We start from the raw sequence: 139094 nt of genomic DNA, 5'->3' as shown, positions 1-139094 counted from the left end.
AGCAGAAACAAAAGCAGACCTTCAATCATTAAGAAATGCACAACTTGACCAGAGAGGTTAAAATATCAATTATCAAGATAACTAACAGCAATCTGCAGAGATAAGCAAAACATAAGCCCATGGTCAAAAATTTTCAGAAATTTTTTACCACAGGCGAATTTCCTCCTTTACAGAATCTTTGGCATCATCTGTAGTAGTAACTACGAAAGGCAGCCTGGATCTCACAGTATTCAGAACAAGGACACGCTTAACAGCCACCTGCAAACTTAAGCAATTGTACTAAAATCACCAAAAAGAATAATCATCCAGGAGCAAATCCAAGTTAAGGAAGTAATAAAACAGCGGTCATCAGTTAATAGAATTCATCTTCCACAATCAACTACACATCATAATTCCACAACCAACTTTCCAGAAACTAAGTAAATTGCGGAGCACTGAGATAAAGAACTCATCCATAAACATATGATTCTAACATCAAAAACTATTCATTACCTTGATTGCAGAAAAGATTTATCATGAGCTCATTGATCAAATCAAAGAGAAATCAAGAAATAGAGATACAAGGAACCGAAATCAAGTAAATTAACCCCATTAACCAAGTAACAAGGAATCAGTCAAATTAAAATAATACAAAAAATGAACTAATGGAGAAAAAGAAGAAATTCTTACCAGAGCTAAAAGGATATGATCAATCCTCTCTTTAATTCCGAAATCAGGAATCCAGTATCTAGACAAAGTAAAACACGAAATATAGACACGATGATAGTAAAAATAACAAGTGGGGAAAAAAGAAAAAAGAAGAAGAGAAAAGGAAACTGAAACCAACTTTATCCACGCATGACAATAAAGTCTCCGTCTTTGAACAAATTTGGTGGCCAATTTACCAGTATCATAGTCAAGTTCGACCATAATTCCATCACAAATTTCGAGCTCAAGCGGAGAAAAGCGGTTGAATTCGCTTTCACCTCCCCGGAATATACGAATCTCCAAAGAAGAGAGCACTCGGAGGGGTGGCAGGAGTGGTGAAGGGTAGAGGGATGGTCAGAGGAGCGAAGGGCAATGGGGGTGATGGTGGTGCGAGAGGCAAAATGTTGAAGTTGAGATGGAAATGGTAGTGGAGAGCAAAAGCCATTGAGCCGAGCAAAAGCGATGAATTAGGTAGAAAGAGGGACGCGAATAAACTTGACCCGATTTTTATTTTTTACCCATATTGGATCCGCGTGTAGACCCGTTTTTTAGGGTTTAGACGTGGAATTGGAATCAGAATTCTTTTGGTCTGATAAAGAATTCAACTCATGAAATTGGAACCTCTTGAAATTAGAATTCAATGCTAATCTATGGAAAAGGCAGCATCCAACATAAGAATTAGAATTAGGGTTCTAATTCTAATTCTAAACCCCAATTCTATGGGGTACCAAACGCACCTTAAGTGCAATTTTCTACAAAATAAACATGTGTCACGCAATAAATTTTGAGTTAAATACCTTAAGCTCTTCAAATGTTTGGTTTGATTTGCACTTTCGGATTTTTGATGTGACATTGTTTTTCTTAATATGATTTATTTCTTAGATCATTGTATCTAAAAATAGTATGCAATGTAAGATATATGGTTCATTTTGCTAATTTTATTTCTTTGTACTTATCTTTCAAATGATTACAGACATTTTCAAGACACAAAAAAAAAATAGGAGCAATTAAAAGAATAAAAAGATTTGGGTGTGTTCGTGTTGAAGATTATTTGTGAAAAAATTTAAAAAAACTATAATATTTTCTGTGATGAAATATATCTGAGACAAAAAAAATGAACCTAATAGAAAGATGATTAAAAAAATGTGTTTATGATTCTATTTTTTTCAAAAAAAATCACCAAATTATTGATTGACAAATTAACAAGGAAAAGAAATTTGGCAAAAATTTTCCTTGAATACCTCCAAATGCCTAGCGTCATTGGTTTCTTTTTTCCCCACTAAAAACATGACAAATATCTAGATTTTGGTCAAAAATTTTTCAAAAAAAAAAGCCACGAAGGCCCCCCTTCCCCTCTTCCACTTAATTCTTTCCTTTTCCAATGTTAGGTTTACAGTTCATATAATGTTGTACCCTCAGTTTTTCTAAGCTGCCTAATGTACCTAATGACCTAAGTCGGGGATTTGGCATGATTAATATATATATATATATACACACATATATATATTGGCTTCTACTGACTCTTGTTTTTGTTTTGAAGGTTGATTTGCTGAAGACCAAGTTCGGATTTGATGAAGCTTTCAATTATAAAGAAGAGGCAGATGTAAACGCGGCCCTGAAAGGGTCAGCTTCAGCTTTGCATGGTAGTTGGAAAAAATAAAGATTCAGGACAAAGCCCTTAAAATTTACTTCTTCTATGGAACCATTGCCCGTTAAAACAGCATTTTTCATGATGATCAGGACTTCTACTCAAATAGATCATGTCGATGCATCACTGAGCAGTATCTTTCAGCTCAAATCAACTTTGAAGATCATCAAGATTGAATTCATCCTTTGAAACTTGGTAGGCTTTTATTTAATTAGTTTCTTGTTTAAATATGACGTAGGTTTCACTCTGCAAGGGCATCTTCTTTTCTTGCATGTCATGTATTTCATTCTCCTATATCACATTCCCATTGGCACTGCTCAAAGCAGATCCACACTCTTGACTTTCTGTCTTCTTTTCTTTAGGTACTTTCCGGTTGGCATTGACATTTGCTTCGAGTATGTCGGACGATAGATGCTTGATTTGATGTTGTGCTTTTCAACATGAGATTCCAAGGCCGCACTGTTGTGTATGGATTGATCTCACAATATAACCTTGATCAGCATGAAGGTGTCCACAACCTCTTCTGCCTACATATGGAAGGATTTGTTGTCTTGGATTGCTATCATCTCTATCCTAGGTTCCTGAAAATGATACTTTCACTGATGAAAGAAAGGAAGATGGCATACGTTGAAGACATAGATGAAGGCCTTGAGAATGCCCCAAGGGCCTTGATAGGACTCTTCTTAGATGAGGTTGTAATCGAATCGAATCGAACTTGAGTAGTGCACTACTCGAACTTGATTCGAGTTAAAAAACTTGGACTCAAACTTTTTTATTTTTTTTGTTCACATGGGAGAGGACGACCCTCTTAAGCAGGGAAAAAACGCGAGGTCGCGGCCCCCAAAATATCTGCTTCAATCAAATCCCGCAATTCCTGTTGAGGTTCAGTTAGAATCTGCATCCCTTATTCTCTGTTAACACTCCTTTTATCTAGCCAGTCTGCGCACCTGTTCCCTTCTCTCCAAACATGTTGTAGTCTACATTCCCAATCCCTACGTGTGTAGCTCCTGATGAGAAGTATCAGATTGGATAATGGTGATTCCGAACCTGCTCCTTGTATTATATCCAAAGCTGCCTTTGAATCAGTTTCCAAAATCAGTCTTTGGGCCTGTTTGGAACCTGAGTTTTTTGATAGTTTGTCTAAAACTTTACTGTAGTACACTAGAAGTTTTTAGAAAAATTTTTTAAGATGAAATTTTTTCTTTTTCTTTTTCTTTCCTCTCTTGTTTTCCTTTTTCTTCCTTTCCCTCCTCCTTCCCTTCCCCGTCACCTCTGTCCCGCCGTTGAAGAACCAGCAGATGGTCACCATTTTTTTTCCTTTTCTTTCTTTTTCTTTTTCTTTCTTTCCTTTCTCTTTTCTTTCCTCTCCTCCTCTTCTTCTTCTCCCTTCCCCCTTCCCCGCGACCTCTGCCCCCTGCTTTGAAGAACCAGCACCTCTGCCCCAGATTCTCTCCCCCGGCACCTCTCCCTTCTCTCTCCCCCGGCACCTGTGCCCTCTCCTCCCTCTCCCTCTCTGCCCCTCTTTTTCTCTCCCCCGGTATCTTTCCCTTCCCCTCCCCTGCACCTCTGTCTTCTCCTCCATCTCCCTCTCTGCAGCCATGGAATTTTTTTTGCTTTTTCCCTCCCGTTCTCCTCCCCTTCCCCGCTGCCCTCTCCCCTCCCCTAGCAGGCCCATTGTTTGGGATGATTTGCAATTTGCTCTCTGATGTTATTTTTAAAGCGCTTGGCGCATAAAAGGGAGGCAAGTGAGAGGGGCGAATACACAAATAGAAAAGGAAAGTGGGAGGGGGAAGGCGGCGGGGAAGACAGAGGGGAAGAGGAGAGGAGGGAGGGAGAAAGAAAAAAAAAAGAAACACCAAGCACCAACAGATCGGTCGCGCAAGGGGAAGAGGAGAGGGAGAGAAAAAAAAAAAAAGAGGAAGGCCGGCACTTGTGGCCGGAATAGTGACCGGCGCCGGAAGTGGTGGTGGAGGTGGTGGCCGGCGACGGAGGACACTGTTGGGTTGGGTGGGGGAGGAAAAAGAAAAAAGTTGAAGGGAAAGTTTTTTGTGTATTAGATTTGAAGTGTGTAGGTTAAAAATTTTGATAAGTTTTTTGAGATTCCTGTAGCAAAAGTTGTTAAAAAACTAGTAGCAAACAAACTTGTAAAAAACTTGAGGTTCCAAACAAGCCCTTTGTTCCCCAGAGTTCCAAGCCATTTCTAACCCTTTAAGTATTGCCCATAGTTCTGCTGTCATATTATCAGTTAGCCCGAGACTCATTGTAAAACCAGCTTTCCATCTCCCCTAACTATCTCTGAGAATACCTCCAGCTCCTGCCCTTCCAGAGGTATGGTTTGCAGCTCCATCCACATTCATCATGCACCAACCATCTGGAGGCTTTTCCCATATGAAAAACTTTACTTCTTTTCTCCCTAGATCATCCCTCCTAAGTATCGCTTCTTTGGCTTGACCTATGCGTCAGCAAATCTCTTCTTTCTTGATATCCAATTTTTGCTTATCTCCTGTGGCACAAAAGGAATTTCTGGCTGACCATGCAAGATACATAATCTGTTAGAATGTCAGCTGCCATTCCTCTTTCCCTTCCCTTCCCTTCCAATCCTTCCATCCTTTAGATTCCAGTCCACCCAACCCTGCATTGGTTTGTTCAAAAACTCCTCCCATCTATTTTGCCTGACAAACTATTTCCATATGCTCTTTATCCATCCACAGTCGCGGACAGCATGGATGGTTGATTCAACCGCAGTTGCACATGTTGGACAGTAAGTCGGGCTCAGTTTCCTTTTAGTCTTTTCCTCTGGCTTTAATAGTTTACCATGCCTCACTAACCAGAGTAGAAACTACCATCGTCCTGGACCTTGTGTTTTCCATATCTTCTCCCAGCTTGCCGACTCCTCCTGCAATTCCCCCTCTAACCAATCCAATTCATATGCCGACCTGGTGATGAATACCCCCTTTGGCTCGAGTTTCCAACAAAGTCGGTCTGGGTTGTCTGCACCAGGGAGGATATAAACGCCTATAAGCTTCTATCTGCTCTGGTTTTAGCCAAGATCGAAGTTTATCAAGATTCCAGCCATTACTGTTTCAGTAGTCCTCTACCTTTTTCTCCATTTCTTCCTCTGGTATTTCCCCCTCTATCTCATCCAGTAGTGGTTCATCCTCTAACCACTTATCCCTCCAAAATCGTATTGTCTCTCCATTCCTAATCTTCCACTGCACTCACTTCTTAAGTAATTCGCTGCCCTTTGCAATGCTCTTCCATACATGGGAATCCCCAACCCTAGATGAACACTTGATTCATGTTATACCTTGCCATACTTTCCTTAACCACTTTCTCCCACAAAGCCTGCTCATCCTTAAACAGCCTCCAGCTCCGTGTAGCAAGCATTGCCACATTCACTTTCCTTATTCTTCTAATCCCTAAACCTCCCCTCTTTTTTAATTGAGTCACTGTCTCCCAGTTGATATGGTGAATCCTCTTGATCTTCTTATTATCCTCCCAAAGGAAGCCTCTAGCATACTTCTCCAACTCATCCAGTACCGTCACCAGGATTAATGCTATCTGCATGTGGTACATTGGTATAGCAGACAGGACTGACTTAACTAAGGCGGCTTTCCCCGCAAATGATAGGGTTTTTCCAACCGGCTAGCTTCATTCTGACACGGTCCAACAAAGGTTGAAACATGCCTTTAGTAACTCTCGAGTGAAAAAGTGGAACTCCTAGGTACTTTCCAAGATTCTTTGTCTCATTTATCCCTATAATCTTACTTATCTCCTTGACTACTGTGCTTTTTACATTCTGCGAGTAGAAGAACTTGGATTTATCCATGTTGATTTTCTGCCCTGAGATACCACAAAATTCTACCATGATGCTACGAACTATTTGACCTTGTAAAGGCGTGGCTTCTGCACACAACAATAAGTCATCCGCAAACATTATGTGAGTTATCCTCGGTCCAACTCTTGATGTCTTCACTCCTCTCCACTGTTTTCCTTTCGTGGCCTGCAATATTAAATGACTTAGACACTCCATGCAAAATACAAAAAGATACGGTGAAAGGGGGTCCCCTTGCCTCAAGCCCTTAGACGGAACAAAACTCTTTGATTTTTCCCCATTCCATAGAATTGCAGTTGCCTCCACTTGTACACAATTCATAATCAGCTTGATTAGCTCGTGAGGTATACTAGCCCATTCCAGGGTCTGATGTAAAAAATCTCACATTACTCTATCGTAAGCTTTTTCCAAATCTATCTTAATTATCATTGCACCGTTTTTACCTTTCATCTTCCTCATTATATGTAATAGTTCTTGGATAATTATCACATTATCACACGATTGCCTCCAAGAAATAAAGCTTGCCTGTTCTGGACCTACCAACTCATTTAGCAAAGGCCTCAATCTGTTGACAATTACTTTGGTCACTACCTTGTAATTCATATTACATAAAGAAATCGGTCTCAAATGTGCCACAACTTCCAGACTCTTCATTTTTGGTATAAGGGATATCAGCGTGCTATTCACTCCAGGCAGTAGCTCCTTCCTCCTGAAGACGTCCTACACCCATTTGACTAGTAAGCGTCATATTTTTGACCAACATCTCCGATAGAAGCTCGCACACACTCCATCCAGTCCAAGTGTTTTATTGCTTCCCATATCAAACAGTGCCTTCTTGACTTCCATTTCACTAACCCCATGTGTTAAAAAGTTTTTCTGCCTCTTAGTTAGACCCTTGAAACTATTAGCACCTCCTCTATTCAAAGGCTAAACATTCTCACTACTATATAGATTTTTGAAAAAATCTACCACAATGTCTCTTACCAATTCCCTATCTGTTTGCCACCAGCCCTCCTTATCCTTGAGACTCAGTATTTCATTGCGTTTTTGTTTTATGATTGTAGAGAGGTAGAAGAATCTGGTATTCCTGTCTCCACACCTTAACCATTGCACCTTTGATTTCTGATACTAGAACACCTCCTCCTATTCTAAAATTTCATTATACTTTGAAATTAATTTTTCCTCTAACTTTTCCAAAGACTTCGATTCTTTCTGGGAAAGCGCCTTCTGTATGCCATTTAACCTTGCTAAGCATCTTCTCTTCCTATGGAAAATGTTCCCAAAGACCTCGGTGTTCCATATTTGAAATCTCTCTGAGAGTTTCACCAAATTCTGTAGTAAATCGTCCTCCGTCCCGCAGCATCTCTCTATTTCTTCCATAAACCCTGGATGGGTCGTCCAAGCCAACTCGAATCTAAAAGGCTTAAGGCCTGCTGACTTCCTACCTCCGACAGCATCCTCCAGCAATAAGGGGTGATGATCCGATTGTGCTCGGGCCATATATGTAACTGCCGCTTCTGGAAAATGAAGTCTCTACTCCTCATTACATAGTGCCCTATCTAGACGTTTCCTAACTCATGCTTCTCCTTTCCGAAGGTTGTTCCATGTCAAGGCTAGACCATTAAACCCCAAATCAATTAACTCACAGCTATGAATGCAATCCCAGAGGTTGTTTTCACTGACTCTCCTAAAAACTTGTCCGCCCTTTTTTCATCAGCTTCTACTATCTCATTGAGATCCCCAATAATCAACCAGGGATAGTTTATATGGGATCCTACCAATTTAAGATATTGTCATAACTCTCGACGCAAACCCCTGTCGGGTGATGCATAAATTGCAGATAGTAGCCACTCCCGTTGCTAGTTATCCCGGACTATCGCATGAATGAATTGCTAATTTGTACCTATTACTTCAATCCCCAGCTCTAAGCTGTTCCAGAACATCCAAATGCCTCCAGAGAATCCGGCTGCCTCTACACACATCTTGCTATCATAGTGGAAACAACTCATAATTCTCGTCGCATTATCACTCGCTACTTTCGTTTCCATTAATATCAGGATGTCTGGTCTATGCTGATTCTGTATTTCCCTAATATTTCGCCAAAATCTCTGGTTAGCTGCCCCACGGCAGTTCCAACTAATAATCTTCATCTTGACTATAGATTCAAGTATGGTATGGCTCAGGGCATCTCCCTTCCTTGGTTTCAGTAGCTGCTCCCATTCCTATCCCCCTCCCCAGGAAAATTAGATTGTCGTCCCTTAGGTTGATTCCCTTAATCTGTGGCTGGTTCGGAATGCTAATTGTTTCTCTCAGATCCAACATCCCTTTCTCTTGGTGGCCATTGGTGGGTCACCGGGATCCATATCAGTTGCTTCTCCACTCCCTTTTGCCCTATCTAATGACTGATCTATTGTAGCTTCTGCACCCACTGCATCTCACAAAATAATGTCTCGGTATGGCTTCTCCACTTGTCTTGAACACTCCCCCATTTTCGCTTCTCCTTCTCTTATTTTCACATCCTTTTACAGAATTGAAACTCTTTGCCCACCTAAAGATTGGCTCTGCCTTGGCAAATTAACTATTACTGTCTTAAGGCTCCTTTTTTGCTCTAGCTTCCTGCAACTAGAACTCTGATTCTCCTTTCCCTTAGTTTGTCCAAATGCCCTCTCAGGACTCTTGAACACCAAACCATGGGATGGACTGGGTATTGCATTGATTTTGTCCATGAGAGCTTCCTTAGAGTCCCTCTCTCTCAGGACTGGTCCATCATCTCCAGTCTCACTTAAAATTTCGAATCTCGAGCCATTACATTCCTTCACCTTGCCCCATGCAGGTCCATTCGAGTCTATGCCCTCGACCTGGCTTCCCCTTTTTTCATTTGGCTCTGTGATACTGCCCCTCGGTAAATTTATGTCTTGCTGGCGCTTGTCCTTAAGCTCCTACTGAGTGACTCCCATCTTGGCCTTACTTGTCGCCCTTGATCTCCTTTTGCTTATCACCATCCAAGGCCCAAAGAGGTTGCTCTCAGCTTTCTCCTGTTTTCTGTATTTAACCTGTCTCTCATCCCCTGCAGCTGCTGCTGGCACTTCGGACCCATTCCAGCTATTTAAAGCAATATGCCCACACTAGGGATGTATGCGAGCCGAGCTACTCACGAGTAACTTGCGAGTAGCTCGGTCAATGGCTTGGCTTGAACTCGATTTAACCGAGTTCGAGTCGAGTCTCGAGCTACTCGATTGGTATTCGAGTCGAGTTTCGAGCCAATAATTTGAGACTTGAAACTCGTCGAGTCGGGGCGTATTTAAATAATATATATAATTTAAATAATATATATGTATTATAATTATAAAATGACCATTTTGGGTATAATTTATACTGAATTTACAACAGAAACTTTTTCGAGTCGAGCCAAAAAGCTTGATTAGACTCGACTTGATAAGGCTTGATTAAAAGTCGAGTCTTATCGAGTCGAGTCTCGAGTTTAAATTAAATTCCTCGAATCAAGCCTCGAGTTACGATTTTTTGAACTCGGTCGAGCTCGACCCAAGTTCGAGGCTAGGCACATATGAGTCGAGTCGAGCTCGAATATAACAATACTCGAGCTCGACTTGGCTCAATTACATCCCTAGCCCATACTACCCACACTCAAAACATATCGCCTCTAGGCCCTCATATTCTACTACTTGCAGCTCTCTGTCCACCCAAACGAATGGCACCAAAGGCTTCTTCAAATCCACCTCCACACATAAGCGTGCATATTTACCTTTGGTAGCAGATAGGGTCTGGTAGTCAACCTTCAGAGCTTTACCAAGTGCATTGCCAATCCTCATCAAGAACCCCTCATCGTAATATTCTACTGGTAGACCCGGCAACCTAGCCCATACTGATGTAGTTTTAATGTCTGCGCTCGCAGGCTTCCATTTACTGATGGTAATATAGTGCCCTTGAATTGTCCATGGCCCCTCTTTTAGTACATTTTGATAATCCTCTTTAGTCCGGAATCACGAGAGGAAAAATCTGTTTTCTAAATCCAATAGTTCGAAATTCGCTCGCAGCGCCCAGGAGTCTCTTAAACGATTTTTCAGAGCTTTGTACACCACCTTCTTTCCCAATACTTTAATCACGAGGCTTCTCCTCCAAGGACGCCAGAATTTCTTGATTTCATCTTGCTCTGAGTCCACCCTTGGCAATTTTGACTCACGAATCTCGGCCTCCTTGGTCAAATCTGACTCTGAAAAGAGAGGATCTTCATCCAAATCCATTTCCTTCCCTACCCCATCGTAGAACTTCCCTGGCTGCTTCACTTCTTTAAGCGGGTCGAGAAAGGATCTCTTCCCCCAGGCTCCTGCTCCCGATTGTGGGTTTCGCAAATTTCGTCCATTGAGCCTTGCATCCTTGTTGACGCCAAGATGAATATTCTCCACTATTTCTCCAGTTGATCTTCGTTTGAACTTTTTCTTGCCTTTTCTCAGGATATCTTCATCTTGCTTTGCTCCCGAATCGTCATTAGGATTTTGGCTATTTTGAACTTCCATGGTTTCAAAAAACTGAGTCCCGAGGAACAATGCTAATCACAGTGGACTTCAATGGTGGTGGGCTCCAGTGACGGCAGAGCGCATGTCACTACAACAAAAATGGTCTATCGTAACATGCCTATAAGGGTATTTGCTGGTTTGTATCATTATAGCACTCCTATCATGACACTTATTAGCAATTCAATAATATATACTCTAATATTTTTTATTTTTTCAGATATAAAAAAATAATGTGCCTTTAGACTACCTAACATGACACTTGAGAAAATGTGAGATGTACCAAAAAAAAAAAGAAAGACACAAAACGACACCGTTTGATTTTGGCGGAAGATTCTTTTGCTCTAAAACACTCAAAATTTTCATTCTACCGGCCAAAACACTTAGTCAAAACACTTACCCAAAATTTTCATTTTCCAACTCCACCATTTCCAGCCCTCCCTCCCCCTCTCTCTGTGGAGGTGTCGGGCGTACTGCTTAGGCCAAGAATAGGCATTCAAATGGACAGGGTTGCTGGCCTGTTAAATCTGCTAGCTTCATTTTGAATTTGCTCAAGAATGCTGAAAGCAATGCAGAGGTTTGTCTATGTAGGTGAAAGGCTTGGATGTGGATTCACTTTTCATTTCTCACATTCAAGTGAATCAAGCACATAAACAAAGACGTCGCACATATCGTGCCTATGGAAGAATAAACCGTATGTCCGACAGATGACTTTTTTTTGAGTTTTCTATTCTGTCCATTATGTCTATTAACTTCAATATATGATCTTTTTGGCTAGCCTACATGTCTTTCCCCTGCCATATTAAGTTGATTTTATCCGAGAAGGAAGAGTCTGTCAAAAAGGAGGTAATACATACTTGTAGAATGTGACTATTTTGTTATGGATTTGTTGTCCATAACTTGTTCGATAAAATGTCAAGTAGAATGCAAACCTTTGGTGAGGTGCAGATCTAGGTGGCATTTGGGTCGTCTGTTTATGTTTCTTTGGTTACTTATGAATTTCAACCTTTTTTGCAGAGTGAAATTCTGATAAAATGGTGCACAGACTATTGAGAGACGTTGAAGCAGACGGATGGGAAACGATCCGACTTCCCTATCATATGCGAGTCTTGCCTCGGCGACAACCCTTATGTTCGAATGGTAATGTTTCTGTTGTTACCCGCCCTCTCAGCTTTATAACTTTTCTGGGTTAATTAGGGTTTTTTTTCCTTTTTTCCAATTTGGTGTTTTGTGAAGTAAATTGATAGTCTTCAGACGTTTTAGTTTAATTAAAGCAATGTGAAGTTCAAATCTTGCTTGACAGCGTTTTAACTTTCTTTATGAATTTGATTACTGGATTTATATAAGTATTTTGTAGTATATGCATTGGAAGTTTGGCAAAATTCGTTAGCCCAATGTCTGTTATAAATTTGGGATCTGGGGGTGGGCGGTGTGGGAGATGAGGAATTAAACATAACATTTATCTTGGATATGTCAGGTTTCCATTTAGCTGCAAAGTTAGTATCCTGGGAAATTTGTTCTCAATTACGTTTATTCTTGGTATATGCTACGGTCTAATTATGAATCGAATGCTCGGCTTATAATTAGTCATAGCATAGTTGTATGTCATATAAACATCAAACAAACTATGGATTGCTAGTTTACATTTTTTATTGTGAAGGGAAAATTAACTCTAGATGGGTAGCGGAAATACATTGTAGTTAGAATTTTGCAAGTGTGCAAGAAAGAAACAGAGACTTTGGCTGGGATAAAGGTGGGTGCTAGATGAGTAGATGTTCGAAATATATACTGTGACTCATGACCTCGAAACAAGGATTTTTTATTGACCTCTCTGAATGATGTTATTGGCTGCGGCTGGCTTAATTTCGTCCATCTCTTCACCACTCCCCTCTTTTTTCTCTGTATGTATCTTTCCTTTAGCTGCTCTAATGACCTTAATTGTAGAGGTGGTTCACGTAGTTCGGATTCAGCTATCTAATTGATTGTACTATGAGGAATAATTCTATACCACATTTCTTAAACCTTTTATGCAGCCATCTCAGTTATATAATGATCGTATGTCTGATTTTTAGAATATCTGGACTGACTATTGTCAATGTTGTCAATTTGCATTCTAAATGAGGTGATCTCTTGAAGGGAAGTACTAGATTTTAGGCCACCAGAATGAAGCTTGAAAAAATGTAGAATCATAGCAGGCATCACGATTCATAAAATAAAAAGCTTGCATTGCTTGGAATAGCTGTTGTTGATAGAATCTCAGAAGTTTATCTAAGCTCTGAGCCGAAAAAAGAAAAGTTAGTCTTAGCTCAGAATTTTCTATCTTAGAACCAAGTGTTACATGTTATAATTCATATCTAGATCCCAAAAGTACCAATTACTAATTACTACCTCATTAATCTGAAACTTATTAGTGAAAAGACGTTTTAGGTTTGATGTGGAACTAAGGGTGATATTATTTTTCCTTTCTTTTTTGTAAAATGATCGACCTGAACATGTATTAGGTTTGATAAATTTTATAGCCATGCTGACGGGACTCCATCGAGTAGTGTGGTGGTTGAGAATTTGATAAGTGAACTAAGAGTGTTTGTATGTTACTTAAGTCATGCTGAGACTAATAATAACTATATTTGCTTTTCTTTTAGAGTAAAATGAAAGAATAGAAAATGAAAGAAAAACAAGCTAAACTTTCACCAGAAACTGAGGACTCAGTTGGCCGAAATGACATATTTGCTCAAGTCATTGGACAAAACAAACTTGGCCACATCCGGCTGTTTAGTGAAGGTGTCAATCCAACTGACTTGTAGAGGGATATCCCAAGTCGTAGTATGTGCCATCATAAAAATATTGAGCAGCAGGCAGTATTATCAATAATGGAAGATAAATTGAAGTAACAAGATGTAGACATTGCTGATCTGAAGAAATTAGCGCAATAATTGAGTCAAACTTCAGCAGACAGCCTAAGGTATCCATCATCGTCATCTACCAGTGTTTCAGGCCCGAATCCATCTGATGATATTGGCGGACAAGTGTTAGGATCAAATTGGTATGAGATAAATGTACAAGTAACGCTGGAACCTAATGAGCAGGTTGATTAGACCGTATGACTTGTGGCAAACAATCCAAGATGCATTTGGAGCATCAATCACTTGGCTTTCTCTTTATTCACTGCAATTTCTTATAGACTTAGTGCTGATTCTCTTTTGTTTATTAGATAGCAATGCTATTTTCATGTTAGCTTGCAGTTCTTTTGAACCCTTTCACTTGGTTACTTTTGTTGTTGAAGGATATTTGAGCATTGATTTGCTTTTAAATTACTACATGATTTGCTCAATGTTTTAAAACCCGGACCGTCAATTGAACCGGTGAGGTGAAAGGGTCGAGGTTCAACCGGTCGGACCGGTTCAACCTCGGTTCAATGATTTAAAAAAAAATAATTTATATAAATATATATATGCGCAAAATAAGATATGCAATAGACTAATTTAAAACTTTATGAGAATTATACAGTATAAGTTACAAAATTATTTTTCATTAATCCAAAAAAATCTCAAATCCAACCCAAAAATATCACAATATTTTGAAATTATACAAAATTCACGTCTATGAGAATTTGACATTATGAACTTAAATTTTAATTTACATATTTGAGATTTAAATATTGTAATTTAAAAAAGAAAGTTTGGAGTTCGAAAGAAGTCAAGAGAATTGAAAATAAAAATGCAAACTTGATAAGAAACAAAAAATGGGATAAAAGTGAGTGGTTGTGGCATTAAATAATTTGGGTTAAAGAAAAATAATTCTTTTTTAACTTTTTCAATTTAATGGACAAAAACAAAATTAAAAGATAGAAGAAAACATCAATAAATTAAAACTAAAGAGGTTTGACAAAAAAATGGAGTGACAAAAGAAAAGATGAGAGAGAAAGAGAGAGTTGAAAATTAAAAAGAAAGAGTCATGAGAGAATGAGATTTTGTAAGAAAAATGGAAAAATAAAATATAGATGTTTGTTTTATATAAATAAATTATCAAAAAAAGCAAATAAGATGTGATGGCGCAATGGTTATTACACTGGTCTTCTATTGCAAAGGTCTTGAGTTCGAATCTTGATAGAAGCATTTTGCAAAAAAAAAAAAAAGAGGGAAAACTCGAAAACCGGTTCAATACGGTTCAACGGGTTTAACGGTTTTTACCGGATTTGACCAGTTTTCTAGCAAAGTCAACCTAAGCATGGAACCGGACTGGTGCCATGGCCGGTTCGCGATTCGACCGATCGAACCGGCCGGTCCGGTCCGGTTTTCAAAACACTGGATTTGCTTTTAAATAATTTTACAAGTCCTTTGGGTATCTGATTAACGGAATGTATAGCAGGGAGCACAATCAAGTTACTTCTTTATTTAAAAACAAAAAAAAAAAAACTTCGGACAGTTAAAAGTGTCAACATAGCTCAACAACTTCAACAATATCCTGACACTTTCAATGATTAAGAAAATGAATTTTTGTTGGCAGATGGAATGCTATAATAGCATAGTTTTCCTGACACCGTTGAATAGTACGAACCTATCCCCACATTGAAAGGGACAACACTTGTCCGAGGTGTGAAGAAAGGTAAAGTGTTAGCTTAGATTATATATACTGACACTTTTAAATGCCGTTAAAGGTCATTTTTGTTGTAGTTGTGATGGCAAAGTTTCTCTCCGAAAAAACATTTTCATCATCAAATTCCAAACCTAACTTGGACTCGAATTTGAGCTCAAACTCATTAAACTCTTAAAAGTCGAGCTTGAGTTCGAACTCGATTTTATTTTGCATTACTCGAGCTCGTACTTATCAAGTCTAATCGAGTTTATTTCGAACTCAATCAAGTTTAATCGAGTATAATCAAACTTAAGAAATATAAATTTATATTTCATATAATTTTAAATAAGAAACAAAATAGACATTTCATAGTAATAAATAAAAAAATTAAAACAAAAACATAAATATGTGAAACTCAATTGAGCCTAACGAGCTCGAGTTTCATATATTAAACTCAAGTTGGACCCGTCAAATAGTTTGAACTACTCAAACTCGAACTCGAATTCGATCAACATGAGTTCAAACTCGAGTTTCATTCGAGCAAACTCGCAAACTAATCAATTAAACTCGATTCGTTTACTCCTTTATTCTCATGTTGCAATAGTGGGGGGCCGCTGGCAGTTGTTGCCCGTGATGATGGGAATGCTGTTCAAATCTCTGTCAATTTTGCTTTCTTTGCCCTTGTCTAATAGTGGACGAAAATCTTTATTGAAGATTTGGTTGAAGAAGAGCTGCTTATCGAGAAAAATGTTCCTTTGTCATACTGCATACTCTTTTGAGTTTTGTTTTGCTAGATGTTTTTTTTGACCACCTTGCTAGACATTGATGAAATGGAGAGAATAACAAACCTTACACGCATGGGATCAAAATATCAACATATTTTCTAAACGGTTTTTCTTTCTTTTTTTGGGTTATTATCACTTTACCCCCTTAACGTTTGGTACTACTATCAATTTTCTCCTTAATGTTATCTTTTAGTCATTTTACCCCCAAGACTAACGATCAAACTTAACAGAGTTTGTTAATTAAAGTGAAAAAGACATGTTTAACCCTTAAAATTATTATCACTTTACTCCCATAAACTATAATCTTATTATCAATTTACCCGCTAAAGTTATTTTTTAGCCAATTTATCCTACCATTAAACCAACTTAGCAAGTTAAAAAACTTTAGAAGAAAACACCCTCCTCTTTGCATAATAAAAATAATAAAAAATTTAGAGTGGTTCTTCTCCTTTTTAGTATCAAGAAAAAAAAGTCAAAGTATTAATTTATTTCTTCTTGACAATTTATTAAAATAAAAAATAGAAAGATGGAGAGGGGGAGTGGGAGAGAGAGAGCTCAATTCTTTTTCTAAAAATTACAAATAAGAAAGAATTAAATACTTTATTATTTTAAAATTATTTCACTTTTCTATTTACTACCAAATTCCAATCCTAATCCCGATAACCTTACAGTAATATAATAATATTAGACTTTTCTTTATTTTTTTCTTTGTAAAATCTAATTTTGTTGTCTCCTTCTTTCCTATCTCTTTTTCTTTTCCTACTATTGATAAGTGTGAAAAAAGAAATTTGAAAAACCCTTTTATTTTTATATTTTTCGATCTCTTAAAGTGAAAAAAAAAAGGAAGAATAACCATTCCAACTTTTTTACTTTTAATTATATATAAAAAGGGTAAATATATTTAAAATTTTTTGACCATACTAGTTAGATTAACGATGAGATAAAATGCATAGGAAATAATGTTAGGAATTAAAGTGATTGTATCACTATAATCTAAACGAATAAAGTGACAATAACAATGTAGTAATGCTATAAAATAAAAGGGTATTTTTGTCCAAAATTTCTTAACATGTTGAGTTGAATTATTTAAGGGGGTAAAATGACTAAAAGATAACGTTAAGGGGTAAACTGATAGTAGTGATATAGTTTAAAGGGGTAAAATGATAATAACCCTTTTTTTTGGGTGTACATAAGTAACATTTTGGATGTGTCCCCAATGTATCCTTTCAGTTATTTAATTTTGAGATAGTGGAGCTCCTTGAAATCGCTATATATATATTTATAGACACACACCTTCCACCCCTTTCCACATCCTTTCCACTCTTAATTGTTAGGTTCAGTATTCGAACCTTGAATTTAGCAGTGAAAAAAAACACTAAAGACTCTTCGTAAACACTAATCCAATCCCAATGATTTTCTTGAAATGGCTTAACACTAAAGAAAGAAAATAAAATTAATCTGAATATCTAAATTATTGACGAAGTCTTGAATATCCAAATCATTGACGAACAAATTAATATTTCCTTAGAAAAATGTTTTCCTAAACATTTCCAAATGCCTAGAATTTTAAAAGATTTCCTTCCAAACACCAAGAACTTTTTTTTCAGAAATAGTTTGTTTAGAACTTTTTTTTTTTTCAGAAATAGTTTGTTCAGAGCTGAGATTTGATAGCGTAAAAAGAGAAAATGAGAGTGAGGAGTCAGTTTCTGTTGTTTGGGACTATGTAAGGGACAAAAAAGAACAACAACTGAAAGATTAGGTGAGAATCTATTTTGCAACTATAGTGTAAAAAAAAAAAAAAAAAAAGAGTCATTCCTTCCAAGTTCCAAATATGGGCGGAAAACAAAGGAAAAGTGAACAAAGTTTTGTGAGATTTTTTAAAATACAACTTTCTATCTTTAGATGTATCTTGAATAAAATTTTAATAATGTATGCATCCAAAATCCTTCCATTTATTTTCTCGAAATTCCCAACAACATCAAACTTTTTATTCTCTTCTTTTCTTTTCTTTTTCATAACTTAACATTTTCGACGTTTTCTTTTCCATTCCAATCTCGCAAACTAGCCATAAAAGACGTTTTTTTTTGTGTGTTTGTTTGGATTGTGATTCCTTCTTTAAAAAGAAAAAAAATTTCATAAACATATTTTTAATACTCCTACTATTTTATTTTTGTAATTCCCTTCTTATCTTGCATACATTAAATCACAAAGAAAAAGTGCTAGAATATTTCCATTTTTTTCGTATATCCAAGCAACAAAAAAGCCTCTCGTCAATCATTTGGTCATCATTCAGTCATCATCTTCACAATCACTCTCCCTTATCCACGCAATCTGTACAATACGGATCCGCCGCCGCTACTAGCACTTTCCACACAGGCAACACACACCATATATACTCCTTCACGGCACGACTTCTCCAGCATTATTATCAGTGTCGGTTGAGAGCAGCTTTTCGAGAGGAAAAATGGCGGAAGGGGAGGAAGTGGAGAACAAGCAGGTGATACTGAAGCACTACGTCCGGGGTTCTCCGAAGGAGAGTGATATGGAAATCAGAACCGCCAAGACGAAGCTGAAGCTTCAGGAAGGTTCTTCGGGGGCGATTGTGGTGAAAAATCTCTACTTGTCTTGTGACCCTTACATGAGAAACCGCATGAGCAAGATGGAAGGCAGCTATGTTGAGTCCTTCACTCCCGGCTCCGTAAGTACAAAATGTACAGATTTGGATAATTTTTAAAGGGTTAATTCCACTTTGCCCCCCCAAACTTTGGACGATTATCCACTTAAGTCCCTAAACTTCAAAATGGGACACTTAAGTCCCTAAACTTATAAATACCTCACACTTAAGTCCCTGAACTTATAAAATGGGACACTTAAATCCCTAAACCCTTATAAAATGGGACACTTCAACCACCAACGGCATTTAGGATTTGTTAACAATTTTCCTTAAGTGGGATGTATTTATAAGTTTAGGGACTTAAGTGTCCCATTTTGAAGTTTAGGGACTTAAGTGGGTAATCGTCCAAAGTTTGGGGAGACAAAATGGAATTAACCCAATTTTTTAATATTAAATGTCAATTCTGTCATTTTTTTTGTTTTTTTTACTGTTGCTATGGGTACTGTTGGGTGATTATTTTATTGTTCTTTTGTTTGAATGGCGGTTTTTTTTTTTCTGTTTTTTTGGTACATCACCTGGGATTGGTCTATTGTGAAATATATTAGACAATTTAAAGTTCATTAATTAATTATCATAATTTATGATAATCAGTGATGGAACACCTCCAATACTGGGAGTTTTGGTCAAAGTTAGAAATTCTGAGTCTTCCTTGAAGTTTCTTATTCGAGAGTTTGCCGGATTTCGAACTTTTGTGTTGTCTCAGCAGATGAGGTAGTTGATGGGACATGGTGATTAGGTAGAAAGAACAATTACCCTTTTTGGGCCAATGAGCTTCCATCCCCCTAAACTTTGATAGTACAAAAGAAAAAGTGAAAGTGTTTGAAAAGGTCTTGAAAAGCAAGAATAATGGATACCAATGGAATAGAAATAAAAGCAATTTACAAGGTCAGAAAAGTGAATTGTTGGCTTAAAGTTACTCCGTGTTGCAGGAATCTTATGTCGTGGATACCCTATTCAAAACTTTTGTTGCTTTGCACCACTGTCCTAGAAGGAGATTATGGAATAAAAGGAGTTGTTTTGGGTAGGTAATCACATAGAAGTGAAAATAAGCGGAAGTCGAGAGCTTGGTTAGACTGAAAGCTAGAGAAGGGCATTGTTAGCTGATAGTTAGAGAGTTTCTTGAAAATGGTAGAGGCAGAGGAAGTGAGTAACACTCAGGTGATAATGAAAAACAATGTAAATGGTCTTCCCAAAGAGACCAACATGATTTTAGCAGCTAGTTCCATAAGGCTGAAGCTCCCAGAAGATTCAGATATCTATGTGTCCTGTGATCCTTACATGAGAAATCGTATGCAAAAGCTCGAGGGAAGCTATGTTGGGTCCTTTATTCCAGGCTCTGTAGGTCTGTTTCATCTTTCAAGACCATCATTGGGAGTTTGTTGTTATTCGTTGAACTTGGGCAATGTTGAATTTAAGGAATTAACAATTGTAGCAATGCGAAATTAAGAGGCACTGGTTTGCACATTCTTTTGTTGTAAGAACTATGAAAAATAAATGGATTCAGTCTTTGAGGTCATCATGTGTGAAATGATGTGGCAAAATACTTAAAGATTCAACTTACAATTTGGAGATTCTTAACTTGCTTATAATCAGCTTCACATTATGTAAATATTTCAGAAAAGGATAACACATGTTTTCTAGAGCTTCTGAAGTTATTGGATATGATATAACATCATAACACTGGATTGGTAGTGCATGATCGCATCTAGGTTACAGGTGACTCTAATGGCAGTTTATGGTTGGTAACCCAGGTTGCATTTTAGTAATTGAGATTCTTTCAGGGGTTCTTTCGATTAATGGCTTTCCATTTTGTGATCTTTCAAGTACATAATGCCTGTGCATATATTATTTATTTTAGCATTTTTAGCGGTCCACATTAACTGGATCTCTGTGTTAAGATAGGCAAGTCGGTAATATGGGTACTCGAAAGTTACCTTTTTTTCTTTTCATGGTATGCCTAACTGATTATAGTTGAAGTTGATTGTAATATGTCATATCCAGTAGAATTGTTATCTTGTAAGACTTATTTAACCAGTTACCAGAATAGATTATCAGCATGACAAGTACCATCAATGGTGGTTAATCATTCAATTGAAAGAGGAAAAAGTTTTGACCGTTTGTCAGTAAGTCAAGACCATAACTTGATGTCATTGCTTTCATTGCAGCCTATTGTGGGATATGGCGTGGCTGAAGTTCTGGATTCTAGTCATCAAAATTACAAGAAAGGTGATCTGGTTTGGGGAATGACTACATGGGAAGAGTACAGTGTTATCACTTCTACAGAGGGTCTCTTTAAGATTCAGCACACAGATGTGCCTTTGTCCTACTATACAGGCATCCTGGGTAAGTTTCTTACAAACATTTCATTTTTCAATGGTGAAAGTGTGTTTCTTTAATTGGTGAATAATGACGGAATAAGCTAATATTTTGATTTCCTGTGTTGAATTTAGTGTGTCTTAATTATGATGCAATTTCATAGAATCAACTTCCTGCACCAGATATTCGAGTATTGACATAAATAGTAGCTTTCCAATGGAAGTTTGTGTTCATGTGCAATTGGTATTTTTAAATAATGTTTTGCTGTAAACCGTAACAAGCTTTACCTGTCGTGTAGAGAGAGTGAGGGAGGGAGAGCGCGTGAGACAGAGAGAGAGAGAGTATAATTGAAACATTATGCAGTGGGTTAAAATGTTTAGAAGAGGAGCACTTTTCCTTTTTCGTGTTATAGTTTATCATGAAGAATAATGAACAACATTAGAAGTTAGGTAGACTTGCATTCCCTTTCTATCCCCACTGTCCCTTCCATTTTCAACTCTTTATAGTGAAAATCTTATGGTCTCTAAAAAGAAAGGGGTCCTGTAATTTATTAGCTCAGCCTTCAGCAGATGTTTAGGCATAAACACGATGAGCTAGTGATCCACCAAGTTTTTTAGTCATTTTTCATTTAGTCCCTTGCTCTCATCACTAATTCCTTTTCTCTAAATGATGTTCCTCTAACTGATCATTTAAGCCTATGGTAATCGCAGCTTTTTCTACTACGTTATTTGTAACGTCTGAATCTGCTATCTTGCAGAAAATTGATCATACTGGAAGAAACATTTACATCAATTATAGTGCAAAATCTTGTCATTTTATTACTTGCAAAGTGATAGTTTCAGTGGCGCCCCCCCCCCCCCACCCAAAAAAAAGGCCCACTTATTCTCCATAGGGTTTTCTAATTGGCTTTGAGTTGCTAACAGGTATGCCTGGCATGACTGCTTATGTTGGTTTTTTTGAGGTGTGCTCTCCAAAGAAGGGAGAACGTGTCTTTATTTCAGCAGCATCTGGAGCAGTTGGCCAACTTGTTGGGCAAATTGCAAAGCTATTTGGCTGCTATGTTGTTGGAAGTGCTGGAAGCAAAGAAAAGGTCAGTACATTGAGAAGTTCACTCCATCAGTTTCTCCTAATTCCAGGTGGGGTGAGAAACTATTTGAGCTCACAATACCCTGCTTATCATAACTCTACATCCAAATGATAGTCAAGGCTTATAGTAGTCCTGCTAAAAAGTCTATCCTTCCAGACATTCAAAATTCTTTCATGTTCAGCGTTCTGTGTGTTGATATGAGCTGAAGTTGGAATACGATAACCAAGTGACGAGTTTTTGAGTATCTATTTGGACGAATTGCATTTTTTCTTGGCTAAGAATTTTCAAACATCATGCAGGCCTGTTGAAGTGGAAGCTATATAAACCTATGTATGACCTGGAACTACTTGTTATCCTGAAGATGCTTCTAGAAACTGAATTGGAATGTGAACTATGTTTAGGATGTTCCTTAGCTTTACAGTTCACAATATGTTTCAGCATCAAAATTTTTACTGCCCCTGTACCCAGTGGCCCTCTTCAGGCATTTGGCATAATTACTGTTTCTTAAAGAAAAGTGTTCTGATGATTCTGATATGTGGATCTAAAAGCTAAAAGACCAATTAACTCACTTTGCTTGTTTTTGCTGCTATTGACTTCTGTTTTTTTGTTGTTAAGGTTGATTTATTGAAGAATAAGTTCGGGTTTGATGAAGCTTTCAACTATAAAGAAGAGGCAGATTTAAATGTGGCTCTGAAAAGGTCAGCTTTCCACAATAGTGGGGTTAATGAGGAATTAAGAAAGAAAAGCCCCATAAATTCTGCTTTTTCTCTGGAACAGCATAGTTCTTGATGAAGAGGGCGTTGTACTCAGATAAAGCACGTTGATGTGCCACTGAATAGTATTTTTTCAGCTCAAAATGAAATTTTCAGATTCTGAGATTGATTTCGTCCGCTCAAAGTTGGCATTTATAGTTTCTCGTTTCTTTGTGTCATTCAAAGTACTTTCTGTGAATGACATCAAGGTGATCTGCAATTTTATCAGTACTTTCGACAGCTAGAAGGACATAGACTTCTGACTCGAATCTTGATTTTGCAGGTATTTTCCGGATGGTATTGATATTTACTTCGAGAATGTAGGAGGAAAGATGCTTGATGCCGTGCTTCTAAACATGACCCCCTACGGCCGCATTGCTGCCTGTGGCATGATATCACAATATAACCTTGAGCAGCCCGAAGGAGTTCAAAATCTGTTTTGTCTGGTCACCAAGCGAATTCGAATGGAAGGATTTCTGGTGTTTGATTACTACCATCTCTATCCTAAGTTCCTGGAAATGATTATCCCACAGATAAAAGAAGGGAAGATTACTTATGTGGAAGACATAGCTGAAGGCCTTGAGAACGCCCCAAGTGCTTTGATAGGGCTTTTCTCGGGGCGTAACATTGGGAAGCAGGTGGTAGCTGTTACCCGCGGATAATTTATATCATCTAGAGCGTCCTTTTCAAGTTTTGTGCTTTGGTTTTGTCTAGTATACTTGGTATCTCATGCAATGTTGGGAAACAAATAGTAGCTGTTTACTGTGTATCGAGTGGAACTCATGGAATGGTTTCAGCTGTTGTGCTTGGCTTTGTCTTATCGACTGGCATCTTGTCAAATACACAAATAGAATCTCCCTGTTTGCCGGAGCCCAATAGCAGCATCTTGTATAATCTTTCTGTGAGTACAGGAAAGATCAGTTGGTGCTTTTCTGTGTTGGAGATATTAATCAACAGCATTTTGCCCTAAGAATGATAGATGCAGCATTTTGCTTTATATCCACAGAGTTGACATGGAGAAACAAATGGCTTCTGTAAATGGTCCGGAATCTTTTGGGTGTTAAAGAGATAGGTACAGTTAAAGTCGTGAGAAACAGAGAGAGAATTGAGAAAATACTTCAATTGCCAATTGAGGCACTAAGGACTAAAGAGCAATTGGTTCATCAACTTCTCTCTAGTGATAAAATTGCGAACAACTTGGAGGATAGAGAATTTCCTGCAAGGTGTGTAACTCTACTCTCAGTTACAAAGGCATTGATAAAATGGATCAATTATAAAATGAGATGGAGAAGGGAGGAATTTTTAGCTTTAGCTTTAGAAGGGAGGTAATGACATAAAAAATATATGACCAAGTACATAACACCACGTGTCAAATGCAAATATAGGGTATACTAGAACTATATTGGATCAATTCAATTTTTCACAAGATCATAAGATTTATCAGAACTCATGGTGTGAAAGCCTCTTAATTCTCCCGTATAAAGAGTAAAGTACAAGATTAGTCATTTCAATCAACATTTTTTTAAATATAATTTGTTACATATATATATGTGAATTATTGTCTCCAAATCTAGATGGTGACTTTAAGTATTGGAAACTCTCCCAGCGGGCAAAAGTCTCCTGGAACTTCTTGAATTTAAAGTAGATACCAAGTCCCGTTATTTACTTCTTGAATCTATTGTAGATACATGGATACCTGCTTGTATATATTTGAAAAAACTCATTATTACCGCTCCAACTAGACCAAAGAACTTAGTTATTGTATATTGACTGCACTAATGAGGATTTATTTATCATTTCGGAACCAACTCAATTTTTAGCATGAACATTTGATGCCATTTGTAGGAACCAATTATTTAGCAACTTGAATTGGCACCTAGTAGTCCCCCATCCCCTACCCTCTCCCTTAGATCTGGGGTGGGGGGAGGGGCATAGGTGGCCGAGATTTGGTCTCGTGACCAAATTTGGGAGAGAGGAGAAAGGGTTGGGGAAGAGAAAGGAGGAGGGGAAGTAGGAAAGAGGGGTTGGTTGAGTGATTGTTGTAAAAGAGGGAGAAATAGGAGGAGAGAGGAAGTGGATGAGGGTGGTTGCTAGTGGCACGTGATAGAGATGGTGGTGGTGGTGGTGGTAGGTGGAGAAAAGGAGAGGTGGTGGCAAGAGAGAGAAGAAGAGAGAGGGGAGATGTGGCGGTAAAGGGTGGTGGTAGATGCTTGTGGGTGCGGTGGCAGGATAGATGGCATGTGAAGAATGTCAAAGTAAATTCTAAAATTGTTATGAAAAATAGAAAAGAAAGTAATTTTGCAACATGAGTTTTTTGAGTTGGTTATTCTTAGTAGAAGGGTCTTCGCATTTAGAAAATGCAAACTCTTTAAATTCGCATTTGCTAAATACGAAGTCCGTATCTTTTCTTTCGCTAAATGGAAAAAAAAAAAATGACCTCACACATGTTACAGTTGTACGCTTTAATGATAAAACTAAATAATATTGTATAGTTCTCTCTTAAACATCTATTCAACATACTCTATCTAATCTTTTTAGCATTAATATGGCTTAAATTTCATATATAATCTTTTTAGCATTAGTATGGCTTAATCTATTCGACATACTCTATCTAATCTTTTAGCATTAGTATGGCTTAAATGTCATATATAATCTATTGACTCGTGCAATCCCTAATATTACTAATCTATCTAACCAATGCCAAATACCAACCCAATTAATATTTCATAGTTAGAATTAGATTTATAAGATATAATCTATTGACTTGTGCAATCCCTAATATTACAAATCTATCTAACCAATGCTAAATACCAACCCAATTAATATTTCGTAGTTAGAATTAGATTTTTAAGATATTTGAAGTAAGCCTCAAGACAACTGATTCTACATCAACTATTGTTAATATGTAGGGTAAAAAAACCTCAGCAGCCACTAGACTATTGGTCAGATCATGTTTTGGCCATCAAATTATTTTTCGTCAATAATTGGCCACTAAACAATTTAATCAGTAAACTCGTAACTATTTAGTCGATAATTGCTTTTAATCTGTAAAATTTGCGGTTAATCTGTGAAATAGAGTTGCGTAGTTGTTAAACAAAATTACCCCGTGCTTTGCCACGTGTACTGCTAATTTCACAGATTAAGAGCAATTATTGACTAAATGGTCACGAATTCACTGATTAAGTTGTTTAGTGGCCAATTACTGACGAAAAATAATTTGATGGCCAAAACTTGATCTGACCAATAGTTTAGTGACCGCTGAGATTTTTTACCCTAATATGTATCTAGTACACAAAACTTAGTAAAATTGTAACTCTATTATCAATGAAATAGTACAATGTAGTATAAGCATTACTTTTATCATTATTAACTGACCAGATAATATTGCACATCTTTGTCAAAGAAAAATGTTATTTTTATACCAGATGCTAACATGCTAATTAACTAATTCAATAACTTGCTCAGTAATAGGCATATTTAGATAGCACGGGAAGTGGTTGAATTAAGCAATCATGAGTCTCCTCTCTCTAGCACGAGAGTTTCTCTCTCTAACTTTAGAGTATGTGACGCCCCCACTTCTCCCTAAGGCGAACCAGAGGGTATCTGCGGGACACCTGCCCAATTCTCGCCAGGACTCAAGCAATTTTCATTCAAACTTAATGCAATACTAGACATCACAACTAGGTAAGGCAAATCAAATAATGCGGAAGCTTTCAAACTTAACAACTTAAATGATTACCCAAACCTTACATAGAATATCCAAGGATACTTCAATTTCCAAAATATATACATCCAGGTACATCAAATATTCCAGTCATACATTAAAATCCCAAAATACATCCAATCAAGTGGTCTAACCCAAATTACATTAGAAACCCTAAGCCAAAAGTACATCGAATGGGGTTTCTCCGAGTTCACTCCATGTCCAATCCTGTTAAGGAAAACAAATCTACAGGGTGAGCCAATAGCTCGTGAGGCCAAGAACACACATGCGAGCACGTTGTAGATGGGAACATGGATTCCACACGTTTGAATTCAAATTCAAAAAGGGCGAGTGATCTTTTCATTATATGTTCAAAATCTTCCTAATTTAGAGAAGTTAGTTATTTAGAAAAACCCTCTGTCCCATATCTATTTTCTATTTTATCAAAGTTCAAGTAACAATCCCAATTTAACAAGTAGAGCAATGAAATTTCAATATATAACAATTCAAGCGAGAAAATTAAACAGAAACAATTCAAGGATATAGGAACTCTCAGGAGCTATTTTCCACTTGCTTCGCCATGGCTCGATCCGATACCTCCTCGTGATGACACTCCGTCATCCGGGTGGGTATTATATCCGTAGAAACTTCACTTATTACTTCCTCCGGCCAACATTTCACTCTCTCGGATCCGTAACCAAACACGCACGAAAAAGGTAATACTCATCGAGTATGCCGCACGAGATCTCAAGAGATCAAGTTTTGATTTTTGAACACGCACGAAAAGGGCGATACTCCACGAGTATGCCGAACAAGATCTCAAAAGATCAAGTTGTGTTTTGTTATTCTCTTGGTTTATCAAGCTTCTCGACCAAGTCCATGCTGGCTCAAGTTGCAAGATTGGCTAAGAGAATTGGGCGTCCCCATAAGTTGAGGAGATTCACTCCACCCGACAACACGACATGCACACAAAAACGGGTATATTCTAGTCGACGAGATTCACTCAAATCGACTTTGAAAACCAAGTTAATGCAAGGAAAGTTCGAGTAAAAGAGAGCGAGTGCGATAAAGTACACACTCGTCTCATCAAGTGATATTCACGTATATAAGCAGGTAAATCAAGTAAACACGACAAGTCAAGCACTTGACACTCACCAATTCAAAAGTAATTGAGCGAGAAAATCTTTAGTTCTCCCCTCCGGGATTCTCTTCAAGACTCGTTTGAGCACCTGAAGCAATTAACAAGTATTTTTCACTCACAATCACGTATTAATCAAGAAAGGAGTTACGCTCGTTTGGACTAGTCAATATCTCAAACCAAGAACCTTAGCCACTCAAAATAAAGGTTCAAAAGTGAGATTTTATTAACACAAGAAAAACTGATTTCCTTCACGAAATCAAGTTTAAAGCGACCAATTATCATCAAGAAGAAATAACGAGTTTTCAAATTTTCATTTTCTAAGGAATCGGCAAATTTCAGCTTTGCGCGTCAAATTTAGAAAAATCAGATCTTGCACTCAGTAGGTCCAAAATTAGAAAAATTGATACCTTTGGAAACCTCTTAGAAAGTACTAAAAGTTCTTATAAGACTATTTTCCATGATTCCAAACGGAAGGTATCCAAAAATTAGCTCAAAGTTACTGTTCTGGGGCACTAAAGACAGGTTTAGGTTGGTTTTTGGCCAATTTTGAAAATTTGGCAAAATTCACTTGATTGGAACTAGCTTTTGAAATTTGGAACACCATTAGAGTTGCAATCCAAGTTTACAACAAAATAAGCAAAACAAGAAACCGAGTTTTTAGCACTAAGATATGGCAATTCAAAGTTACCAAAATTTTTTTGGGAAACAAGGGTTTTTTCCAAAATCAAGTCACGGACTTTGGAAGTTTAGTTGAGCAATGAAACGGCCTCGGAATAACACAAAATTTAGCAGTATAATACTACCATATAAGGGTCGTTCCTCTACTAAATTTCATGGATAAATAAGCATAGAAAGTGGGTTAACAAAACTGTTGAAATCACAAGAAATTCTAAGGCTAAGCTGCCTTTGAATTTCCGTCTTGCCGTTTCCAAACATTTGGTCAAGGAAAACCTCCAAACATGGTTCATTAGTGTAGGCAGGGCCTAAGGAATATTCATGGTACATTTGGTAGGTGTTTAACACCAAGAAATTCAATTAGCAAGTCTACACCAAGCCTTGCATCAAATCTGTCCAAAAGTTAGGATTTTCAAGAGCAAGGCAGGTTTCGTATTTTGATCATAAATCACTCAAATTAACTCAGACTTGGGCATGGTTTATGGAGTTGGAAAATACATTCATAGAGCTAAAATTTCACAGAAGAAATCATTTTGAAATTCGGCACACAACTAGATCGAATTCGAGCCACAAGTTGCAGCCTCAGTATTTCGTTCCAGGAAAACAGAGAAACAGAACAGCTGACTTTAAATGGTTGGTTCGGCTCACATATATGGAACCAGACATGTATTTTATACTGTCGGAAAGGTGGGAATGTCTAGTTTTAAATGCCACTGACGGTACTCGATTTCGACATCGGAGCACAAAGTTATGGCCGAAACACGAAAGCTGGTCAGGGCATTACGGGAACAGTTCCAGATTTACTAACTTTGTGAAATCGATTCATTTGACCCACCAAACCTCAATATTTTTCAATGAAATTTTTTACACCATCTATACAACATATAAACATCATATATAAGTCATCACAACCTCAAAATTCCGCAGAAATAGGTATGTTCAAAGCAGGGGCAGAATTGGAACTTTTTACCCCATGCATTTCTTGAAGTTTATACTAATAATACACCATTAATCTACCATTTTGAGCACTAAATCAACATTAAATCCATCATCAATCATCACATCAGTCATCAACACAAGGGTGGGAGTTCATAGAATCCACCTTCCAAATTTTCCAACAATAACAACCACCCATATGAATACAAGAGCTTAAAGGTGTTAATCAACCTCCATAAACCAAGCTTAGATTGTTGGATCATTACTTACTTTGGTTGATGAACTAGACAGAAATTTTGGTCCTCTCTTGGTCCAAGAAAACCGTGGAAAGTTCCCTTTTTTTGTAGCTAGATGAACTCTCCAAGTGTTAAGCTAAATGTGTGTGAAATTTGGAGTGAAACGGAGGAAGTTTGATGGAGAAATTTGAAGGAGAAAGTTTAAGCTTGGAGTGTTATTTTCTCTTGTGTTACTCGGCTGATGAGAGCAGAAAAAGAAGAGCAATTGCTGATGATAAGCTTCGGTGAGAAGCTTTAAGATTTGGCCAATGTTTGTTTCAAAAGTCAATTAGGAATAGTGCGCGTACGCGCGCTTTTTGTGCTCGATTCCTCTCGAGTTTATTTCACTAGTGCACTAAATCTCTAATGCACTTATATTCATATAAATATTATTCACTCTTACTTACCCCAAAATAAGGGTCTAAAGTTCCTCAATTAATCGCCCGCGTGAAAACGCGTATCTCCACTTTAAGCGCGATAGAGTGAAATCTCCGAGAAATTCTTATAACGATCGTACCACTAACTATTACTTGAGTACTTAAACCTAAAATTACCTATTTTAGAACCATTGTACATGTCTCCAAGTTTCCAACGTCATTGTACCCTTAAATCGGTTATCGTTCCCAAACGTGCATTCACTATTTTCATTTAACGGGTTTCGAAAAATTAATTTTTGAAACGAGCCACTCTAAAAATATAAGTAAGTCATAGATTAATGTAATTAGGTCTCAAGAGGCTAGAAAATAATATTCGGAGTAAATGACCAAGTAAATAATTAAATGAGCTCGAAATAAGAATTTAATATAAGAAAATTTGCGAGTCCTCACAGAGTATATCTCCTCGTTGTAGGAGTTTCAAATTTCAAAACACCAAAAATTCAAAAAGCTCAAACTTTCTGAACCCAAAGACACCAATAGCATTGAATGTATAGATTAGTGATCTATCTTTCTTACAATCATTTATTGCGGGAGCAAATGACAGTACCAAGCATGATTCATTAACAAACTAGTGTCCAAGAACACGTTTTATTGTCATCTTTAACTAAACCTTCTAGTCCTTTAGGGCTTTTTTGAACTATTTTCTTTTCCTAAGCTGTGTTTTTTTCCTCTTAATTTGTCTCTTTTCTGGGCCTTAAGCTTCTCTATTAGAATTTTCTTGTAGGTTTAAACAACTGAACGATTCTGAGACTTGAATAGTAAAGGCACTTCTCTAATATTCCCAGGTCATGGAGAACTTGTTAGCTTAGGCATTCCAGAATTTCGATCTGTCTGAGAAGGAGTTAGGAGGAATAGATCTAAGTGGGGAAGATGTGGAAGAAGGTATACGAGGGTGCAATGGTAGCTTAGTGGGGAAGATCATAGGGCAAAATTGGCAAATTTCACAAGGATCAAGAATTTCACAAATCATGCTTGAGGTTATCCTAGGAAAATAATGATAACTGAGTTAGGACCTAATTTGTTCCAGTTCCACCTAGAAAAGGAAGAGACAAAAAAGAAGGATACTAGTAGGGGGTCCATGGCTAATGGACAACCATGTATTAATCATTTAGGAATGGTTGGAAGGTTGTGAAAAAGATCCTAATAGCTTTAAGCATCCCTTGATTTGGGTCCAATTGTCGAATCTCCGAGTCTACTGGATGAGTAGAGCTGTAAGATTTAAGTTAGGAGAGATCTTCAACTCTGTGAGAGAGGTGATAATACTAACAACGAGTGAAAAAGAAGGAAGGCACATGAAGATAGCGAAAATTGATATAACACAGTCTTTAATAAGAGGAACAACAATGACACTTAAAGATCAGATGGTGTGGATGGAGTTTAAGTATGAGGGGTGCCCAGATTTTTGTTAGAGCTGTGGAGTGATTGGGCATGGAGACAAATCTTGTGAGGAAGAAAAAGAAGGGCAGATCCAAAGAGAAGTGTAGTAGTGAGCATGGATGAGGGTAAGGAACATAATGACATCACCACTAAAAAAGTGGGATGGATTAACAAAAGAGAAAGCAAGAAAGAAAACTGAGGAAAGGGAATCAAACAAAGCCATAATGGTGACTATAGGAACTTGGTCTTCCAAAGTGAATGATGGCAATTTATTGGCAGTAAAGAATGGAAATGGCAAACAAAATACCCAAGTATATACGAGAAAATGGCAAATGAGGAGAAGTGGAGAGAACTACTACACGAACAAAACTGGCAAAAAAAAAAAGACAAGAGAGGAAAAAAGGAAATAACTTCGATGAGGAAAATGAAAGAAAGAACACTGGTCCCTTGGAGGAGAAGGTGAAGGAAATAAGGGGAAGGGAACAAAATGTGGTGGATATGATTATAGAAGAAAAGAACACAAGTGGCCAGACAAGTGACCTAAGTGAAGTGGAGAGAAGGCAGAAAGGACTATAGAAAGAAATTGCAACAGCAGTAGAAAGGAGGAGAAAAGACATGTATGTCAAGAAAATTGCAAGGATAAATAGAACACCAATGAAGGACATCACAAACAGGAATCAAGGAGGAGAATTGGGGGGAAAGAGAAAAATGGAAACAGTATGGTTGGAAGTTGAACCAACGGAAAAGGATACTGCAGAGGGACCAAGATTGAAAGCATTGAAAATGGAGGCAAATTATACAGAATTTGATGAGGAAATGGAGGCTAACTCCAAAATGCCTTCAATGGTTAAATGAGGGTAATGGTATGAAATTGTCGAGGTGTAGGAGGCCTCTTGACAATTCCTCAATTAAAGGAGGTTTTAAACATCCACTCTCCTAACATTGTGTTCTTGTGTGAAACAAAAAATCAAGAAACCTTCTTGAAGAAAATACAAAAACAAATTAGATATGATAATGAACATTTTGTAAATTTAGTGGGTAGAGCAAGAGGATTGGCATTGTTTTGGAAAAAGGATGTGAAGTTAAACCAAGTGCAAGATACGAATTGGTACATATTAGTGAGGATAGAAGATGAGGAAGCTAAATGCCAATGATGGTTAGTGTGCCTGTACACAAGTGCTGACAGCATTACGAGAAAGGAGCAATGGAAACACATAGAGAATAGAAAAAAGGAATAGGGTGAGTTAGATATTGGTGGGAGACTTCAATGATATTAGATCAACTGGGAAAAAATGGGGAGGAAAGGAAATAACTGAAGGGAGTCTAAAAGAATTTAACAATTTCATCAGAGGGAACGAGCTCATAAACTTAGGTTATCAGGGAGTACCATGGACATGGAATAATTCCTGGGAAGGAGATAGGGAGGTCAAGGAGAGGTTGGATAGGTGTCTCAGTAATACGGGTTAGATGCAGAGATTTGGAAAGCCCACCTGTACACATATAGAAAAGGAGGCCTCAGACCACCACCTGTTGATGTTGGACATTAATCCTTCAAAAGGTAGGAACAAAAAAAGATTATACTTTGATTAGAGATGGACCAAAAATCCTAAGATAAAGAAAGTGGTTAAAAGGGCATGGGAAAAAGAGCAAGCAGGATCAAGAATGTATAAAGTGACTAAGAAAGTAAAGGATTGCAAGATTGCTATGCTAGAGTGGAATAAGAAGGAGAAAAGGAACTCAAAGGTAAGAATACAGGATTTGAAGGAACAACTAGCAGTGGTCAAAGTAAGAAATGAACCACACAAGAGAGGCAAGATTGTTGAACTCAAAACAAAACTCAGCAAAGCATACAAGGATGAAGAACTATATTAGAGCCAAAAATCAAGATGGCGATGGCTGAAAGAAGGTGACAGAAATATAGCATTCTTCCACACAAGTGTAATGACAAAAAGAAAAAGTAACATGATCAGCACCTTACAGAAACATGATGGAACCAGGTACACCAATGAGCAGGAAATTAAGAAGGAGATGAGTTACTACTACAGGGACTTGTTCACTACAACTAATCCTGACAATTTTGAGGAAATATTAGTAGAAGTGCTTCACACTATTACTAGTTGAATGAATGAGCAGTTGATCAAACTAGTTGAAGAGAAAGAAATCAGACAAGCCTTTTTCTCTATGCACCCTAATAAGGCCCCAGGTACTGATGGTATGTTACCGCTGTTTTACCAGTATTACTGGCATATAATTAACAATGACATTATCTCTGCCATAAATAGTTTCTTCTATTATGGTTTTCTTCTCAAAATAATGAATGAAACTATCATCTCTTTAATCCCAAAAACTGATGCCCCAATAAGTGTGGTTAATTATAGGCCTATTAGTTTGTGTAATGTCCTATATAAGATCATTTCCAAAATGCTGGCTACTAGGCTTAAAAAGGTCCTGAATCACTACATTAGCAGTACCCAATTAACTTTCATCCCAAGAAGACAAATCCTAGACAATGTTGTCATAGCCTATGAAATGCTTCACTTCTTGAAAAAAAAAAAGGAAAGGCAAACAAAGATTCATGGCTATCAAACTTGACATGTCTAAAACCTATGATAGAGTAGAATGGAAGTTTTTGGGTAGGGTGATGACTCAAATGGGTTTCTATCCTATGTTTGTTAAATGGATCATGATCTACTTGTCAACTATCTCTTACTCCTTCAATCTAAATGGCCAAAAAATAGGATACATTAGACCAAGCAAAGGAGTCCGCCAAGGAGACCCCTTATCACCTTACATCTTCATCATCTATGCTAAAGGACTATCTAGTAAAAATGGACCTGTTATTTCTCACTTATTCTTTGTAGATGATTCACTGCTTTGTTGCAAAGCCAGCCAACAAGAGGCAGAAAAATTAAAAGAAGTCCTTACATAGTATGGCAAAGCTTCTGGTCAAGTGGTAAATTGTGAAAAGTCTGCTATATATTACAACAAGAACATTGCAAATCAAGCAAAACAGCAGACAAGTGAGGCCTTGGATAGGATGAGAGAAGCAACAAAAGGAACATGCTTGCCTACGGCCATTGGCAGATCAAAGAAGCAAGTGTTTGGATGCATAAAGTGTAGAATCATCAACAAAATGCAGGAGTGGAAACAAAGGCTGCTAAGTCAAGCAAGTAAAGAAGTCCTTACCAAATCAGTCATAATAGTTATGCCAAATTATGCTAGGGCTTGTTTTAAGCTTCCCAAAGGACTATACAAAGAGATCATAGCAAGAATTGCCAGATTTTAGTGAGGTAGTGGAGAAAAGGAAAACACTGTACACTGGGCAACCTGAAAGAAACTTTCTGAAGTAAAAGAAAAAGGAGGGTTGAGATTTAGAGATCTAATGGCTTTCAAGACAGCCTTGCTTGCAAAGCAAATTTGGAGAATTACGCAAGGTGATAAAAAGCTAAATACGTGAGAGATCCAAGGTGGCTAGAGAAGGAACCCTTAAAATCAAGATCATAGTGCTAGAAAAGTATCCACAGTGCAAGGAAGCTATTGCTCGAGGGTTATGGAAAAGAATTGGTGATGGACCAAGTGTGAACATTTGGAAGAATAAGTGGTTAATAGGCTCAGAAAAAGGCATAGTGACCACAAGAAGACCTGCAAATTGTCATTTTGAAAATGTAGGTTATTTGATAGAGTATGGCAGATGGAAAAAGGAGACCCTACAGCAACTATTCAGTAAAATGAGGCAGAACTGATAGAAAATATCCTTCTTAGCCTGCATAGAAGTATGGACAGATCATTTTTTAGTTTTTCCAAAACTGGTGTGTATCCTGTAAAATCTGGATATGAAGTGGCTAAAGAGGAGGATAACTAGCATAGGAAAAAGGAGGGGATCAATGCTGAAACTAGTTGGGAGATTAGGAAACACTGTGTTTGGAAAAGGCTACGGGGACTAAACATAAAGGCAAAATTGAATCACTTTATGTGGAAATGTCTGCAAAACTATATCCCAGTTAATGAGATGATTTTTAGAAGTCTAGGAAAGAGGGATGGAAGATGTGATTGTTGTAGGGAAGAATTTGAAACTATAGAGCATATGTTCTTCTTTTGTGAAAATGCTGAGCTGGTCTGGAAACTGGCTCCAATCAAATGGGAGGGGCTAAAAGAACAACACAACTTGTGGAAATAGTGGAAGATGGCAATGCAAGCAAGCTCAATGGACCATGGTCGAGACAGGATCAACATTACTATCAATATATTGTCGCAAATCTGGAAAGTTCAGAACAAAAAAGTATTTGAGAAAATCAATCCTGACACAAACAAGATTGTGCAAAAGACACAAGAAGATTGGATGGAGTATGAATAGGCGAAAGAAACTGAAACTGAAGAACCAGTGAATGTTGTTGTGCAAGAACAAAAATAGATCAAGAGAGAGCCACTAATGGAAGGAGTGATTAGGTTGCATACTGATGTAGCAATATCAGCAAGAATGGTAAAAATTGGGTAAGGAGTAATAGCAAGAAATTGGATAGGAAAAATTGTGAAGACAAAAGGGATAGTACATCAGAGAAGGAGTGAAGCCAACATGATGGAAGCATTAGCTATAAGAAATGCCTTAGTGATGGCCAAAGATGCAGGGTCGACCAAAATAGAGGTCTACACAGACTTCAAATCAGTGGCGGATCAAATCAACACATGCAATGTAAATAACTACAACATTGCAATTATCCTGGAGGACATTCAGGATTTAAGGCAGTGGTTTCAATCCTGTAGCTTTTCTTTTCTGAATAGAGCAGAAAACAGATGCAGCCATGAAGTTGCTCAATTTGCAGTAAAGTTAGTCCAGGACATAGAATAGGAATGTGATTTCTCAATATGGCTATTAGAAATAGCAAGAAAGGAGACGAGGGCAGTGGCCCCTTTTTTGTAATTGTAGTATCCAGTTTGATATATAAAAGCTGTTAACGTTTGTTGGGAAAGAGAAAAGGGAAGTGGTTGAGTTTAAATACTCCCTCCGTCCCAATTATTTAGTTATATTTTGGAAATCCAACTTTTTAAAAATAGTGGTTTGATTGTGATGTTTGTGTTTTTCTTTCCAATTTTACTCTCACAAATTCAAAATTTAAATTTGAATGATAACATGCCTATGATTAGAAAGAAGGGCTATATTAGAAAGAAAGACTAAAATGTGCTTTGATTTTCCTAATATGACAAATGTTTGGAACATCCCAAAATAGAAAGTACGACACTTTCAATGAGACGAGAAGACTAGGATTTACAGCAAATACTAATCCAATTATGAGATCAGGTAATATTTGAAAATTCAAGATCAATGGATAATAACTTAAAAATTCATTCTCCATAATTTTACAAAATAAAAAGCAAAACCCACACTCAAAAGAAAAACAAAAACGGTTTATTTGAATATATAAAGAAAAAAATAAACAGAAATGTATGAGCATGAATTTATTAATAATCAAATACTAAAAGGTTTCAAACCCTGCATATCTTAAAATTAGGGATTTCTCCTTATTTAGTACGGATGAGATTGAAGAACAGTTGAAGTAACAATACAGGATACGTATGCATTGCTAGTTGCTACTTCGCGCCATTTTCAGCTCAGTTGAGAGCAGCTTTGAGGGGAAAAATGGCGGAAGGGGAAGAAGTGGAGAACAAGCAGGTGATACTGAACCACTGCGTCAGGGGTTCTCCGAAGGAGAGCGATATGGAAATCAGGACCGCCAGAAAGAAGCTGAAGCTTCCGGGAGGCTCTTCGGGCGCAATTTTGGTGAAAAATCTCTACTTGTCTTGTGAACCTTACACTTACGTGACAAACGGCATGAGCAAGATGGAAGGCAAGATCGAAGGCGTCAACTTGGAGTCCTTCAATCCAGGCTCTGTAAGTATAAATATATAGATTTGGATAATTTTTTTTTAATATTAAATGTGAAATTTTTTTGCGAGGTTGCTGTGAGTGCTTTTGGATGACTATCTTATTGTTCTTTTGTTTGATTAGCCCTTTTTGGGCCAGTGACCTTCCAATTCCATCCTCCTAAACTTTGTTCAAAAGCGAAAAAGGGAAGTATTGAGAAGGTCATGAAAAGCAAGAATAATAGAAGCCAATGGACTACAAATAAAAGCAATTTTCGAGGTCCAGAAAAGTGATATACTTACAGGTTGGTATTTTACTAATAAATCATGTTGAAATTAATCTAGGTGTATCAGTTGTTGGCTTAAGATTATTCCGTGTTGTAGGGATCTTATGTTAAAGATACTCTGTTCAAAACTTTTGTTGCTTTGCACCACTATCCTAGAATGAGATTACGGAATAAAAGGAGTTGTTTTGGGTAGGTAATCACTTGCAAGTGAAAATAAGCAGAAATGAAGAGCTTGCTTTAGACTGAAAGCTAGAGAAGATCATTTTCATCTAATAATTAGTGAGTTTCTTGAAAATGGTAGAGGCAGAGGACGTGAGTAACGCCCAGGTGATAATGAAAAGTATGTAAATGGTCTTCCCAAAGAGACCTGTTTGCGTTGATTTTTGGCAGCTGACGAACTGACGTCGATGTTGTAGTTGTTGCGAGCATGCCACCTGATTTGGATCAGGAAAATGATGAAAAATGAGCTGATATCTGTAAGCGAGAGGATGTGCCCTCTGACTTGTAGACCACTGTTGTCCATCTGCCATCAGTAGCCTCAAGGGCTTGAAATTCATGACAAAGTGACTGATAAAGAAAGCAATGGGAAGAAAGCTAATTTATAAACTGATAAAGGAATTAAAGTTTGAAACATGACCTTGCCGGAAATTCAACAATTGATTGGAAATATAAAGATTGCTTGAAATATAAAGACTGCTTGGAAACATGAAATGGAAAGGTTAAACGAAAGGGAAATGATTGCAAGAAAGCTTGGGAAATCCTAAAGCTAGCCTAAAGAATCTATGAACGCTTCTAAATTGAGAGCATTTTCCCATGAAAAGTACTATTTTTGAGAGAATTTCTTTGAGTTGTTTGTCATGTTGAGAGTTGGTAAATGTTCTGATGTAATCTCCAAGTATTTTTAGTTTGCTTCTTTATTTGTGGTGGTAGATGTTGCTGATAAACCCATTTCCACATCTTATGGAATCATGGCTGGTTTGGTGTTCCACTCCCTGACCTCATGGTTTGGTGTTCAACTCCCTGACCTCATGGTTTATTGCTGATTTAGTGGTCCACCTCTTAGATATCCTCCTACCACGCCAGCCATATCAGCTGAAACGTGGGTAGCAGGAATCACCCACTTCCTTACCTCTAGGAATTTATAACTCCCACATCCCTGATTTTTACGACCATGATCTGGTGCATGATTTCTGATAAATTGGTTAGCGTAATCTGGTTCCTTTCTCCTTTTTATATCTGCATCTATCTGCATATGTTTGTGGATGCCAAATTGCCAACAGGTGTGTGAATATCACCATTATGCCGATTATTGATCGGGCTCTAATGAATGCTGCCGAAAAGTTCTATCTGCCCATAAGTTGTAAATATTGCACCAACAGCCGATATGATTTTCGCACCTTGTTCCATAAGGCTGAAGCTCCCAGAAGGTTCTGATAATTTTTGCTAGTGAAGAATCTGTATTTGTCCTGTGATCCTCACATGAGAAATTGTATGCTGAAACTCGAGGGAAGCTATGTTGAGTCCTTTATTTGAGGCTCTGTAAGTCTGTTTCATTTCCAAAGACCATTATTGAGAGCCTGTTGTTATTCATTGAACTTGGCCAATGTTGAATTTAAGGAATGAACAATTACAGCAACGTGAAATCAAGAGGCACTGGTTTGCATATGCTTTTGTCTTAAGAACTATCAAAAAAATGGATTGAGTCTCTAAGGTCATCATGTGTGAAATGATGCGGCAAAATAAAGATTCAATTTACAGTTTGGAGAAAAAACTTGCTTATAATTAGCTTCATATCATCTAAATGTTTCAGAAAAGGATAGCACGTGTTTTTTAGAGCTTCTTAAGTTATCAGATATGATATAACATCATAACTTCGGATTGGTAGTGCATAATCACATCTAGGTTACAGGTGACTCTAATGGCAGGTTGTGGTTGGTAATCCAGGTTGCAGTTTAGTGATTGAGATTCTTTCAGGGGCTCTTTCCATCAATGGCTTTCCATTTTGTGATCTTGCAAGCACATAATGCTTGTGCATATATTATTAATTTTTGGCATTTTTAGTGGTCCATATCAACTGGATACCTGTGTTAAGATCGGCAATTGTAAGTTGTCTAACATGGGTGCTCCAAGTTACATTTTTTAACCGATTGCCAGAATATATTATCAGCATGATAGGTACTGTCAACAGTGGTTAATGATTCAATTGAGAGAGGACAAAGGTAAGTCAAGATCATAACTTCTTGTCATTGCTTTCGTTGTAGCCTATAGTGGGATATGGAGTTGCTGAAGTTCTGGATTCTAGTCATCCAAATTTCAAGAAAGGTGATCTGGTTTGGGGAATCACTACATGGGAAGAATACAGCATTATCACTTCCACAGAGGGTCTCTTTAAGATTCAGCACACAGATGTGCCTTTGTCCTACTATACAGGCATCCTGGGTAAGTTTCTCACCAACATTTCATTTTTTCAATATTGAGAGTGTGTTTCTTTGATTGGTTAATAATGATGAAGTAAACTAATATTTTGCTTCCCTGTGTTGTCTTAATTATGATGCAATTTCAGAGAATCCACTTCCTGTACCAGATATCCAAGCATCGACCTAAATAGTAGCTCTCCAGTGGAAGTTTGTGTTCAAGTGTAATTTGGTATTTTTAATAAGGGATAATATCAGAAATCTCCCTTGAGGTTTCTCTTCATATCACTTGGCACTCTTGAGCTTTTAGAAATATCACTTACCTTCCCCTAGTAATTGTAAAAAGACTATATTAACCCTCATTTGACACATAATTCACAACATATCAAATAAATGGAGCTCAAAAATTTTAAAAAAAAAAATGAAATGAAAGTCACTTTCTTCTTTTTTTCCCTTTTCTCCATCATTCTCTCGTACTCATTTTTTGGATGACTATGCAATATTTTATTTGTAAATTATAATAAATTGAATTTTGTTTATCTTTTACTTTTTGTAATTATGATAAAGTGGGGTATGATTTATTTGCTTATTTGAGTTGATTTTTATAATGATTGGTACAGTTTAATAGTTTGAGCAAGGGTTGAGAAGATGTTGGAAAAAAATATAAATTCATAAGAAATCAATTTTGAACATATAGAGTTAAAATTGATACAAGTGTATTTCTTTTCAAATTTTTTTTTTATTTTTCAAATTTGTATCTTTATGGGGTATAGCATTATGATGTAGTAGTACTACAAAAGATTGTTTTTGAGGTGATGGTTTTCATCAAGTGAAACAAAGTGGTCTAGAAACATTTTTATTTAGCAAGTGAAAGGGTTGTTTAGGATTTTTAAAAATTTTGTTAAACAAGTAACAAAAGTAAGAGAGGTAAGTGATATTTTTAAAACCTTAGGAGTGCCAAGTGATATTAAGACAAACCTCAGGGGAGGTTTCTGATATTATCCCTTTTACATAATGATTTCCTGTAAACCATAACAAGTTTTACCTGTCGTAAAGGAGGGAAGAGGGGGAGGCGGAGAGACAGAGACAGATAGAGAGGGAGGGACAGAGGGAGGGAGGTAGGGAGCTAGAGAGAGAATAATTGAAATATTATGCAGCAGGTTAACATGTTTAAAAGAGGAGCATTCTTCCTTTTTCCTGCAATAGTTTATCGTGAAGAATAATGATGAACATTAAAAGTCAGATAGACTCTCATTCCCTTTCTATCCTCCGCAGTCCCTTCCATTTTCAACTCGTGATAGTGAAATCTTATGGTCTTTAAAAAGAAAGGGGTCCTGTAATTTGTTAGTTCTGCCTACCACAGATGCTCAGGCATAAACACCATGAGCTAGTAATCCAAATCTTCTAGTCATTTTTTCATTTAGTCTCTTGCTCTCATCACGAATAATTTTTCCCTAAATGATGTTCCACTAACTGATCATTCAGGTATACAGTAATTGCAGCTTCTTGAACTATGTTATCTGTAATGTCTCAATCTGCTATATTGAAGAAATTTTTATCGTTCTGGAAGAAACATTTATGTGATTTATTGTGCAAAATCTTGCCCTTTAATTACTTGCAAAGTGATAGTTTCAACCGGCCCCCCCTGCTTGGGTGCACTTATTATCTCCATAGGTTTTCTAATTGGCTTTGAGTTGCTAACAGGTATGCCTGGCATGACTGCTTATGCTGGTTTTTTTGAGGTGTGCTCTCCTAAGAAGGGAGAACGTGTTTTTATTTCAGCAGCTTGTGGAGCAGTTGGCCAACTTGTTGGGCAATTTGCAAAGCTATTTGGCTGCTATGTTGTTGGAAGTGCTGGAAGCAAAGAGAAGGTCAGTGCATTGAGAAGTCCACTCCATAGGTTTCTGTTTGAGCTCATAATACCCTGCATGTCATAACTCTGCATTTAGATGATGGTCAAGCTTGTAGTAGTTCTGCTAAAATGTCTGTCCATCCAAACATTCAAATTCTTTCATGTTCAATATCTAGTGTGATTGATGTGAGCAAAAGTTGGAATCCCATAACCAAGTGATGAGTTTTTGAGTATCTATTTGGACAAATTGCGTTTTTCCTTGGCTAAGAATCCTCAAACATCACGCGAGGCCTGTTGAAGTGGAAGCTATATAAATCTATATATGTCGTGGAACTACTTGTTATCCTGAAGATGCTTCTAGAAACCGAATTGGAATGTGAACTATGTTTAGGACATTCCTTAGCTTTGCAGTTCACAATATGTTTCAGATTCAAATTTTTTACTGCCCCGTGTATCTAGTGACCTGCTTCAGATATTTGGTATAATTACTGTCTCTCAGAAAAGTGTTCTGGTGATTCTGGTATGTGGATCTAAAAGCCTAAAAGATCAATTAACTCAATTTGCTTGTTTTTGCTGCTATTGACATTTGTTTTTTGTTGTTAAGGTTGATTTATTGAAGAACAAGTTGGGGTTTGACGAAGCTTTCAACTATAAAGAAGAGGCACATTTAAATGCGGCTCTGGAAAGGTCAGCTTTCGATAATAGTGGGATTAATGAAGAATTAAGGAAAAAAAAGCCCTTAAATTCTGCTTTTTTCTGGAACAGCATAGTTCTTTATGAAGAGGGCGTTTTACCTAGATAAAGCATGTTGATGTGCCACTGAGAAGTATATTTAGCTCAAAATGGATTTTTCAGATTCTCAGATTGATTTCATCTCAAAGTTGGCATTTATAATTTCTTGTTTCTTTGTGTCATTCAAACTACTTTCTGTGCATGACATCAAGGTGATCTGCAATTTTATTGGTATTTTCTACAGCTAGAAGGACACAGGCTTCTGACTCGAATCTTGATTTTGCAGGTATTTTCCAGATGGTATTGATATTTACTTCGACAATGTAGGTGGAAAGATGCTTGATGCTGTGCTTCTAAACATGACCGTCCACAGCCGCATTGCTGCCTGTGGCATGATTTCGCAATATAACCTTGAGCATCCCGAAGGAATTCACAATCTGCTTTGCCTACTCACCAAGCGAATTCGAATGGAAGGATTTCTAGTGTTTGATTACTACCATCTCTATCCTAAGTTCCTGGAAATGATTATCCCACAGATTAAAGAAGGGAAGATTACTTATGTGGAAGATATAGCTGAAGGCCTTGAGAATGGCCCAAGTGCTCTGATACGGCTATTCTCAGGGCGCAACATTGGGAAGCAGCTGGTAGCAGTTACCCCTGGATAATGTATATCATCTGGAATTGCCCTTTTCAAATTTAGTGCTTTGGTTTTGTCTAGTATGCTCATGCAATCTTTGGGAAGCAAATCGTGGTTGCTGTGAATAATCAATAATGTATATCGAGTGGAACTCATGTAAGTGCTTTCAGCTTTGGTGCTTGGCTTTATCCTATCGATATATCATCTTGTCAAATACGTAAATAGAATCTTCCTCTTTTCCGAAGCCCAATATCAGAGCATCTTGTATGATCTTTTTGCATTCCTTTGAGTACAGGGAAGATCAGTTGGTGCTTTTCTGTGTAAATCAACAGCATTTTGCTTTATATCCACAGAGTTGACATGGAGAAACAATGACCTCTGTACATGGCCCTGAAGAGTCCAGACTAAGGAGCAGTTGGTTCATCAACTTCTCTCTAGTGAGAGAAATTAGTAAACAACTTGTAGTAGATAGAACTCTAGTTTCAGTTTCAAATGCATTGATAAAATGGATCAAAGCGCTGACTGATTTGCTAAGGGCAGCATCTGCAGAGAACCAGGATTGCATGCAGGTCTTTAGGGAACCTCCAACTGAACTTAAGGAAACTCTTGGAGCGGACATCTTAGGGGTTGCTACCCCACGTTTGGTAACCGTTTAAGAGGATGAACCTCTCTCTTTTGTTTAAAAAAAAAAAAAAAGAACAAGTGCAAATCTACCTTGAGCACTCCACCATTCTCAAGTGTTGCAGCTAAAACCTGAGAGTACGAGGCAAATGATGATACCATCAATATATGGGCAGGTGTATCAAATGCCAATGCCAATGCAAGGAATTCACCCTAGGTATTGATTTAAGCATCAAAGACTTGTTTGGAGACAAAAAGTCCCGTTTTTTATTTGAATCGATAGGAGGTATTTTATGGATACTTGCTCCTAGGTATGTATATCCATCAAAGTTAATGCATATTCGAGGAAGCTCGACTTGACCAAGGAACTTATTAACTGTACCAACGGGAGCTTATGCCACTTCAAAACTCGCTCAATTTTTAGCTTTAACAACAGGCATGAAACACCTTTTATCTATCTACGCCTCAAATCATCTGTCCTGAATTTTATCTCTATCACGTCTTTGTTTAACTATCATGTGTATTGATTAAAAATTTTTAAAATTCTTAAAAAAAAAAGTGAATAGAAGTTTATTTAGGAACTTTTTTTTGAATAATACTATCGCACTTTTTATAGTGTTATATATGAATAATACTATAGCACTTCTCCAAATAACCTTCTATTTAAACAATGAAAAAATCTACAAAGTCCCCCCCCCCCTCCCAAAAAAAACCCACATTAATTTTATCCTTTTTCCAGTACCAAAAAAAAAATTTATCCTATTTTCCAAACAACTAAAACAAACAAAATGGTTTTTCATTTATCAGCATAATTTCATTCGTATCTTTTTTCAGATAACACAAACAATCGTTCGTCAACGATGTAACAATATATAAACAATTTATAAATCATTATTAACTATATGTATGAATTCACAGCAACAATGTGATACTGTTGCTCTCGCATATTTTTCACGTGAGTCCATGCATAATATTACCACGTTTTACAAATGATGAATAAGAAATCATAAGTTGTTGGCCATGCATTTATTGCTTCATTAACAGTTAAAACTAACAATTGTCCTGTCAAACACCCTCACTACACGCACTATATAAATACATCCTCCTTAAATGCCACCAGTCCACCGGGGCCGGCACCAACATTACCGCCACCAGTTTAATCTTGGAGAGCATTTCAGAAATGGCGGAAGAAGAAGTAGCGGAGAACAAGCAGGTGATACTGAAGCACTATGTCAGTGGTTTTCCAAAAGAGAGTGATATGGAAATCAGAACCACCAAAACCCAGCTGAAGCTCCCGGAAGGTTGTTCGGGGGCAATTTTGGTGAAGAATCTCTACTTGTCTTGTGACCCTTACATGAGAAACCGCATGAGGAAGATGGAAGGCAGCTACATTGAGTCCTTTACTCCTGGCTCCGTAAGTAGAAGTATACGGATTTGAATAATAATTTAATATTAAATGTCAATTCTGCCAAGTTTCTTTTTCATTTTGATTTGTTGTTGCTAGGGGTCCTTTTGGATGATTATCTTATTGTTTCTCTTTCTTTTCCTTTTTTTTTTTTTTAATATGTTTTACTTAATTGTGCTGTTTGTTTGGGAGCATCATGTGGAATTGAACTATGTAGAATGTGCTCAAAGAATATGCGGTGATGGGCGTCTATAGTTAATTAGTTAGTTGATATTATTTTATGGTAATTAGTTATGGATTATGGTTGAGTACTGAAAGTTTTGGAGTATCTATATCTTTAAGTAGAACAAATTCTGAATTCCCTGAAATTTTTATTCGAAAGATTTGACCTTTTGTCAGTAAGTCAAGCTAATAACTTGATGTCATTGCTTTCATTGTAGCCTATAGGTGGATATGGAGTGGCTGAAGTTTTGGATTCTACTCATTCAAACTTCAACAAAGGTGATCTGGTTTGGGGAAGGACTACATGGGAAGATCATAGCATTATCACTTCAACAGAAAGTCTCGCTAAGATTCAGCACACAGATGTGCCTCTGTCCTACTATACAGGCATCCTGGGTGAGATTATCAAAAAACATTTTTCAGTAGTGAAATTTGGTCCCTTAATTGGTGAGCAATGACAAAATAAAGTAACATTTTGGTTTCGTGTGTTGAATTTAGCATGTCTTGATTTCAATGCAATTGCATAGAGTATCCTTCCTGCACCAGATATGAGTATTGAGATGAATTGCTCTCCAACAGATGTTTGTGTTCAAGTTGAATGCCAGTTTGGTATCTTAAATGCTTTTTTTTTTCCTGGAAGCCTTATCAAGCTTTACCTCTGTGCGCGGTCGCCCGGGGGGAGGGGGGGAGGTGCAGGGGGAGAGAGAGAGAGCATATTGAAACATCATGCAGGTGGTTAAAATGTTTAAAAGAGGAGCATTTTTCCATTTTTGTGCAAAATTTTATTGTAAGCAATAACAATTATCACTGAAAATAAGATAGACTCTTATGTCCTTTCTAACCCTGCAGTTCCTTCCATTTGCAACTCTTTAAAAGTTAAAATCTCCATCTTTCTAAAAGGACAAGGGTCCTGTAATTTATTAGCTCTGCCTATAGCTATGAGCTAGTAATCGAAGTCTTTCACCCCTTTATTCATTTACTATCTGGCTCTCTTCATGAATACTTTGTCTCTAGATGATGTTCCACTAACAGATCATGTAGCTTGACAGTAATGGGAGCTTCTTGAGCTACTTATCTATTTGCAGTTATGTCTGAATGTACTATCTTGCGGAAAATATATCTCATAAGATAAAACATTACATCAATTATTAGGCATAATTTTTGTCCTTCTATTACTTGAAAAGTGATATTCCAAACACCCCCCTCCCTTTTCTTTTCCCTGCTGACTTATTGTTGCCATGGGTTGTGTAATTTGCTTCGAGTCGCTAACAGGTATGCCCGGAATGACTGCTTACGCTGGTTTTTTCGAGGTATGCTCTCCTAAGAAAGGAGAACGTGTCTTTATTTCAGCCGCTTCTGGAGCTGTTGGCCAACTTGTTGGGCAATTTGCAAAGTTATTTGGTTGCTATGTTGTTGGAAGTGCTGGAAGCAAAGAAAAGGTGAGTGCCTTGAGAGGTCCACCTCATTTTCTCCTAATTCCAGGTTGGGGTGTGAAACTATTTGAGTCTCTTCATACAATTGGATTTAAATGATAGTCAAACTTGTAATAGTTCTGCTAAAAAGTCTACCAATCTGGAAATTCTAGATTTTTTCATATTCAGCTGCTTAAGTTAGAATGCCATAGGCAACTAAGCAATTGATGAGTTCTTTGAGTTTGAACAAACTGCATTTCTTCTTGCTTGATAATTTCAAACTTCATGTCAGACCTGTTGAAATGAAAGCTAAATAAACCTATGTATGACCTGTAACTACTAGTAATCCTGGAGTAGGTTCTATAAACCAAATGGGATTGTGAACTATGTTTAACTCCTTTCTTAGCTTTAAAGTTTAAAAAAATGTTTTTGCTTCATGTTTTTTACTGCCCTATGTACCTAATGACCGGCATCAGGCATTTGGCACAATTTTATTTTTTACAGAATAGTGTTCTGGTGATTCCGCTATGTAGATCTAAAAGCCAAGAACACCGATTAACTCATTTGTTTTTGCTGCTATTGACTTTTTTTTTTAAAGGTTGATTTATTGAAGAACAAGTTCGGGTTTGACAAAGCTTTTAACTATAAAGAAGAGGCAGATTTAAATGCAGCTCTTAAAAGGTCAGCTTTCCCTATCAGTGGGATTAATGAGGATTTGAGAGAAAACAATTAAAATCTGCTTTTTCTCTGGAATCATATTATTCGCTGGAAAAGCATAGATCTTGATGAAGAGGATGATTTACTCAGAGACAGCGTGTTGATGTGCCCCTAGATAGTATTTTTTAGGTCAAAATGGACTTTTCAGATTCTCAAGATCGATTCCATCTCTTCACAGTTGGCACTCATTTTTTTTTCTTTTACATTGTTAAACTACTTGGGGCCACATGACATCAGGGTGATCTCCAATTTGTCTTCGTACTTTCTACAGCTAGAAGAATGTAGATTTCTTACTTGAATCTTGATTTTGCAGGTATTTTCCAGATGGTATTGATATTTACTTCGATAATGTAGGAGGAAAGATGCTTGATGCCGTGCTTCTACACATGACCCTCCACAGCCGCATTGCTGCTTGTGGCATGATTTCACAATATAATCTTGAGCAGCCAGAAGGAGTTCGCAATCTGATGTGCTTGATCACCAAGCAAATTCGAATGGAAGGATTTTTAGTGTTTGATTACTATCATCTCTATCCTAAGTTCCTGGAAATGATTATCCCACAGATAAAAGAAGGGAAGATCACTTATGTGGAAGACATAGCTGAAGGCCTTGAGAATGCCCCGCGTGCTTTGATGGGGCTATTCTCGGGGCGCAACATTGGGAAGCAGGTGGTAGCTGTTACCCGTGGATAGTGTACATCATCTAGAATTGTCCTTTTCAAGGTTTGTGCTTTGGTTTTGTCTTGTATTCTTGGTATCTCATGCAATGCTGGGAAGCAAATAGTAGCTGTTGTAAACATAATAATGTGTGTCGAGTGGAACTCACGGGAGTGCTTTCAGAGCCCAGTAGCAGCATTAATCTTCTCTTTTTGTGATCTGTTGAGTACAGGAACGATCAGTTGTTGCTTTTCTGTGTTACAGATATTAATCAACAGCAAATTACCTTAAGAATGACAGATGCAGCATTTTGCATTATTTCCACAGACTTGACATGGAAAAACGGATGACTTCTATAAATTATTCAGAATCCTATGGGTGTTAACAAAATAGGTACAGTTAAAGTTGTGAGGAAAAGAGAGAAAATTGAGAAAATAGTTCAGCTGCCAATTGAGGCACTAAAAACTAAGCAGTTGGTTCATCAACTTCTCTTTAGTGAGACAACATAGTGAACAACAGCTTGTAGTAAATGGAAACTACCTGAGATGCTTTAGTTAAAGGTATGCAAAGGTCTTTGTTCCATTCAAATCACATGCATTTTAAACCAAGCTGCTCATTTGAGAAAAGAGTCTGCACGAAATCTTGCAACGACTGTCTACTATGTTTTAAAACCTTTTAATTTGAGAATTATAATTCTGGATGGGAAATGGTGCCCTGTGGCAGGAGATATGCTACTTCAGTAAAGAGACTTCAGCAGCTCACTCCCTGTGAGCTTGTTGCTGTGCTTGATGTAGATGGTGCTACTATCTGGTTGCTTAGCAGTACCGGATGTGTTACAGTTAGATCAGCTTTGAAAGTTCTTTGTCCTGCTGGAAATAATGGTTCTTGTCATAGACTGGTTTGGGATAAGGGGTCTATACCCTAGTTCTGTGCCCAAGTTCTCTTTTATCCTGTGGCTGCTATGTACAATGAGATTGTATACTAAAGACAAAATGAGAAGATTGGGATGTTTGAATGGCTCTTCTGACTGTGTTTTATGTAATGGTGCAGAGAAGTCTATCGAACACCCATCTTTTGAGTGCAAATTATGCCTTATGCTCCGTTTTCAGAGGTTCATACTCTTGCTCTGTGGAATTTAGTTGGCTATGTTAGCATTGGAAGTCAAATACACTTGTGGATAAATTCCGTAGGCTGGCTCTTGCTGTTACAGTCTACCATGTGTGGAGAGGTAGAAATGAAGCAATTTTTCAGAAGAGACATTTTTCTGCAGTTGGCATTATGACAAACATAGTTGAAGCACTGAGGCACACAGGAACCTCCTGGAGAGGTGTCTCCAGAACCAAAGAAATCTGGAAGCTGATCCTTGAATGTGGTATTTCCCACAAGCGCTTTTGATAGGCATTAGCCATCCTCTTGTATTGATAGTGTTTTGCTTTCTGCAATGTGCAGGTAGCTGTAGCTACTGTGTGTAAACTTTTAAAACATCTGATAAGTGAATAATAGAAATATTTTCATTATTTCCCTATCTCTATTTTACTCTCTTTATTCTCTATTTTTAATAGTTTATTTTATTAGTTTCACAACATTTAAGGCATTTTAAAATTTGAAATTCTTCTTTTTGGAGTGTTTTTAAAGGATTTAAAAATTATGTTCCTTTATTCCATCTCTCGTCCTCCCCTCCATCACCACCTAGGGCTGTCAACGGGCCAGGTCCGGGCTGGAATTCATTATTCCAGACCCGGACCCGAATTACTATACCGGACCCGGATCGACCCGTTTATCCGACGGGTCTTTTATTCTATGTTCCGGATCCGGCGGGTCCCGGATCCGGGTCGGGTCTACCCGAACAAATTTAGCAAAATTTATAATTTCTAATAAAAATGAGAAAAAAATATATTTGTAAACTAATTTCTAACTAATGCAAAGAAAAAACCAAATAAGAAAAGAAATCAAATTGACTTTACTCAAATACATCACCCTAATCAAATTATATTGATAAATATATATTTTTTAAATTATTAATTCATTTATATTCGGATCCGGGTCTAATACGGATCGGAATACTATATTCCGTATCCGACCCGTTTTTTTGTTTGATAAGACGGATCCAAATCCGGATCCGGAAAACAGAATTAAATCCCTACCCATACCGGTAATAATTTCACCGATCCGATCCGGATCCGGATCTAGACCCGACCCGTTGGCAGGCCTATCACCACCTTCACCGGGAATGACAATAAGAATGGGTGTCCATCCTGTAGGGAATGAATGGGGCAAGAATTGGGACAGGGATGGGGGGATTTTTCTCCTCCCACCAAAAGACGAGCCAATGGGCAAGGGAGCATACCTCTGCCCATCCTCCATCCCATCTCCCACACAGTGAATTAGATAAACATTAAGGCCTTGTTTAGATTGTTATTTTTTTATAAAAAAATTTTACATTTTTTGTGAACACATTTTCTAATCACTTTTTTATCTCAACATATATCAAATTACCATAAAATATTTTTCTATAAAATTTTGTAAAATTAGCAATCCAAACGAGTTCTAAAATACACGAGTCCCTCTGCTGAGCACTTCCACGTATTGACAACAAAGAAAGCAAACTCCCTTCAAACCCTTATGAGCTCAATCCATCCACATGCTCCATTATTTCTCCAAACTTCTGACCCTGCATTAATGTTGCCATGGAGCCAATTAGAACACAATCTAAGTCCACCTCCCTATTTTCCCCCTTTTTCTTTTGCGTAACCCCATTTTCTTCACTTTCTTGAGCTTGTTCTCAACCGATTTTGGAAACCTGATTTTAGATTTTGATTTTTGAAAAACTATTTTTTGCGTTCTCAACTAATTGTAAAAAACTAATTTTAGATTTTTTTTCTTGCCCAAAAAAGCTACAAAATCAGAAGCAGGTCTTGTTGTACTATTGAATTCTAATTTTGGGCGACCCTTTCTTTCGAATAAAATCACCCTTCAAGTTTTAGCATAATAGCTAGCAAAATTTGCCTTGAATCTAGTTAATGATGTATATTGGGAATCAAATTTCCCGAGCTGGATTAAAGATCTAGCAAGAAAGGATTGTGAGGGCAGCTTGCCCTTTTGTAAAGCATACTTGTATTATCAAGTTTTAAATCAACACAAATATTATCGTTTTGACAAAAAAAAAAAAAGTTTTAGCATAATAACTAAATTATCTATATGGTTCCAAGTTGCTTGATTTCTAAAACCTAAGTCAAGGTGACCAAAATCATCAACTTCTCATTCTTGGAAGACAAAACCAAGTATCTTATGGTCTACTAGTGTTTTATAAATTGAAATAGCAGAATAAATTTAGAGGAAATTTCTTTCCCTGAGCTGGGAGCGGGGTAGGGTGGACCGAGGAACAGGAGAACGGATGGGGGTGGGGAAAGATATTTTGTATCTCGGTGAGAGTGAGGAAAGGATTTCTCATCCCAATAACCGCCATTTGCCATCCTTACCCACCATTCGGCGCCCTTTCTTCTTTCTCTCCTCCTCCTCACGTCCCTTCTCCACCTACCTTCCTCTAATGCCTATTTTCCCTTTTCTTTTTTTTGCTCCCACAACTAGGGGTGTTCATCGACCAATAATCAGGAATTCGGTAGAAATTTTTTTTTGGTAATTTAAAAGTCGATTTTTTAAGATTAATATCTAATTACCATCCCAACTTTAGTTTGGTAAATTAGATCGAGAGAATCGATAATTTGGTCATATCCGAAATTCGAAATATCAATAATGAGTTAAAATATTTTAATTTTCTTTTAAAAAATTATTGTAACAAAATAATATCTCGTATGCTTTTCTAACAAAAATCAATCAACTAAACTTAAACAAACATGAAATGCAAAAAAAAAGGTTCATAATCCTAATCCCTAGATCATAATATCAATTCTTGAAAAACATTGAAATAAATAAGACCTTCAAATTTAATTGTCAAACTAAACTCCAACATATTAATTTCCATCAAAATTTGACTTCTAGGTATAGTTATAACTAAGTTAGCTATTTACTACAGTAATTACTAATTAGTATTTAATAATAGAATTAAAAAATATATATATATACACACACATACGTACATACATACATAGAAAGTTACCAACCTCCTCCTCCTCCTCCTCCTCCTTCCCCACTCCCAATTAATGTTAAGAGCGTGGGTTTAGCTTAGAAGCGTGGTAACCAACTTACTGGCTTCTTCTTCTTCATCGGACGGACCAGACTAAGATCATATCACAAAGAAGAATTAGACTAGAAGAATAATAGGGATTGGATTGGAGAGGAGAAGATGGGGTGGTGGATGTTGCCGGACGAGCTGTGGAGAAGAATACTTGAAATTGGAACCACCTCAGCCTCGGCCTCACCATCGAATCCTCCTCCTTGTCGTCTCACCTACAGAGACCTTTGCTGCGTCTCCATCACTTGCAGACGCCTCCACAGACTATCCTCTGAAGATTCTCTCTGGTCCTCTCTGCTTCTTTCCGATTCCCTCCTCCTCCACCTCCACCTCCTCCCAATGCTTCATTTAATTCCACCTCCACCTCCACCTCGTCTTCTTCTTCTTCTTCTTTTTTGAAAGCCCTCTACAAAATCAGGTACTAGTGCTGGTTTAACTCTGATTTTTCTCCATTCTTTTTTTTTTTTTGGTTCTCGTCCCTGTTTCTTTTCCTGAATTCAGCTGCTTAATTGTTCCACTCTTTGAGGTTAAAAAAAGAAGAAAAGCCGGTTTTTTTTTGTTTTGTTTTGGGCTCCTTTTAATAGTTGTATGCTGCATTGCTAGTGTTTAAAGATTTGTTTTTTTTTTTTCTATAAATTTAATGCTGCTGTTGACTAGTAGTTGGAGTAAATGTCCCTGCTATCTTCGATTTCTCTTGGAAGAACTTACTGGCTGCGTTACTTTTTACGTTGATAGCAACGATTCTCAGAGCCCCTTATTGTTTTAACTGTTTCCTGCTTGGGATTCAATTGGAAGGCACTTAAAGTTGTTGGTATTTGATTGTGGGTAATGGAAATAGGTATGAGAGGAACCGAGAGCAGAAGCGCCTGGCCCATAGAAGAATTAATCTCAGAATTGCAAGCGAAGTAGCTGACTCCTCCAGAAAGATTCACGAAATGGAGCTTCACTTAGCTCAGGAAAGGGAAAAAATGAGGATAACAGTTGCTGAATTACTCAACTTGCGCAGGGCCAGGTAATAAGTTGTAACCAACAGACAAATGAATAGCCTGGATGCTTTTCTGTGGGTAATAATCTATTGGAGCTTTTCTGCACCATATGGCACATTGACTTCATCAGCAGTTTAATTGCTGATATTGCTAATTATTATTTCGGTGTTAGTAAAGTAAAAAAACAATGTTTTGTGCTCACATTCAGCAGACTTTTGCACTAAATGTTTGTCTAGTTTTGGTGACTGGAATTGATTTAATCTAAACTTCCACTTTGCAAAGTCTATTCTTTTTTGAAATTGGAACATTATGGGCTCATGCACTAGCAATGGGAATGTTTGCATACCATCAGGCAAGCGTCGGTTGCATTGAAAGTGTGGCAACCAGAGGTAGTTCGAGTTATGCAAAAGCAGATGGTTGAGCAGTGTGATGTACCTGTCGAGTCTCGGATTAGTGCACTTGAGATGGAGCTCAGGCTTTGCAAGCAACAAATTGCAAATTATGATAAGGCTCTAGTAAGTGAAGACTCTAGTGAATTATTTGGTGAATTATGGGATAATTGTATGAAGAACTTAATGCACTTATCGATGTATTATTGCAGAAAGTTGAAAATCGGAAGGTTGACAAAGCAAAAGAACAGTTGGAATCAGTAAAATATCACCCTCTGCAGGACTTTAGCAGGAAAGGCAACAGGAATGACAAACATGGCATAAGAAGAAAAAAGTCGAAACATGCATGAAAGTAATGTTCCCATTTTAAGGTCTAAACAGAGAATTCCACAAATCAACTTAGAAGATAAAACTCTAAGCTAATAAAAATGGTGGAGATAGGAAACTCTTGTAGTACAGGTGGTTGCTTTCCAGGTAGTTAGGAATATCAATACCACCTGGAAAGTACCTGGAATATCAATATTCCAGTAAGAAGTCCACATCTTTCTAGCTGCAGAAACTAGGAAGTACTAAGACAAATGGAGGTATCATGCGTCTTTGCAGGTAGTTGGAATGATGCTAAGAAACAAGAACTAAAAGTGCCAATTTTGGAAAGATGAATTAATTCATGATAATCTGACAAATGCGTTTTGAGCTAAGAAATACCACTCAGTGACACAATAACATGCTTTATTCGAGTAAAATGTCGTCTTCATCAAGACTTAAGTGGTTCCAGAATTAATGCAAGAAGGGAAGATCACTTATGTGGAAGACATAGCTGAAGGCCTTGAGAATGCCCCGCGTGCTTTGATAGGGCTATTCTCAGAGCCCAACATTGGGAAGCAGGTGGTAGCTGTTACCCTTGGATAGTGTACATCATCTAGAATTGTCCTTTTCACAGTTTGTGCTTTGGTTTTGTCTAGTATACTTGGTATCTCGTGCAATGCTGGGAAGCAAAATAGTAGCTGTTGCAAACATTTAATAATGTGTGTCGAGTGGAACTCACGGAAGTGCTTTAAGCTTTGGTGCTTGGCTTTGTCTTATATGGCGTCTTGTCAAATATATAAATAAAATCTCACTGCTTTTCAGAGGTCAACAGCAGCATTAATCTAATCTTTTTGTGGTCTGTTGAGTACAGGAAAGATCAGTTGGTGCTTTTCTGTGTTACAGATATTCATCAACAGCATTTTGCCTTAAGAATGACAGATGCAGCATTTTGCATTATTTCCACAGACTTGACATGGAAAAACAGATGACTTCTGTAAATCGTTTGAAATCCTATGGTTGTTAACAAATAGGTACAGTTAAAGTTGTGAGGAAAAGAGAGAAAATAGAGAAAATAGTTCCAATGCCAATTGAGGCACTAAAAACTAAGGAGCTGTTGGTTCATCAACTTCTCTCTAGTGAGACATACATAATGAACAACAGCTTGTAGTAAATGGAGAACTACCTGACAAGGATGCTTTAGTTAAAGGTATGCCAATGTCTTTGTTCCCTTCAAATCACATGCATTTTAAACCAAGCTGCTCAGTTAAGAAAACAGTCTGCACGAAATCCTGCAATGACTCTGTACTATGTTTTAAAACCTTTTAATTTGAGAATTATAATTCTGGATGGGAAATGGTGCCCTGTGGCGGGACATATACTACTTTAATAAAGAGACATTAGCAGCTCACTCCTTGTGAGCTTGTTGCTGTGCTTGATGTAGATGGTGCTACTATCTGGTTGCTTAGCAGTACTGGATGCGTTACAGTTAGATCAGCTTTGAAAGTTCTTTGTCCTGCTGGAAATAATGTTCCTTGTCATAAACTGATTTGGGATAAGGGGCCTATACCCGAGTTCTATGCCCGAGTTCTCTCTTATCTTGTGGCTGCTATGTACAAGGAGATCGTATACTAAAGATAAAATGAGAATATTGGGATGTTTGAAAGGCTCTTCTGACTGTGTTTTATGTAATGGTGCAGAGAAGTATATCAAACACCTATCTTTTGAGTGCAAAATGTGCCTTATGCTCTGTTTTCAGAGGTTCATACTCTTGCTCTGTGGAATTTAGTTGGCTATGTTAGCATTGGAAGTCAAATACACTTGTGGGTAAATTCCGTAGGCTGGCTCTTGCTGTTACAGTCTACTATGTGTGGAGAGCTAGAAATGAAGCAATTTTTCAGAAGAGACATTTTTCTGCAGTTGGCATCATGACAAACATAGTTGCAGCGCTGAGGCACACAGGAACCTCCTGGAGAGGAGTCTCCAGAACCAAAGAAATCTGTAAGCTGATCCTTGAATATGGTATTTCCCACAAGTGCTTTTGATAGGCATTAGCCATCCTCTATATAGTGAGTTGTATTGATAGTGTTTTGCTTTCTGCAATGTACAGGTAGCTATAGGTACTGTGTGTGAACTTTTGAAACATCTGATTAGTGAATAATAGAAATATTTTCATTCTTTCCCTGTCTTTATTTTACTCTCTTTATTCTCTATTTTTAATAGTTTATTTTATTAGTTTCACAATATTTAAGGCATTTTAAAATTTTAAATTCTTCTTTTTGGAGTGTTTTTAAAAGATTTAAAAATTATATTCCTTTATTCCATCTCTCCTGCTCCCCTCCGCCATCACCTCCATGGGAATGGCAATAAGAATGGGTGTCCATCCTATGGGGCAAGAATTGGAACAGGGATGGGGGGATTTTTCTCCTCCTACCAAAAGACGGGCAGAGGACAAGGGATCATACCTCTGTCCCATCTTCTGTCTCATCTCCTACATAGTGAATTAGATAAAAATTAAGGCCTTATTTAGATTGTTGTTTTTTATAGCAAAATTTTTATATTTTTTGCGAACATATTTTTTAATCACCTTTTTGCCTCAACATCCATGAAATTGCTATAAAACATTTTTCTATAAAAATTTGTAAAAATAGCAATCCAAAGGAGGTCTAAAATACCCGAGTCCCTCTGCTGAGCACTTCCACATAGTGACAACAAAGCAAGCAAACTCCCCTTCAAACGCTTACGAACTCAATCCATCCAATGCAAAATTCACCTCATCCACATGCTCCATTATTTCTCCAAACTTCTGACCCAACATTAATGTTGCCATGGAGCCAATTAGAACACAATCTAAGTCCACCTCCCTAATTTCCCCCTTTTTCTTTTGCGTAGCCCCATTTTCCTTCACTTTCTTGAGCTTGTTCTCAACCAATTTTGGAAACCTGATTTTAGATTTTGATTTTTGAAAAATTATTTGTTGTATTCTCAACTAATTGTAAAAAACTAATTTTAGATTTTTTTTTTTGCCAAAAAAGCCAAAAATCAAAAGCAGGTCATGTGATACCTTTGAATTCTAATTCTGGGCGACCCTTTCATGCAAACAAAATCACCCTTTAAATTTTAACATAATAATTAAATCATCTGAATTCAGGCTATACGGTTCCAAGTTGCTTGATTTTCTAAAACCTATGTCAAGGTGACCAAAATCATCAACTTCTCATTCTTGGAAGACAAAATCAAGTATCTTATGGTCTATTAGTGTTTTCTAAATTGAATTATTGAAATAGCATAATAAATTTAGAGGAAATTTCTTTCCTAGGGTGGGAGCGGGGTAGGATGGAACAAGGGGCAAGAGGATGGGTGGGGCTGGGGAAAGATATTTTGTAACTCAATGAGGGTGGGGAAAGGATTTCCCATCCCAATAACCACCCCTTGCCATCTTTATCCACCACTCGCTGCCTTTTCTTCTTTCTCCTCCTCCTCTCCTTCCTTCTCCGCCTTCCTACCTCCAATACTTATTTTCCTTTTCTTTTTTTTGCCCCCACAACTAGGGGTGTTCATCGACCAATAATCAGGAATTCGGTAGAAAATTTTTTTGGTTAATTTGAAAATCGATTTTTTAAGATCAAATATCTAATTACCATCCCAACTTTAGTTTGGTAAATTAGATCGGAGAATCGGTAATTTGGTCATATCTGAAATTCAAAATATCAATAATGAGTTAAAATATTTTAATTTTCTTTAAAAATATTATTGTAACAAAATAATATCTCGTATGCTTTTCCAACAAAAATCAATCAACTTAACTCAAACAAACATCATATGCCAAAAAAAAGGGTTCATAATCCTAATCCTTATATCATAATATCAATTCTTAAGCAACATTGAAATAAATAAGACCTTCAATCTAATTGTCAAGCTAAACTCCAACATATCGAATTCCAACAAAATTTGACTTCTAGGTATAGTTATAATTAAGTTAGCTAATTAGTAATTACCAATTAGTATTTAGTAATAAGATTAAGATTTGCTCTTATATTTGGTAACATATATACATATATATAGGGATAATTGCAGAAACCTCCCCTGAGGTTTCTGACACTAGCACTTACCTCCTCTATAATTTTTGAAATAGCACTGACCTCTCTTAAAAAAAAGTTGGGGCCTATTGTTAAGGTAAAAGTGTGTGAATTTACTTGGCTAGCCTAATTATTTTCATGTTACCAGATGAAAGGTTTAATTATTTTCATCAAAACCAACAAATCATTTGTTAAACTAATTAAACTATTTGCATGTTAAACTAATTAAACTAATTAACTAACTAACTAAAGTACTTGAGAGTCCGTCCTTGTCTGATCAGACTTGGAGCATGTTTAAGCATTATTTGTAGAGGCAACCACAAGGCACCAATAGAGGAGGAAGATGGCGCCATGAATTGGCGCCAATATGTGCTTTGACAGCTCTTGAGATGACAAGCTGTCTACTTGCTCCATAAGAGAGTGTTGTGACTGATAAAATTGTGATCATTGAGGGAAGGAAACATAAGGGAAGAAGCTGGAGTTTTTGCTTAGTTCATGAGAGGTTTCATATCCGTGAGAGAGGAAGCACAATAGACAGTAGAAAGGAACCAAAATCTGAGCATCTACTCCAATTAATTTGCAAGAATCACAGCTGTACAGGTAAATTATTTCTGATGTTGTCACTTGAAGGCACAGAATTTGCATGTTAGCTCTTGTATGATAATAAGGCAAAACATGACTGCAATGAATGTATGTTAGCTCTTGCATCATCAGTTGAATATGTCAGTAATAATCAATAGCATATGCATGTGATGTTATTCTAGTTGTTTACGACTTGTTGCTCTACTATTCCAGTTGTTTAAGATTTGTTGCTCTGCTGTTCCAATTGTTTAAGACATGTTTATCAATGGATGATGTATCATGATCTGTTTTTGATCTTCACAACTCTTGTATAAACATGGTGCATTGGTCATTGTCTGAGTTCATGACTAGTCTATGATACAAATATAGAACATTTTAGTACAATTGTAAGGTGTTGTGATTTCCTTCTTGCTCAATAATTGTCTCTTTTGAAACTTAGGATGGCTCTTCTTCTTGCTTATGACATATCTATCCACTATGAGGGGAAGAATTCCAAATGTCGATCCAATTGGTTACTATTACATTAACTTGCTGTTTGATGTTGCCGAAAAGGTATTCAGTCAAGTCCCTGGGCATCTGAATAAGTTAATACACATGAGGTGCCTAACTCCTAAGACAGGCCACATGTTTGATATTACAGATGATGATAGTGTTAGTGAAATGTTCAAAATGCATAAGTCTGTAATGGTGATTAATGTGCATGTGCTGGATATGGATGGTATACCCAATGATCAAACTAATCTTGAGGTTGACAATAGGGGCCCCGTCCCCCACCCCCCGCTTGCCCCGCCCTGCCCCCACCCCGTCCCGTTTCCCCCATGGGGTTAAAAAAATTTTATTATATAATTTCATTATAATTAAATTTGATCAAATAATCAAGTACTAAAATATCAACATATAACCAAATTATTATTCATTGCAACTTCACAATTGAACTCATAAAAATAATTAAACAAAAGTTATTTGAATACAATCTAATATGATAAAACAAATATAACTAAAATAATCAAGTTTTTACTTTTGATACAAATACAATCACTAAATTATTATTGTATTTTTTTAGAAAAAAATGTTATTGTATTAAGTGTAGTTAGGAATTTAATATAAATTTATTAATAAATTTAGTATAAATAATTAATAATTTTTATTAATAGACATGTATAATTAGTAGTATAATTGATAATATCATTATATATATAATTATGCACATATATATATATATATATATATATATATATATATCTTTTTTTTTCAAACGGGTGGCGGGGCGAGGGGTGGGGAGGGAGAGTATACCCCCGCCCCCCCTCCCGTTTCTAAACGGGGGGAAAAATTCCCCCCCTCCCCGTCCCTGCCCCAATAGACCTCCGCGGGATGGGTGCCCGTTATCATCCCTAGTTGACAATGGTCATAATACCATCTGAACTTAGGAGAAAAAGGAAAGGACAATGTATCTGTTGTTGAGATTAATGCTTCTGAAGGTGAATATAATGATACCAGCTCTAATTCAAGCTGGTTTCACAACATGTATAGTAACAATGAGGAGGACATAGATGTTGATAGTATGTCTCTGGTTGGTAGTGAGAATACTGACATGTCCTTTTCTGATTTTGATGACAATGAGAAGGGTTATATTGTTCCTGATTCTAAAAATAAGGAAAAATGTGACCCCATTAAGCAAGCTTTGAAATAAAAAATGTGAACGTACAACCCAAAAGGAGACATAGAGTTTAAGAAAGGTTATTTGTTCACTAATGTTAATGCATTTAGAGTAGCTTTAAAGGACTATGTAATTCAAAAAGGATTTTCTATTGTGAGAGTGAAGATGAAAAGAGTAGAGTAACTGCTATTTGTGGTGTTGAAAGATACAAATGGAGAATTCATGCATCACCAGTAACAGATTCCATCACCTTTATGATTAAGTCTTACCAAGGTGAACATATATGTATGATGGATAGGAAGAACATAGAAGCTACAGCGGACTGGATTGCAAAGAAACTAGTACCAGTCATGAGAATTCACCCTAACATGTCCACCAAAAGAGTAGAAGCAGAGATGATTAAATATGGTGTGCATCCAAGCAAATGGCAGATTTATAGAGCACTTTCAAAAGCAAGAAATGAGATTGAAGGCAATCATAATGAATCCTACAGCAAATTGCCAAAGTATGCAGAACTCCTCAGGAAATACAATCCACATAGCATCTGCAAAATACAGTATGGTAGGCTTACTCTCCTTGTTGAGCCAAGATTTCTAAGAATATTTATTAGTTTCAAAGCTCTAAGAAGTGGATTTGTTGAAGGCTGTAGACCTTTTGTTGGTTTTGACGGATGTATTTTGAAAGGTCTCTTTAGTGGTGTACTTCTCACATCAATTACTTTAGATGCTAACAATAGCATTTTTCTTATTACATTTGCTGTGACTGAGTGTGAAAATAAAGAAATCTAGAGTTGGTTTTTCCATTACTTTGAGGAGTTCTTTGGGCCATTTGGAGAGAATGGTCATTTAACTTTCATGAGTGACAGGCAAAAGGTACATTCATTCTGCAATAGTTTTGTTCAGTTCTGATTCTGTTAATCATCAGTGTAACAATATAATTTGTTGGTTTTCATTTTAGGGCTTGAATCTTGCTTATGAAGAGATAGTGCATGTTGCTAGTGGAAGGCATTCCTATAGGCATATCTGCAGCAATTTTAAAGCTCAATTTCCTGGTATTTTGCTCAGTAACCTGTTCTGGAGAGCAGCAAAAAGTTTTGACATTACAGGGCATAATGAAGCCATGGCCAACATAAAGGAGCTAAACATAGAAGTTTGGAAATATTTGAAGAAAATTTCCAAAATAACTTGGTGTAGATATACCTTTAATACTGGAATTAATTGAGATCAGGTCACAAATAACTGCACTGAGTCCTTTAATGCATACGTAGGTGAGCTAAGAAGGAAACCTATCTTGACACTGGTTGAGGGACTTAGGAAGAAGTTCATGAAGAAAATGCATAAGAGATATCAGAAAGGGTGCGCACTAACCACTGTTGTCACCCCAAAGATGGTGGATAAACTACAAAAAATAGGACAAGCATGAAGACAATGTCAACTCACTATGGCAAGTGATGACATATTTGAAGTGGAGAATATGAACAGGTCTTACACAATCAATTTACCAGCTAAAAGTTGTGATTGTTGAACTTTTCAAATTTCAGGACTTCTTTGTAAGTATGCTTCATTGGGATTATTTACAAGAGACAGAAGCTGGAGTTCTATTGTGACCATTGGTTCTCAAGAGATATGTACTTAAAGACATATGCAAGTATGATTCATCCAATTTCGGATGAGAAGATGTGGCCACCTATGCCACATGTTACCTCTTCAACAGTCTTGCCTCCTCCTTTGAGGAGAGCTCCAGGTAGACCAAAGGTGAACAGGAGAAGAGAACATGATGAAGGATGTCAACAGGTATCTTGGGAGGAAAACATCTAGTCACTATATTATGAGTGACCAACTAGTATTTATAGGAGTACAACCCTAACAAACTATTTACAAAAATACCCTTACTAATTTATTATCTACAAGAATACTTATATTCTCTTAACACTCCCCCTCAAGTTGGAGCATATATATCATAAGCACCCAACTTGTTACAAAGGTATTTCACCCTAGAGCCCCCTAAGCTCTTGGTAAACACATCAGCCAATTGATCTACAGACGGTACATGAGATGTCTTGATGACCCCGTCAAGCAATTTCTCTCGAATGAAATGACAATCAACTTCAATATGTTTTGTCCTTTCATGAAACACTGGATTAGACGCAATATGAACAGCCGCCTGATTATCACATACTAAATTCATAGGCTGTTTATGCTCAAACCCAAGTTCAAGTAACATGCTCTTCAACCAAACCAACTCACACACAGTGTGAGCCATAGCGCGGTATTCAGATTCTGCACTTGATCTGGATACAACTGTTTGCTTCTTACTCTTCCACGACACTAAATTACCACCAACAAACACACAATATCCTGTAGTCGATCTTCGATCTGAGGCAGAACCAGCCCAATCTGCATCACTATATCCTTCAATATCAGTGTGTCCATGATTTTGATACAACAACCCTTTTCCAGGAGCACTCTTAAGATACCTGAGAATCCGTATAACAGCATCCCAATGACTAGTACGAGGGGTATCAAGAAATTGACTCACAACACTCACTGCAAACGAAATGTCAGGTCTCGTTACAGTGAGATAATTTAATTTACCCACAAGTCTTCGATATTGCTTAGGATCATCAAGTAATGCACCTTGATCTCCTGCTAATTTCACATTGGGATCCATAGGAGTATCCACAGGTCGACAACCTAACATCCCAACTTCACTCAACATATCGAGTACATATTTCCTTTGACATAAATAAATCCCATATTTAGACCGAACTACCTCAATACCCAAAAAATACTGTAGATGACCTAAATCCTTTGTCTGAAAGTTTGACTGCAGATTGGATTTAAGCTTCTGGATCCCCACAACATCATCACCTGTAATCACAATGTCATCCACATAAACAACTAATAAAATTTTACCAGCATTAGAATGCCGATAAAATACAGAATGATCTACTCCACATCTTGTCAGACCGAACTCCATGACAACACTACTAAACCGGCCAAACCAAGCTCTCGGAGACTGTTTCAATCCATATAAGGATTTTTTCAAACGACAAACCAACCGCGGATTCTCCCCCTGAACAACAAATCCAGGAGGTTGTTCCATATATAACTCTTCTTCCAAATCTCCATGCAGAAATGCATTTTTCACATCCAACTGATGCAATGGACAATTATAAGTGGCTGCCAAAGAGATAAGAAGACGAACAGAGGTAATCTTTACAACAGGAGAAAATGTTTCTAAGTAGTCCACTCCATACACTTGAGTAAATCCTCTAACTACCAGACGAGCCTTTAATCTATCAATAGAACCATTAGGCTGCACTTTTATAGTGTACACCCATTTACAATCAACAACAGGCTTACCCGAAGGACAAGGGACAAGATCCCAAGTACCATTTTGTTTCAAAGCAGACATCTCTTCTTGCATGGCTAATCTCCAACCAGAATGATTAAGAGCATAGGTAATAGACTTAGGGATGGAGATAGAATCAAGGGAAGCAACAAAAGAAAAATATGACATAGAGAGATGAGAATAAGAAACAAAATTAGAAATAGGATGGGAAGTACAATGTCTCTTACCTTTGCGTAAAGCAATAGGAAGATCTAACTCAGAGGAGGGCATCATACCTGGATTTGAAGAGTGAGAGTTAATTGGTGAAGTGTGTGGCATATCAGGAACTTTCTCAACCATGGAACGACGAGAGTAAACTTGAAGATGATGACGAGATAATCGAGCTATGGAATCTGGTGGATTAGATAACTCAGGTAATAAAGGGGAAGGGACTGGTAAAACAGGAGAGAAAAAAGAGTGACACTGGTCTAACTCACAAGACATACTTTGTTTGATAAAATATGGAGTGGATTCAAAGAAAGAAACATCAGCACAAGTAAAAAATCGATTTAAAACTGGACTGTAACATCTATACCCTTTTTGCGCTCGTGCGTATCCTAAGAAAATACACTTAATAGTACGAGAATCTAATTTATCCACCCCGGGAGCAAGCTGATGAACAAAGCACACACATCCAAAAATACGAGGAGGCAATTTAAACACAGGGTCATGAGGAAAAAGAATGGAGTGAAGTAATTGACCTCCAAGAATAGTAGATGGCATGCGATTAATTAAATAACATGCAGTTAGAACTGCATCACTCCAAAATTGTTTGGGCACATTCATGTGCAACATAAGTGTCCGAGCAACCTCGATTAAGTGTCCAATCTTTCTTTCAGCAACTCCATTCTGTTGTGGAGTGTGAGGACAAGAGGATTGATGAATAATACCGGACTTAGTCATGAAGGTATTAAAAGGAGTGGAAAAATATTCTTTCGCATTATCACTGCGAAGTATACGTACAGATACACCAAATTGATTCTTTATTTCTGTAACAAATGCACAAAAAATGGAATATAGTTCTGAACGATCTTTCATTAAATAAAGCCATGTAACTCTTGAAAAATCATCAACAAAGATTACAAAATATTTAAAACCTAACTTTGAAGTGACTCGACTAGGACCCCAAACATCAGAATGAACTAACAAAAAGGGTTCCGAAACCCGTTTATTGACCCTAGGGGCAAAAGAAACACGATGATGCTTTCCTAATTGACAAGACTCACATTCTAATGAAGACAACTGACTCAATGTAGGAACCAACTTCTTCAAATTTTGTAGAGACGGATGGCCCAAACGACAGTGAATTTCAAGAGGAGAAACAGTAGCAGGTCACGCAATCGGACCATTAGAGTTGAGAAAATAAAGACCATTATGCTCGCGCCCTCCACCAATCGTTCTCTTTGTCTTCAAATCCTGAATAACAACAAAATCAGGAGAAAAAATAACTGAACACTGTAGAAATTTGGTAAGCTTACTAACTGACATTAGATTAAAAGGCAAATTTGGTACGTAAAGAACAGAAGGCAGCGGAAGAGATGGGTTAATTTCTACAGTGCCTAGTCCTTTAACTTTAGTTATAGATCCATCAGCTAAAGTAACATGAGGGAAGGAAGTAGACTCTTGAAAATTAGAAAAATTTCTAGAGGTACCTGACATATGATCAGTAGCTCCGAAATCAATGATCCATGAGTCAAAATTTTTGGAAGTGGAGAGACAAGCCATAGCATTACCTTTTTGTGCTAAAGAAGCAGAGGGAAGAGATGTGTGATTAGCAGTTTGGTATTGCAGAAATTTGACATAATCTTCCTCGGATATGGTAAAAGTTTTCTGGGACCCTTGTGCTGAAGAACTTGATTCAGCTTGGTTAATGGTAACCGCATTAGCAAACCGAGGTGATTTTCCATGTAAATCCCAACAAGTATCATGAGTGTGATTCTTCAAACCACAATGAGTGCACTCACGGGTGCCTCGACCTCCACGACCTCATCTACTTCTTCCTCCACGAGAGCCACGTCCCAAGTTAAGTTGCTCTATCCGACCATTGTTAGCAACTAACGCAGATTTGTCATTAATTAGAGCACCATCACCCTGTGCTTTGTCCTTAGATACAGAACGTAAGACCCGAGCATATGCCTCTGCAAAGGATGGTAATTGTTCACCTGCTAAAATTTGAGATTTGATTGGTTCAAATTCTGGTTTGAGACCGGCCAAGAATTTGAGCACAAGCATTTGTTCTCTTTGCCTCTGCATAACTGTAATATCACTTGAGAGAGGCATTACGGCATTTAATTCTTCTGAACTCGCTTCAGATCAGCAAAGTATTCAGTTACTGTCTTGTTATCTTGTTGCAACTGAAAATACTCCAAAGAAATATCATACATCCGTGAAAGATTACTACAGTATAATAACCGGACATAATCCCAAACTTCTTTTGTTGTCTCACAATGAGAACACATGTAAGCAATTCGTGGCTCCATAGAATTCCATATTGCTCCAAGAATTTGGGCATCCTCTTAAATCCACATTAGTTTCTTGCTATCCTCCGTAGGAGAGTCATCTGTGAGATAACGTTGCTTTCCTAAGCCTGTCAGATAAATCTTAACAGCTTTTGACCACTGTTGATAATTGGTATCATTCAACTTTCAATTTGTGATTTGAGGCATCACCATTGGCATAATATTAGTGGACGTCACAATACCTTTTGATAAACTTTCAGCCATAGCGAATAGCACTTCAAACCCAAAAAAGGGTCAAAACTCGAGACGAACTGTACGCGTGAACAGTGCGCCGTGAACAGTACCGGCGTGAACAGTGCCGCGATGAACAGTGCAGCGTGAACAGTACTTTTGCTAGATGTTTAACCTAAACCCTAGGACTCTTGCTCTGATACCATGTCAACAGGTATCTTGGGAGGAAAACATCTAGTCACTATATTATGAGTGACCAACTAGTATTTATAGGAGTACAACCCTAACAAACTATTTACAAAAATACCCTTACTAATTTATTATCTACAAGAACACTTATATTCTCTTAACAAAGGACAATCTATATCACAACCAAAAAGGCCGAGCAGATTCAAGTATGGAAACTGTGGATCTTTTGGTCACAAGAAGAGGTCATGCCAAAGAACATCTGTCCAGAAGAAGAATGGCAACGTAACTCATGGCCAACAGGTCTTATATGTGCTCAACTTGCTACTGAAAATAATACTGAAAACAAATAAAATACAATAATGTTAGCTTATTCTATAACAGTTGAGCTATAGAAGAGGCAAACCAGGAAGAGGGACTGCAAACACAGGCCTGTCAGGAGCTACTCTTTGGGTAAAAATTTTGTTGATTTATTATCAGGATTGTAACATTTAAAACCTTCTAATATCTAATACTACTTGTCTATGTTTACTGTTAGGATCATGTCTCTGACAATGTGCCTGTTCTACACTCAAGTCAAGGAGGCAATCCTTCTCCTCCAAGTCAACCTGAAATTGTGAATGTACAACAACAGATTTAGACCATAGCAACTGCTTCAAAAAAAAGGTTCATTCGAATGACTGCATTTTATACATGTTTCAGTATAATGTTTGAGTATAAGGTTCAATCTCTATGATTGTGCAAAGAGGAAGGGCATTGTACAATACTGGAGCAACTGCTAAAGGGAGTAGCAAGAGGATTTTCTCAAATACAGCTACCCAGGTCACTCAAACTCTTGAACCTCCTCCAGTTCAACAAATTGTAGCATCTTAAGTTGCTACAATTGCATCTTTCTCAATCAATGCAGCTATAGCATTGTAGTCAACAAATGTCAACAGCAACAGCAGTTTTAGTATGCAATTCTGATGCATACTCTGTAGTTTTTTGCTTACTGCTTACTGCTTGAGTTTCAACTTAGTAGTGTGCTATTAATTAGGTCAATAGATACGAATGTTTTGCATATGACTGTTGCAGATATATATTTGAGTTGATAGGTCTTTGCAATCCTCACCAACTGTTCTAAGTCATTGCAGCAGATGGTATTTTGAAACTAGTGGATTGTTCAGTCATGCTTTTGTATTAATGGATTGTTCTGATACTCTTTTGTAGTAATGGATTTTTCTAATGCACTTTTGTATTAATGGATTAGTCTTGTAATGCAACTGCTTTTCATATCTGTTTTTGCAAGTATTGTTAGATGAAGTAGATTTTACATTGATGACAGTAGATTTAAACTTAATTGGTTGCATTATAATGTAAACTGAAAATGGTGCTGCATACATGATGTTCCACTTTTCCTCTCCTTGTCTTGCAACACCAATTTGAATTGTAGCTACATCTTATATTTAGATGTGTATATTTGAACCTGCACATCATCCTATTGACTTCACAATATTGATGAAAACATACACAGTAACAATTATGAGATTGATGATGAAAAGTATGTTGACTGCTACATTTACAGCCACTGCACTTGCCACTACAATTGACATTTTCCTTTGCATTACCGTAGACCTTTGCAGCTGTTGTTGAGATTACAGAACTGAATTGGTGTTAGTTCTTCTACTGCTGGCCTCTTCTTCTTCAGGACCCTCATACCACTGGAAGTACTTGCATTTTGCACAACAAAAGTATAACTTGTTGAGGTTCTTTTCCGTCTCAGAGATCTTCAATATTGCCTTTCGATTGTAGGTGCAATATTTGTTCCTTATTGTGAAGGATGTTGGGGAGTTCCATGATGCTCTCTTGTGACTGGAAGACTGCAAATTGTTTGCTACAATATTTCACCTCAAGTTGCCAAATTGAAGTCAATCAAACCAGCTGTGTTTTGAGTTGGAAACAAACAACTTATTTTTTTGCTAATATAAAGTTTCATGTATCAAGACCATTCTTTAAAAGTTAGTGCACCAAACTGCACATTTAGCTGTTAACTAGCCGTTGATTTCCCTCAATGAAGAAGCTGTTGCAGGTTGCTTGGAAATGGTTTGCATTTACATCCCCTTAACTTTCTTGATCCTTTATACCTTTGTCTTTCCCTCGCTAATACTACTTGTCAAGCAGCAAATTTGGCACAAATTTCTTTCTCACTCCTTAAAATAATTTTTTAATGGGACATTTTCCTGCTTGGACTGAATCTGCAACATATTCATTAAGTTCAAGGGTGCTGCATGCTATTTCTTAAACTAGAGGAGAGGTAAATGCTAGTGTTAGAAATCTCAGGGGAGGTTTCTGCAGTTTTCCCATATATATATATATATATATTCAGTTTCGAACCGTTTTACCAAACATTATATCTCGGTCTCTTCTTTTTTTTTTGTCGATACGATAAAAGTTCTATAACCTAAGCCTATTCTAGGGGGGAGGGGGGAGGGAACTCGATGTGAGTAGAAACTCCATCGAAGTTGGTCAATGAAGACCGTCACATAATGTGATAAATTTTATGGGAGGTAAAGTTCGAATCCTTGACCTCCCGCATCACCAAGCCTAAGAAGGCTTGGGATGACCACTGGGCATCTCGGTCTCTTCGAATTCTATTTTATCGGAATCCGAAATCCGATTTGGATTGGGTCGATCAATTTTCCGGTTTTTTCCGAAATATGCACAGGCTGCTCCACCCAGAACCGCCTGTTGTCATCCCATACTCGCCAGTCGCCACCCTTCCACCGCCCCTCTCCTCTCTTCTCTTCTCCTCCAATTAATGTTAAGAGCGTGGGTTTAGCTTAGAAGCGTGGTCAGGTAACCAACTTACTGGCTTCTTCTTCTTCATCGGACGGACCAGATTAATATCATATCACAAAGAAGAATTAGACTAGAAGAATAATAAGGATTGGATTGGAGCGGAGAAGATGGGGTGGTGGATGTTGCCGGACGAGCTGTGGAGAAGAATACTCGAGCTTGGAACCACCTCAGCCTCGGCCTCAGCCTCAAATCCTCCTCCTTGTCGCCTCACCTACAGAGACCTTTGCTGCCTCTCCATCACTTGCAGACGCCTCCACAGACTATCCTCTGAAGATTCTCTCTGGTCGTCTCTGCTCCTCTCCGATTTCCCTCCTCCTCCTTCCAATGCTTCATTTAATTCTACCTCCGCCTCGTCTTCTTCTTCTTCTTCTTCTTCGTTGAAAGCCCTCTACAAAATCAGGTACTAGTGCTGGTTTAACTCTGAATTTTCTCCATCCTTTTTTTTTTCGTTCTCGTCCCTGTTTTTTTTTTTTTTTTTTTTCTGAATTCAGCTACTTAATTGTTCCACTCTTTTTGAGGTTAAAAAAAGAAAAAAGCGGGTTTTTTTTGGGCTCCTTTAATAGTTGCATGCTGCATTGCTAGTGTTTAAAGATTTGTTTTTTTGCTATAAATTTAATGCTTCTGTTGACAAGTAGTTGGAGTAAATGTCCCTGCTATCGTCGATTTCTCTTGGAAGAACTTAGTGGCTGCATTACTTTTTACGTTGATAGCAACAATTTTCAGAGCCCCTTTTTGGTTTAACTGTTTCCTGCTTGGGATTCAATTGAAGGATACTTAAAGTTGTTGGTATTTGATTGTGGGTAATGGAAACAGGTATGAGAGGGACCGAGAGCAGAAGCGCCTGGCTCATAGAAGAATTATTCTCAGAATTGAAAGCGAAGTAGCTGAGTCCTCCAGAAAGATTCGTGAAATGGAGCTTCACTTAGCTCAGGAAAGGGAAAAAATGAGGATAACAGTTGCTGAATTACTCAACTTGCGCAGAGTCAGGTAATAAGTTGTAACCAACATACAAATGAATAGCCTGGATTCTTTTCTGTGGGTAATAATCTATTGGAGCTTTTCTGCACCATATGCCACGTTGACTTCATCAGCAGTTTAACTGCTGATATTGCTAATTATTATTTTGGTGTTAGTAAAGTAAAAAACAATGTTTTGTGCTCACGTTCAGCAGAATTTTGCACTAAATGTTTGTCTAGTTTTGGTGATTGGAATTGATTTAATCTAAAATTCCACTTTGCAAAGTCTATTATTTTATTTTGTTCTTCTTTGAAATTGGAACATTATGGGCTCATGCACTAGCAATTGGAATGTTTGCATACCATCAGGCAAGCATCGGCTGCGTTGAAAGTGTGGCAACCAGAGGTAGTTCGAGGTACACAAAAGCAGATGGTTGAGCAATGTAATGTACCTGTCGAGTCTCGGATTAGTGCACTTGAGATGGAGCTCAGGCTTTGCAAGCAACAAATTGCAAATTATGATAAGGCTCTTGTAAGTGTAGACTCTAGTGAATTATTTGGTGGATTATGGGATAATTGTATGAAGAACTTAATGCACTTATCTATGTATTATTGCAGAAAGTTGAAAATCGGAAGGTTGACATAGCAAAAGAACAGTTGGAATCAGTAAAATATCACCCTCTGCATGACTTTAGCAGGAAAGGCAACAGGAATGACAAACATGGCATAAGAAGAAAAAGGTCGAAACATGCATGAAAATAATGTTCCCATTTTAAGGTCTAAACAGAGAATTCCACAAATCAACTTAGAAGATAAAACTCTAAGCTAATAAAAATGGTGGAGATAGGAAACTTTTGTAGTACAGGTGGTGGCTTTCCAGGTACTTAGGAATATCAATACCACCCGGAAAGTTGCTGGAATATCAATATTCCAGTAAGAAGTCCACATCTTTCTAGCTGCAGAAACTAGGAAGTACCGAGACAAATGGAGTATCATGCGTCTTTGCAGGTAGTTGGAATGATGCTAAGGAACAAGAACTAAAAGTGCCAATTTTGGAAAGATGGATTAATTCGTGATAATCTGAAAAATGTGTTTTGAGCTAAGGAATACCACTCAGTGGCACATTAACATGCTTTATTCGAGTAAAATGTTGTCTTCATCAAGACTTATGCGGTTCCAACTGGTAACGGTCCAGAGGAAAAGCAAGTTTTAAGGGCTTTGTCTTAAAGTCCCCAATAATCCAACACTATGGAAGCTGACCTTTTCAGAGCCACATTCAATTCCGCCTCTTCTTTATAGTTGAAAGCTTCGTCACTTGTGGCGAACATGACATCAAGGTGATGTCCAATTTGTCTCCATACTTTCTACGGCTAGAAGAATGTAGACTTGAATCTTGATTTTGCAGGTATTTTCCAGATGGTATTGAAATTTACTTCGATAATATAGGAGGAAAGATGCTTGATGCCATGCTTCTTAACATGACCCTCCATAGCTGCATTGCTGCTCGTGGCATGATTACACAATATAATCTTGAGCAGCCAGAAGGAGTTCGCAATCTAATTTGCTTGATCTCCAAGCGAATGTGAATGGATGGATTTCTAGTGTTTGATTATTATCATCTCTATCCTCAGTTCCTGGAAATGATTATCCCACAGATACAAGAAGAGAAAATCACTTATGTGGAAGACATAGCTGAAGGCCTTGAGAATGCCCCACGTGCTTTGCTAGGGCTATTCTCAGGGCGCAACCTGTGGATAGTGTACATCATCTAGAATTGTCCTTTTCACAGTTTGTGCTTTGGTTTTGTCTAGTATACTTGGTATCTCGTGCAATGCTGGGAAGCAAATAGTAGCTGTTGCAAACGTTTAATAATGTGTGTCGAGTGGAACTCACGGAAGTGCTTTCAGCTTTGGTGCTTGGCTTTGTCTTATAGACCTGGCATCTTGTCAAATATATAAATAGAATCTCACTGCTTTTCAGAGCCCAATAGCAGCATTAATCTAATCTTTTTGTGGTCTGTTGAGTACAGGAAAGAACAGTTGGTGCTTTTCTGTGTTACAGATATCAATCAACAGCATTTTGCCTTAAGAATGACAGATGCAGCATTTTGCATTATTTCCAGAGACTTGGCATGGAAAAACAGATGACTTCTGTAAATCGTTTGGAATCCCATGGGTGTTAACAAATAGGTACAGTTAAAGTTGTGAGGAAAAGAAAGAAAATTGAGAAAATAGTTCAACTGCCAATTGAGGCACTAAAAACTAAGGAGCTGTTGGTTCATCAACTTCTCTCTAGTGAGACAAACATAGTGAACAACAGCTTGTACTAAATGGAGAACTGCCTGACAAGGATGCTTTAGTTAAAGGTATGCAAAGGTCTTTGTTCCCTTCGAATCACATGCATTTTAAGCCAAGCTGCTCGCTTAAGAAAAGCGTCTGCACGAAATCTTGCAATGACTGTCTACTATGTTTTAAAACCTTTTAATTTGAGAATTATAATTTTGGATGGGAAATGGTGCCCTGTGGCAGGAGATATGCTACTTCAGTAACGAGACTTCAGCAGCTCACTCCTTGTGAGCTTGTTGCTGTGCCTGATGTAGATGGTGCTGCTATCTGGTTGCTTAGCAGCACCGGATGCATTACAGTTAGATCAGCTTTGAAAGTTCTTTGTCCTGCTCGAAATAATGTTCCCTGTCATAAACTGGTTTGGGATAAGGGGTCTATACCCAAGTTCTGTGCCCAAGTTCTCTTTTATCTTGTGGCTGCTATGTGCAAGGAGATTGTATACGAAAGACAAAATGAGAAGATTGGGATGTTTGAATGGCTCTTCTGACTGTGTTTTATGTAATGGTGCAGAGAAGTCTTTCGAACACCCATCTTTTGAGTGCAAAATATGCCTTATGCTCTGCTTTCAGGGGTTCACACCCTTGCTCTGTGGAATTTAGTTGCCTATGTTAGCATTGGAAGTCAAATACACTTGTGGATAAATTCCGTGGGCTAGATCTAGCTGTTACAGTCTACTACGTGTAGAGAGCTAGAAATGAAGCAATTTTTCAGAAGAGACGTTTTTCTGCAGTTGGCATCATCACAAACATGGTTGAAGCACTGACGCACACAGGAACCTCCAGGAGAGGTGTCTCCAGAACCAAAGAAATCTGTAAGCTGATCCTTGAATGTGGTATTTCCCACAAGTGCTGTTGATAGGCATTAGCCATCCTCTATATAGTGAGTTGTATTGATAGCGTTTTGCTTTCTGCAATGTACAGGTAGCTGTAGCTACTGTGTGTAAGCTTCTCATTTTCTTTATCAATTAAAAAATTCATTTTGCCCAATACACACACACATGCACACAATCCTTTTCTTTTTAATTGTTACTTAACATGACAATGTGTTCCCCCCTTCTTCCCTCAGGTATTAATCCTGCATAAATTCTCCTTTTCCATCTGATTTTATTGAAAATAAGAAAGCCTAGACTGCCTGCACCTCCCATTCACAATTTATTTCTTTCACACGACCTCAGCATTCCTAGATGTTTTATGTTCCGTTTCTTTATACAAAAATTTATAGATCAAGAGCTATGGCAATAGACAGTTTTACGAGATCACGTATGAGAAGTGGTAAATCATAAGCTAAAATAAAAATGAGAATGAGCAAAACTTATTCTATACTTTTGTTAGAAACTTTATTATTATTTTTTATGTGATGTTCATTGCAAGTCGATCATGACCCGAGTGCGAATTCAATGCTATTGGTGCACCAAGTGTCGTAATGATTTTTACATACCAATTACATTGAGATGTTGCCTTAAGTGGCAGCATGGCTCAAGGTCAAGGTCAATCTCGCGGTCCAGACCGTTTCACATCGATCTTGACATATTAATCGCGATCTCGATAAGACGTAAATTTTTAAAATATTTAATATTCTAAAAATTATTAAAAAAATGATAAAAAAATAATAAAAAATTAGTAAAAATAATAAAAATTCAAATTGACTCTAGATGACTCGGGCCGATTTGGCCGTTTCTATCCATTTCAGAGACATTTTAACCGAGTTTTTGACCATTCATTATTTCAGAATTATCTCGTTCTGGTATCCGATCGAAAAACCTCATTCCGATGATGACTCGACCGAGTCATCTCGATCTTTGATCAAGTCTTTGAACCATGATGGCAACTGAACTCGAACTTGACAATCCTCATAATATAAGGGCCAAATCGTTACTAATTAAGCAACAACACGCTCTCTTAATCAACCCCATAATAATAAAATAAGGGACAAGAACATATCATTTTTTTGTCAAATAGGATCACTTTTTTAGCTAATTATTTTTACTCTATAACTATTAACATTTTTTAACACTAACAAGTGTACGTACCTGTGAATAACCAGATGAATTTCAATCCAAATATAGATTGGTTTCATGATTCATCCATCCAATCCTGTATAAAAAGTTCTTTACACTGACTGAATAACAAAGATAAATCCAAACAGTAATGGCCCCTCTGTTCATTAAAATACTACCGGCGATCAATTCATCATCCATGATGCAATAATACACATTACCAACAGCCGCCAGCTATTAAAAAACTCTGCTCTCTGCTCCCACGTAGAATATAAGAAAGCACAGGCGCTAGCACTTTCCACCATTCACGGATTTCAATCTCCCATTTTCCAATTCCAAAGAGGCCAAAAACCCACCAAAATTAAGTTGAGAGAAGAAAAGGGTCGTTTTCTTTTGGGGTAGAGAATTCAGGAAAAATGGGTGAAGTAGAAGTGTGCAATAAGCAAGTTATACTGAAGAACTATGTGAGTGGCTTCCCAAAAGAGAGTGATATGGAGGTGAAAACTACTAGTTTGAAGTTAAAGCTTTCGGAGGGTGATTCTTCAGTAGCAATCTTAGTCAAAAATTTGTACTTGTCCTGTGATCCCTACATGAGATCCCGCATGAGCAAGCTTGAAGGACAGTACGTTGATTCCTTCACTCCTGGCTCTGTAAGTCACGTCCTATACATACGTATGTATGTATATATCAAATGGTCAAATAGTTATTAAATTGTTAAGAATTCCCTAGTTACTTAACTTTTTATTTAGTCAAAATGGTCACCAACTAATACATAAACACATTTTTGGTCATTCAATAAGTAAAAAAAACTCCCGTTTGGGTTGTTATTTTCTGGATTTTTTTTGTAGAAAAATATACTGTGAGTCTGTATCGATTTGATATACGTGAGATAAAAAAGTAATTGAAAAATGTGATCACAAAAAATATAAAAATTTTTCTTTGGAAAACTTCGATCCAGACAAGAACTTTTGCTCACTCAACTGATGAAAATTGAAACGTACATGTTTTAATAAGTTAACGGACCAATTTGACTAAATAAAATAAATAGTTCAGTCGTGAATAGTGCCATTTTCTCCATACAATCTTTATTTCTTTCCTTTTGCGTTTGCCTCACTAACCATAGTTGAAGTTGGTTGTTTTTGTTATACATTTGCAGTAGAAGAGCTATTCTTTTTATTGAATATGTTACTAACCATAGTTGGAAGTTGGTTGTAATTTGCTTTACTGGCTCACTAACTCATGTCCAATATTTAACAATTACCTGAATTGATTGTCTGCATGATAGGGAATGTTGAGAGTAATTAATGATTCAATTGAAAGGAAAAACTCTTGACCTTTTGTTAGTAAGCCAAGCTCAATACCTGATGACATTGGTTTTCATTGCAGCCTATAGTGGGATACGGAGTGGCTGAAGTTCTGGATTCTAGTCATCCAAACTTCAAGAAAGGTGATCTGGTTTGGGGAATCACTACATGGGAAGATTACAGCATTATTACTGCCACAGAGGTTCTCTTTAAAATCCAGCACACAGATGTGCCTCTGTCCTACTATACAGGCATCCTGGGTCAGTTTCTCAAAATTTCCCTATTCTTTTAATTTTATTTTTATGGTGAAAATGTGATTCCTTGATTGGTTAGTAAAGGAAAAAAATTAAAATTAAAGCAATGTTTTTCTTAAAATATGTTCAATTTAATATGTCTTACAGAAGACAACAGTCCTGCAATTTATTAGCTCAATGAGCCAGTAATCCAAGTGTTTTACGTCTGGATGATGTTCCACTAACTGATCATTTGTACAGATTGTTATGCATATTATGGTCCTTTTTATTACTTGTAAAGCAATAGTTTCCAACCCCCCGGGGGCTCTTAATTAGTATCTCCATGAAATGCCTAATTTGCCTTGAGTTGCTAACAGGTATGCCCGGCATGACTGCTTACGTTGGTTTTTTTGAGGTATGCTCTCCTAAGAAGGGAGAACGTGTCTTTGTTTCTGCCGCTTCTGGAGCAGTTGGCCAACTCGTTGGTCAATTTGCAAAGTTATTTGGCTGTTATGTCGTTGGAAGTGCTGGAAGCAAAGAAAAGGTCAGTGCTTTGAGAGGTCTACCCAAGTGAATTTCTCCTAATTATTGGTTGGGGGTGAGAAACTATTTGAGCTCAAAATACCCTTCTTTTCATATGACTGCAATCAAATGATATTCAAGATTGAAGTAATCTGCTAAAAAAAATGTAAGAAGCTAATGTAAGAATTTTTCATGTTCCTCCTGAGTGCGAGCAGATATAAGAAGCTAAAAGTTGGAAAGTCAAAGCAGGTGATGAGTTCCTTTAAGGCTTTAACCTTGGTGGTTTTGCATCTTTTTGAATGAATGCCTGAAAATTTTGGATGTTATGTCCGACCTGTTGAAAAATGAAAGCTGAATAAACGCATTTATGACCTGTAAGGCTGTAACTACATGTAATCCCAGAGTAGGTTCTTGAAAAAACCAAATTGGAAATGGGAACCATGTTTAAGACTTTCGTTAGCTTTACAGTTCACAAGAAGTTTTAGCCTCAAGACTTTTTACTGCTCCATATGTACCTACTGATCTGCTGAAGTCATTTGGCATGGTAGCTACTTCTTCAAGGAAAGGTATTATATGATGATTATGATATGTGCATCTAAAAGCCTAAAAGACCAATTAACACTCACTCGACTTGTCTTTGCTGCTATTGACGTATTTTTAAGGTTGATTTGCTGAAGAACAAGTTCGGGTTTGATGAAGCTTTCAACTATAAAGAAGAGGCGGACTTGAATGTGGCTCTGAAAAGGTCAGCTTCCATAGTGTGTGGATTATTGGGGACTTCAAGAAAAAGCCCTTAAAATTTGCTTTTCCTTTGGACCGTTACCAGTTGGAACTGCATAATTCTTGATGAAGACGACATTTTACTCGAATAAAGCATGTTCATCTTCCAAAATTGTCAGTTTTAGTTCTTGTTTCTTAGCATCATTCCAACTACCTGCAAAGACGCCCGATACTTCCATTTGCCTGAATACTTCCTAGTTTCTGCATCTAGAAAGATGTGGACTGCTTACTGCAATATTGATATTCCAGGTACTTTCCGGATGGCATTGATATTTACTTCGAGAATGTAGGAGGGAAGATGCTTGATGCCGTGCTTCTTAACATGAGCCTCAACGGCCGCATTGCCGCCTGTGGCATGATTTCACAATACAATCTTGAGCAGCCGGAAGGAGTTCAGAATCTGTTTTGCATAGTCAGAAAGGGAATACGAATGGAAGGGTTTCTGGTGTTTCATCACTATCATCTCTATCCTAAATTCCTGGAAATGATTATCCCACAGATAAAAGAGGGGAAGATCACTTATGTAGAAGACATAGCTGAAGGCCTCGAGAATGCCCCAAGTTCTTTGATAGGGCTGTTCTCAGGGCTCAACATTGGGAAGCAGGTAGTGTCCGTTACCCGTGGATGATGTATATATCATCTGGAATTGTACTTTTCTAGTCTTGTGCTATGGTTTTGTCTAGCATATATTGTTGGATATCAGGAGGCAATATATACTTGGTATCTCATCAGGCAATGCTGGGAAGCAAGTTGTGGATGTCTCCTGTGAATAATCAATCAGTGATGCATGTCATGTGAAAGTGCTTTTCAGCTTCGATGCTTGGTTTTGTCTTATCTACTGGATCTTCTTGTCAAATTATATACAGAATCTCAGACTGTTTTTCTGATCCCAGAAGCAGCACTTTTTGTAATCTTGTTTTGTTTTTTTGACTACAGAAAAGATCAATTGGTGCTGTTCTGTGTTACAGATACTGAACCAACAAGATTTTGCCATAATAATGAAGGAAGATGCAGCATTTTGCTTTAAACTCCACAACCTTGACATGTAAATACAGATGGCTTTCAATAAATTGTTCGGAATCTTTAGGGTGTTAACAGATCAGTAAAAAGTAAGAACAGTTAAAATTGCGAGAAAAGGATAAAGCAAAAGAAAATCTAGAAAATACTTCATCTGCTAAACGAGGCATTAACCCCTAAGAAGCACTTGGTTCATCAACTTTTCTCTAGCAACGACAAAATAATGACAAATATGCTCTGCCTACAATATGCTCAGAAGTGTTCTTTATTTAGCACATGAATAATATCCGTTGCTTGAGTGATATTTTCCATAAATCATTCAAATAGTTATCAAAATAATTAGAAAAGAATTGTCTGAACCAAATAGGGCCTTATCAGTGAATTGGTATGTGCAATTCACATTGGTCAGTACAGGAAGCAAGGAAGAATTAGACAGGCCAGCATGACCATTCTCTCATTTCCCATATTTCATCAGACCAGACAATGAATTCACAATCACCTTCACAGTTCACTCTCCCATACTGCAGGAATTCAAGGTAAAAGAGATCTTATTCTGACTACCAAAATTTTGGTTAGTCGAATTTCTTACTAATGACCCATTTGGAACTTAATCCAATCTGCAGGGGTTACAACATCACCGAAAACTACATTCCATTAGATTGCTGCTTAAAGAGAATGGTATAAAATGCATATCAAATGTATCCAGTACCCGGTAAAGTCACGACAAAATCAAAGATGATTAAAAACTCACAAGTAGGCCTGATGTGCAGCTCCAAATTTCTAAAAACTACTTTTTCAATCATATGAAAACAATGATGTCAATACATACGTCCTGTGATCATTCCATCTATAAAACGCCACGCCATGGTACTTACAAAATTGAAACGGAGATGCTGCAGAATGTCCAAATTTACACTGGATAAGAATATCCGCGAAGGTACCTCGAGTCCACTCCAGATTCACGCACAAGTGCAATACGACCAGTTCGGGCCACCTGATGAAAGGAAGTTCAGATACATACATGACATCCACCAAAAACTGCTCACGCTATCGCAAAATTGACCAATAAATAATTCCAGGAAACATATTGAATAGCCTATCACACTAACATGAGTAAACATCATCCAAACCTGATAAAAAAAAAAGATTTGTAATCCTACTCAGCATTTTATTTCCTATTATAGTGCTAATATCTAAATTTGCTACAAAATCAGTTGAACAAGACCATAGATGAGAAACAAACCTCACAAATGCCATAAGGCTCCAATAATCTTTGCAAAGCAACCATCTTGTCCAAATCTCCCGTAAGCTGGAAGAACACCCAAAAAAAAGTGTTGCACTTAAAAAGAGTGAAAAGAGGGAAGGAAAAGAGCCACAAACTGGTATAGAAACCCTAGCACTGCACCAAGTGTAGCAAAATGACCATCAAACAAAAGCACAAAAATTTCCAGAAAATCTTTTTCAAACCTACAGCACTTTTGGATCTCTTTTTACATTCAAAATCCACAAATTTGACCTAACTGACATTTATTCTTTGCTTGTATAGAAAGAGTATATCTCAACCTTCCTCGAGCAGTAGTGCCTATTACTTCCACATGACAGTTGCACACAATTCACTATTGAAGTGAAGAGTACAAGATGTAAAACTCATACACACGTCAAAATATTAAATGCTACTTAGGGATCATCATGTGTTTTGAACGGTAAACTGGGAATTAGTTCAAAAACAAAAATAAAATACAAAACTGGTTGTAACTGTAGAAAAAGTTGCTCATTTGAATTCTATATTGAACTTTTCTTACTGACACAATATACTAATTTCCAGCAATCCACTTGTGAAATTACTGTACTTTCCATTATGCAAAAAGTCATGTTTTTATATCGTTATTCCACAGAAACAAATTGCCAATGTCAGGATGGTAAAGCACTACCAAAACTGAGACTCAGCAGTTGTTCCATTGAATACCAAATTGCTCAGTTTATTGAATTAACAATATCCTATTCTGCCAACTAGACTAAATATTGATAAGGTTCTTTAAAAAGGTAGATGTACTGAAAAATTGTTGAAGCATATGCAAACTACAAAACACAAAGGATAAGAACCAGATGTCAACTTGACCACAAATTACAAAAAATTGAGAAATTATTCAATCTGAACCAACAACAGGAACAGAGACTTTGGCAGCCCCAAATATCTCTTCCCTTTAAATCACATGTATTCTAAATTCCTAATCAGATAAAGCGCTCTCTTTAAAAATCACAACTTATATCTTTCAGCCTACCAGCCACAATGAGGATAACAATAGTTCACATCATAAGAAACAAAACTAGTTAAAGAGCATGAAGGATTCCAGTTCATCAAACTCTGAAAACACTTTGGGTTTGTTTGGATAGCAAAATTTTCCAAATAGTATTTCACTTGTATCATAAACACATTTTCCAATCCACCTTTTTACATTCCCAACTACCTTTTTTTATCTCGCATACATCACATCACAAAAAGTGCTACAGTAACTATTCTAAATAATATTTCAAATAATACTCTAGTGGGTGGTCATGGTGGCAAGACTCTGACTCAAGTCTCCCCTTCGGCCTTCAAAAGGCTGAGAACTCCACCTTTAGATATAAGTGCATTACAAAAATGGATAAACTATAAAATTATTGTGGGATAGGACTTGGATAAAAGAAGCTGCTCAGTTAAGAAAAGAGTTTGCACGAAATGTTGCAGTGCATTGAAAAATGAACTACCAACACACAGGACAAGCAAAAAAAATACATTTAACCTTTATATAGCTAATATCCAGATTTAGCATCCATAATGCTTTTCGACAGGTAATATGCACATATTTTCAACAGATGAGAAAAAGTCAAATATGCCCCATACTAAACAAGACGGAAGCAAATATACAAGGGAGGCTACCAAGGGCGTTGGTGCCCTGAATGGAAAGTAAAAACTGAATTACTATAAGAACTCCAACCTCGAGAGTGATGGTATGATCAGACACATCAACAGCTTTGGCTCTAAAAATGCTGGCAATATCCAGAACATTGCGTCGAGCAGCAGCATTAACAGCAATCTTAATCAACATTAGTTCCCTCTCAGCAAATGGCATATGTGTGAGGTCCCGAACCTGCAATGAGGAATAACATGTTAAAATCTAATGACATTGCCCAAGAAATCCCTTTTACAGAGAACAAGAATGAAAAATGGAGGAAGAGGGAAATTCCAAACTGATTACTACACCAATGCAAGTGCAACACAATAAAAGACCAAAACATGAATATCCATAAGATGGCATCCCAGATTTCTGCAAAAATATTAAGAAACAAATGTCAAAGCAAAAAGGAAGATGAGTTCCACAGCCTCACGAACTTTCAGCTACTCCAGAAAGTTCAAGAAGCCTCTTGGCAGATCATTGCAATAATGAGCTTTGCTAACTACCCTCCATGCAATTAAGGCCTGACTTTGGACAAGCAAAATGCAGAAAAGAAAAATCAAGTCTGTACATCATGAAGACACATACTAGCAGTGCTAGAAGAATTATGAGTTAAACTTGGCAAATACTCTTAACCTTAAAAGTTGAAAATTTACTCTCAAGTTTAGGATCCTCTCACCTCATGAAGCTCTACCAACTTGCTAAGTTGCTGGACCAGCTTATTGATGGATGCATCTGTACCAGGAACAACAGTGGTAATGCGAGAAAGCCCCTCAACTTCAGCATGACCAACAGCTAGACTCTGACATGCAGGTCAGAAAAGGAAATCAGCTGCAGAGACATCCTTCAAAGAGAAAATAAAAAAAACACACATTGATCTGTTTATTAGCAGTTAATATACTTGAATATTGTAGCCTCTTCGAGCAAAAACACCAGTTACTATGTTGAGAACTCCAGGAGTGTCATTCACGAGCATTGACAAAGTGTGAGAGCGAAGACCACTAGTCTGAAAGCAGACCATCAAATTCAGGTAATATTTTGCAGAGATAGCTTGCGTACACAAACAATTCATCAACAACTCCGAGTATTCACACCAAGTTGCCACAGATCATGAAAGATTGATGGCATATATTACATATACGTGAAAGATAACAATCTTTGAGTTAATTGATACCATTACAAAACTTACTAGTGTTAAGGTAAACATCTTTTCAATTCAGCGAAATTACAAGATCATTCAGCATGTCACTTCGGGTAATAGCTAATCATCGAATCCATAAAACATTTCTTTTACTTTTTCCTATACTAATTCATGTTTAATGTACACTCAAAGATGAAAGCTTTCATGCTTGACACTTGACAGCTTCAGCCATGTAAAACAAGCTTGTAAATATTCAAACAGTGTCAATTAGAGAAATACTCCAAAGAACATGCTTTAATGAAGCCTGTAAAACAGTACAATAGGGAAGATGATTCTTACATCGTCATCAACCAGAACGCCCCAGTGAGCATCAAGAACTGGACTGATGTAGAAGTCATCATCTGCCTCCACAGGATACACATCTCCCTATTCACAAGCATCAATGTATCAGATTCCCAAGGTCACAATTAGAATACAAAACCAAAAACATGTAGGAAATAGTATATTACAGAATTGAGATATAAATAACATGTAGGGGACCGCAAGAATGTCCATTAAACTTTCCCAACAAGCACAGTGGTATTAGTCGCATATCCATTGATATAAAGATTATCTATATCTGGATGACCAAGGGGTTGGCAGGGTAGATGGGAATCTAGATATTAACCAAACGCAATTGTGTTATCTAGGAGGGGGCTCATGTAAACCATTTGATTCGCCACATGATAAATCTGTTGAAACATACAAGAAAGGAATAAAAATCAAAAATTAGTTCAGATTTATCCTCCTTGTGAAACAAGAAAAACCAAGATTGAGTCCACAGGGTTCAACACCCTGCTATTCTTCTCATCCAATGTCTTTCACAAGCACAGTATTACATAAACTTTTGCATTTGCATATGGAACAAGTTATTCTAGGAAATGTGCCGTAATAATTCCTGTGGAACATTTTCCAACTAATATAAGGTGGGTGGCATGCCAAATAAGGACTCTATGATCCAAAACAATAATTAAACTAGACAATCAACCCAAGGTCCAATAAATCTTGAAACAAATCAACACGTTACCAAGTATAACTGCCGCAAATTTTTGTATTCTATAACGTAAGATCTTTTAGGAAGTTTAAGCAGTAGTTCTGGCTATGTTTTGGTCATGTTATTTTTTGAGCATTAATCTGACACTGCAAATTATGCTTAAAATTGCCCAAAACTAAATCTTTTAACAACTAACAGAGAAATAGTTAAGTATGCAGAAGATATCAGTACAATACCATTTTTAATTAATTCTTCTAGACATGGCAACTTTTATCTAAGGTAAAGATTCACAGAAATAGGACACAATAATTGATCAGCTGAATACACTACCCCAGTTGATGTATCAGATTTTTCATCACGTATTCTCTTTGCTGCCCTTAATACAGCATCAGGAGACATTGTGCCTTCAAGATCTGGATATGAAGCTGCTGAAAACCTCCAAAAGGGAGCAGACTCGCCCATTTTTTCCCTTCTCAAGGCAATCTAAGATTAAGGCATCCAATAAAACAACAACTACATTAACACATGTTAGACAAAGATGCATACGGAAGAAAGTGAGAACATTTGGTTAAAATTTTGTATACCAAACCTTTCCAGTTCGTGCAATTTCTCTAATTCCAAATTTACTTAAATTCCTTTGCACAGCAACCAGCTTTCCGGGATCTCCAGTTACCTGTTTCCACAGTGCAAAGGGATAGTGAAAGGTGAACAAAATGAGCAATTTCTAATTCTAGTCTGTCAAGAATAGATGCAATAATTAACTTTACAGGAGTTTTTAGCAGCATGATATTCATCAAGTTCAGCAGGAAGGAAAGGATACGGGCATAAAGAAGTCAACATTAACGAATCTTCATGATGCCTATTTGTCACCAAAGCAACATGCATGAACACAATCAGTATGAAGACAAACAGAAATTTTGAGCCTTCTGTCATCTAACAGAGCCAAAATGGATGAAATTCTATTTTCTTTACGAGAAAAAAGAATGAGTCTGACAACCAAGCACAAGGAAACTCTACAAGTGGCTTGTCCATGTCCCCAAAAAAAGCAAGAGAAGAAAATGAATCAAAGAACACATTGGTAAGGTATAACACGCAATATAACATGAAGAAGTCAAAAGCAAGGGCCTAAAATTCAACTTTTGCTTTCCCTAGATAGAAGATGGTAAATTGCTCATGCTATAGAAAACTCGCTGCAGATAATGGAGTGGGGTATGCTCTCACAACTTCCACCATCACAAGGGGAAAGACCCAAGTTTATCATAGTATTACCATGTGCCAGATAACATCAATCTATTATGTAGTCATTGCAATTATAGAAGATTGAAGTTCAAATTGCAAACATGTAAATTAGTAATTGTAATCGAGGTATAACCAAATCAAAAGTGCTCTAGTACAACCTCAATAGTCAACGAATGATCTGATATATCCACAATTTTTGCTCTAAAAGTGTCCACCAACCACATGACCTGGAGATTACATAGCAAGATCAGAATCGTTAACCTGACAACAGATCTAAAGTGGAAATAAAACAGAGAACTGCAGGGCACTCATAAAAGTTGCAGGTCAAAGGATAGAAGTCTTTTGTCAGAACTACAATCACTCCTCTAGCATTAAGGAAAATTTAAGGTACAGCAATCAAAGGATATAGAATAAGAACCTCTGCTCGATAATCTGGATCTGAATTTATTTTTACAAGCATCAGTTCTCGTTCTACCTGCGGCTCCTTCGAGATGTCTTCGACCTGGTCATGGAAATCGTGCAAACAAAAGTCTACAATATGAATTTTAATGATGAAGTCACTCAAAAAGATGGAATCAGACAGCTGTTTGTCAAGAACAATGCTTCAGGTGAGGTGTTAAATGGCAGAATCTTCAGCAAACAACAGAACTATTTAGTCGGATACCCCAATACATAACCACAGACATAAAATTAAATAAAATATGACCACCTTTATCACGTTTACAAGCTTCTGGAGCTGTTCCATAACTTGTTGCAGCACTGTATCAGTTCCACACACAGCTATAGTGAAAAGGGCCTTATCCTTGTTCAGACCAACTGCAAGTGACTCAATGTTATACCCCCTCCTTGCAAACACTCCTGCAATCCGATTTATCATCCCGCTTTCATCACCAACAAACACCGAAATAGTGTGGCGCCTCACTCTGAAGTCATAGCAACATAAAATTCCCATAACAATAATATCCATAAGAACTTTAACATCAATGACCCTACCATTTGATGAACCTTAAAAAGAAAAAAGTAGTCTTTTTCTCTTATTTATACGTAAAGGAATCAACTTCTGGCAGCATTCATAAAAAAAAAAAAAAAAAAAATTCAGAAACAAGGGCCAATAAGTAGAACTTAACCTAACCCTCTTCCTTACCACTACCATTTAACTTTGCAATTCTTGTCCTATTCTCCAATTAAAATCACATGAACTATATCCATTGGCCTTTAAAAGGTTTTATGTTTTTGGGACAAAATTCACTAACATCATACACTAACAAAACCTGAAGAAAACAAATCGTCTTTCATCAAAGTAAAGTACCAAGAATATAAGAATCATCACATCATCAGAACAAAAACTTATATCAGGAAAATCCCAATTAACAATAATACACAATTCCCAGGAATTTTTAGAAAAAAGCGAAATACACAAAAATCCCATAAAGATTAAGACTTTTAGCCAATGTATCATCTATAAACAAAAATGCCACTTAAACAACAATAAAATGACAAAGGAATAAATTTACAGAAATAACAGAACAACGAAAAATGCTAACTTGGGTCTGGTAGCGGAGGGAGGTGAATCAGAGACAGAAAAACTGTTACTGTCAATGCTGCTGCTGGTGCTATTTGCACAGACAAGTAGTCTTGGGGGATGTTGTTGTGTTGAAAAAGGTGGAGTTTTCTTGAGAAGAAGCTTTTGGGGAGAAGAAGAAAGATTTGAGAAGCAGCCCACATGAAGAATTCTACAGCTATTGCTACTACTAGCATTACTGGAGGAGTCTATAGTTGCAACGGATGGTTGTTTCAACGAATTGATTGTTTGGAAGGAGGATGGAGCTGAAACGGCAGCCATTTTTACACACAGTATTCTCTCTGAAGTTCTGAAGGATACAGGGCAGGACGGTCATCAGAAAGGAGCAGAAGGACCGTCCCTCAACAGTCTCCTCACAAGCCTCAACAAGTGGTTGAAAAAGAGCCACCCAGCCAAGGACCACAAAAAAAGCAAAAGTCTTGTCGTTCCAATTAGTAAAATATAAAAAAAAAAATATTTTGACTTGTCTTATCTTAACGAACAGTATTAAATTAAATCAAACTTTCAAAAGTTCGAATTTTGAAATGAAATTTTGAATTTGATAGTTAGTTTTAAGTTAAAATTGGAAAAGTCATTATTCAACATAATGTTGAAGAAAATAATTTTATTTTTTTAACTGAGAATTGAAAATTCAATATTATATTTACCTTCAAGGAAACTAATTTCTCTCTCTAGCTGGGGATGAGAAAATTAGTGAGAGATAACCTTCTCTCTCTTTGTTGAAGCTGGAGGAGTAACGTGTTGTGAGGGATGTGTACTTGATGGATAAGAGTTATTCAAACTGAAGAAGCAAGCTATAGTAGTGTTTCATCATTACAGAAGAGATTTGTTGACGATTAAGGGTAAAGAAGACAGATGCAATAGGTATTGACGCCTCGCAATTTCGATCATGAAGCAAATATTGGGTAGTAAAATAGAACTGAGTACATGCACCACTATCCCGGATAGCAAAGTAAGGTTGAAAAACAATGGTAGAGATAGATGAAGGTAATTCTACTAACCCTTATCGTTAATTTTGGTTTTTCATAGATCGATTATTAACTCTTAAAATAACCAAGTTATTAAATTGATAAAGGAGTTTAAGCTTCACACAACTGGGGAATAATGTTAAGTATAATTAGGAAAACTATGTTATAAAGTTAGAGTTATGTATTATACAATTCTTGTATTTGTATGACTATGCAGAAAGTGAGTTAAAAGTTACAATCTATTGATATGATCGTACATGTATAAATTTTGCTACTTGTAATTGCTTTTAAAGTATGGCATAATTTTTGATAACTTATAGAATTTTGTCTAGATAAGGTGTGTGATGTGCACCTTGTTTATCAGAATGTATGGTATATTATTCATCAATAACATTATATCAAAAGTTTTTACTAGATGGTTATTTGTTCCAATCACCTATTAAATTGACCATTAGTGCTTATGAGAATGCATTAAATATTTAGTAGATAGGTAGTTTACTTCAATAATAGCATGTATATATATAAATACTTAGTGAATATACAATCTGATTGAAATAATGTACATTGTATTACTGACCAAGTACGATGCATAGAAATTATTGAACATGCAGTTATTTGTCCACATGCATCTTACAATTAGTCATCGCAACCACATGCATAGTGCAGTGATATGCATACATTTGAAATGATTATTAGTGTTTTGATCCACTTGTGCATCTCCTTGCAGGCTGCAGTAGTTGTGTAATTTTATTTGTATGACTAATACTCATTTGCCTATAAGCACCTTATACGAGGTGATCTATGAGGTACAATCATTTTGCTAAAATGTACATTATGTTATATGTTAGTTACTTGACTGTGTATATCTATGAAAGGTAGTGCAATGGTACGCATAAATTTGGAATGGTTATTGACCCTTTAATTTGATCAACTTGGGCATCTCCCTATAATGGATATGTAATTTTACTTGTATGAGTAATACTTGTTTGTCTATGAGTATCTTACACGGGGTGATCTATGAGATACAATCAGTTTATAAAACTGTACAATCAGTTGATATTAGCATTTTTCTGTAGAGTGTACACGTTGTTAGTAGGTACGAAGTAGTGTTATATCTTATGTATGCTTATATGGTCATAAATTTACAAAATTTAGTCTATTGTTTGAATTTGTAATTGATTGTTAGCCCATACACACTATCACATACATACACATAATGTAAGAATGAATTTACTACACAGTTGTTTATTGGTTCATAAAATTCATATAGGCATATAAATTGAGATTTGATTAACTATACCCTGTATGTAATTGTTAACACATTATATCTTATTGACCTTATTTTGCAGTATGTCATGGGTAAAGATAGTTTCTTTTGACAAATCAATGAATATCAATTAATATTGGTGGAGTAAAAAAATTAGATTGGACAATTAGATAGTTCATTACGCTAGACTTGTAATACTAGTTAGAATGTACTTATATTTAGTTCTTAATGCATTATCACATATTCAATCCATTTTACAATGTATTAGAGCAAAAAAAAATTAAATTATTAATTTTAGATTATGTTTATCAGTGTTATATATTTAGTTAGTATTTAAGTATTATTTATTGTTAATTTTTTATGGTTAGCTTAATTTATTTTACAATATATTCAAAACAATAACTTTATTCTATCAATTAGCAAAAAAAATATTTACTTTTTATTGCTAATTAGTAACATGCCGATGTTGTACCCCATGTTGGTATTTATTGACTTCCCATTGCTAATGCCTTACTAACTATTTAGTCCATTTTATAATATGTTTAAAGAAATAAAGATTTTTGTTTCACAAATTAGTGAAAACTAGTTACATTTGATTACTTGTAAGTTACATACATATTGATTGAACAAAAATTTAACTAGTCATTTACCACTATTATGAAAGTAGTGGATTTAGGTAAGATTTTAGTTGTTAATATATGACAATCTCAAAAAGTAGTAATTACTCATGCATATTGCAATTAGTCATCGCAGCCACATGCATAGTGCAATGGTACGCATACACTTGGAATGATTATTAGTGCTTTGACCCATTTATGCATCTTCTTGCAGGCTGCAGTAGGTGTGTAATTTTGTTTGTATGACTAATACTAATTTACCTATAAGCAACTTACATGAGGTAATTCATGAGTTACAATCAGTTTACAAAAATGTACATCATGTCAGATATTAGTTACTTGTCTGTGTATATCTATGAAAGGTAGTGCAATGGTAAGCAAAACTTTGAAATGATTATTGGCCATTTGATCAACTTGTGCATTTCTCTATAATTGATGCACAATTTTACTTGTATGAGGAGTACTAATTTATTTGTGAGCACTTTACACGGAGTGATCTATGAGTTACAATCAGTTTATAAAAATGTACATCATGTTAGGTGTTAGTTACTTGACTATGTATATTTGTAAAATGAAAATTAGATATAGTGCAATAAAAAATAGTTACGTGAGTTAGAATGTATTCTAGAAACTTTAGCGTAGTTGATATTAGCTTTTTTCTATGGAATGTACATGTTTCCATTTTTATCAACAAATTTGTAACACCCAATTATATTGTTACTCGTTTCCATTTTGGTCAAACCCCTAACTAAAAATCTTAGAAACGTGGTTAGGATGTCAATTTTGGCATCTTTCTATCATTTAATTGCTCTTTGAACAAATATCCTTAAGTTTATTAAGTATGATGCATATAAAAATAAACCAAATGTATAGTCCAGTCATAACAATATGTACAACAATTCTAATAGATATATACAATGCTTCAAACAAATTTACAAATTGAACAAAAATCTATGATGATTACAATGATATCTACAAGGATTCTTACCTATCATTACTTAACATTTTCTATAAATCGAAATTAAAAATTTACAAATATTGTGGTAACAAAAATCTATAAAAAGAAAGTAAAAGAGTTATACAATGCTATTAATTGAGTTTCATTTGCTCCATTCTTCTTTTTAAGTTGATTTCTTTTTTTCTTTCTAATTATAAATGGTGGGATTGGTTCTGCAAACTCAGGAGTTCCCACTTTTCATATTTCTTTCTTTTCACATGAATTTTTCTTTGTCCTTTTCCGTGTCATCTTGCCACAGCTCATGCAAATTGTAAAGGTTATTTACTTTGTTCAACACATATCAGTTTGGCTAAGATTTCATATACTCTTATCTATGCAAATTAAAACAAAGTGAAACCAATTCAACAACTCTTAATTGCAATCAATCAAATAGTCACGTCTCACTATCCTGCCAACATACTGGTGCAACATGAAAGTATTGACAAACTTACATATTCAAGAATTCTGATGGTGCTTCAGGTTTGCTACTACCTAATTTTTCACTTTTTTCTTCTCTAGATGCTTTCTTAGTCAAACTTCTCAATCTCCTTTATGCCATCTGCACCAACTTTTTGATGAACAATGACATTTCAATTACATAAGATTTTCTCCAAACATTCCTAAATCAAGATAAAGTAGTTTTAAGAATGATATAGCAGATGCAATTATGAGTAAGACATTTTGAACAACAAGTACATTCAACCTAACATATAGACATTAGAACCAAGACTCATGTCAATCAATTCTCATACTGTAGGCTTCAATTACTGGATTGCTACAGTTAGTCGGGGTTTCAACTTATGAACAAGAGTAAACAATTACAAATGTTTATTAATGTCTGCATTAATCAACTTACAAAAATGTACATGATCTATGAGGTATAATCAATGAGGTGTTATTTACTTGACTGTGCAAATCTATAAAGGTTGATTGGAAATAGCACAGCAAAAAGTAGCTATATGAGTTGGAATGTATTCTAGAACTTTGGTATAGTTAATATTTGCATTTTTCTGTGGAGGTATAGCTATGTGGTGATTTTCATGTTGATAAGATTTTCTCCTGACATTCCTCAATCAAGATAAAGTGATGATATGGTAGATTCAATTACGCGCAAGACATTTTGAACAACAAGTACATTCAACCTAACATATAGGCATTAGAACCAAGATTCATGCCAATCAACTTTCATACTGTGGGCTTCAATTACTGATTTGCTACAATTAATTGGGGTTTCAATTTATAAACAAGAGTAAACTTATGTCTGCATTTCTTTCCTCACAAGGGTTCCATTATCAATTTCTAGGACTTCATTTAATACAATTATACTAGTTGATTGTGCATTTACAACCGTGTCAAAGTATTTTTCCACTATTACTATTCTATTACAGAATGTAATAGTTATCTAACAAGATGTATGCATACTAATTAACATAACTGGTAACCATTTTTCCACACTAAGAAAGGCAATCTGAACAAGATGTCTTACCTTCACTTTTTTTCTTCTTTTCCTTGACTTCTTCCCACTGCATGTTGCGCATAATTATCATCAAGCTCACGTATTGAGTTCTGTAGATGTTGCGAGAGACAAACACCAACCACTCACGTATTAAGTGATTTAGATGGAACCTCAGCTTGTCTGCCATCAATGTTGTTATACAATGCCGTTAGCTAAGTTCGCTTGCTCTATTTCTTCTTCTCAAGTTGGTTTCTTCTTTTCCTTTTTAATTATAAACGATGGGATTGGTTCTGAAAGCTCGGTAGTTCCTCCTATTTATATTTCTTCCTTTTCACTTGGATTTTTCTTTGTCTTTTTCCGTGCCATCTTGCCACTGCTCATGTAAATTGTAAAGGCTACTTACTTTGTTCAAGACAATCATTCTGAACGAAATAACATTTTTTAAATAAAGCATAACTCTACGTGAACAACTTATAAAAACTTAACAACAGAAACACAATTATTACATATGGGACTTATATGAATAGTAACCCAATATTACATTTCTATTGTAAGGATGTACAAGAAATTTAAATAGAGTTACAAAATGTTCAAAAAATATTACATTGATCAACCGTCCCTACCCTGCTTCCTTTTTTTCTTGGCATTCATATGACATTATAAAATCACAACTAAATATGATATACTAGATTCAAATCTAAGTAAGGCATATTGAACATTGAATACATTTAGCCTAATACATACATATTACAACCTACACTTATCCAATCAAATTTAATCCCATAGACTAGGAATGTACAAATAGGTACCAAGTAACAAACATGCGATAATAAATTATCAAATTAATAGTGTATGCACTTCACCTCGCTTCTCTTCCTTATATTTCTTTCCCTTTCATTATAATTCCCGTAGATCTTGCTTCAACATCATCCTGTTACTTCATTGCTGAATTACAGCCACATAAAAGTATTTGTAGATTGTCACTAATTGTTTGCCAATAATAATACTTATTCAACATGATGTACCGGCATATTAACTAAAGCATTTTGTAACCATTTTCTACCAGTAAGTAAGGCATATTGAACAATATGTACATTCAACCTAACACATAAAAATTAGAATTTACATTAATACCAATCAACTTTGAAGCAATCCACTTCAATTTCTATACTGCTATTGTACAAACAGGGACCACAATTAATATTTGATACGTGCATTTCCTTTTATTTTTTTCCTTTATTGTCAAACTTTTACACCTTTCTTTAATAGTGGCATTATGTTAATTGATTACTAATTTACAATTATATGAAAGTATTTCTCCACGGTCACTGTTTATTCATAAAAAATAATAGTTATCTAATATGATGTACAGGCACACTACGAAGGCATATTATAATTATATTTTTTGCACTACATAAGGCATACTGAACAGTATGTACATTCAACCTAATATATATAAATTATTTTAAATACTCATACCAATTAAGTTTAAAGTAATTCACTTCAATTACTGGACAGTTGTTATATGAATAAGTACTAATCTTCAAACATGAGATACCACTCATTAATGGTTAATAATATATGCACTTCCCTCTTTTTGTTGGCCTCTATTCCTTCTTTTTTCCCTCCATTGTCACTTATTTAAGCAGATTTAACATTTTAGTGTAAGTGATTATTAATTTACAACTGCATGAAAGTGTTTCTCCACTATCACCAATTAATTACAAATATTATTTTGCTATCCAATATTGATGTAAAGGCATACTCACTGGAACATCTTATAATTCATCCTAATCATTCACTTTGCTTGCTATTATTCTTAATGTACTTCCTATTTTATTTCGTTGTAATTGCCCATAAACACCCAGTAATTCTATACACACCATTAAATGTCCCTACCAACCGACACAAATGAAAAATATAACTTGAAAATTTTCGTTTCTTTTATCTGCCTGAAACTTTGACTATATTGTTGATCTGTTGTTGTTATTGTAGACAAATACCCCTACATATCCCCTAGTAATAGCTCTTTCTACTAATTGGTTTGAAAGTTTTTTTTTCTATTTTGCAAACATTTGGCATGCAAAATTTTTCTTTACCCTCCTCCCTTGTGTAGTCCATCAACTAATTTAACTTCTACTATTCAAAGGGTTTCCATGGAGACTACAAGTAAAATAGATGGATACCATTCACCAAAAAATGGAAATTAAGTCATTGGTTTGCAACATTGTTACATGAAGGGTGCATGTGGATGCAATTAGGTGCTTCTTTGTCTCAGATCCCACTACCTTCTACTATCATATCTCCAACACCTTTTCCTTCATCGAGTAGTTCTTCCTTCTCCTTAGTGTAATGATTGATGGGTGATAGTCCATTTCCATGGCTCTTCTTTGGCACTTCTCGTCTGCAATTTTCTTGTTCTTGAATGTTATTTTGCCCTTGTTCTGGAGTTATGGAGTTATATTAACAATTTTTGGATGAAAAGTAAGAGATTGATTTTTGGAGGGAGAGCTTTAGGCTTTGAGTTTTAATGGACAGTCATGCCCAATCCATTTGGGCAGGATATTTTTGGAACGGAGTTTCGACGGTAGCGGAATCTATTAGGCTAAGGCAAATTTTTTTTTTAAAATTTTTTTATGCTCACTAAGTAAAATGGGAGCATTTTATCTATATCAATGTGGATGCATGAGGGCCTCTTATTAGAGTTTGTGAGGGAACCGTTCAGGGACGGTCCTTCTGATGACCGTTCCGTCCCTGCCCCGTATACAGTTTTGAAATGGGACTGACTCGTGAGAAAAGTCAGAAGTGCTTTTTGCCGGTTTAATATTTGGAGGTTCGTGGATAACCAGGGAGGCTTTGGGAACTTGAATTGGGTCGAGTCGGGTCACTACTCACTACTCGAGTGGAGTTCGAACGAATTTTTATTTACTTGAACTCGAGTTGATTATGAGTAGTTTGAATATTTTACAGGTAAAATTTCACATAATTGATTGTGTATTCCATCTATTTTCCACTTTATTTAAAATTATAGAGAGATTATGTGGCTATTTTGAAACCTTAGAATCATGTATCATGTAAAATCATGAGGGAATTATAAGTAGTTTATCCAATTTCTTAATGTTAGGCATGAGCATCTATTTGTTCCAAGGTCGGTCTATGAACCATCTCAGGGACATCTTGCTCGTACATGATGCAACCATCTTCGCCAAGTGAGAATCAATATGCTGATTACACTGGGGGATGGATCTTCTAGGTCTAGCATTTCAGTTAAAATATCTAATAAAATTAACGTCATTTTTGTCATTAGTCTTTTGAAAATCCAGAAAGTGTAAACAAAAATGACTACCATTTGAATGCATATGTTACTTTTCTTTGCTTTCTTTTTTTTTGATCCCTTTGGAGAAAAATGGAGTATGAATGTTTCAGTTAAAGTTTCAATAGCTGACACTGCATTGGGAAGCCAATTCACCTACATTTTACATTGGGTTGGCAACATAATATAATGCATGATACGCCAAAAGAATGGTTGCTATGGATTAATGTAAAGAAAGAAAGAAAAATAATAGGAAACAAATCCTAGATTCATTCAAATGGTAGACATAGATAAGATGAAACTTTTCTGTTATTTGCATGTATGCATTTGTTATTTTTAATTCACTTATTTGCATGCAATTTTTTTCCTGGCAGCAAAAGAAGATGGCATAATCTTTATTTGGTCGTGTTCCAACAATCTCCATGAAGCTAATTCAACTTGCTGTCCAGCAGATCACTCTTGCTTGGTGTCTTTATGAGCATCTCCAAAACCTTTCTAAGAAACTATGAGATGATTCTGGCTGATGCATAGAGCAAGCAGTTGACTAGCAAAGCTTTACAGTTTTTGGCTGAAAAATCTTCAGATAGTAGCACTTGATGCTGACACCATGCTAAATGATTTTGGATTTGAAATTTTTCACCGTAAGATTAAGATTGCAAAGGGTGCTAATTAAGGTGAGCAGTTCTTTTACATTTCGCAGAGCGATAGCTAAAAGGATAAAGAACATAACTTCATCTTTAGAGAACAAATATATTTGAGTGAAGTATTTAAATAAACAATTGAGTAAATAAGGTTAAGGATTAATCTTATATATACTGTCAGTGTATACACTATCACCAATTTGAAATTCAAAAATTGCTCATGTGTCATACATCCAACTGTGATAGTGTATATAAAATTTACTCGTAAATTAAATACATGCATAAATAAATAATTTATAATTACAAATATAAAATAAGATAAATAAATTAAATACTTATTATAGTATAATCCAATGAGTGAATAAGTTAAATACATAAATACATGAAGAAGCTATTTGCATAAATAAATAAATAATACCTATTTTTATGTATAACCAAGTTATGGCACCCTTTTCAAAGGGAAAAAGCTTTTTAAATAGAGAACCCAACTTTCTAAAAAAGGAAACATTTCATTTTAGGAAACTTATCAAATATATATATATATACATATATATATTTGTAAAAGACTCAAACATGTTTTCTAGGGTTATTCAAGATAGGAATAAGTACTTTAAGAGCAGGACATATGAACTAATCAAGGTACATATATCACTAGTTATAAGTTAGAGGCGAGTTCAAGGGTATGTGAAGGATCTCTTCAATTAAATAGTTTGAGATGGGTGATGCTTACCCATTTGTTTTCTAAAATGTTAAATAGGAGTTTTCTCACCTAATTTGAGGATTTTGGAGAAGATGACCCATTTCGTCTATGGGTCGGGTTTTTAGTCAATATGGGTCAAACTTTTGGGTAAATGGGTTGAATGAATTTGGTAAAAATAGGTCAAATTTTTAGTGATGGATTGATTGTTTTGGATTGGGCCATATAGTGTGGGTTTGCACATTTAAGTCTTTGGGTTTAATGTTAATTATGACTAAAGACTTGTTTGGGCTTAAAAAATTAGGTTTTAATTAAACTTTTGGACATTTCCCTTAAAATCGATAATCAACTAACCAATTTATTTAGAAAACAGCATTCTGGACTTATTAAAATTGTCCAAGCAAACAAAATGGACTTATTTCATTAAACTTAAAAACAAGAATGAGGTATTTTCAAACGGGCCTCACCTTTAATCATGGAATCTGAGGTCCCAATTCTTTATATATTTTAAACAAGTTTTAAAACACAAATGTTATTATAATAATCAAAGTTTTGATAAATAAACCTAATAAAAATTGTAAAGGTTCAAAGCTTTCTTTAAGTCCAATTGAGTAAAAAGAAATACATTCTATAATAGGACACACTATAGGACCAAACTCAAATTTAAATTAATTGTAAACTAACGTGGCCTAATCTATATAAATATATACTAAATCTTAAATAAATAAATGAGTGAAGTACTTAAATATACATTTGAGTAAATAAGTTAAATACATATAAAAATAAATAATCAATAATTATAAATATTAAAAAAGATAAATAAATTAAATACTTATTATAAACTAATAAGTGAATAAGTTAAATATATAAATACATGAATAAGCTATATACATAAATAAATAAATAAATTATAATAAATGAATGAATGATAAATAAATAATACCTATTTTATGTATAACCAAGTTATGTCGCCCTTTTTAAAGGGAAAAACTTTCTAAATAGGGAAAGTTTCTAAATTAAGAAACTTTCTAAAAAAATTTTCATTTTAGGAAAGTTATCAAATATTTTTTTTTATAAAAGACTCAAACATGTTTTCAAGAGTTATTCAAGAATTAGAATAAGTACCTTAAAAGCAGGACATATGAACTAATTAAGATATATATATATATATATATATATATATATATATATATATATATATATATATATATATATATATATATATGTCACTAGTTATAAGTTGGAGGCGAGTTTAAGGGTATGTTAAGGATCTTTTCAATTAAGCAGATTGAGATAGATGATGCTTACCCCTCTGTATTTTTCTAAAATGTTAAATATGAGTTTTCTCACTTAAAAACCATACTTTGCTACATGTGAAATGGATCATATATGAGATACTTTGTTATGCTATGAAATTTGAAATGATTGCCATATTTTCATGGAATGAAAAAAAAAAATGCATATGACATGTTAAATGAATTTATGTTACGAAAATCTCTAAATGATCATGAAAATATAACATTTGAAACCCATTTCAAAATATAATATTAAAAGACTCATTTCAGGTGAGAGAATACAATTTCATTTCAAATTTTCCCTTTTCTTGTGATTTCTTAATTGTCACAACAGATCAAATTTATCTCTTGATTTTTATAAATTGATCAATGTAGTTCTTTAGTAAAAATTTAAAAGTTGACAATAAGATCGAAAAGTTCTTTAACAGCTTTTGTGTCTTTGGTTTGGACAAGAAATGTTAAATTACTTAACAATATGAATGATTTACAATACTCTTAAAACTAACTTGCAATAATTTAGAATTATGAGAATACAATTTTGCACCACCTTAAAAACAATACAAACAAGTTTATATATAATTTCTAGAATGTTATATCTTTTTAGTTTTCAAGCCATCGATTTGGACAAAAGAACTAGAAAATTAAAAAAATTATATAAACGATTTATAAAATTTCTTAAACTAACTCAAAACACTTTATAGTAAAGAAAATATTATGTTTGTAACTTGTAAAAACTTCAAATAAACTTTCAAATATTAACTCTTGGCATTCAAAAAATACATTATTTTTTCCAATCAAAACAAACCTTCATACTTTCTGTTTTTATTTTTTATTTCTTATTAATATACTCATATTTTGGTAATAAAAAGTAAGACAACAAAAAGGCAAATTTGGAATAAGATTATGTTTACTCTTCCAAAATGAAATTTTTTAATATTATACTTTAAAATAGGTTGTAAATGATACGAGAAACTTAAAGGAAGCGAGGGAAGTGAGGTTTTTCAAAATTCGATAATACCAAGCGAAACTATTAGAAATCTTAGGAGAGATTTTCAAAATTATCTCTTAATAATTTGCCTTAGAAGATAATAAGAATAAAAAACTTTACCATCTTCTTCCTTCCATCCAACCCAGCATCAAACTCAACCAGTGTCCCCAATTTCTTCATGCCTTTTCAGATCCCTAAACGTGCTAGTAGACCTACATTCCCTTTCTTATGTACTAATAATCATCTAGCAGGCAATAATAACCGTCATATTGTTCCAAATTCAACAACTGCTTCCCCTGCCATAGCAACTTTCGCACCCCTACCAATCTTTTTTTTTCTTTAATTAATTCATTTAAGGTTTCTAAACATTTTTATACCCCTACCAAGCTTCTTATTTTTTTCCTATCATTTCTTTTAAAATCTAAGTTAAGAATGGAAAATCAGTAAAAATTTAGAAGGGAAGAAAACAAATTCGAGATCAAACATTTTAAATGGTATCACTATTTGATTGTTTTAAAAGCAAAAAAAAAAGAAGAAGCCAGAATCAGCTTAATTGAAGCAAAGCAGCTAGAAGCCCGCTTCTAGCTACTGAATGCCTGAAACCTTTGTTCCCTCATTTGAGGGAGGAATGGAACTGTTGGATTCTTCTGTTGACAATAATATTTACTTTGCTGACACCCACCAAATCGATCTTACGCCACCTTATCGGCTCTGAAATTCTCCGGTCAGTTCTGACTAGCTTTACGTGTTTCAGCTTAATTTCAAGCTTTCATTCCTACGTGATTGTGGCCTCCCTGTTCATACATTCGCCGGCTGGCTGACGACCCACAGAATTGATGATCCAGTGGTACGTACTTCTCACTTTTGACCGCCGCCACCCAACCCCAACCTTCACTTCCCGACTAGATAATATTCCTATTACTGTTGAACTAGTCTTTATATATAGGGCAAATTACTCACATACATCACATCTTTATATATAGGGTAAATTACTCAAGTAATGGTTTCAAAAACTATATATAATCCATTCATAGTTTGAACTAAAGTGTGAAAGTGACGGAAGTGATCATTCGTAATGGAACTTTTAAAAATGTCGAAATTACCCTTGTTTAAAAATTAAAATGATTGAAATGACCAAAATATATAAATATAATATACATGACATACTAACCCTGTATGATTTAATGTTTTATCATATAACCCCTTTATGATTTAATGTTTTACCATATAATCCCCTTATGATTTTCAAAATGTACACATAATCCCCCTTGTGGTAAATAAATAATTTTCAACTTTATATAGAGTTGTTTTTGATATTTTAGGTGACTCCGTTATAGATTACAAATTCCGTTATTTTGATACTTTAATCCAAATCATGAGGGGATTATGTATAGCTTTTGAAATTATATGGGGTTTATGTATAAAAATACTAAACTATAGGGAGATAAAATGTAATTTACCCTTATATATATGGATTTTTTTTCCCTGAAAAAGTGGAACTAGTACTGCATAAAAATTTGGGTTAATCACATTTTATCCCCTTAAAGAATACCCCATTTTCAGGTTACCCCCTAACCTTTAATTTTGCTCACATAACCCGCTTTAGGACAAAATTGTCCTTGCATTATTTTGACTTTTCATTTACCTTGTTTTCCTTTCTTTTATTTTTTTTCTCTTTCTTCTTTATTTAATTCTTCTTCTTTCCCACAAAAATCTTCACCTTAATGATTGAAATTAAAAAAGAGGAATTGCAGAGATCTATCTTCTCCTTAAATGATTAAAAAAATATTCAAATCACTTTCCTAAAATACAATTTTTTTAGCCTTTCAATTCTTTTAATTTTGGGTTTTCCCCTTTCCTTTCTAGTTTCTCATTTTATTTTCAAGAAAATATCATAAGATGAAATTATTTTCCTTTCTTTTATTTCTTTTTCTCTTTCTTCTCTCTGTCATCATTCCCAATAGAAATTCCATTTCAACGAAAATTTTTGTTTTGAGTTTGTAATTGCATATTTTTGGGTGAATGTTTAAAAGGTATCAAAAACTAATTTTGATTTTTTGTATGATGTCACGTGTCACAAATTTCAATTGATGACTATTAATCAGGTCACAATTTCATCTTAAGATATTTTCTTGGGAATAAAATGAGAAACTAGAAAGGAAAGAGGAAAATCCAAAATTAAAAGAATTGAAAGGCTAAAAAAATTGTATTTTAGGAAAGTGATTTGAATATTTTTTTAATCATTTAAGGAGAAGATAGATCTCTACAATTTCTCTTTTTTAATTTCAATCATTAAGGTGAAGATTTTTGTGAGAAAGAGGAAGAATTAAATAAAGAAGAAAGAGAAAAAGAAATAAAAGAAAGGAAAACAAGGTAAATGAAAAGTCAAAATAATGCAAGGGCAATTTTGTCCTAAAGGGGCTTAAATGAGCAAAATTAAAGGTTATGGGGTAAACTGAAAAATAAGTTATTCTTTAAGGGGATAAAATGTGATTAACCCTAAAAATTTGCAAGTCTACAAGACCAGTAAATGGTTAACCGTTCTAAGTAAGAGATTGATTTCTAGGCGGCTACTAATTGTATCACAAAATATGCAGAATCATCATCTAAAGAGTGATGTCTCAGCAGATGATACCGCAAGAGTACGTCTAAAAGAGCATTAATCAATGAGTTTTTTTTAATGCTTAATTAAGTTTCATACTCAATGTACTAGTCATATGATTTGCTTTTAATCAAGAACTTTCCTGTTGTCATAAAACTGATCCCATATCCATAGTGTCCATTTCATTTATTCTAATATCCAGTTAAAAACAACTTAATTTATTATCTAGCTAGGTACCTGATCATATCTAATAACTAGTTGACCTTAGCTAAATGTTGCTTTCGGTTAGCTTTTAGTGAAGAAGAAATTGACCCATCCTTAATCACAGAAGGTGGAATCAATTTGAGTTTCACGTCATTTGCCCCTATCTTCATTGCACAAGTACTTGGATTTTGAAGTCAGATATGCAGTTTGGGACCTTTGGGTTAGTATCAACTCCCTAGATGAGAGCCAGTTTTCAGTAGATGAATAATATGCAGGACAGCATTAATTAGATGCAGTTACGTCATCTTGCTTTGCGTTTTTTTTTCATTAAAGGCAAGATTGAAGCCCCCGTCTCACCAAAAAAACAAAAAGGACTCCATGGAAGGATGGTCTTGTTTAATAAGCTAATTCAACATTTGAATTTAATGAATTCAAATCTTAATATATTTATACGCGTTTGATTACAAAAAATAGGACATTCGAATTAATTAAGTAGCATTGAATTTTGTAGACAAAATTTACCCGATTAAATAAGTGATAAACTATTCACTTATCAATTAATTAATATGATATATATTTAAATATATCAGATTTAATACTTAACAATTCAACAATTTAACGGATTCATACATTAGATTTCAGACGTTAGTTTTATCAAATGCCCCCAAAGTCAAGAATTTGGTTAAAAATACTTATATAAGTTCCGTGTGTGTGTGTGTCTTGCACAAAAAATTTGTTTTCAAAGCATCAAATGTTAATGAAAGTTATCAAAGACATATTTATCATTTTTTTTCGTGCTTAGGCTTTTTCATTATTTACATTAATACACGAGTCAACTGCCTATTAACCCATTAAGATTAATGTGACTAAGCATCAAAGCATATGGCTAACTAATTTGAGGAGGGGCACCTTCTTTTGTCTACTTTTTTCGGGGAGTAAATAACTTTTTTATGTCTAATTGCTTAACCAATGGTAGCCACGGCATCATCAGCCTGCACAACGATAGGTGAAATTGTAAACCAATACAAGCATTTTTTTTTTGTGTGTAATGACAACAATCTAAGTTATTTTTTTTCCAGCAAACGTTAACAGAATCTAAGTTGCTCGTAATCTATGGAAAAGGGCAACCTCACTGGATTTGTATGGGGGTTAGGGATGCACCATTAGGCCAGTAAGTGCACTACCGCACTTTCTAAATTTTTTGAACAAAAGAAGCACAATACTTCCTTATATTGCACTATGTTTATGTTTTACACTGTTGGGATATCAAGTGTGAATCACTGTCCCACATCGGAAAGAGATGAGTAAAATGAGGAACATATAAGTGAGAATAATCCATAAATCCAATGCCTTAAAGTTTTGGGTTGGATGTGGTGTCAAACCCATGGTTGTGGTTCCCATTCTAACTCATGGTTAAATTCTCCCCGAGTTTGGTTCTCTCAGAGCCCAACAAATGGTATCAGAGCTTGGTTACGAGATTGGGCTGCTCAAGGTTCGTAGTTGGATCCTAGTTAACTATTGAGATCAATGGATTGGTAGCTGTTACTAATTGAACAATTTAATGAGTGGTATCCTTGTTTCAATGATTTTTGGCAAAAAGCATTGATGGTGAAGGATGAAATTTCGAAAAGTATGGAAATGCTTGACGGTGAATTTAGGCAGGTGATTCATGTGACAGCTCCACCTCACCCTAAGCACCTCACCCTAAGGCGAACCAAAGGGTTCGGCGGACCGCCTGCCCAACTCTCGCCGGGACTCAGTCAAACCTCAATCAAATCGAAATAAAATCACAAGATCAAACGAAATAACAATCCAAAACTTAAAGTGAACTTATATACATTTCTATCTCAAAAGGGAGTACAAATATCGAATATACAAAGGTTTTTAATTCTTCATACATCCAACCCGTGCCAAGCGCTAGGGCGAGAACCATTACAAAAGAAATCAGAGAACTAGACTAGGCTAGTCTATACAGAGCTCCAATTCTGGCTAGCCTTCTCCTGTTAGGGAAAACAACTAAATGGATGAGTTAAAAACTCAGTGAAGTTCTGAACACATAATCAAATAATAAAACCAATGCATTAATTATAGATAACCAATAATTCAAGAAACATTTACAATGGAAAGCGATAATAACACATTCATTAAAAGGATACGGGCTCACAGGGAGCCATTCGTTCATTCGTTCTCCTTTCATTCTCTTATTCCTCCAATCATTTAAAAATGCATTTTGATAAGTAAAACTCCTCATTTGCATTGACATTCGTTTGTTCATTTCATTCACCCCCTCTTGGACGTTGGGCAGGCTCCACCCGACAACAAGGTAATACTCGAATATACCAAACGTTCACCCAGGGTCACCAAATCGCTCGACCGAATCCCCTTCTGACTCGAGTCGACCGGCAACGAAGGGCAAGGGCCCAGTTCAGCCAAACGGCTTACATTCATGCGCAACTAGTATTTAATTATTTAATCAGTGAAAATTTCACATTCATTTAGGTCGAGTACGATAAAGTACACACTCGCCTAGAAAATTCATTTTAAGCAATCAGTGAAAATATTTAACATGTTGTCATTCGTTCATAACAAGTCATATAATCAAGAACAAGCCACATAGTCAATGAAAATATAAGAAACAAGGAACACTCACCTATTTAAACAAAATAACGTCCAAAGTGTTCTTCCGGTTATTACCCTTAATCTCCAAGGAATCCAAATACAATCAAACAAACACGTTATGTTTCAACCATCAAAGATGTAAGTGATTCAAAGAAAATTCGAATACGTACTAGTACTAGGTATAAATATGGTTTTGGTAGTGAAAAGAGGACATAAGTAAAATATTTGTAAAACTTATGCTCACATGTAAACCTTTAAAATCGCTATTTGAGTGAAAGTGGCAAAGAAAATGTAAATACCCTAGATGGTTCACGTGGTATTCGCTCTCAAGTCTTACTCAAGCCGCAAATAGGTCTACCTAGTTCTCGAGCGTAAAGTTGGGCAGCACGCCCTTTGTGTTTACCTATTTTTCAGTCATTTATGGCTTCATTTTTTTTCTCAATCAATCCCAAAGTCACACAGAAAATCATCTCATTTCAATAGCCATTCCATAGGTTCAAAGTCATACAAGTACAAAATCAAACTAGGAACATGTGCTGAATGAAGTTTGAGTCAAGAAACAAAAGACAGATTTACCGTCACTTAACGTAACGGGCGCAACCGAAGTTACACTTATCGGATTGGGGTGAAATTTATACCGTTTCAAAGCTAAGACGGAGTGCTACAACTTTGATGAAAACTGCTCAATCCAGTTCATGGTGTATCTAGGTCCAAAGTCCGGATTACATAACCAAAATCTTACATTCGGGCTAGTTAACTGCATTATGCGTAAACGATAATAACTCAGACTACCGAAGTTCGATTGAGGTGTTTTCAGTTGTGCTGGAAAGCTGAAACATAGGGTTAAAAGGTTCATATTTTGGGCAAAAACTGGTTTGGTACGGATCAAGGTGAAAAAGCAGCCAACATGAGGAAATGTTAAAACTTCTGCTAGACGCTACCTAGGGCAGTCTCAGGGGTATATTTGTCTTTTCTTAAGCTACGATTGTCGGACTGAGTTGAAATCTTATAAGCAACTATAAAACATCATTCTCTAAAACTTTCATGTTTTGTGCTAAGCCTAATTCGACCTCTAACATGGTCAAACAGTGCCGGTCAGAACAAGGGAGGAGCAAAATCGTAAATCTGGAATTTATGCCTACAAGTGCTAATCTTGATAATTCTAGCTTAAAACACTGCCTCACCTCCTTATCTACACTTATTCCCATCATAATCCATCTAAACAAGAAGAAATATGGCTGATCAATACAAATCCTAACTCACCAATTCTCCCAAAATCACCACAACTACTTCCATAGCTACCAATTTAACCAAATCATGAGTTATATAACAATTTAAACAAAAGTAAAAGAACCAAAGATAAGGGATAGCCAAAATACCTCAAGAACAAGCTTTCAAAGGATATCCTCCACCTTTTTTTGAAATTTTTAGTTTCTTAAACTTCCCAAACTCTCAAACTATTGATTAATCGGTTTAGATTTCTTGTTTTCTCACTTAAGTGGATCAAACTCAAGATGGATTGTGGTTTCTTTCTCTTAGCTTTTCTTCCTCTCTCTCTCGGCTGGTAGGCGGAAAATGAAGGCTCAATGAAGTTTCAAGAAGATTAAAAATGATAGAAATGAATTTGGGTCAAAGGTGACAAGTGTCATCTTGTGATTGGAAGTCATTTTTTTTTCTTTTCTCTTGTTTTCTTGGTCAAATATTGTGGCTGATGTATGAGATATTTTGAGGGTTAATTAGTTGAAATAAAATGAGAAAATTAAGGTAATAAAGTATGGGTCAAGTGGTGTGTTTACCCGATAACAAACGGTACCCGTCGGTTCAACCCATTTTTTTCTTAAATTGCGTATACTAGGGTTTCATCTTATAATTTCCTAACTTATTATCATCACTTCTAATCACACACTTAATATCATCTAAAACTCATTCTTAATCGTCACATTTATCGCACTAGTGGGTCCCACATCGATAATGCATTCCAAATTTAACGTACACTAACTCATACTAGGAAAATGAATTTAAAACTGTACTTGCTTGTAAAAATGCATAGAAATTTTAATATGTCCAAGGAAAGTATAAAATGTAGGCAAAGAAATAAAATAATGCTAAGGAAATGTGATTTTTTTTTTTGGGTTCTCACACTCTCTCCCCATTAAGAAATTTCGTCTTCAAAATTTTTACCTTCCATTGCCTTAGATGACCCCGGAACTTGTTGTTGGTCTACTGCATAAACCTATGCTGATACTTTTGTTCGATTTTCTCTTTCATTAGTTTGTTTCGATTTGGTTCCTTCCACTTGTGGAGTACTACCCTCTCGTGGCTGTTTTTTCGGCCAATTAGCAGTCCGATGCTTGGGGCTCCCACAGCGCAGACATCTTTTCCCCTTTTTCTAACAACCCACCTCAATATGGTTGACTTTTCTACAATAGCCACAAATGGGAAAGGGAGTGAGGTTTAATCTCCTTGTGAGATACCTCTCAGTGATCCTTCTCCACTCGGGTTTCCTCCTGAAGTATTTTTCCTAAGTGTTTCCAAAATTTTCACACCACTCGTTCCACGACCCATCTGAACGACTGGTCTACCTCGCTCACCCCGTTCTGGCTTTTGACTTTCAAGAGATATACCCCTTTGCTTTGTATGGAAGATCTTCACTTGCGGCCTTGTAATTTCTGTCTTTTGGGCTTTCTCCGGAACCCCCATAGAAGTAGTGCTTTGTGCCATTGTTAAGGCCTTCTCGGAAATCCCTTCATATTTTCTTTTTAACTCCATGTTCTTGTGTAAGAACTCAATTTTCTCTGAATACTTGTGCTTCCATCGCCCTTCCCAATACTCAGCTAGTCTCCTTTGGACCTCTATTTCGTCTCGAAAAATCGCGATTTCCTTATATATATCAACCCAATGTGCCATCTCACGGAGTCGCTGAAACTCAGATGATAGCCTGTCGGACAAAACAATGGGTCATAACAAATTCCTAAGTACAAGTGGCACTCTCGGTCCTTGTCTTTGTTCAGCTGTTGTTTCCCTTTCTTCTCTTGGCTCTTGGCCTCGCTTAGTTCTACGGCTACGATCACGTCCGCGACTACGTCTTCCCTCCATATTATATATTTATTTATTTATTATTTTTTTCCTCTCTTTTCTTTTCTTTTTTCCAAAAGGTAGTAACTAAATTCTAGTGCTCCAAATGCACAGATAGACATATACACACATAATACACCACATATCAAGAAGACAGATAGTCAAATACACACATACATATCAAATTAGACAGATAATCATATACACAAATACACCAACAAATGTCATGTCATAACGATATAAGGGCAAATCAAAAGAAAAGGCGATATCGTCCCTATCCCGTCCGGTCTTTCACGTCACTTACTATCCAAACTAGATGTCCATTGATCTCTTGTACTCATTTTGGCCAAATAAAGCCTATTCAAGTTCCCAAAATGCAAATCCCAAATGCTTAACACCGCCTCAACTCTGGAGTACTTGGGCACAAGAATCCGAAATAAGATAATTCACATCTCGAGCTGACCAGTCCCGAGAGTAAACTATCTACAATCGAGATTCCTACCTGACGTATCTATCAATTGTCCTCAAATACCGGGAGAAAGATTTAAGGCCTATAACAATTCACAATTCATAACTTATGCTCGAATGAGCACTTAGTCCTTTATACTTATTCACCACTTAGTCTAAGATCACTCCGCGCAGAGACCACGCGAAACAGGTTCTGATACCACCTGTGACAGCCCTACCTCACCCTAAGGCGAACTAAAGGGTTCGACGGACCGCCTGCCCAACTCTTGCCGGGACTCAGTCAAACCTCAATCAAATCCAAAATAAAACCACAAGATCAAACGAAATAACAATCCAAAACTTAAAGTGAAATTATATACATTTCTATCTCAAAAGGGAGTACAAATATCGAATATACAAAGGTTCTCAATTCTTCATACATCCAACCCGTGCCAAGCGCTAGGGCGAGAACCATTACAAAAGAAATCAGAGAACTAGACTAGGCTAGTCTATACAGAGCTCCCATTCTGACTCGCCTTCCCCTGTTAAGGAAAACAACTAAAGGGATGAGTTAAAAACTCAGTGAGGTTCTGAATACATAATCAAATAATAAAGCCAATGCATTAACCATAGATAACCAATAATTCAAGAAACATTTACAATGGAAAGTGATAATAATACATTCATTAAAAGGATACGGGCTCACAGGGAGCCATTCGTTCATTTGTTCATTCATTCTCTTTTCATTCCCTTATTCCTCCAATCATTTAAAAATGCATTTTGATAAGTAAAACTCCTCATTTGCATTGACATTCGTTCATTCATTTCATTCACCCCCTCCTGGACGTTGGCCAGGTTCCATCCGACAATAAGGTAATACTCGAGTATACCAAACGTTCATCCAGGGTCACCAAATCGTCCGATCGAGTTCGCTTCTGGCTCAAGTCGACCGGCAACGAAGGGTAAGGACCCAATTCAGCCAAACGGCTTACATTCATGCGGAAAGTGGCAAAGAAAACGTAAATACCCTAGATATTTCACGTGGTATTCGCTCTCAAACCTTACTCAAGTCGCAAGTAGGTCTACCTAGTTCTCGAGCGTAAAGTTGGGCAGCACCCCCTTTGTGTTTACTTATTTTCCAGTCATATATGGCTTCATTTTCTTTCCTCAATCAATCCCAAAGTCACACAGAAAATCATCTCATTTCAATATCCATTCGATAGGTTCAAAGTCATACAAGTACAAAATTAAGCTAGGAACATGTGGGGAAATGAAGTTTGAGTCAAGAAACAAAAGACAGATTTGCCGTCAGTTAGCGTAACGGGCACAACCGAAGTTACGGTTATCGGATTGAGATGAAATTTATACCGTTTCGAAGCTAAGACGGAGTGCTATAACTTTGATGAAAACTACTCAGTCCAGTTCATAGTGTATCTAGGTCAAAAGTCCGGATTACAGAACCAAAATCTCACATTCGGGCTAGTTAACCGCATTTTGCGTAAACGATAATCACTCAAGCTACCGAAATTCGATTGAGATGTTTTCAGTTGCGTTGGAAAGCCGAAACATAGGGTTAAAAGGTTCATGTTTTGGGCAAAGACTGGTTTGGTACGGATCAAGGTGAAAAATGCAGCCAACATGAGGAAATGTTAAAACAGTCTGCTGGACGCTACCTAGGGTAGTCTCAGGGGTATATTAGTCTTTTCTCAAGATATGGTTGTCAGATTGAGCTGAAATTTTATAGAAAGCTATAAAATATCATTGTATACAACTTTTATGTTTTGTGCTAAGTCTAATTCAGCCTCTAATATGGTCAAACAGTGCCAGTCAGAACAGGGGAGGTGCAAAACTGAAAATCTGGAATTTATGCCTACAAGTGCTAATCTTCATAATTCTAGCTTAAAACACTGCCTCACCTCCTTATCTACACTTATTCGCATCATAATCCATCTAAACAAGAAGAAATATGGCTGATCAATACAAACCCTAACTCACCAATTCTTCCAAAATCACCACAACTACTTCCATAGCTACCAATTTAACCAAATCATGAGTTATATAACAACTTAAACAAAAGTAAAAGAACCAAAGATAAGGGACATCCAAAATACCTCAAGAACAAGCTTTCAAAAGAATATCCTGCACCTCTCTTTGAAATTTTTGGTTCCTTAAGCTTCCCAAACTCTCAAACTATTGATTAATCGGTTTAGATTTCTTGTTTTCTCACTTAAGTGGATCAAACTCAAGATGGATTGTGGTTTCTTTCTCTTGGCTTTTCTTTCTCTCTCTCTCTCGGCTGGTAGGCAGAAAATGAAGGCTCAATGAAACTTCAAGAAGGTTAAAAATGATAGAAATGAATTTGGGTCAAAGGTGACAAGTGTCACCTTGTGATTGGAAGTCAATTTTTTTTTCTTTTCTCTTGTTTTCTTGGTCAAATATTCTGGCGATGTATGAGATATTTTGAGGGTTAATTAGCTGAAATAAAATGAAAAAATTAAGGTAATAAAGTATGGTTCAAGTGGTGTGTTTACCCGGTAACAAACGGTACCCGTCGGTTCAACCCGTTTTTTCTTAAATCGCGTATATTAGGGTTTTATCTTATAATTTCCTAACTTATTATCATCACTTCTAATCACACACTTAATATCATGTAAAACTCACTCTTAATCACCATATTTATCGCACTAGCGGGTCCCACATCAATAATGCATTCCAGATTTAAGGTACACTAACTCATACTAGAAAAATGAATTTAAAACTGTATTTGCTTGTAAAAATGCATAGAAATTTTAATATGTTTGAGGAAAGTATAAAATGTAGGCAAAGAAATAAAATAATGTTGAGAAAATGTGATTTTTTTTTTGGGTTCTCACAATTCAAGGGTCAAGAAAAAGGTGGAGTCCAATGTTGATTTTGGACGTGAATCGGTGGAAACTTTCTCACACCTTCAACGATTGATACTTCATCCCTGTGAATTTTAGATTTTGGTAATGTTCTTTGGGTGGTGTGGCACGTGTCCCAAAGAAACAAAGAATTCTAATTTTCATGCGCCAGAAGACTCTGACAGTTACGAGTTTTTCGTTTTAGGTGGAGTCTTGAAAACCACACATGGCGAGATAGTCCTGAGGATGGGAAGAAGTATGGTGATTTTATCACTTGGTTGCCTCAATGGTTAGGGTTAGAGCTCACAGAAGGGGATCCCAGATTGCAAGTGGTGGTGAAAAAAAATCTTGCAAAGGGAGATGGTGAATTGAGACACCTTCTCGCGAGTCAATAGGTGGTTAAACTCGGGGCAACTACACATGTTCATTTGCCAATTGAATCAATTTGGTGTCAGGACTATATTGATTCGGGTGTGTAGTTTGGTACCATATTATTTGATAGTTGAAGACAAATGGTCGTTAAAAGAAATTTTCGCCAAGGTGGAGATTTGTTAGGAAATTGGCTTAATTTCTTTTAGGTAGATTTCTTGTTTTGTGTTGAAGTAACTAGTTTTCTAATTGGTTTTAGTTACTTAAAGTAGTAGTCAAGTAAAGCCCTATTTAGGTAGATGCTATTTTCTACTCTATATAAGTTTAGGAAATAGTATTGGTTTCTAATTGTTATTTATTTTTTTAGCAGTAATGTTCTCTATAAATAGATGGGTTGGCATACTACACAAGAGACACACAAAAGAGACACAAAAAATCATGCAGACCTGCAGTGAAGCAAGGGCATGTGGGCTCTTGAGCAAGAATCGTAAACTCCAGATTGAAGTGGGGTTGATGGAGTGGATGGGCTAGGGAGAGAGGTTCGATGTGGAAGAGATTCACAATTGAGGGGGAGATTGTTGGGATATCAAGTGTGAATCAATGTCCCACATCGGAAAGAGATGAATAGAATGAGGAACATAGAAGTGGGAATGATTCATAGATTCAATGTCTTAAGGTTTTGGGTTAGATGTGGTGTCAAACCCATGGTTGTGGTTCCCATTCTAACTCATGGTTAAATTCTCCCCGAGTTTGGCTCTCTCAGAGCCCAACATACACTTTATGGTTTACGTGATGAAATTACATTTTTTTTATAGTTTGTTTGTCAATTGATAATCTAATTTAGTATTGAACTTCAATTAATTATGAAAAAAAAATATTACAAAAGAAAGACTATGATTGAAGATGTATCTAATCTTGAAATTGATGATAGTGATCTTAGAAGATTATTCGGAAAAGGATAAAAATTAATTTTGATGATTTGTCAGTTGAGATCCATGATTGAGGGAAAAAATTATTAATTATCTCCCTTAATTTGCCCCCACTGAATTCAAATTCTAGTTCCGCCCCTGATGTAACTAGTTGACTTTCCAAAAGCACTTATAGAATGTCCACATCAAATTATCAGTTTTTACCCCAAGATTTTGGAGTTTCAAACTAAAATTGGAATTCATTATATGTGGAGAATTCTATCTTGTTTTCTCCCCTTTCAGTAGAAATCTAACTGAAATGATTAATTTAATATATTACCTCATCAGGGAAAAACTTTTTCAATGGAGGCGACTAAACCCTTTACCTCTTTGTGTTCTATTTATACACTTCGAATGGATTAAAGCATGTGCAAACAATGATAGTATGAGATTTTATTATTTGGAAATTGGAATCCTTAACTGCCCTCTGGACAGCAATTAAAAATATTCAAGCCAAAAGTATCAAATGATCCACAGACGATGAAGAAAGAACTTCAAACTACTTTATCGATTGTGCAAGAGTGCCTAGGTATTTCCATGGGAAGAGGACAGGAGAAAAATACTGCAACATTAATTGTTACAGGTTTGTTGAATCGGACCGTCTTTTATTTTTGGGTAAATTATATTTTACCCCCTGTGGTTTACCCTTTTTTTAATATAATCCCTTTATGGTTTCAAAAGCTATACATAACCCTCTCATGGTTTGGATTAAAGTGTCAAAGTAACGGAAATAGTCACTCGTAACGGAACTTCTAAAAATGTCGAAATTACCCTTATAAATACATGACACATTAACCCCGTATGATTTTTATATTTTACCATATAACCCCCTTATGATTTAATATTTTACCATATAACCCTCTTATGATTTTCAAAATATATACATCCCCCTTGGTTAATACATAAATTTCAACTTTACATAAGGGTAATTTTGACATTTTAGGTGATGCCGTTATGAATGATCATTCTCGTCACTTTGACACTTTAATCCAAACCGTAAGGGGATTATGTATAACTTTTGAAACCATAGGGGAGTTATGTAAAAAAACGCTAAACCACAGGGGGGTAAAGTGGAATTTGCCCTTTATTTTTTTACATAATAGAAACCAATGATTTTATTTATGAAATTGCTGAAAATCGTCCAACATAATTTGCTTAACAAAATTCGGAGTGAAATTTTATAGAGATTTAGAAAAGTTGACAATTTTTGTATGATGAATTAGACTATGTGCAATATTATTTATTTCTTTAGAAATTGAAGTTACATCAATGACATATTCTTCATATCTTAAAGCTGAGCGTATATCCTCTATTATTGGGACTATGTCAGAAAGAATATCTTCTTTTCCACCAATAAGTTTGATAATCGAGGACCGACTTAATCCTTGTCATTGGAATAATATTTCTCTTCGACGTTTGATTAAAAAAAAAAAGGAATAACAGTTGTCGTCCTCCAATAGGATAGATGCATCAGCATTTAATTAGTCAACCCAACAAAGAACAACCTACTAATAATAATTAATTTTCTTTTATTAAGAAAAAGAAGTGCTAAGAAAAATTAGATCAATTGAGATGACATAAAATTCAACAGATGTCATCTAATAATAAGTTTCTGTTCCTATTTTCCAGGCAATGAAGACTATTAATTAGTTTATATACTTGAGAATCGACTAACCGGTTCTGCAGATTAAAAAACCCTACTACTCTGAAAATTGATGGAGGTAAAAAACCAACATGGAAGATGCACATTATTAATTAAATTTTTACTTGGATCGTGCTTGTAAAAAATTTGCAAACACATAATCTAGTTATTTTTTTTATTACACATACATATTTATTCAAAAAAAAAATTACGGTAATAAAATTAGAGAGCACCTATAAAAAATGACTTCAAAAATATAAGATGGACTTTGCATGGATTAGGGTGGTGACAAATGACAGCCCTAGATGAAGACATGGCACTGCTATCAAATGAGTTCCTTTCACTAGAAAACAATTATTTTGGCAAACAAAAGGAAAGCAACAAGTAAATATTGAAGACAAAAAAGATAATTTGCTCAGAGGTTAAAAAAAATGAAGAAGAAAAGAAAAGAACAGGTGACATAATTGTGTTGTTGAGAGTCAAGAAATATTAATGTTCTTCTTCCTCTTTGTCAATCGGCTTATGTGTTTTATGGTTGTGGTGGAATAATGTGTTTTTAAATTGTAAAAATTGGTAAACACTTATTTAACTAGATTAAGGAAGAAATGGAGAATTGGTCTCTAATATTTGGTTTAAAAGCCAAATTGGTCCCTACAATTTTGATAAAAAAAATATGATTCTCAAAATTTCTGATTTTTGGTAAATTTAGGATGATTGTCGATATTCAATAGTATCTAACAGTCAAAATCAAATTGTCAATGATCAACAATATTGATGTTACAGAGATTGTTTTGCATGTGCTCTTTTGGTTTGTATAGGGAAGAAAATATGATAGTTAGTACAAAAATGAGTGCTGATGCTTTAAGCATTATTGTGGATGAGGAGCGACAGCTTCCTCAGTGTCTTTGAACACTAGTTGTAGAGTTTTGATCGAGCCGTGCTTGTACATGTAATTTTTTTTACCATTAAAGCAATGAAATCATCTTATCGTTTCGACAAAAAAAAAACAAAATTGATGTTACATTTTTTGTCTACATTGTTGAATTTAGGTTGAAATTGCATTAGTTGTATGCTAGGAATTATAATAAACCGATAGCATTTTGGAGAGTTTAACTCTTTACATATTGTTTTACTACTTTAAATGCAGTAATTTTTTGTAAGAGTTTTAACCTTATTTGATTAAAAAAAAAATTTCTGTTGCTTTCATAATATTCTATAGTTGTGGAGACAATTAGTAGATCGATGTCCCCAAGTGTCCATTTATTACAGATAGTACTGGATTGAGTAATCATTAAGTAACCATAGTCTTCTTTGTTTGTCGGGAGGAATTGAGGTTTAGGATGACGATTACATGCAAGCAAAGATAGAAGTCTTCTACTATTTCATCAAAAAAAAAAATAGTTAGCACAAAAGTTATAGTAAATTTACTGTTTCACTCTTAATAAATTTTTTGAATTCTTTGTTTTTCAAACTATATATATTTAATTACTATCAGAATAATAGTACAAGGTCTACATATATTTTCAGGGCCATGAAGGTTATAGTGAGAAAGAAGAAGGAAATTTTACAAAATTTAATGGGTGAAAATGTGAGAAAAAGTGAAAAACTACAAATTTTTAACCCTAATTTTTAATTTTTAAGCCTAATTTTTAATTTTTAAGAGTTGTGGAGAGGCAATTACTCGTCGTTGTAATGAATCGTTTGCAAACAAGTGGTACAAAAGAATTTGTTAGCTATAGTCCTACTCATCCATTTCTCCACAAAGAGAGCGTTTGTTTGCAAGGAAATAGTAAAGAAAGTTTTTTTTGGATTGGCAGCAAAGATGGAAAATTGTTAGCATTTCCTTGTACTTTCCTAATTTTGAAAGAATTTTGTTAGACATATGAATTTTAATAAGTATTACTAACTATCACTAACTTCTCAATTTTCTCTCAAACTTTTTCTTGGTAAACAAATGTGCTCATTTACCTTTGCCTCATTTTCTTGCACCTCATTTTCTCATATACATTTTCACTATTCAAAGATAAATATCACAAATAATATAAAGAGCTAGAACCCATTTTGATTGTGCCCTTGATTAAGAAAAATTCTCATGAAGCAGTTTATAACCTCTCAAGCTTAGTCTATCAATTGTCCTTTCATGATAATCCATGTGTAATTAGAGAAGCCTACCTATAAAAATGGTAGGCAAGCATTGGCAAGTGTGTAATAATTGTGAAGAGAGCAACAATCCCTGAATAGTAACAAAGAAACTGTTAAAAAATTATTGTCAAATTTGAATGCAAATTAGGACATCACCAATTTTTTTTTGTAATTATTTCATTTTCTTAATTTTTTCGACAGAGAGATTAGAGGAAGAGAAACTTACCTCTAGAGCAAAATGGGTGCAAACTATATACCCCTTGGATTTAACCAGGATAAACCTAGGACAACTGCAAGTATGCAGGAGGAAGCACTACTTTTTTGCATATACGTGCACAACCTAATAAATACATAAATCTATTAGGAGCTTAAGGATTTAAAATTGATTACAATACATGTTACATATATCAAGAAAAGTATTCAGTACCACAAAAATAGAATATTTTCCATATTCTGGATGAACAATGACCTTAAGATGAATTCCAGAAGCAAAAGTGTACAAGAAGTAAGTTATAACAGAAATCAATAAACACCAATATGCAATAAATTGTGAATAAAATTCTCAAAATATACACAAAAGGCCAAGATAGAATCCCATAGCTTTCAAGGAAACCTCATGTGTTACAACATAATCAAACATTTACACAGATGTACTACATATCTGTGAGTTTATTAAACCATACAACTATATCAAGTATGCAAAAGAAAACACACTGTAGCTGTGCCCATATGTACTTATTCCTGATAGATTATCTTTTGATCGATATATGTTTTCATGCAGCAATTCTTCAAGTATTTCTCCATTTCTATGAGGATAAGAAAGGAGAGATGCTCTGCTCATATCTGAAAAAGTTACTTGGATCAACTTCCTGCTTCACATGGGCCAACCTGTAGAAATTTTTCTTAAAATACTTCATACCCCAGACACTAGCTTGTGCAAAACTGGTGTTGCCTTCTCTGTTAGCTCCCAAATCCAGATCTCTATAATTCAGGTACGCACCCCTAGGAAATTTGGAAACAAATGGAGCCATGTATTTGTAAAGCCTTCGGATCCAATCTATGTACCTTTGAGAGTTTGCATTCTCCTCTTCAGTCCGATACACCAAGTGTTGAAATTGGTATATGTTTCCAGCCCTGTGTGGATATGGAATTTCAGTATCTGATATCTCAAACATCCTTCCACCAGATGGTGAAAGGATAAGCTGAGCTCTCTCAGCTTCTTCTTCGAAGAATCTTTTCCATAACCCTTCCAATGCAACTTCAGGGATTGGCTCCACTACGTAGTCTGATTTGGCTTTGTAATATGTTTTGGGGTATGGAGTGCTGCGTACCAAATCATTCACGGTTGATCCACTTGGAAGACCGGCAAAATAAACGGTAGACTCAATCTAGCTCATCTCTGTGCAGTCTTCTTTGCGCAATCCTAGCTCAGGGAAGCTTTCTTGCATCAGTGGTAGAAGCTTGGCAACTGTTCCCAAGCACAAAGATTGAAATGCAGCTTGAACTGTTAATTTTCCACCGCTCATCGCCTGTTTAATAAAGATTCTGATGAATAAGTCTGGATCAAGCCTGTACCCAATTTGTTGCCACTGGTGGACAAGCTTGGTTGCATTCTGTTCTAAAGTTCTGTTGACTGTAAAACCAGTAACTATTGATGGAACAGATACCAATTGGAGTCTATACTGGAGAATTACTCCAAAACTGGCTCCTCCTCCACCTCTAATAGCCTAGAAAAGATCTTCTCCCATTGATTTCCTATCAAGAATTGCTCCATCTACATTAACAATTTTAGCATCAAGGATATTGTCAGCAGCTAGGCCATATTTTCGTACCAATACGCCTTCCCCTCCCCCGCTAATGTGTCCACCAGCTCCTACGGAAGGACACGTCCCTGCAGGAAAGCCAAGATTGGGGTGAAAAGATAACATAACCGATGCTCTATTTTTATGATAACTGTTTTGCTGTTCCTAGATTTCTGGTAGTTAGTTCTGCTTTGAATTAGTCTAAGATAGATATATCTGTTGTAACAGAACAGATTCTCTAGGATGTATTTTGTGTTTAAATACCATGGCAATCGATAGGAAAGTGGTAAAGGGAAAACGTTATCTGCAAGCCTCTCTTCTTTCTCACCTCTATTCTACATGGTATCAGAGCCTATCTCATACGAGCTTAGGTTCTGATCCGCAACATCCATGGCAACTGGAAATACTCAGGTTGTTCTCCCAAATACTCATGACCCAAACAGTCCTCTAACCTTGGTCACCATCCACAACTCCATCAAACTTACCTCCACAAATTATCTCTCCTGGAAAACTCAGATCGAAGCCATCCTCATAGGTTATGACTTGCACAAATTCATTGACGGTTCGCATCCGTCTCCTCTAGCCACTATCACTGTCAACAACGCAGTTCCCCCAATCCTGCATATCAGACATGGCTGAGACAAGACAAGCTTCTGTTTGGAGCGCTGGTGGGCACGATTTCACCCAACCTTGTTCCGCTCGTTGCTCAGTCAAAAACATCTCATGATGCTTGGCAAGCCCTCGCCAACACCTATACTCATCCCTCTCATGGACATATCAAACAAATCAAAGACAACCTGAAGAACATCTCCAAAGGATCACAATCTATTACCGATTACATGCAAGCCATCAAGACCAAAGCTGATGAACTTGCCACCCTTGGAAAACCACTTGATCATGAAGACTTAATTGAAAAAGTTTTGGACGGTCTTGATGACACTTTCCAATCCGTCATTGATGCAGTCAATAGCCGCGACACGGTCATCACCTTTGACGAACTCCATGAAAAAACTCATCAACAAAGAGCTGTCCTTACGCAATTCCTCACCAGGTTTTCCAGCCTCTGCCCACCTCACACACACACAATGCTCAAATCAGCGGTCATCGGGCAATCACCCACCATGGCCTGCTCGTCCTCCAACCTTGCAGTCAGCTCCCAGTTACTCCAACCGACCAATGCGTCCATTTCTGGGCAAATGCCAGTGGTGCCGTGGTCAAGGTCATGTCGTCTCTCAGTGCACTCTCTTCCACCAACAATTTCCTCATGCATCACCACCATCACGCCCTGTCAGTTCACCGCCACTTCGTGCACCTCCTCCTTGGCAAGCTCAAGCTCATGTTGCTACCTCAAACTCCCCCTCACATGATCCTTGGCTATTGGACAGTGGTGCTATGCATCACATTACAATTAACCTTCAAAACCTCTCCTTTCACAACCCCTATACTGGTCCAGATGAAATCATGATTGGAGATGGCTCTGGAATTCCTATCACACACACGGGTTCAACTTCTCTTCCTACTCCTACTAACTCTTTCACTCTTTCTAATGTTCTTTGTGCTCCAACCATGAAACGTAATTTAATTTCCATTTCTCTGTTCTGCAAATCAAATAATGCCTCTATTGAATTCTTACCATCATCTTTCTTTGTGAAGGACCTTCAAACGAGAGCCATTCTCTTCCAAGGCCAAACTAAAAATGGCGTCTATGAGTGGCCCAACTCCTCGTCTTCATCACCATTGCTTGCTTTCTCCACAATAAAGACCACATACCCTGCCTGGCATCATAGACTTGGTCACCCATCACTACCGACACTCAAACACATGGTCTCATCATTCAATCTGGATGTCTCAAGTTCTTCCCCTCTCAATTCTCATTGCAATTCTTGTCATTGTAATAAAAGTCACAAATTACCTTTCTCTGTATCTACTTTATCCACTTCTTCTCCACTTGAAATTGTCTTCACGGATGTTTGGACTTCACCTGTTTACTCCATTGACAACTTTAAATATTATATTCTCTTTGTTGATCACTTCACAAAATATATGTGGTTGTATCCACTGAAACGCAAATCTGATGCTCGTAATGTTTTCATTTCCTTCAAGGCCTTGGTTGAAAAATTCTTCAACTGTGAAATCAAAACGCTTTACTCTGATAATGGTGGCGAGTATCAGGCCCTCTCTTCCTTCTTAACAATCAATGGCATCTCTCATCTCACCTCTCCCCCTCATACTCCTGAACACAATGGCTATTCTGAATGTCGCCATCGTCATATTGTTGAAACTGGACTTTCTCTCCTTTCTCACGCATCTATGCCTCTGATCTATTGGTCCTTTGCCTTTTCCACAGCCGTATACCTTATAAATCGTCTTTCGACACCTACTCTCAACAATGAGTCTCCATTCCTTAAACTTTTTGGCACTATTCCTAACTACAATAAACTTGGAAGTTTTGGCTGCCTCTGCTATCCCTAGCTCCGTCCTTACACCTCTCATAAACTTGAACCCAAATCAACTCATTGTCTCTTTGTTGGATATTTCTCTACTCAAAATGCTTATCTCTGTCTTGATATATCCTCCAACCGATTGTACACCTCTCGTCATGTCCGTTTTATTGAGTCTGTTTTTCCCTTTGCTAACTCTAATCTCACCCTCCCTCGGGTTACTTCCTCCACCACATCCGAATGGTGTTCTATGACTTTACCTGTCATTTCTTCTGTGTCCTCTTCCGTCCCAACACTCTCTCAACCCTAAGGACAACTTTCGTCGTCGCAACCCGCATCCAGTTCTGAATTATCACCCACCTCCTCACCTCCTACTCCAGCTGAAACTATATCCACAACCACCAACCCGACGCACTCATCTCCTCAAGGTATTATTACTCGGTCCAAACACAACATTCACAAACCCATTCAAAAACTCAACCTCAATGCTGAACTTTACCATCCCATCCTTGTGCCCACCACCGTCAATCAAGCCTTGAAAGACCCTCAATGGTGGCAAGCCATGTCCCAAAACTTGGTAGGGTGTAAATGGATTTTTCACATCAAGTATTTACCTGATGGCTCTGTTGACAGGTACAAAGCGCGTATGGTTGCCAAAGGTTTCCATCAACGCCCAGGGGTTGATTTCTCCGAAACCTTTAGTCCTGTCATCAAACCAACCACTGTACGTCTAGTTCTTAGCCTTGCGATAAGTCAAGGCTGGTCACTTCGCCAACTGGATGTCAACAATGCCTTTCTTCAAGGCACACTTTCAGAAGCTGTGTTTATGTCTCAACCTCCAGGCTTCATTGATCGTGATCATCCTCACCATGTCTGCAAGTTTCGCAAGGCCATCTACAGCCTCAAACACGCTCCACGCACCAGGTATCATGAATTACGCCAATTTTTGCTCACTTCAGGCTTTCATAACTCTACAGCAGACACCTCTTTGTTCATATTCAACACTCAAGGAGTTATTCTTTATCTTTTTGTTTACGTTGATGATATTATTGTTACTGGAAACACAGCTCAAGCTGTACATCAGTTTCTTCAGCAACTCTCTATGCACTTCTCCTTAAAGGATCTTGGAGACTTACACTACTTCCTGGGTGTTGAAACGTGTTGAAGATATGTGTAAATATTAGAAAAAATATGATTATAGTATCATGTATTAATTAGGTATCATATGATTATAGTATCATGTATTAATTAGGTATCATATGATTATAGTATCATATATTAATTAGGTAGTTACACTTGTGTATATATATGTATATTGTGTAGTCCAAAGGAATAAAGAAAAGTATTTTCTCTCCCTTTTTCTTAGTTTTCATGGTATCAGAGCCCTACCATCAAGGTTAGGGTCTTTGTCCGCTGCCAGAAAATTCATTAGTCATCATTCTGTTCATCTGGTTCTGTATAGGACACATCTGTGTTCTATTCTTCACTCTTATTTTAAAGAGTTCAGATCTGTCCTTTTTTTTGTTAATTCTGAACCCATGGCAGAAACGAAATCTGTCGTTACGTCTGATGTAGTTCCTGTGATGTCTAAGATCACGGACCACAAATTCAACAATTCTAACTATCTTGATTGGAGCAAAACGGTTCGTCTTTATCTACGAAGCATTGATAAAGACAATCATCTGACTGATGATCCTCCAAAAGATGGTTCAAGACAGACATGGCTAAGGGAAGATGCTAGATTGTTCCTACAAATACGAAATTCTATTGACAGTGAGGTAATTAGCTTAATTAATCACTGTGAATTTGTTAAGGAGTTAATGGAGTATTTAGAATTTTTGTATTCTAGTAAAGGGAATATTTCTAGCATATATGAGGTGTGTCAAGCCTTTTATCGTGCAGAGAAACAAGATAAGTCCATCATGACTTATTTTATGGATTTTAAGAAAACTTATGAGGAGCTTAATATGTTATTACCGTTTAGTTCTGATGTAAAAGTTCAGCAAACTCAACGGGAACAGATGGCAATTATGAGTTTTTTGGCTGGTCTTTCACCTGAATTTGAAGCTGCTAAATCTCAGATTCTTTCCAGTCCTGAGATCTCATCCTTGCAAGATGTGTTTAGTAGGGTGTTTCACACAGAGAATACCCAGTTTGTTCAGTCCAGCAGTGCTCTTGTTGGTCTTGAAAAACAGCAATACAAAGGTGGTAAAGGAATTGACATTCGGGGACAGAATGCAGAAGTGGTTGTGTGTCACTGTTGTCATAAGTCGGGTCATATGAAGCGTGATTGTAAGAAATTGCAGTACAGGAACCAGAGAACTCAATCTGCACATATTGCCTCTACTAATGATGTTATTAACCATGAAAAGTCTGTTACGATCTCTGCAGATGAATTTGCTAAATTTTCTCAGTATCAAGAATCATTAAAGTCTTCATCTACTCTCGTAACTGCCATCGCTGAGTCAGGTAAACCAAACACATGCCTTGTGTCCTCGTCCTCCAAATGGGTAATTGATTCTGGTGCCACAGATCATATGACAGGTAATTCTAGTCTATTTTCTACCTTTCAACCACACACATCCGCACCTACAGTTACCTTAGCTGATGGGTCAAAATCTCGTGTTCTTGGATCAGGCTCAGTTAACCCCACTTCATTAATCTCATTGTCATCTGTCTTAAGTTTGCCTGAGTTGTCTTTTAATCTAATTTCTGTGAGTAAACTTACTCGTGCCCTCAATTGTTCTGCCAAATTCTTTCCTGACTATTGCTTGTTTCAGGATCTGACGACGAAACAGATTATTGGTAAAGGGCATGAATCTGGAGATCTTTACATTCTTGACACACAGATACCAAAGTCTATAGCTTGTTCTGGAATTGTAACTCCATTTGAAGCACATTGTAGGTTGGGTCATCCTTCTCTCCCATTGTTAAAGATACTTTGTCCACAATTTCAGAGTTTGTCTTTATTAGATTGTGAGTCTTGTCAGTTTGCCAAACATCATCGTATTAATCTGAGTCCTAGAGTCAATAAACGAGCGGATGCTCTTTTTGCATTAGTTCATTCAGATGTTTGGGGACCTAGTCTAGTCATTTCTAAAACTGGATTCAAGTATTTTGTTACTTTTGTTGATGACCATTCTCGTATGACTTGGTTATATTTAATGAAAAATCGGTCGGAGTTGTTTTCTCATTTTTGTGCTTTTTGTGCTGAGGTCAAGACTCAATTTAAGCGTTCTGTACAAATATTGCGAAGTGACAATGCCAAAGAATATTTATTCGCACCTTTTCAATCTTATATGGTGCAAAATGACATTATTCATCAAATCTCTTGTGTGGATACACCATCCCAAAACGGGGTCACAGAACGAAAGAATAGACATTTGCTCGAAACTGCAAGAGCCTTATCATTTTAAATGCATGTTCCTAAACATTTTTGGGCTGATGCAGTGTCCACAGCTTGCTTTCTAATTAATCGTCTGCCTTCATCTGTTCTGAATGGTGGGACTCCTTATAACACTCTTTTTTCAAATAGACATTTGTTTCCCATCGAACCTAAAATCTTTGGGTGTACATGTTTTGTCCGTGACTCTCGTCCCCAAGTCACTAAATTAGACCCCAAATCATTGAAATGTATTTTTCTGGGTTATTCCCGTGTCCAAAAAGGATATAGATGTTATTGTTCTAGTCTAGGCAGGTACATTGTGTCAGTTGAAGTTACTTTTCTTGAAAATACACCTTTTACCCCATCCTCATCTCATTCATGTCAGGAGGAGGATGATGATTTGTTAATCTATACTATCACATCCTCAAGTTTTTCCCTTGCTAAACCTCCAATTACTCAGGTATATTCTCGACGACAAAAGTCTCCTGATGCATGCCCTGAACCAGTTCCTTCGTTACTAGATCCTGTCTCAAGTGATGATCTTCCTATTGCTCTTCGCAAAGGTAAGCGTCAATGCACTTATCCTGTGTCTTCGTGTGTATCTTATAATCATTTACACACCTCTTCTTGTTCCTTTATTACATCTATTGATTCTATCTCCCTTCCTAAAACTGTTCATGAAGCCCTATCCCATCCCGGATGGCGCAATGCTATGATAGAGGAGATGAATGCTCTAGATGGTAATGATACTTGGAACTTAATAAATTTACCTGCAGGGAAGAAGACTATTGGGAGTAAGTGGGTTTTTGCAGTTAAATTCAATCCTGATGGGTCGGTTGCTCGGTTAATTGCCAAAGACTATGCCCAAATCTATGGAGAAGATTATTCTGGCACTTTTTCCCCTGTTGCTAAGTTAACATCTGTCAGGTTATTCATTTCTATGGCAGCCACTCATAATTGGCCTTTGCATCAACTAGATATCAAGAATGCCTTTCTTCGTGGAGACCTCCAAGAGGAAGTTTATATGGAGCAACCACTAGGGTTTGTTGCTCAGGGGGAGTTTAGGAAGGTTTGCCATCTTCGAAAGTCCTTGTATGGACTGAAACAAAGTCCTCGTGCTTGGTTTGGAAAATTTAGTCAAGCAGTTGAAAGGTTTGGGATGCAGAAAAGCAAATCTGATCATTCTATTTTCTACAAACAGTCTGAAACTGGTATTATTTTATTGGTAGTATATGTGGATGATATTGTTATCACTGGGAATGATGCTGCAGGTATTTCATCTCTTAAAACTTTTATCCATAGTCAATTTCAGACAAAGGATTTGGGACTGTTAAAGTATTTTTTGGGTATTGAGATAGCAAAGAGTAGGAAGGGGATATTCCTGTCCCAAAGAAAATATGTTCTTGACTTACTATTTGAAACGGGAAAATTGGGAGCTAAATCAGTTAGTACCCCAATGATTCCTAACTTGCATCTCACAAAAAAAGGTGAATTGTTAGAAGATCCTGGGAGGTATAGAAGATTGGTTGGAAAGTTGAATTATCTTACAGTGACTCGTCCAGATATCGCGTATTCAGTTAGTGTTGTTAGTCAATATATGTCTAATCCTACTGTTAATCATTGGGCAGCTGTAGAACAAATTTTGTGTTATTTAAAAGGAGCTCCTGGACGTGGTATTCTGTATAAAAATCATGGTCATACTAGGATTGAGTGTTTTTCAGATGCTGATTGGGCAGGATCCAAGGCAGATCGAAGATCCACAACTGGATTTTGCGTCTTTGTTGGAGGAAACCTGGTCTCATGGAAGAGTAAGAAGCAGAATGTTGTCTCGCGATCGAGTGCAGAGTCAGAATATAGAGCTATGACACAATCGATATGTGAAATCATGTGGATAAATCAATTTCTAACTGAAGTAGGTCTCAAAACCTCAATGCCTGGAAAATTGTGGTGTGATAACCAAGCAGCTCTTCATATTGCATCCAATCCCGTATTTCATGAGCGAACAAAACACATCGAAATAGATTGTCATTTTGTTCGTGAGAAAATACAGCAGGGCTTGATTTCTACAGGATTTGTAAGGACTGGAGAACAATTGGGAGATCTCTTTACGAAGGCTCTGCATGGGGTTCGAGTTGATTACCTTTGTAACAAGTTGGGCATGAGCAACATCTATACTCCAACTTGAGGGGGAGTGTTGAAGATATGTGTAAATATTAGGAAAGATATGATTATAGTATCATGTATTAATTAGGTATCATATGATTATAGTATCATGTATTAATTAGGTATCATATGATTATAGTATCATATATTAATTAGGTAGTTACACTTGTGTATATATATATGTATATTGTGTAGTCCAAAGGAATGAAGAAAAGTATTTTCTCTCCCTTTTTCTTAGTTTTCAAAACGCTCTCCCATGACGATGGTCTGTTTCTTAGTCAACGAAAGTATATTGTTGATCTTCTTCAAAAAACTCGGATGACTGAAGCAAAACCAGCCACTACACCTCTAGCAACAAGTCCGCCTCTTACCTTGCATGTTGGTACTCCCTTATCTAATCCTACAGAGTATTGAACCATTGTTGGAAGTCTTCAGTACCTCTCCTTGACCCGTCCAGACATTACTTACACAGTCAATAAACTTTCTCAATTCATGCATCAACCAACGAATGAACATTGGACGGCTGTCAAACGCTTACTTTGCTATCTTTGTGGCACGTTAGATCATGGCATAACACTTCGTCGTAAGTCATCTCTTACTATTCATGCTTTCTCCGATGCCGACTGGGCTGGCAACAAGGATGATTTTACTTCCACCAGTGCTTACATTGTTTATCTCGGCCATAATCCCGTATCTTGGAGCTCCAAGAAACAGAGAACTGTTGTCCGATCTTCAACCGAAGCTGAGTATCGATCAGTTGCTGCCACGGCCGCTGAACTCCGATGGATTTGTTCTCTCCTCACTGAACTTGGCGTTTCTATTCCCCATCAACCGGTGATTTATTGTGACAATGTTGGAGCCACAAACCTTTGTGCCAATCCAGTATTTCACTGGCGTATGAAGCATGTTGCCTTAGACTATCATTTCATTCGTGAACAAGTACAAAATGGTCTCCTTAGAGTCTCTTATGTCTCAGCTTCTGATCAGCTTGCTGATGTCCTCACCAAGCCCCTGTCTCGTCAACAATTCACCATGGTTTTGAACAAGATTGGACTCACTCCACCACCGTCCATCTCGCGGGGGCATGAAAAGATAACATAACCGATGCTCTATTTTTATGATAACTGTTTTGCTGTTCCTAGATTTCTGGTAGTTAGTTCTACTTTGAATTAGTCTAAGATAGATATATCTGTTGTAACAGAACAGATTCTCTAGGCTGTATTTTGTGTTTAAATACCATGGCAATCGATAGGAAAGTGGTAAAGGGAAAACGTTATCCGCAAGCCTCTCTTCTTCCTCACCTCTATTCTACATGGGGCTCTTCTCAGCAATAGCATGATAGATTTCGCCAAGACGTACTCCAACTCCAATCCAGGCTATTTTGCTCTTAGTATCGACAGATATTCCACTCAGATTCCTCATATCAACAACAACAAATGGCTGGAGATAATAGGAAATAGAAGAAAGGCCCTCGTAATCATGGCCTCCGGATCTAATTCTGATTTGTACGCCACTAGATTTTGCACAATTTACAACTAACTGGACGTGAAAATCGTTCAGTGGCGTAACTATGACCGAGGGCTTTCTTTCCATGGGAGATATAAATCTTATGTCCTGTATGGAAGATTGCAAAACAGAATTATAGGAGGAGTTTGTTGGTTTATACATGACTTGGGAGATTGAGTCATTGTTCTGAGAATGAAGACACTGAAGAAATCTATCATGAATTTGAGCCCTAGTGCTCCGCAACATTGAGAAAACAAGAACTAATGAACAAAGAAAAATGCATGAAACTTTGGTGCTTGGAGTAGTCTCCATTATTGGCAAGGTTCTTTAACGTATAGAATTAATGCACTGCACTATCCTATGAGCATGGCTATTTATACTTGTAACTTAATGATAGTTTATGCTCCTGATACAGTATTTACAGTTTTTGTAAAGGCTTCTTTTTCGAATGGATTGCATGCCGACAAAAATTCGAACAATCTAGTTGACTTAATATAGATCAATTGTAGGCCAGTTGTAGGCCAGTTGGTTTTTGTAGGCCAGTTGTAGGCCAGTTGTAGGCCTTTACTGGTTCAAATCGAACAATCTAGTTGACTCCATATTACTAGTTGACTTAATATAGATGGTTTTAATCAAAATCATCAGTTGGTTTTTCTGTTTGATCGGTTTTGCCCCTAATTCCATTACATCTGACTCTCAAAATTGATGGAAGTCCTCAAACTAAGCATTTTTTTGGTTGCGACAAATTATAGCTGAGGGGTCAAAACTGTATAAAGGCAATAATTTAGGGGCTGTTCAGAAAGTTTCCTTGTGTCACAAACTTATCTTCAATGTGCATCATTGTATGCCTCTTATGTTTGAATTATTGCATTGGATTTAGAATGAATGTCACATTTGTGTTTAAAGATGAATCCGTGCACAATTTTTACATAGAGGAGAGGGTTTTATAAATTTAAGAAAGAATTGTAAATAAAAATGTGTACTTTGTAAATTTTTAAAGGGATGAAAGTTGAGAAATTTTACAAAATTATGAGGATGGAGGGGCCAATAGGTGCTTTGACAAGAATTCAAGGGAGGCAAATAAGTTGCAAAAGTGAAACTAGTCTCATACTTTAAACCTATAAGGCTATTATACAATTTTCTAGAAATTGATGAGGGACCAATTGCCATAACTTTGAACTTTCCCAATTTTTTTTTTTTTTTTTTGTCAAACTTGAACTTTCCCAATTAGTTTACTTGCAAATGCGTCTGAGTTTGGCATTACACAAGTAGGGAGTGAGGAAATTTCATGGCCCAAGATCAAAGAAATTAAAATCTTAGATACAAAGAAAGAAAGTGCACGAATAAATAGGACCCCGAAGGATAATAAATGAGGTAGGATTTGTGCCATGTGTGTGTACAAGAGGACTTAACATGGATTCTCAGTGCGTAAACATACATGCCTAATTATTTTTTTGAGTCAAATTTGTGGAAAAACCAAGTAAGTTTATCAAGGAATGTCAAGTTTCTGCAAATACTCGTCTTTATGGGAGAAAATTCAAAGTACCAAACTCAAGATATTGAGACATCGTACCTAGTACGGTTGGATGCGAATACTTGGCTTATGGGAGAAAATTATGAGTTTCAAGGTGTTCAAATCTATCGTTGCTCGTCTAACTAAACCCGAAACATTTCTGTAGTTGGATTTATAGTTTCAGTGCAAAACTTCATTAATGTCTTCTTTAATTTCAGCATTAATTTGAATGGTGGGAGGGGCACTTGAAACCCGTCCCTACTAATTAATTTTAAGGATTTTGACCTAAAAAATTAACAGTGTTTGAGAAATCGAAATATGCAATGGTTATTTATTAAGATAACTACTCATTTTTCTATCTTCTCAGTATAATTTGACTAAAAGAAAAATATAATTTGACTATTCTCTAGTATTAATATCTATGCAATCATCTAGTTGTTTTATTTTTATTTTTTAATAATTGAGTGCATGACCATTTACGGTGTGGTTGTAACTGAGAGGGATGTTTGCCATGTGTGTACACGAGGCTTCAACATGGATTCTCAGTTTGTCATCATAGTTTTGATTAAACTTACATGCCTAATTATTTTTGAGTTAGGGTTCTCTTTTCCCACCATACACTGATCGATGTCTAAGTAGATATGCCTAACTATCAAGCTTTTGAGCCAAATTAGTAGAAAAACCAAGTTATCTTCTGGCTGTATATATGAAACTTCTGCAAATACTTGTCTAAAAGAAGATAAAATTACATGTACCAAACTCAAGAAACTAAAGGGCCGCTTAGATTGGAGTTTTTGGGAGATTTTGTAGAAAAATACACTAGGGGTGTTTGGATATTAAAATTTTTTCAAATATTGTTCTGGATATTAAAATTTTTTCAAATATTATCCTGTTTATATCTCAAATATATTTTTTAATTAACTTTTTATCTTTTCAACCGTTTTTTTTTATTTCAAATATATCACATCATAAAAAGTAATATAATAATTATTCAAAAATAATATTTGAAATAATCTCATACCTAAACAAGTCACTGTAGTATTATGGTGTATGTGAAATGAAAAGTTAATTGAAAAATAATCCAAATTGTCTCTTCACTTATGTTGTGCTATTATATATAGAGAAGAAGGAGACATGAAGGAATGAGGCATATTGGGTTTAACTTCCGCTTGACGACATTAGCTAGAGATAATACTATTAATAGTTGGCTGCTTATCACATGTACATTTGTATAATAGGATGAGACCTTCTATACAGCAGCGCTTGCTTTCAGATTAGTCATTCATCCAAGGGTTCCATTAATCACTACAAGAAAACATGTTACTTTTAATTTCAGTCTATTATTTTGCTCTAGTTTGCACATCTCATAAGATCAACATAGAGTTCTCATATTTTGAGTTTACTGATGCTTTGGAATTGGAAGTGGAATGCCTGCTAATTATATGGTTATAGCATATTGTTGAAGATGGAGAAGACATTAATAAAGGCTTATAATGAAACCTCAAATCCAATTACAGAGAGGTTGGTTTCGTGTGTATTTAGACAAACAATGTAGATTTGAATCTTGATGGTTGACCCCTAGAAGGTCCTCGTGTTGCATTCCTCCCTCTATCGATGTTTCTTTGAAAAGGAATATTTATTAGTCTAATTACTTCTCATTTTATTCTTTTTCTAGACTAACTTGTCAATTAAATATGTATAAAAACCAATTAACGTGAACCAACTAAGTTTATCCATTTACATTTCAAACGTATCCAGAGTCTTGATTTTCTTTCTTCATTTCCTTCTTTTTCCTTCTTTTTTTTTGCTTTTTTTTGGGGGGATGGGGAAGACTTGTCCTTGTGCATATTAAAACCATTTTGCATTTAAGACGTTGTTAGTGATGCCTGCATTTTGACAGTTTTTTAATAGATTACCAAACTTATACGTTTGGGAAAGTTCAAACTAGTGGCAAATGGTCCCTCATCAAGTTTTAGAAAAGGGCAAATTACATTTTATCGCCCTGTAGTTTAGTGTTTTTTACATAACTCCTTATGATTTCATAAGTTATACATAACCCGCTTATGATTTGGAATAAAGTGTCAAAGTGATGGAAATAGTTATTCGTAACAGAACTTCTAAAAATATCGAAATTACCCTTATAAATACATGATACACTAATCTCGTATGATTTTTATATTTTACCGTATAATCCCCTTACGGTTTAATACTTTACCATATAACCCCCTTATGGTTTTTAAAATATATACATAACCCCCCTTGGTTAATAAATAATTTTCAATTTTACATAAAGGTATTTTTGATATTTTAGGTGACGTCGTTATTTTAGGTGATATTTTACATAAGAGTATTTTTGGTATTTTAGGTGATATTTTTGATATTTCCGTCATTTTGACACTTTAATCCAAATCATGAGGGGGTTATGTATAGATTTTAAAATTACAGGGGGGTTATGTAAAAAAATACTAAACCACAGGGGGGTAAAGTAGAATTTGTCCTTTAGAAAATTGTAAGGTTTTCAACTTTTTTCACTCTTACAACTTATTTGCCTCCCCTGAATTCTTGTAGAAGCACCTGTTTGCCCCTTTGTTCTTATAATTAATTTTGTAAAATTTGTCAGCTTTCACTCCGTCAAAATTTACGAAGTTCACATCTTTATTTACAATTCTAATTTCTTAAAATTTGTAAAAATCCTCGTCCTCTAGGTAAAAAATCTACAGAGATTCATTTAGAACACAAAAGCAATAATTTAAACAATAATTTTTCAACTTGACCAGAAATGTGATACTTCATTATAAGTCCAAAGCAATAATTCAAACATGAGGCGTATACAATGACGAAGACAAGTCTTTAACACTATCAACAAGTCTATAATTGACAATTGTCCCCCTAAATTACCAGCTGGATCCTGACTTGTTCGCTAGTCCAAATTGAATTTAGGTATGAAAAATCAATTGATCTCATCCTTCAACTTGCCTGCCAGATTGCCTTGATTTTTATCAGTCTGCAATCCATACAAAAGTGCAAATGTAGTAGCAGGCGTACAAACTATCGTCAAATTGTAAGTATAAATAGCCATGCACTTAGAATATTGTAGTGCATCAATTCTTGAAGTTAAACCATAAGAACCTTGCCAAGAATGGAGACTACTCCGACCACCAAAATTTCATACATATTTCTTTGTTCATTAGTGCTTATTTTCTCAATGCCATGGAGCACTAGGGCTCAAATTCATGAGAGATTTCTTCAGTGTCTTCATTCTCGGAACAATGACTCAATCTCCCAAGTCATTTATACACCAGCAAACTCTTCCTATAATTCTGTTCTGCAATCTTCCATACAGAATATAAGATTTATATCTCCCATGGAAAGAAAGCCCTTAGTCATTGTAACGCCACTGAATGATTTTCACATTCAGTCAGCTGTTATTTGTGCGAAATCCAATGGCTTTCAGATCAGAGTTAGATCCGGAGGTCATGATTATGAGGGCCTTTCTTCTATTTCCTATTATCACCAGCCATTTGTTATTGTTGATATGAGGAACCTGAGTGGAATATCCATCGATACCGAGAGTAAAACGGCCTGGATTGGAGTTGGAGTACGTCTTGGCGAACTCTATAACGCGATTGCTGAGAAGAGCCCCAATCTTGGTGACGGGATTTTTGTATCATGCAAGTTTAATTCCGATTTTACACCCGTTGGACTGCAAGTATACAGGTCGCAATTGTAGTACAAGATGTGTATCGGGTCGATCCCACGAGGAGCAATTAAAACAATTATTAGATACTAATTTACTCTATTATTTAGACTTACAATTAATTTGAGCAGAAACTTCAGATTTTAATTCAACTACAAAAATTCTTAAATAGATAAATGCAATTTCACAATAGGAGTAGAATTCACTAAATATTAAGATCTAGGGATGTAGATTCCACTTATGATTCAAAAGATCTAAAATGAATTAATTCAACACTTGTTACTGCTCTTGTTTAACCAAGGATTCATTTCCAGAAATACCAAAATCACATTCTCATGATGATAATGGGTTAAAACAGATTAGTTTTTCCTAATCTCTTGGTAAATACTAAATCTGTTCTTATTTACACATGAAATGCAGATTTCATCCACTTGAATGTATTTCTATTCTCATGAATATACAACTCAAGTTCTACTTGTGTCATTCCATTATTTTTACCATTTCTCAATGAGTAAAAACAACTATAAACCTGTCATTGGTGATCAAGCATCCAACATACACAAGTAGATAAGTTAATACAAGACATAACAAGCATAAATCACAATCACTTCATATCATTTGGCCATAAGCTTCATCTACTCCCTAGATAAAGGAAATTAGCTACTCATGAATGATGAAACACTCATAACTTCATTAATGTAAATCATCAGGAATTACAAATACAAACAGAGTAAAGAAAGTCTTAGCCAAGATATGGTAAAGCCTTCCAAAAATCTCCTTTGTCTTGAACTAAGATGATTACAAGATGAAACCTCAATTGCCCCTTGCAAGTACCTAGCTAGAGAGACTATGTTTTTCTGTAAGAAGCTAAGCTACGAATGGTTGTTCTGACCTCTCCCCATATCTCTGCATAAAAAACACTCAAATGCTCCATTTTTCCAAGTCAAATTCTATCATTTGATTCCCAAATCTCCACTTTGTTAGCATATTCAAAAACCAATATTTTTGACTTGAAAATAAGCCACTTTTCTTGCCCTTTTGTCTTCTGAAGCATGTGCACCGAATTCCCTTGCATCTTATAGCTGGAAAGTGGTATGAACACAAGAGAATTGGCTGAGTCAAATTGCAGAATTTCGGCTATAAAATGCGCCTACACAAAACGCGGTTACAAGTCACGTTTTGTGTACTCGCGTATTCACTTTGACCTTACTTCATCTGCGATTTTCTCTATCATAAAGGCCAAACTAGCTTTTGTGCAAAACACAAAAGTTGTAGCCCTTTGAGTTAGCTTTCCAATGCTTCAAGAATCATCCAAATCGGAGCTTTGTAGCCTGAGATATGATCGAAATACTGTCACCTGTTCAAACCTCTGTTTTAACTTCCGACCACAGAATGCAGCTTCTGTATTCCAACGTTTTGCCCATGAAGATGGCAGAAATGGATTTCGATGTCTTCATACGAATTGTAGGTCTCTTTCTTAGCTTTAAAATGGTATAAAGATCACCTCAATCCGATAAGTGTAGCTCCAGATATGGTCAAAATACTGAAGAGTGTCAAAACTGACTTGTATTGCATTTCCTCACTTGAACGTTTTTCACTTCATTCTTCTTGTTGCCACTTGAATTCATCACCAAATCTCTATTTTTTTACCTCATTTGACATCCTTTGGTGATTGAATCATCCTTCCTACATAAAAATGAAGTTTTTACCATTAAAATCAATAGAAATGCAATATTATCCACTTTTACCAAAAATATATAATTTTACCAAAAACCTCTTTATTTTAATTATAAAACTAAATAATCAACTCAAAATTAACTAATAAAATGCACTTAAAAATACATAAAATAAACTCTTATCACTTGGCTTTCCTGCAGGGACGTGTCCTACCGTAGGAGCTGGTGGACATATTAGTGGGGGAGGAGAAGGCACATTGACGCGAAAATATGGCCTAGCTGCTGACAATGTCATTGATGCTAAAATTGTGAATGCGGATGGAGCAATTCTTGATAGAAAATCAATGGGAGAGGATCTTTTCTGGGCTATTAGGGGTGGAGGAGGAGCCAGTTTTGGAGTAATTCTAGAGTACAGACTCCAATTGGTATCCGTTCCATCCATAGTTACTGTTTTCACAGTCAACAGAAATTTAGAACAGAATGCAACCAAGCTTGTCCACCGATGGCAACAAATTGGATACCAGCTTGATCGAGACTTATTCATCAGACTCTTGATAACACAGGCAAGGAGCGGTCAGGGTGGAAACTTAACAGTTCAAGTTGGATTTCAATCTTTGTACCTCGGAACAGTTGCCAAACTTCCCACTGATGCAAGAAAGCTTCCCTGAGCTAAGATTACGCCGAGAAGACTGCACAGAGTTGAGCTGGATTGAGTCTGCTCTTTATTTCTCTGGTCTTCCAAGTGGATCAACCGTGAATGATTTGGAACGCAGCACTCCATATCCCAAAAATTATTACAAAAACAAATCAGACTACGTGGTCGAGCCCATCTCTGAAGTTGCATTGGAAGGATTGTGGAAAAGACTCTTCGAAGAAGGGGCTGAGGCAGGTGTGCTTATCCTTTCACCATCTGGTGGAAGGATGTTTGAGATTTCAGACTCTGAAACTCCGTATCCACACAGAGCTGGAAACATATACCAGATTCAGCATATCTCTTCCTGGACTGAAGAGAACAATGCAAATTCTCAAAGGTACATAGATTGGGTCAGAAGGGTTTACAAATACGTGACTCCATTTGTTACTAAATTTCCCAGAGCTGCATACCTGAATTATAGATACTTGGACTTGGGAGCCAACAGGGAAGGCAACACAAGTTTTGCACAAGCTAGTATCTGGGGTATGAAGTATTTTAAGAACAATTTCTATAGGTTGGCCCATGTGAAGCAGGAGGTTGATCCAAGTAACTTTTTCAGATATGAGCAGAGCATCCCTCCTTTCTCATCCTCATAGAAATGGAGAAATGCTTGAAGGATTAGTATATCATATGGTCATCTATCAGAAATTAGTACATATATACGAGTGCAACTACAGTTAGCTTGGGTCATAAGTGTTTTCTTTTGTATACTTATTATAGTTGATGTGTTTTAATAAACATAGAAATATGGGCAGATGCATCTTTGTTAGATGTTTAATTATGTTAGTGTTGTAACATATGCCATTCCTTGAATGCTATGAGGTACTACCTTGGGGTTTTAATTGTGTACGTATTATATTTTTCAATTTTATTCACCATCTGTTGCAAGTAGGGGTTTATTGACTTCTTCTATGACTTACTTCTTAGACACGCATTTGCTTGTAGAATTCATCTTAAGGTCACTGTTTATCTCGTGGAGTTGCAAAATATTCTATTTTTTATGGTCAGAATCATAGTACCAGTAGTTGCATTATTCATCAATCCTGTAGCAGTTCAACTAATGAAATTTTGGATTGCAAAACAAAAAATCAGAGATGAATTTTTGGATAAATGAAATTTTTTGGGAAGATATTTGGGCCAAATGGATACCCAAGTATTTTCCAATATTTCCCGTCAAATAATGGGTACAATTGAAATGCATCCCATTTTAAACTCAATATCAAATTACAATACCCATCCCGCCCAAAGTTCTTTTGGACATGGGTAACCCATTGGGACTTGGGACAAATTGCCACCTCTAAGCAGTTGACAGCCACCTTACTTTGGAGGTGTTAATTGCAGAAGATTCGGCTTCAGCCCTCGATTACACCTTTCATGACTAGAATGATAATGTCTCACTTGTCATGAATAATTAAAGAAGCAAGTCATACAGGTTAGATTTACCGTGACCGTGAAAGCCAATTTGTTTCACATAATTAGATCAGCTATTGCATGATAAAATAAAAGATATTGAATAGCTGGAGATGACAAATCCGAATAAGAGAATTAGTATTAGTTTGCAAATGAAATATGCAAATGTACAGTAAAGACTCTAAATGTAGAAATAGAACATGTAAATGTATACATGAGTGTTGAAAGACGTAAAATTGAGTGTTCTAATGAAAAAACAAGGTGGACTAATTGATCAATGATCTAACGCCGAATCTTGGTGTTAACCAAACGGGGATTCAAAGCCGGATCTCGATCGGAAAGGTCCTAAGTTTCCATTTTTTTCAACTGGCCTTGGATATGGTCAGGATCAATTAAGGATGTGCATCTTGATTCGATGATTTGAAAAACCCGATGATCCAATTTGAATCTGATTTGAATTAGTGGATATTCAATCTTATAGATCATATATATGGGGATCGGATCACAACCAGATTAAGAAGTTATGTGGATCGGATTCAGATATCATTTTTGTGCTCCGCTGATATCAGATCCTATGTCCACTAATTTATAATAGTTTCATCTCTTGTTTCTTATTTTTATATCTATGCCTTCTTTCAAAATAGGTTTTTTTTGCATATGGGGTCAACTTTTTTAAAATTTATGGATTAAAAAAATTATAGATGAAATATTGAATCTTATTTGTTTGAATTAGAATAAGAAAAAAAATGAAATTTACTTTATATTTCAACAAAAAAGTATTGATTAATTTTAGAAACTCATATGTAAGCACACCAAATTACTTACATGATATTTTTTAAAGAAATTTAAAAAATTAGATACGAATTGGATATCCGATTGATCCGATACGCATAATGCAGATATCCTAATATTTGCATTAGCTGATCAGTACATAGATCACAAATGATCACCCTGATTTTTACGGATAGGGTCAACAATTTGGTTCATGGATCAGATATCCAATCCACGAACACCCCTCGTCATAGTTATTAAAACTGTCAATTGAACCTGTGAGCTTGGTGACCCAGGCATCAGACAAGGTCGAGTCTCCAGTTTGACTAGACAAATAATTTTTGTCTTTTTTTTTTTTTAACAATTATGGGTCTTTGTTTGTGAAACAATGTGTATAGATGCATTTGTCAAGATTTGTGCATTATATCTGCATTTAATTGTACATAAGACTTTACCACTTGGTTAGTTTTTATTTGACAATTAATCTGTTTTGAGTTATAACCCAGTTATGGTAGGTCGCAGGAGCCAATCCATATAAACCACTCTTTTGGCACAACATGTATGACAATAACATGCATGTGGCTCAACTGGCTCTCCAATGCAGAAAGCCAGCTATTGAAATTTGAAACTTTTCCTCTGGATTTTCCTCCAAGGGTTTTCATTTCCGTCTACAGAATAATAGAAAAAAGGGCAAATTCCACTTTACCCCCTTGTGGTTTAACATTTTTTTACATAACCCTCCTATGGTTTTAAAAATTATACATAACTCCCTTATGGTTTGGATTAAAGTATCAAAGTGACGGAAATAACCATTCGTAACAGAGTCACCTAAAATGTCAAAAATACCCTTATGTAAAGTTGAAAATTATTTATTAACCAAGAGGGGTTATGTGTATATTTTGAAAATCATAAGGGGGTTATATGGTAAAGTATTAAATCATAAAGGGGTTATATAGTAAAATATAAAAATCATACGGGGTTAATGTGTCATGTATTTATAAGGGTAATTTCGACATTTTTAGAAGTTCCGTTACGAGTGACTATTTCCGTCACTTTGATACTTTAATCCAAACCATGAGAGGGTTATGTATAACTTTTGAAACCATATGGGGGTTATGTAAAAAAATGCTAAACCACAGGGGAGTAAAATGTAATTTGCCCAAGAAAAAATGACTATAATTTTTTGAGTTATTTTAACTGAATTGCTAGGCCGAAGATCCATTCACCATTGTGATCCAAATGCTATTCTCCTGATCTTATTCATCATCGTATCAATGTTGATGGCAATTTCCTGTGTACCCCCACATTTACTCTTGAAATTCTGTGATTACTGACGAATTAAAATCAGGGCTAAGGGTTATTGTTTTCAATATATGGCCATTTCCGGTCCCTTCAACCAATACTTCAAGACTCTTTGGATCAGAAATTCTGTCACAAGAATAAACGAGCCATCTTTACTAATTGCCACCCCTGCAAGAATTCTGACCAATACTGTGGCTTTTTCCATCCGTGGATCATATTTCAATAACCTTCCTGATGCGTCTCTAGTGGAAATTATTTGTGAAATTTGACTGCAAACAAACAACGTTTTACATAAAAGTTCAGGAATTAAGATTCAATCTTCTACTTCCAAAGTATCTAATTATCTGAGAAAATTAGCTTTGCAGTACGAGTTATCCTGTCAACCTGATGATATTGTACCAGAAGCTTGCTTCTTCGAAGTATACATACCAGATTCTTGATCAACTTCAAGGCCACCAGGCAAGCCAAATGGCTCTTCCTCAGCACCGGAGGCAAGTTGTTTTCCAGGACCTCCTCCAGGTGGGGCTAAAGATGATATAGAGTTTGAATATTTATGTATAAACGAATTGAATATTCATGCCTCATAGAGGACTATATTCAATGGCTTTAAGAATATACGACTAAAATTCTGATTATTGTGTAAAGATAGACAGTTAGCACAAAGTTTATAGTAATTTTTTTTATTTCACTCTCAATAAAATTTTTTGAATTCTTTGTATTTCAAACTATATATAGTTACTATCAGAATCGAAGTACAATTTCTGCATATATTTGCAGGGCCACAAGAGTTGTGGTGAGAAAGAAGAAGGAAATTTTACAAAATTTAAAGGGCGCAAATGTGAGAAAAAGAGAAAAACTACAAGTTTGAAAGCCAAATTTTTAATTTTTAAGAGTTGTGGGGAGGCAATTACTCGCCC

The 139094-nt window shown here is 36.3% G+C and overlaps 7 protein-coding genes and 3 pseudogenes across 17 annotated transcripts; 7 read left to right on the top strand and 3 right to left on the bottom strand.

Moving 5' to 3' along the window:
* Positions 1-4895: 4895 nt before the first annotated feature.
* On the bottom strand, positions 4896-7670 carry LOC140038586 (uncharacterized). Its single transcript, XM_072083971.1, has 6 exons — positions 7360-7670; positions 7155-7257; positions 6696-6890; positions 5997-6338; positions 5643-5896; positions 4896-5007 (listed from the first exon to the last, which is right to left on the bottom strand). Exons 1-6 carry the CDS (start codon positions 7668-7670, stop codon positions 4896-4898), a joined length of 1317 nt encoding a protein of 438 aa, XP_071940072.1.
* A 10648-nt stretch (positions 7671-18318) lies between these two features.
* LOC113737003 (2-alkenal reductase (NADP(+)-dependent)) lies at positions 18319-23767 on the top strand. 2 transcript variants are annotated; one of them, XM_072083583.1, is made up of 5 exons: positions 18319-18760; positions 20902-21079; positions 21976-22193; positions 22755-22837; positions 23175-23767. In XM_072083583.1, exons 1-5 carry the CDS (start codon positions 18527-18529, stop codon positions 23551-23553), a joined length of 1092 nt encoding a protein of 363 aa, XP_071939684.1. In that variant the 5' UTR covers positions 18319-18526; the 3' UTR covers positions 23554-23767. The 2 variants fall into 2 exon arrangements, with proteins under 2 accessions (XP_071939684.1, XP_027120047.1); XM_027264246.2 differs by having other exon boundaries at positions 18329-18760; positions 21976-22142.
* Positions 23768-36876: 13109 nt separating this feature from the next.
* LOC113737002 (2-alkenal reductase (NADP(+)-dependent)-like) lies at positions 36877-44205 on the top strand. 3 transcript variants are annotated; one of them, XR_003459889.2, is made up of 6 exons: positions 36877-37322; positions 39843-40020; positions 41700-41866; positions 42452-42534; positions 42866-43372; positions 43570-44205. XR_003459889.2 is itself a non-coding variant. In XM_027264245.2 (5 exons), exons 1-5 carry the CDS (start codon positions 37071-37073, stop codon positions 43242-43244), a joined length of 1059 nt encoding a protein of 352 aa, XP_027120046.1. In that variant the 5' UTR covers positions 36877-37070; the 3' UTR covers positions 43245-43466. The 3 variants fall into 3 exon arrangements, 1 of the variants encoding a protein (XP_027120046.1); XR_003459888.2 differs by having other exon boundaries at positions 43512-44205; XM_027264245.2 differs by lacking the exon at positions 43570-44205 and having other exon boundaries at positions 42866-43466.
* A 697-nt stretch (positions 44206-44902) lies between these two features.
* Positions 44903-49774, top strand: LOC113736998 (2-alkenal reductase (NADP(+)-dependent)). Of its 4 annotated transcripts, none has more exons than XM_027264240.2 (6): positions 44904-45251; positions 45683-45860; positions 46737-46903; positions 47475-47557; positions 47907-48315; positions 48973-49292. In XM_027264240.2, the coding sequence occupies exons 1-5, from the start codon at positions 45018-45020 to the stop codon at positions 48283-48285; spliced, it is 1041 nt and encodes a 346-aa protein (XP_027120041.1). In that variant the 5' UTR covers positions 44904-45017; the 3' UTR covers positions 48286-48315; positions 48973-49292. The 4 variants fall into 4 exon arrangements, with proteins under 4 accessions (XP_071939683.1, XP_027120041.1, XP_027120040.1 ...); XM_027264239.2 differs by lacking the exon at positions 48973-49292 and adding an exon at positions 49300-49774 and having other exon boundaries at positions 44905-45251; XM_072083582.1 differs by lacking the exon at positions 48973-49292 and having other exon boundaries at positions 44903-45251; positions 46815-46903; positions 47907-48567.
* Positions 49775-52336: 2562 nt separating this feature from the next.
* Positions 52337-56297, top strand: LOC113737001 (F-box protein SKIP24-like; annotated as a pseudogene).
* A 12807-nt stretch (positions 56298-69104) lies between these two features.
* LOC113737000 (F-box protein SKIP24-like) lies at positions 69105-72487 on the top strand. Of its 4 annotated transcripts, none has more exons than XR_003459887.2 (5): positions 69105-69944; positions 70358-70531; positions 70870-71032; positions 71119-71837; positions 71947-72487. XR_003459887.2 is itself a non-coding variant. In XM_027264242.2 (4 exons), exons 1-4 carry the CDS (start codon positions 69652-69654, stop codon positions 71254-71256), a joined length of 768 nt encoding a protein of 255 aa, XP_027120043.1. In that variant the 5' UTR covers positions 69105-69651; the 3' UTR covers positions 71257-72487. The 4 variants fall into 4 exon arrangements, 1 of the variants encoding a protein (XP_027120043.1); XR_011842151.1 differs by having other exon boundaries at positions 71917-72487; XR_003459886.2 differs by having other exon boundaries at positions 71906-72487.
* Positions 72488-75130: 2643 nt separating this feature from the next.
* LOC113736997 (2-alkenal reductase (NADP(+)-dependent)) lies at positions 75131-78647 on the top strand. The gene is made up of 5 exons (XM_027264236.2): positions 75131-75491; positions 76228-76405; positions 76756-76922; positions 77563-77645; positions 77930-78647. The coding sequence occupies exons 1-5, from the start codon at positions 75258-75260 to the stop codon at positions 78306-78308; spliced, it is 1041 nt and encodes a 346-aa protein (XP_027120037.1). The 5' UTR covers positions 75131-75257; the 3' UTR covers positions 78309-78647.
* Positions 78648-79331: 684 nt separating this feature from the next.
* On the bottom strand, positions 79332-87012 carry LOC113736996 (acetolactate synthase small subunit 1, chloroplastic). 2 transcript variants are annotated; one of them, XM_027264234.2, is made up of 12 exons: positions 86591-87012; positions 85756-85969; positions 85465-85548; positions 85205-85273; positions 84397-84480; positions 84138-84290; positions 83114-83200; positions 82535-82639; positions 82313-82435; positions 81676-81828; positions 79941-80006; positions 79332-79691 (listed from the first exon to the last, which is right to left on the bottom strand). In XM_027264234.2, the coding sequence occupies exons 1-12, from the start codon at positions 86887-86889 to the stop codon at positions 79608-79610; spliced, it is 1521 nt and encodes a 506-aa protein (XP_027120035.1). In that variant the 5' UTR covers positions 86890-87012; the 3' UTR covers positions 79332-79607. The 2 variants fall into 2 exon arrangements, with proteins under 2 accessions (XP_027120035.1, XP_027120036.1); XM_027264235.2 differs by lacking the exon at positions 82535-82639.
* A 29611-nt stretch (positions 87013-116623) lies between these two features.
* On the bottom strand, positions 116624-127426 carry LOC140038585 (tetrahydroberberine oxidase-like; annotated as a pseudogene).
* A 4319-nt stretch (positions 127427-131745) lies between these two features.
* On the top strand, positions 131746-135340 carry LOC113737752 (tetrahydroberberine oxidase-like; annotated as a pseudogene).
* Positions 135341-139094: the final 3754 nt, after the last annotated feature.

This window comes from Coffea arabica, chromosome 3e (assembly GCF_036785885.1).
Source record: "Coffea arabica cultivar ET-39 chromosome 3e, Coffea Arabica ET-39 HiFi, whole genome shotgun sequence".
Lineage (NCBI taxonomy): Eukaryota > Viridiplantae > Streptophyta > Magnoliopsida > Gentianales > Rubiaceae > Coffea > Coffea arabica.
Note: the sequence above shows the minus strand (reverse complement) of the source record. Positions and strands in the feature narration are given on the sequence as shown.

What these genes read in the sequence shown, in the direction of transcription:
- LOC140038586 (XM_072083971.1), bottom strand. Translation starts at nt 7,670, where the DNA reads ATGGCCCGAGCACAATCGGATCATCACCCCTTATTGCTGGAGGATGCT. An exon ending in GGCAAACAGATAGGGAATTG is followed by an intron (nt 6,891 to 7,154) that starts GTAAGAGACATT and finishes AAATGGGTGTAG; the next exon opens with GACGTCTTCAGGAGGAAGGA. An exon ending in AGTTGGTAGGTCCAGAACAG is followed by an intron (nt 6,339 to 6,695) that starts GCAAGCTTTATT and finishes TTAATATTGCAG; the next exon opens with GCCACGAAAGGAAAACAGTG.
- LOC113737003 (XM_072083583.1), top strand. Translation starts at nt 18,527, where the DNA reads ATGGCGGAAGGGGAGGAAGTGGAGAACAAGCAGGTGATACTGAAGCAC. An exon ending in TTCTCCTAATTCCAGGTGGG is followed by an intron (nt 22,194 to 22,754) that starts GTGAGAAACTAT and finishes TTTGTTGTTAAG; the next exon opens with GTTGATTTATTGAAGAATAA. An exon ending in TTAAATGTGGCTCTGAAAAG is followed by an intron (nt 22,838 to 23,174) that starts GTCAGCTTTCCA and finishes TTGATTTTGCAG; the next exon opens with GTATTTTCCGGATGGTATTG.
- LOC113737002 (XM_027264245.2), top strand. Translation starts at nt 37,071, where the DNA reads ATGGCGGAAGGGGAAGAAGTGGAGAACAAGCAGGTGATACTGAACCAC. An exon ending in CTACTATACAGGCATCCTGG is followed by an intron (nt 40,021 to 41,699) that starts GTAAGTTTCTCA and finishes AGTTGCTAACAG; the next exon opens with GTATGCCTGGCATGACTGCT. An exon ending in TTAAATGCGGCTCTGGAAAG is followed by an intron (nt 42,535 to 42,865) that starts GTCAGCTTTCGA and finishes TTGATTTTGCAG; the next exon opens with GTATTTTCCAGATGGTATTG.
- LOC113736998 (XM_027264239.2), top strand. Translation starts at nt 45,018, where the DNA reads ATGGCGGAAGAAGAAGTAGCGGAGAACAAGCAGGTGATACTGAAGCAC. An exon ending in AGTCCTTTACTCCTGGCTCC is followed by an intron (nt 45,252 to 45,682) that starts GTAAGTAGAAGT and finishes CTTTCATTGTAG; the next exon opens with CCTATAGGTGGATATGGAGT. An exon ending in GTGCTGGAAGCAAAGAAAAG is followed by an intron (nt 46,904 to 47,474) that starts GTGAGTGCCTTG and finishes TTTTTTTTAAAG; the next exon opens with GTTGATTTATTGAAGAACAA.
- LOC113737000 (XM_027264242.2), top strand. Translation starts at nt 69,652, where the DNA reads ATGGGGTGGTGGATGTTGCCGGACGAGCTGTGGAGAAGAATACTCGAG. An exon ending in AAAGCCCTCTACAAAATCAG is followed by an intron (nt 69,945 to 70,357) that starts GTACTAGTGCTG and finishes TAATGGAAACAG; the next exon opens with GTATGAGAGGGACCGAGAGC. An exon ending in CTCAACTTGCGCAGAGTCAG is followed by an intron (nt 70,532 to 70,869) that starts GTAATAAGTTGT and finishes GCATACCATCAG; the next exon opens with GCAAGCATCGGCTGCGTTGA.
- LOC113736997 (XM_027264236.2), top strand. Translation starts at nt 75,258, where the DNA reads ATGGGTGAAGTAGAAGTGTGCAATAAGCAAGTTATACTGAAGAACTAT. An exon ending in GTGCTGGAAGCAAAGAAAAG is followed by an intron (nt 76,923 to 77,562) that starts GTCAGTGCTTTG and finishes CGTATTTTTAAG; the next exon opens with GTTGATTTGCTGAAGAACAA. An exon ending in TTGAATGTGGCTCTGAAAAG is followed by an intron (nt 77,646 to 77,929) that starts GTCAGCTTCCAT and finishes TTGATATTCCAG; the next exon opens with GTACTTTCCGGATGGCATTG.
- LOC113736996 (XM_027264234.2), bottom strand. Translation starts at nt 86,889, where the DNA reads ATGGCTGCCGTTTCAGCTCCATCCTCCTTCCAAACAATCAATTCGTTG. An exon ending in AAATTGCACGAACTGGAAAG is followed by an intron (nt 84,291 to 84,396) that starts GTTTGGTATACA and finishes CCTTAATCTTAG; the next exon opens with ATTGCCTTGAGAAGGGAAAA. An exon ending in ATCATACCATCACTCTCGAG is followed by an intron (nt 80,007 to 81,675) that starts GTTGGAGTTCTT and finishes GTGTTCTTCCAG; the next exon opens with CTTACGGGAGATTTGGACAA.